General features: G+C 31.9%; 4 protein-coding genes and 1 long non-coding RNA gene across 6 annotated transcripts; 2 read left to right on the top strand and 3 right to left on the bottom strand.

The window, feature by feature from the left end:
• Positions 1-3,582: 3,582 nt before the first annotated feature.
• Positions 3,583-4,535, bottom strand: LOC127701979 (M-phase inducer phosphatase 2-like). Its single transcript, XM_052205952.1, has one exon. The coding sequence runs from the start codon at positions 4,533-4,535 to the stop codon at positions 3,594-3,596; it is 942 nt and encodes a 313-aa protein (XP_052061912.1). The 3' UTR covers positions 3,583-3,593.
• An 11,633-nt stretch (positions 4,536-16,168) lies between these two features.
• On the top strand, positions 16,169-17,110 carry LOC127701978 (M-phase inducer phosphatase 3-like). The gene has a single exon (XM_052205950.1). The coding sequence runs from the start codon at positions 16,169-16,171 to the stop codon at positions 17,108-17,110; it is 942 nt and encodes a 313-aa protein (XP_052061910.1).
• Positions 17,111-52,394: 35,284 nt separating this feature from the next.
• Positions 52,395-79,925, bottom strand: LOC127702204 (uncharacterized). Its single transcript, XM_052206314.1, has 10 exons — positions 79,814-79,925; positions 78,283-78,348; positions 76,314-76,625; positions 75,173-75,236; positions 70,311-70,447; positions 62,900-62,968; positions 61,027-61,248; positions 59,587-59,967; positions 58,926-59,050; positions 52,395-53,178 (listed from the first exon to the last, which is right to left on the bottom strand). The coding sequence occupies exons 2-10, from the start codon at positions 78,341-78,343 to the stop codon at positions 53,158-53,160; spliced, it is 1,392 nt and encodes a 463-aa protein (XP_052062274.1). The 5' UTR covers positions 78,344-78,348; positions 79,814-79,925; the 3' UTR covers positions 52,395-53,157.
• Positions 79,926-87,876: 7,951 nt separating this feature from the next.
• On the top strand, positions 87,877-106,629 carry LOC127702203 (hepatitis A virus cellular receptor 1-like). Of its 2 annotated transcripts, XM_052206312.1 has the most exons (8): positions 87,877-87,971; positions 88,687-88,758; positions 90,483-90,797; positions 92,620-92,664; positions 93,606-93,683; positions 96,202-96,267; positions 98,219-98,278; positions 98,693-99,652. In XM_052206312.1, the coding sequence occupies exons 2-8, from the start codon at positions 88,716-88,718 to the stop codon at positions 99,526-99,528; spliced, it is 1,443 nt and encodes a 480-aa protein (XP_052062272.1). In that variant the 5' UTR covers positions 87,877-87,971; positions 88,687-88,715; the 3' UTR covers positions 99,529-99,652. The 2 variants fall into 2 exon arrangements, with proteins under 2 accessions (XP_052062272.1, XP_052062273.1); XM_052206313.1 differs by lacking the exons at positions 98,219-98,278; positions 98,693-99,652 and adding an exon at positions 105,564-106,629.
• Positions 106,630-116,278: 9,649 nt separating this feature from the next.
• LOC127702212 (uncharacterized) lies at positions 116,279-143,033 on the bottom strand. Its single transcript, XR_007982319.1, has 5 exons — positions 142,707-143,033; positions 124,947-125,018; positions 120,354-120,467; positions 118,614-118,665; positions 116,279-118,207 (listed from the first exon to the last, which is right to left on the bottom strand). It is a non-coding gene; the product is annotated as an uncharacterized LOC127702212 (long non-coding RNA).
• Between the last annotated feature and the right edge of the window lie 1,146 nt (positions 143,034-144,179).

The following is a 144,179-nucleotide window of genomic DNA, read 5'->3' as shown; positions in this document are numbered from 1 at the left end:
TGTGTAACTTCCAGTCTGAAATATTTCATGCATATTCAGTACAACCAAACATTTAGAAGTATCCATATTGATGTGCAGAAAAAAATTTGCCAAAAAAAATATTCCCGATTATCTGCATAAAACGTCAAATTGACGTTTCCAATTGAGACGCAATATCGTGCGTAACGTCTCAACAACTTTTAGATTTTGATCCTGTAGTGGTTAGTTTTGTAAACGTACGTATCGCTATACATTACAGTACCCAAGCATTGGCCTCGGAAATTTTCACAAAATCAATTATGATGTTCGGTTTAAGCGGTATAAACTAAATAGAGACTGATGGACGAATGAACAAATGAACGGGCAAACGAACGGATGAACACCCATAACACAATATGTATGTATTGCCCGCTTGAAAACAGGGCGTATATTATGCCATATATCGGTTTTTCTTTATATTTTTTTTTTAAGTGAAAATTTTTTTTCTCCAGCTTCTCGAGTTGCGACCTTCAATTTTCTCTTTATTCGTATTTCAATTAAACAGCTTATACACTATGAATAATACAAGAACATTGCTTCAATGATTGAGTACAGTAACCAACATGCGTCAATACTTTAGTACAGTGTAACCTACGTGCATCAATGATTTAGTACAGTAACCAACATGCATCAACAATTTAGTACAGTAACCAACATGCATCAACAATTTAGTAGAGTAACCAACACGCATCAACAATTTAGTACAGTAACCAACATGCATCAACAATTTAGTACAGTAACCAACACGCGTCAACAATTTAGTACAGTAACCAACATGCGTCAACAATTTAGTACAGTAACCAACACGCATCAACAATTTAGTACAGTAACCAACATGCGTCAATGCTTTAGTACAGTAACCAACATGCGTCAACAATTTAGTACAGTTACCAACATGCGTCAACAATTAAGTACAGTTACCAACATGCGTCAACAATTTAGTACAGTAACCAACATGCGTCAATGCTTTAGTACAGTTACCAACATGCGTCAACAATTTAGTACAGTTACCAACATGCATCAACAATTTAGTACAGTTACCAACATGCGTCAACAATTAAGTACAGTAACCAACATGCGTCAACAATTTAGTACAGTTACCAACATGCGTCAACAATTTAGTACAGTAACCAACATGCGTCAATGCTTTAGTACAGTTACCAACATGTGTCAACAATTTAGTACAGTTACCAACATGCATCAACAATTTAGTACAGTTACCAACATGCGTCAACAATTTAGTACAGTAACCAACATGCGTCAATGCTTTAGTACAGTTACCAACATGTGTCAACAATTTAGTACAGTTACCAACATGCATCAACAATTTAGTACAGTTACCAACATGCGTCAACAATTAAGTACAGTAACCAACATGCGTCAACAATTTAGTACAGTAACCAACACGCATCAACAATTTAGTACAGTAACCAACATGCATCCACAATTTAGTACAGTAACCAACATGCGTCAATGATTAAGTACAGTAACCAACATGCGTCAATGCTTTAGTACAGTAAGCAACATGCGATAATGATTTAGTACAGTAATCAACATGCGTCAATGATTTAGTACAGTAACATGCGTCAATGATTTAATACAGTAACCAATATGCGTCATGTGACATGATTAAGCACAGTAACCAACATGCGTCAATGATTAAGTACAGTAGCCAACATACGTCAATGATTTAGTACAGTTACCAACATACGTCAATGATTTAGAACAGTTACCAACATACGTCAATGATTTAGTACAGTAACCAACATACGTCAATGATTTAGTACAGTAACCAACATACGTCAATGATATAGTACAGTTACCAATGTACGTCAATGATTTAGTTCATTGACCAATATGTATTAATAAGTTTAAGGTGAAAAGAATAAATGGTCTTAAGAAAGACATATACAGGAGTAGGCATATAAGAAACTGTTCTTATAATCTCCAATCAATTGCATCAAAAATTCATTTTCATACTCGAATAACATCTTTATGTATTCTTTCGTGTTGCGGCTTAAACTGCAGCATGCAGAGACCTTCGTATGGAGATGGCAAAAACCAAAGTTTACCAAAAAATAGTTTTTCAATTTCCTCAAAAATTGAATTTTGCAGAAAGTTTCAATTATAATTTTGCCCACCTATTATTTCACAAATAATGTATTGCATTGCTTTGAAAAACACACGGAAAATATATCTATTTAGGTAAAATCATTATTATTATTGAGTTGAAGTTCGTTGTATACCTTCATGTGTGGTTACAATTGTCGTGGCGTGTTCCTATGCTAACATGAAAGAAGATTTCTAACTTAATGGTTATATCCTATTAACATTACACATAAAAAAGCAAAGATAGAATTTTACTAAATGGGGAGATGGGGTAAAAATTCTAAATAAAACACAACAGACAACACTGGGCAAAAGAAAACAGAGTATAAGACAAACATAAAATATTATATAGAAAATCGAAGATGGTGGATCAAACTGCAGGTGCTCAAGAAGGTCATTTAGTTTCCGCTTTATTAACAGAACCCGTCGAGTGTCGATGAAAAGTTGAATCTGAGGGCAAGTAGCACAGTACTAAATCATGAACGGTGAAAGAATTGTAGTGTGGCCACAACAAATGGAATATTTCTTACATAAACATTCTACGTCGGTCAATCAATCATGATGGTGACTGTTAACTTTAAATTTAACTCAGTTATGACAATTTTCAACCAAAGGAATAATTCAATGGCATTTTTAATCGCAATGTAGAATCACGTGATTAGTTTTTGCATCCGATTATTTAATCACAATAGGTGGTGTCGCTTGTTTTAAAAATATACCGATGTAAACCTCTCCAAAACATGAAAGCGCTCAAAGAGAATATATATATATATTGGTAGCTTAATAAAAAAGAGAGTCTTGGGACTAAAAGGCTTAGTCTGTAAAATACGTATGTATCTATTACAACCCAAACGGTTCACGTTTCTTTTACATTTGGTTACTTCAGTTAGACTATTGGAATTCTCTTTCCAGTTTTGTTTCACATTTTGTTTTCTTTTTCATTATGGCATGTCTTGCCATCGTGCGTTTGTTTTTTTTTTATCTGAAAGTTGAGAATGGTAAGTAATACGGTAACCAGCGATGTTATTATTCTCGTTCTTTGATATGCAATATATGTAATTTCAGTGCACGAGATTTGTAGTCGGGGTATACATCTAAGTAAAAATGACAAAAATACTGTCAACGAAAACAAGTAGAAAGTAGAAGATACCATGGGTTAACCTTAGCCAGATACCAGAGCTAGTCCTTCACATATGTTCTTTTAACATAGTCAGTTGAAAGACATGTGAGATACTATATTATTCATTCGTTTGTATCAGAATGTTTTATGGACTGAATAAGCATGAACACGCACCATGCTACTTATACTTTGATATACCACCAATAAAAACTGAATGACTCGAATTAGCACAATAGTGCTGAAAGTGGCGTTAAAAACCAATCAATCAATTAATATACTATGATATAATTTAATGTAATATACAATTGGTACAATTAAATACAGATTTAGCACTATTATTTTCATGTCAATAGAACAATCGACCGGAGGATGATTTCAGTCGTTTTTGGCCAGCATACCATGATTTAGATTTGGACCGGAAATGACGCAAGTCATCTTTGTGATCTTTGCTCAACATTGGAACGTAATCCATGGGAGAACACAATGTCTTATAACTTCCATAAAACTCTTTGTATCCTCCCTTTAGGATATAAAGTTCAGGAAAATACAGGGACGGGTAATTGTCAGCATTTAATTCTCTGTCATGATTACGAAGAAAGCGGCACATTTTTGGTCCTCTCTCGGAAGAAAACTCACAATGGAAAATAATTATGTCACGCTTTCCATCTGAGCAGGATGTATTTGGATTTTTTAATAGTTCTAAAATATCGTCCTTATTATGAATATTTTCAGCGCCTCGTATGTGACCACCTTCAAACTCATACGAATATCTACTGTCAATTATACGAACGCTTCCAATTGTATCATCGTATTTTCCATTTAAAACATCATTTATGGTGGCTGGGGTTATGTATCTTAGGTCATGACAGTGCCCCTGAACGGTTTGTAAACAACATTCTTCTTTTCCATCTCCAGTGAGTACGGCGGCTTGAACTAAGACGTCTTTTGTTTTAATTTCGCGGCGATTGATGGCGTCATCTGACAAGTCTTCACTGGTCCTGATAACCTGAGCATCGAAAGACAAAGATTTTTTCAGTAATAGTTTTTGGGATCTGATGTATCTTTTCTTGCTGTACGATACAGGGGTATCAAAGTCAGTACTAGTGTCTAATTTGTCGGCTCTTTTTCTTTTTGAGCTAAGTTCTGAATTGAACAGACTCAGTGTCGGTGAATCGTCAAATGCATTAAAATCCATACCAAGTCCTGAATCTTCGTCCAACAAACTTTTTATAAAGTCTGGAGTTTTTGAAACTTTGTGGTGACAGTTATCTTTGGTAAAACAATCCATCTCGTTTACTGAAATAAAGAAAAACAATAAATATATTTTTCTACAATTAAATAGGTTTTATTTATTTGTTTAGGTTGCCTGAACAATCAATGTAAAAATACGAACTAGTTAGTAGTTTTAAGGGGGAAATCTCTTCATACGATCCTCAATGGAACAGTTGGTGATTAAAGCCATTTTAAGTGTGATTATAAATGCGTTTGCTGAGTTCAATCATATATTACAACCCAAACAATGCACGTCGTCTTTCTCTTACATTTGTTTTTCTTTTAAAGTAATATTCTTCAGTTAGACTATTGGATTTCTCTTTCTAGTTTTGTCTCAAATTTCTCTTTTTTTCCATTATGGCATGTCTTGTTTTTTGTTTTTTGTTTTTTTGTTTTTTGTCGAGCCTGCGACAAAACGCAGAAGCGAGACATAGCGATCCTACATTCCGTCGTCGTCGTCGATGTCGTCGGCGGCGTCCACAAATATTCACTCTGTGGTTAAAGTTTTTCAAATTTTAATAACTTTCTTAAACTATCCTGGATTTGTACCATACTTAGACAGAAGCTTGTTTATCATGATCATAAGATAGTATTCAAAAGTGAATTTTGTTAAAAAAAAAAATCCTGTTTATCCGTATTTTACTTAGAAATGGACTTAGTTTTTCTGCCAGTTAACATTACATTCACTCTGTGGTTAAAGTTTTTAAAATTTTAATAACTTTCTTAAACTATCCTGGATTTGTACCAAACTTGAACAGAAGCTTGTTTATGATCAAAAGCTAGTATCTAGAAGGAAATTTTGTAAAACAAAATTTCCTGTTTTTCTGTATATTACTTATAAATGGACTTAGTTTTTCTTCCAGTTAACATTACATACAGTCTGCAGTTAAAGTTTTTAAAACATTTATTAGATTCATAAACCATCCTGTATTCTTACCAAACTTGAACAGAAGCTTCTTACATTCAAAAGATAGTATCTAGAGGAAAATTTTTAATGATTATTTTCCCATTTTTGTTGAGCCTGTGACTAACAGCAAAAATAGGCGAGACACTGGGTTCCGCGGAACCCTTACGATTTTTTTTTATCTCATTGTTGAAGGTAATATGGTGAGCTGCAATATTATAGTTCTCGTCTTAGTTCAGCTAAATTTTTGTTGCTGTTTATATGTATATATACGATTTGTAAGTAGAAAAGCGTTAATATGAAAATAAAAGTGTTGTGCTATATAAACGCAGCTTTCTCAGTTTTGCATCGATGAATGTGTTTCGGTTGCATCGCTGCAGATACTGTACATGCTTTATTATAAATAATATTAATATTATTACCAGAGACATATATGGTACTGTATATTGAAATAAACTTGAAAATATCTGAATTGATTATCGTTTTCTATTAAAACACTTACTTTTTTCGAACATTTTAATTGTGACCAGACAGTATTTGCCAAGATATCAAACAGAAAATGGCCAGTGTTGTAATCGCCAACTGTTTTATATTCTCAGCGGAAAATAATCATATTCTTCATCTCAATTACATCTAGACATTTGTCATGTTTGTAATACCCATTATTAGATATAATTATAACTAATTATATTGTATATTCCATTGTGATACAGGTAGATTTGTGTGATACCAGACAATTATGTTGTAAAATATTGTAAACGAACGGTAAATAGCTTAATTAACGTCTGCAGGGTGAACATTTCAAGATGCCTCATCTTAAAATGTCTTTAAGGATAATCTTTTAAATATTAGAACCATAGGGTTAGGAAATTTGTATCTACAAATATCATAAAAGTCAGTTATCTGCAATAATCTTTTTAATTTATAATGTGTTTGATGATTGGATCTCCGAAATCTACCGTCGCTTTCATTGATTTAATTTAACTTGTAATTTAATGGACTTGCTAACATTCGAAACAACTCTTAGACTAGTAAATCTCCTTGACCTAATTTTCACAAAAAATGCACTTAGAAACAATTGACATTCTCATCAGCATTTAAACCTTTTATCTTTTTTAATGAAAAATTAAAAAAAAAAGTTATTTAACATTAATTTTTTAGATTGATGTCTTCCTCATATTGACATACAATTGTACAGATGTAAAAATGTCATACGAATGGGTGTAAGTTAAAAGACACTAAAATGTAGGAAAAAAACAGGAATGATAATCAAATGATGTTTAGCAGTTTTCATCAAATGTCTGTTCTTTGTCGAATGCATTTATTAATCGGTTCCTCTTCATGTTCAATTATTGTTTGTTTCAAAAGAAATGATAAAACTTACTTTGTGAAAAAATGATAATTACGGATAAAATTACCCGTCTTTCTTCTTGCTTTTTCGTATATGAATTATTTCTTCTATTTCAATTCTCTATGAACAAATGATGAAAATTTAGAAAAAATTCTCAAATATTTATAATTATTTTATTCCAAATGCCAAATTATAAAAGGTGAGAAAATAAAAGACAAGTACTTAACGAGATTTTAAGTATTTTACTTATAAGGTATTGTTAAGAGCAGACATATGCAATTTCGATGTTGTTTCAGTCTTGTTAATTGTTACTACATGTGTGTTAATTACAATTAGCAGATTAGGGAGTAAGTTCTTCTACTCTGCCCATTATTCAAGTAATTTTAATTTGTTTATTTTTTCAACATTTGTGACAATTATTTTATAAAAATAATTCAATATCGTTATTTACACAAAATTATTACAAAAATGGAAACAATGAGTTTTCGTGTTATTGCGGAGAGATTTAAAAAAAAAAGTAAATATAAAATCCTCAATTTTTCAAGGTTTGTCTGTTACGGGGAAATTTCCCAAATTCCGTGTTTTTTTTTAAATTCTCTGAATAAATACTTAATTGATCTTTTGAGTGACGATGAAAGAAGAAATGGCATTCATCTGCAACTTTATTTCAACTTTTCCGAGACAGCTCTGACGTCTGACTGTATTTCTTAGGACTTGCTGGGGCCGTGAGGACGTGAGAGCAATAGCAGACTACATTACAACTATGATATGGTCAGAATAATACTTAAGTGTCACACCATTTGAAAAACCCTGGATTCTTATTTTTCTCTGAATTGTATTTGAGTAAAAGAACAGTTTACTAAGTTATACAGTATTAATTAATGTATTTTGAGGCTCTAGCGATATTTTGTAACATTGTCCTTCGGTGTACTCGTGCAATGGTTTGAAAATATTTAAATTATGTACCCAAACATAAGTATTCTTCATTCTATGCTTTGGAAGAAGAAATTGATAACACATTTTATCTTTGTTTCATACAAAAAAAAAAATGGTAATCGCAAGTACTAATATCTTTTCTTAGCAAGGGAGACATTATACTTTGTAGAAAAACAATTCGGATTTAAACAAAAGTCTTCTGAAACTGACAACATCAAAATGACGGTTTTTTATTGACAACATATTTGTAACGTTTCAAAAACGTGTTTTTCAACAGATAATCAATTGTTATACGCTAACCAACTAGGCATGCGCCTCTTTTACCCAATAAGGGGGTGTTCCTAAGATAGGAAGTTTATACATAAGAAAGAAAAAAGGAAAGAAAGAAGAGCGGTGTTTCTTTATTCTTAGGGGACTAATTTTAAAGAGGATCTTTTCAAGAACAATTAAATGATGCTGACATTAACCTTTATAATACACGTTCCGCTATAAACAACTAGATTGTGTCCTTTCATTGAATAATGCATTGTTAAGTGACTGCATATCGTTTCCATCCCTTTGACTTGAAATAAAAGATACTACATATACATCTAATATAAAAATAAGAAGTATGTGGTATGGTTGCCAATGAGACAAATTTCCACTAGAGACCACAGGACGTAGAATGTTATAAAATATAGGTTACCGTATGGCCTTTAACAAAGAGCAAAATCCATACCGCAAGCAAGCTACAAAAGACCCCGAAATGACAAATGTAAAACTATTCAAACGAGAAAACTAACGGCCTGATTTATGTACAAAACAATAAACGAAAAACGAAATTAATAGATACACAGCAACAAACGACAACCACTAAATCGTAGGCTCCTGACTTGGGACAGGCCGTGGCTAGGGTAAACATGTTTGCGGACGCGTCAACCCTCCGAGCCTTAACGCGGGGCAGTTGAGTAGCAGCACAACATAAAAACAAACTTCTAATATAAAAATCAGTCGAAAAGCGCTTATCTCATCATATTTAATGTCTGATTCATAAATATGACTTAAATCTAGAAGTTGACAACTGGGGTCAGTTGGGAACCAAACTTTACAACAAAAGAGTTGATTTTTATTTTTCCGATACGTATACGTATCTATAAAATTTCCTTTAAAGTAAGTACAACACATTTGTGTTACTAGTTTCGGAAATATTTTGATCTAAATATTTATAATGTTAATAGAACAATATTCAACAATAATAAAAAAAAATTAAAACGTTATTAAAATGAAGGGAGAAATCAAAAACCTTATTTTAAAGGGAAAAAAAACATCATCACGGTTAAATAGAAAAACGACTAAAAATGAACGAACTGCAGTCCTCAAAACACTACATAGAAAAGTAGAGATAAAGCAACACGAATGCCCCCATCCCAACCCCCTAAAAAACAAAACAGTATGGACTCGGGTGGTCCGGAAGGGTTAGTATTTGATGCACCACAAGTGGCACACATCCTGTTGCTCATTACAAGTCAAACTGCTATGATAAGTTACTTTCGGTGATGTCATGATCGAGGAAAAGAGGACGGGATTGAGGCTACGACAAGTGGAAATGTATCAAAAGTCACAATTTTGTCATAACGGTCAACCAAATCATGACATCGTCCGTAAAACAGTCGAAGGGAAGACTTCAGTTTTATTTTTTTTTTAATCTTCAATTTCAAGACCCCTTCATTAGCTTTTTTAATACTACTACCTTGGACTATATATCACTTATGTTCAGTGTAATAGTCCCAGGTTCATCTGTGTAAACTGTTCTCTTTCTCAAATATATTTCCGAAAAGAAAAGAAGAGGAATCCAGTATTTTTCAAATGGTGTGGCATTTAAGTATAATCTTTCTAACCATATAATTGAAATCTCGTATCAAACATAGACTAAAAGAACTAGCCAAGGAATTTGTTTTTGTCCCGGCTGATATAGCTGCTAATAATATCATTATAGTTTGACGTAAATTTTACATTGAGGTTCTGCAAAAGAAAATCACGAATTCACCAACATTCCAACTGACTTCATTTTCAGAAAACGATATCTGTAACAATATAAACTATTAGCTACTTCTTTACAAGCAGAACCAAATACAGTGAAAGTCCCAACTATGTACTGGCTTCCGAAGCTACACAAATCACCTTACAAATATACATTTATTTCGTCTTCAAGTCATTGTTCCACTACTAAATTGTCTATTCTACTTACTAGTACACTTGGTACAATCAAAAACCTGGTAATAAATTGTTCAAATAAGGCCTTTGAAAATAGTGGAATTAATAACTTTTGGGGTGTCAAAAACTCGTTGGAAGTACGTGATAAATTGAATGCATATATTGGTGATTTTGAATCTGTTCAAAGTTTTGATTTTTCTACCCTATATACCACTTTGCCTCATATTCTTATTAAGAAAAAATTCACACCCCTAATTAAATGGGCATTTAAAAAGTCGGAATGCGAATACATATGTTCAAACTCTTTTAGGTCATTTTTTAGTAGCAACAAACAAAAGAACTATGTCAATTGGATATGCTTTGATACTATATCTGCCCTTGAATTTTTACTTGATAACATTTTTGTTCGCTTTGGAGATTCCGTATATCGTCAAGTTATCGGAATTCCAATGCGGAATAACTGTGCACCACTTATTGCGGACCTGTTTTTGTATTGTTATGAGTTACAATTTATGACTAAAATCAGCAAAGACCCATCGAAACAACATTTGATACAAAAATGTAACAATACTTTTAGATATTTAGATGATGTATTGGCTCTCAATAATGACGACTTCAGTATGTATACTAAAGAAATTTATCCTGTTGAACTTACTTTAATAAAGCTAATACTAACAATGACCACTGTCCTTTCCTCGATCTTGATATCTATATCATTAACGGGAAGCTTAATACAAAAATTTATGATAAAAGAGATGATTTTTCATTTCCTATCGTTAATTATCCATTTTTAGATGGTGACGTTCCCTTGTCACCATTTTATACATCTCAACTTGTACGATTCGCTCGTTTATGTAACAACGTATTAGATTTTAGTGAGAGAAATTTATGTTTTACTGAAAAATTATAACACTAGGGTTTTCGATATCATAAACTAGTCAAAACATCAGTATAAGGACATCATTCGTAAATATAACCCAACATGCAAACATCTTATACGTTCGGGTATTTCACATCCAATCTTTTATGGTAATATTCTTTACAAAGCACAAAAATGTCATTATTCACCTCAAAAGCTAACAAAACCTTTAAACAGACTTATTAAGAAGGGATATAGTTACGATACTGTTGTCAGGTCATTAAAGATTGCATATTTTGGCTTTAATATTGATTCACTTACAGGGTCTTTGCATCGGAATTAAAAACATTTATTCTAAAACCAGTTGTTGGCATGACACGGGTTATGTTCTTCTCATATATTTTATGACGGTATAATACTAAACCCCTAACAGGAGGGATTGTGCCTAATATTCATATGAAGACATAATCTTTCAATCAGTTTATTTGAGGTCTGGAGCTGGCATGTCAGTAACTGCTAGTAGTCTGTTGTTATTTATGTATTATTGTCATTTTGTTTATTTTCTTTTGTTTCCTATTCTGACATCGGACTCGGACTTCTCTTAAACTGAGTTTTACTGTGCGTACTGTTGTACGTTTGTTTTTTCTACATTGGCTAGAGGTATAGGGGGAGGGTTGAGATCTCAAAAAACATGTTTAACCCCGCCGCATTTTTGCGCCTGTCCCAAGTCAGGAGCCTCTGGCCTTTGTTAGTCTTGTTTCATTTTTAATTTTAGTTTCCTGTGTATAATTTGGAGTTTAGTATGACGTCCATTATCACTGAACTAGTATACAAGTTTGTTTAGGGGCCAGCTGAAGGACGCCTCCGGGTGCGGGAGTTTCTCGCTGCATTGAAGACCCATTGGTGGACTTCGGCTGTTGTCTGCTCTTTGATCGGGTTGTTGTCTCTTTGACACATTCCCCATTTCCATTCTCAATTTTATTGTGTCTTACTATGCGGTATGGATTGTGCCCATTGTTCAAAGCAGTACGGTGACTTATAATACTTGTTATTTTCTGCGTCATTTGGTCTCTGTTGGAGAATTGTTTCATTGGCAATCATAACACATCTTCTTATCTTTATATTGTTAGTTTTATAAAAGGCCGCTTGATGAGAATAGTAACCATTTTGATAAAGTTTCACAGAAATAAAACTTATTCTTTTTTTTTTCATTTTCATTCAAATAATCAATTAAAAAATATCTGAAAAAACACGGAATTTTGAAAATTTCCCCATCACACAAAACAATTGTTGAACTACTCTCCTCCTTTTTTTATCAATATTTAAGAATAACTGCAGTGATTTTTGACCAATAGTTCTAAACAAGACCTGAACATTTTTTTGTCTTGCATCCCACCAACACACACACTCATCATTTCCATGCCCATTGTCATTCATAAGAGCCTTTGAAAATACTATGTCACGGATTTGTCTAATTAATGATTTCAAAAAATTTGAATTGATATTAAATAATTTACAAATGTTAAAAAGAATACAAAATTAGATTAGACAGAAATTAGAAAAAATTACTCCCTAATTGTAATTAACACACCTGTAATATCAATTAACAAGACTATAACAACATCGAGATTGCATGCGTCTGCTTTTAACAATACCAAGTACTTGTTAAGTAAAATACTTAAAACTCGTTAAGTACTTGTCTTTTATTTTCTCACCTTTTATAATTTGACGTTTGAAACATATTAAATATTGCAGAATTTTCTAATATTTTATCATTCGTTCTTTTTGAATTGAAACAAAATAAACTCATGATATACGCTTAAGCTAGTTTTTGGAATAAAAAGGAAGGGAATTTTTTTCACCATGTAAGTACTATCTTATTATAAGACAAATAATAACTTCACATGGACAGTTATTATGAGAGTCTTTTATTTTTCTAAATCGGAAATACAACCAAATCTTGTAGCCGCAGCCGTTTTCACCAGACGACAACTAGTTATATCTTTCACGAGCAAATGCACGCCAAATTTGAAAGTGTTATTTTTACTACGGGCACATTGCCTGTTATTTTGCTTATTTTCGCTGGACAAAAGAATTATTTTTACTACGTTCACTTTCTCCAAACAGTTATGTTTTGACAACGCGCCGTAAAAAAAAAAAAATTGGTGATTATTTTTTTAAATATTTCTATTAAATGACTGTATAGTAAAGTAAAATAAATATACGATATATGGACATTGTCGGAAAATATAAAATTTATTTGTATGAGCTTTAGAAACAGGATGAAAAGCGAGGCTTGCCGAGCTTTTCTCCTGTTTCGTAGCGAGTACAAATAAATTTTATATTTTCCGACAATGTACATATATTGTTTTTATTCTGAAATTTACACCCAACACTTGAAATTTTCGTTGTCAAAATGTAACTCATTGTCTCTAATTTTTCAAAGAAATCGACAAAGTTTAAACGCGGACCGCGAAGAGGACCCCAAAATAAACTGGTCCGCAAAAAGAAATATCCGCATTACCGCTTGCTCAACATGGAAGTGGGGTAACAGGCGACTTTATTTGTACATGTACAAATAAAGCAAAAACATATTTGTGTTCCTGTTATTTGTACAATAGGTGGCTGATTGCAGGATAATACGCTTTATTGATTACAATAGTCATAACGTCTCAATCCGATTCATCAACACTGCCTGAAACAGAATAGTGACCATCTTTTCTGAGGATGAAAGTCTATTTTTGCTCATCAGTTAAAGGTTCAAATTTTGATGAAATGTATATTTAAGTTGATGAGAAAAAAGTTAAATAACAAAAATACAGAACTCCAATGGAAATTTTAAACAGAAATTCCTTTATAAAATGGCAAAATCAAAAGCTCAAACACATCTTATGAATTGGAAACAACTGTCATATTCCTGACTTGGTACAGGCATTTCCTTATGTAAAAAATGGATTAAACCTGGTTTTATGGCTAGCTAAACCTCTCACTTGTATGATTGTCGCATTGAATTCCATTATATTGACAACAATGTGTGAGCAAAACAAACAGATATAATATGCATGTAAAAACGTCAAGAAATTGGGGTATACAGCTGTCAACATTGTCATATATAATCCTTATCACTATAAAACAAATAGCTGTTTCAACAGAGAAACACATAATGGCATTTTGACACTCTATAAACAAAGCACATAAGCAAAAATGAAAGACAAGAATGCAAAATTGACCATAGCACAATAACACAATGGTGGGACGCACAAGTACCGAGCAACGTCATAAGTATATAATAAAAAATGGACTAAACAGTAAGGTTACAAATATACAAGGACAAAAAAGGGAACTTTAACACGTAATTAAGATGAAAAATAACGTCAGTACCTAGAATCTATTATACTTCAAGACCATCCTGTATTATTTGTGAAGTTGATACGGAATATTTATCAACAAGGTCTTGGTTTCTTCCAATGAACTTTTTTTAAGAAACAGGACGAGACGTTCTTTGACATAAACTTGGGTCATGAACTTTCTGCTCAGACAATGATGACATTTATGTCCGGATAAAAGTTTATGGATTTACTCGTGACGTCAATAAACCCACATTAGATAAATAAAACATTAAATAAAATTAAGGGGACGACCATTTGATATTCGTGGGATAGGGGTTGGAGCAGGAGGAATTTTTGCGGATTTACTTTTATCTATTTTCATCTGTTGTTATGCACGCTTATTTTTTCCACAGCTTCGTATTTATTCTTGTACACAACTGTTTCCTGCATTTTGTGTTGCAGAATATTTGCATCGTGTCTTTTTTTAAAGTTATTCATTTTCAGCCTTTACCAGAAGACCAAAATAATCATTTTCAAAATCCTCCCTCCCCCCGCCCCCCAAAAAAAAATCAAAAACAAACAAATACACAAAAAACAAAACATATATAAGTTAAAAGAAAAAAAAATCAAATTGTCGTCACCTAATGAGATCGTCTGTAGATTTTGGAGATCCAATCATCAAACAGATTATTGCAGATAACTTGTCTTTAATGATATATCATGTATATACAAATTTCATAACCCTATGGTTCTAATATTTAAAAGATTAACTTCTTATTTAAAATTAAAGCAATCTTAAGGTGAAGCATCTTGAAATGTACACCCTGCAGACGTAAATAACGGTATTTACCGTTTGTTTACAATATTTTACAACATAATTTCTTGGTATCATAAAAATCTTCCTGTATGACAATGAAATATACAATATAATTAGTCATAATTATATCTCACAAAGGGTATTACAAATGTATAGATGTAATTGAGATGAAGAATATGATTATTTTCGGCTCAGAATATAAAATAGTTGGCGATTACAACAGTGGTCATTTTCTGTCTGACATCAGTCAATACTGTCTGGTCACAACTAAAATGTTCGAAAAAAGTAAGTTTACTTATTGAAAAATGATAATCATTACAAAATATTTTCTATTTATTTCAGTTACATGTAATAAGGATATCATTAATTATTAAGCAAAAATTATAAAAACTATACGGCATGGATTTTGCTCATTGTCGACTCGGAAGTCGTTTGGTGACCTAATTATAAACAGTTATTAACATCAAAGTCCTCCTTATTTTAAAACTGTTTTTGTAGCAATGTAATATGGTATAAAAATTCCGTTATTATAAGAGGGGCGTAAAGGGGCGGGGGTATCTGCACGGAAGAACGCGAAATAAAATTGCCATTTCACGATGAACGAACAATTAAAATTTTCTTGCACGTTGATTTTTTTTACCGATTTCACGAAACATGGTGAATAACGAACCTTTTTTCACGGCTGCACGTGAAATAAAAATGGCAAAACACGTTGCACGAAAATAACCCTTTACCACCCTCTTATAATATCTCTTTATTTTCATTATTCAAACTTTTGATGCTTTCACTCTATTGACGTAAATAACAATAATTCAGCTGCATTGTTAATAAAAAAATTTAATTTTCGTGCGCATTACTCGAGTTTCCGGACGAACTTTCTTTCATCAGGGACGCTCGAAACTTACCGAGTATAGAAAAACTAAAAATATTATAAAATGTTTGAGAGCGCAATAACCAATTTTACGTCCAAACACGAATTATTTACAGTACAGTAAGGTATTACCATATGAGTATAAAAGATATACTAGTAATCATAAACAGTTTCGGAAAGAAACCTTATTTTCACCCGCCTAGAATCATGAGGAAAAGGCTCGACATGTCTAGTAATTCTACTTGCATCTCGTGCTAATATGTTTTTGTATTCCGAACATTACATTCTTATAATTATGCAAGTATTTGAATAATTTCCAGTCAATCTACAATTAAACAAATCTTAGCAGAAAAACATTTTCACTGTTTTTCTATATTTCAGTAACTGAGATGGATTGTTCAAGCGGAGATAACTGTGACAGTTGTAAAATTCCAAAAACTCCAGACTTTATAAAAAGCTTGTTCGACGAAGATTCCGGACTTGGTATGGACTTTTCTGAATTTGACGACCCACCAACACTAAGTTTGTTTAAATCAGACTTTAGCTCAAAGAGAAAAAGAGCCGACAAATTTGACAACAATACTGACTGTGATACCCCTGTATCGTATAGCAAGAAAAGGTACATCAGAGCTAAAAAACTATCATTAAAAAAATCTTTGTCGTTTGATGCACAGATTCTCAGTACCAATAAAGACTTGTCCATTGACGCCATCAAGCTCAACTCCATTAAAACAGAAGACATCTTAGTTCAAGACGCCGTACTCACTGGAGATGGAAAGGAAAAATGTTGTTTACCAACCGTTCAGGGACACTGCCATGATTTAAGATACATAACTCCAGCCACCATGAATCATGTTTTAAACGGTAAATACGATGATACAATTGGAAGCGTTCGTATAATTGACAGTAGATACTCGTATGAGTTTGAAGGTGGTCACATACGAGGCGCTGAAAATATTCATAATCAGGACAATATTTTAGAACTATTAAAAAATCCAAATATATCCCGCTCAGATGGAAAGCGTGACATAATTATTTTCCATTGTGAATTTTCTTCTGAGAGAGGACCAAAAATGTGCCGCTTTCTTCGTAACCATGACAGAGAATTAAATGCTGAAAATTATCCTTCTTTGTATTTTCCTGAACTTTACATTCTAAAGGGAGGATACAAAGAGTTTTATGGAAGTTATAAGACATTGTGTACTCCCATGGATTACGTTCCAATGTTGAGCAAAGATCACAAAAATGACTTGCGTCATTTCCGGTCCAAATCTAAATCGTGGTATGCTGGACAAAAACGACTGACATCATACTCCGGTCGTTTGTTTTAATGACATAATTAATAACATGTAATAGTGCTATGTCAGTATTTATTTGTAACAATTGTATATTACATTAAATTATATCATATTTTATGATTGTACGTATTCATATTTAATCATTAGAAAGTCGATAGAAAATTCGGATATAACAGTGAAATAAAAATGGATTTCGTTTTCATGAATTTTATCCGTTGTCACAAGTTATACAAGTTGTTACAACGATTTTTAACCTTTCTCACGAATTACAAAAATCTGTGATAACGAGTTCAATTAGTAATCACGAATTTGTAATTTTGCGACTGCATACATATACCTAGAGGTGATAGGGTAGTATTCATATATGTAAGTTTTGACGAACTACCATACGATCACGGCCACCGCAGCCCCTGATAAGTTTTGAGGATAAAGGATCCGTACCAAACTAGGGTAGCAAAATATTACAAATTTGGAAGGTTGACACAATTACAAACATGAATGCCTGACAGGGCGTTTATACTAATAATCCTAGTGAAAGTTTTTAAAGGGCTAGGTTAAACATGTATGATAATTTCAAAATGGAAATATGCCACAGGACAGACAAGAGTGGGGTGGGGGTAGTAAATTCAATATTACACAAGAGGCTAGTCTTAAATATATGTATGTTTTGTACCAGGCTAGCCTCTACTGGTACAAAACTATTATAAACCCGTAAATCTGGGACCATTTTGACCTTTAAGCTTCTGTGCTTTCGTGCTACTACTCCTTTCAGCCATCATCATCTTGAATGCATCGTTTTGGTTTTGACTAGTAGATTCTTTGTTCTCTGGTTCAGGGCAAAATTTGTCAATAATAAAATTCGCATATTTAAGAAATTTATCAGATGTTAAAGCAACAGATATAAGTTCTGTCATGTCCGGGTGAAAAGCTTCTATCCCATGAAGTGACGACGTAAAGCAGACATCAACAATGTCTGCTTTACCAAAGATTATATTTGTGTTCTCTAAAAGGTCTTTCAGAACGTCCTCCCATGTGCCGTCCAAAGAATAGGTGAAAGTCTTATTTTTGATCAAATGTTAACCTCCCTTAACTGGAGCATAGGGGGATGCTCTCCACTGTCGGCCCTTTTTGCTTCGCATCACCGTGCGGAGCTATTAGTTTCAGTCGATATACACGCCATCTTGAAATAATTACTAGATAGATTCTGATTGGTTGCTTTATGATGCGGTTGATATACAGCAACAGCTATTGGCTTAAATGAGATAAAGAATTACAGACTTTTCTCGTCTCAGGATAAGACATCAAATGCCGGAAAATTAACTATGTGTATTTCAGTTCCGATCAACTGTCATTAATTCATGTTCGTTTTATTATGCATATATTGCACACTGAAATTCAATATTGAAATATCAATTGTTAATACGTGTTTATTTGCTTTGTTTATCTGCAATATGCACGATTTGTTTTGCTAAACAATGTTCCTATACAATGTTTACAAAAATGCATTATCTGTGTTTTATAACTTCTGCCAATCTAGGCACACCTCCAGAGTCGTGTCTATTTGTATAAATGCTTAAGCTTTGATTGTTATTGTCTTCATCACTCGAAATCATGTTACTCTTAATCAACATACCTAAACATTCATATATATCTAAATAAATTATATACAGAACTAGCAATCAAAATCGCAAGTCAATGACCAGCTGAAAGAACTAGAAAACCACACTTCACAAAAACACATTGACAACTAAACACTGAACAGCCAGTTTAAAATTTCAGAAAAAAATCATCTTAATATATATACAAAAATTGATATTCCAAGTCTTAGACATCCGTTTTATATCAATCAATATCTAAAAATACCACATTTCCAATACTTAATCAACAACCACATGCACACATATTACCTTAAATTATGATAGAGCGAAGCAGTCCACAGCTTTTTAGAAAGCTCAAACTTGTGACATTATTTACTTTTGGCAGACGTTTTTCTATCAAGTTCTATGTCATTCAAACGCTTGCTCTCAATACAGTGTATAACTAGCCTGGCATCCAGACCCAATTTAATATCTACTGTCGAGCAGTGAGCCAGGATCCCAGGCTAAGTGTATAACAAGCGTTTAAGATCGTGATTTGAAATAAGTAAAGCCTGAAAACAAACTCCGCGGATTCGATCAAAATTCCGGCACGATTCCGATTTTTGTAATACAAAAAAAATATATAAATTTTGAAACGAAAATAAAATTATTGGGGCCGCAAGTTTTTCAGTGGATCGGGTGGCAATGCCAAATAAATGAAATTTTATTTTAGGGCAGACGTATGTTCATTTTTTTGAAAACCACATCCAAACATAATAAATTGAGGAACAAATCATGGTAGCAAATGATAACCAAATCGTATGAATTTTTTATGATTTAAAAGTGATAAAATTTCACATGCAAATGAGCTAACAAATCACGGCAACAAATCACAAACAATTTGCTTACAATTCATAAGCGAATCACAAACAAATTGTCAAGAAATAGTTTTGAAATCATCAATAATCAGAGGTAATTTCTTTCCTACTTCAAGCAAATCAACAACAAATTGCTTTCAAATTGGAAAGAAATTATAAACAAATTGTTATCAAATCTTTAACAAATCAGAAGTGAATCATATTCCTACCTCAAGCAAATCACAAACAAATTGTTTTTCAAATTATGAAGAAATTATCAACAAATTGTTATCAAATCCTTAACAAATCAGAGTTAAATCATATTCCTACCTCAAGCACATCACAAGCAAATCGTCAACAAATTGACATCAATCATCAATTCACAGATTAAAACATTTACATCTAGATCAAAATATATTTTGTCCCTGAGACCCCCAAACTTCATTTTACCTTAAATTAGCCCCTCCTCCCATTGTTAATGGGTTACTATCTCCGGTTGCCATGAGGGACGAATTGATTCCTCTTACTTCTCCCGAATGTGCCTCTAACGAGATTTGACAAACACATGGGCAACCACGTTTACTAGAAGGATGTCGAATAGGCGATGTGTCTTAGTCTGGGTCCAAATCTGCTAATATAGCTGTGCCCCTACAGCCCTGGGCATCGCTAGTAAACATCATGAAAAATAAAGACATATAACTTGCCAGTTAATTTCTTCTGCTGACTCGGGAAGCTAGTCATTAATTGCATGTCTCTTCTTTTACTCGTTTTTATTTTGAAAATTAATTACTGACAGTACAAAATGATTACGAGATACTGAAATGCACAGTTTCCGAATTTAAAAGGTGAACACCTTTGACATGTTTGAATAGTATTAATTGAATGTGTGAAATTATAGATAAATGACTGAGATTCCTTACCACTGTCATCATTGATAGTATATTTACTCTTCATTTTGCAGTTTCGTTCAATTAGTTTAGAACAGTATTTGTTATTTGAAATTGATCTCAACCGGAAGTCAGAGATATACATAAACCCAGAAAATCCGAATGCAACAAAATTGCATTCATTGTAGAAAATCATCAATGAATCAAACCATGATAACTAACAAGGATAACAAATCATTTTCAAATCATTTATTATGATTTTCTTAATAAAGAAATCATAAAAAAATCACACCATTTTAGCTTACAAAGTTAATAAATCTGTTTCAAATCATTCCATACGATATTCTAAGTAACAAATCATAAAGAAATCACATCAAAACAGAAACACATTGGCTACAAATCATAATATTGAAAAAAATCACAAAGAAATCAATTTGGGGGAATTTTGCGAATTCTGATTTGTTTATAATTTCTTTAATGAATCTCAAGCAAATGGTACTAACAATTCGCAGAATCACGATTTGAAAGAGATTACGAATGACATGATGATATGTGAGTGTGTTTTCGTTTTTATATCGACACAAAGCTGAGTATAAGGTATATGAATGCAATTCAAAGTTTTAGCACATATTTCATGTTTTATTAAACAAAAAGTAAGAATATACTAAGGCCAGTAACAATCGAACAGTAGTGTAACATTTACAAGCCGAGAAACAAAGACGTTAAAAAAAGAACCAACAGAGTCCGTCCTCAAAAAACTTCATAGAAAATTTAAATTGAGCTCGAGCAAGAACCCCACTCTAAAATTTATCATGGAAAAAGGTAAAAGCTATGTCATTCAACTTCAGCAATTAATTTTATTCATAAGTGCTAAAAATCAACAAGAGTCTTCTTTTCCGTCCGCAATTTTTTTTGGGAAAATAAAATCTAAATTTTGAATCATTGTTTAATTTGAAACTTCACAGTAACACGTGTATGATAAAAATAGAACATAACATTTCTTCTTTATCATCATCTTCAAATTTCAATTTCGAAGGGGTAGCGAAAAATGTTTTCTTTTATTGTCCTGTTGTGTATCATTCTGAAGCAGTGAATGAAAGTTAGAAGTCGATTTTTTTTTTAAATTATGAGTTTCAAGGAAAAAAATCTGACACTTGTTTACTGCAATTTTAACCCCGTCATGGTTAATGAAGGGTAGTTTATTTGATATTTGGTGGAATGAGAGGTGACATGAGTTCATACTTTTAAAATTTTGTAGAATTCAAAGACTTATTTTTTTCTCAATTTAAAAACCAATGTCCTTTCATTTTCATAAACTCTACAATAATACTGCTAAATTCAACATAGAATTACTCTTCGCTATCGCTTATGTCAAAATACAGCAAGCATTATATTGAATCCATCCATTTTCATTATAGGCACAATTCATATAGCACTACACTAGGTTAACTCGTAAAGCATTACACTATTATTAAACAGTCTCCTTGCATTAACACTAAGTATAAGTCGCTCTTAAAATATTCCATTAGGTCAATGTTTTCCTCTTGAAAATGCATAAACTATGTGGCAATGGAAGATTAATTATAAAAGTCCAATCGATTCTATATTGTTAAAGTTTGTTTTATTTGCGGGATCTACATTTAACCTTATTATAGCCATAAACAACTTCAAAGTGATATGCAGTTTTTCAGTCGTAATTGTGGAACAAATAATGGTTCAATAAATATTTTCGTTTGTTAATGCAACTCCGTTCATCAAGCAAACATTATATCGTGCTTTGTCATCTAGCTACTGTATGATTTGTAGTCTTACTCGTACTCGGACTCCGAGTCCGACAGTTATTGTAAATCTCTAGTAGTAGATACTTTATATTAAGTCTTTTGTTTAAGACTGTATATACATCTCTTGTGTGTTTAAGTTGGTTGGTTGTTGTCTCAATGTTATATACACCACTGCTCCTTTTATTTGTTTTCGTAGTAAAAATGTTTGTCTACTAATTAAAGTAACTATAGGAAATTCCTGACAAGAAACATAAGTTTTTTTAAAAGTAAAACATGTTTGTGAACATTCGGCTCTCCGCATAGCATGGGACAGTGGTGTAAAAGCTCAACACAAGGACAAAGTAACTATAAGAATCAGTTGGATTGGCTCGACTCGTCAGATCGGTACAAAGCACGAAAGAACTTAAATAAAAGCACCAAGTACCGGTCTAAGAGTACTCATAGTAAGGATAGGTAGAGGAAAAAAAATATTAGGTACAGGTTATTCGTCTTTTTCTTTTTTGCACGAAACTTTTACTGAAGAATGTCCTTTGCAGTCAACATTGTTCTGTCAAACACTATGTTGCTGTATAAAATCTACGGAATACTGACGTCGATATTAGAATGTACGTTCCAGGGCAAGATCATATACCAGAAGATTTGTATAAGTAACTTGTGCTTACATCAGTAACCTAAAGTATTTTCTATAAGGTATAAGTTATTATTGTTTTGCGTGTACCTGTGTTTTTTATTTCTATTATGCTGCTTTGATGATTATAAATATTTTTTTCTGAACATTTTTATATGTACCTTATTCAACTGGGGGCGATCTCAAAAGCTAGTTCAATTGATTGATTGCTTGGTGTTTAACGCCACTTTCAGCACTACTGTGCTATTTTGTGGCGGTCAGTTTTTAATGGTGGAAGAAGCCTGATTGCCCGGAGAGAACAACCGTCCTTCGGTTGGAAAACTGACAATCCTAGTCAATTAAGGTAAGATTGGAGTCGAGCGCACCTGCCACGTGCTAGTTCAAACCCACTATATAAAAATAAGGAGATGCGGTAGAATTGCAAATGAGACCGCTCCCTACAAGGTCCGTATGGCGTGTGTGGCCTTCGACAATGAGCAAAATCCATATTCTAGTAGTTTGTAAGGTATAGAATGACCATGGCAAAATGGAAAACAAAGTGAAAACAAAATTCCCAATTTGTGACAAAACAATGAACGAAAAAAGAAAAAAAAACAAATGCATGTGTATGACAGAGAGCAACAAATTTGCAATGACTTTGGACATTCAAACAAAGAATGAGACAGAGTAAAATATGTTTGTGAGCATTCAGCTCCCCATAGCATGGCACAGTGTTTAAAAGCTCAACATAAGGACAAACTATAAAAATCAGTTGGAATGACTTGACTCATCAGATCGGTACGAAGTAAGAAAATACTTGTATAAAGACACGAAGTACCGATCTAAGACTACTCATAGTATAGTAAGTTACTCAGAGCTATTTTAAAGCAAATTACAATAAATCATGTTGTTCTAACCTATAGTATGTGCCACATACAACCGACGAGGCAGGGTTCTATCCCGCTACTAGTATTTATCTATATATATTAATTAAAAATGGTTCACTATTAAATAATTATAGTGTTCCTTTACACGTGAATAGTTATATAAATTTAAACAACAGTACATGTTTTTGTGATATTTGAACAAAATATGATCACTGCGACACGACTCGTGTCTGATGACTATATTTTATATCGCCATCAATCAACCAATCTTTTGAAATAGTGATTTTATTATATTTTGATAATGCGATAATCTCATGCACATGAAGGTCATTAATTTTGTTGTTATAAATATAAATAAGAAGATGTGGTTTGAGTGCCAATGAGACAACTATCCACCCAAGTCACAATGTGTAAAAAGTAAACAATTATAGGTCAAAGTACGGCATTCAACACGGAGCCTTGGCTAACACCGAACAGAAAGCTATAAAGGGCCCTAAAAAGACTAGTGTAAAACAAACCAAATAGGAAAACCAACGGTCTAATCTATATAAAAAATGAGAAACGAGAATCACTTGTGAACCACACCAACAAACGACAACCACTGAACAACAGGCTCCTGACTTAGGACAGGTGCATAAAAATGCAGCGAGTTTAAACGTTTTAACAGGCGCCAACCTTCCCCCTAACCTGAAACAGTAGTATAACATTACAACATAAGACTTTTTGGTGTTTTGTTGTTGTACTTCATTTTATAAATTCTCTCCCACTTTGTGACTTAATAAAAGTACACTGACGTAACGTTTACAAAACAAATAGCCTCAAAAGTCCACAGATTGAAGAATAAAATGATAAATATTTGTCGTTACTTGATGGCCAGGTAAAGGGAGATAACTTAAAAATAAAAAATAATTATGAATTCTTAGTCACGAGGCCGGTTACTGTTGGTCAATTGACTCTAAAGGACTCATGCTTTGAGAAGAACAAGTTATTATAATTGTAATAAATTATTTATTATGTTCATATCATATACATATATATTTATACATTCTGTTCAACTGATAAATAAATATACAAATCATAAGATTATCATCTTAACTGTCTAAAAAATTAAAGTATAATTCCTTCATAACATCCCTCTCTATAAATTTTACTTCAATGATAATACTAATTGCATACATTTTAGTGAAATTTAGGGTCAATAAGTACTTTAAACAATGCATCATGAAACAGTTTTAGTTGTTTGTTCATATTTGATAAACTGCTGACAAGAAGGAGACGGCAGGTCAACTGCAAGTGTGTTGAAATCAGCTGGCACTTGGAAGAAACCATTCTGTTGGTAACTTTGGAAACTAGGAGGGTAAACATATTGCTGGGCTGCTTGTTGTTTTTGGTATAGTTGTTGTGTATAAAGTTGTTGCTGGTATTGATGAGCTGCATATAGTTGTTGAAAGTACTCCGTTGTATAAAGCTGATGGTGCTGGCTGGTAGTGTAAGACTGAGTTGGAAAATTCTGCTGGCAGGCTTGAGACTGGTAGTCGAAAGATGGCTGAGTCATAAAACAACTTGGAACAGATGCAGTCGGTAGCTGGTAACGGTAGGATGATGACTCTTGTAGGTCACTAGGAGGTGAATGGTTAGACGTATCGGTAGGACTTGGTGATGGTTTCTCGGACTTAACTGGAAGTAACTGTTCGGATGCTTGATGTTGCTGTAGAGCACTTGTAGTGTCCATAATCTTACACAAGGAACGAAGTTGGTCGACTGCGGTTTCTTCGGTAACACCCCATTTGGTAGCAGAGTCTGTAACCAGTTTTGTTAGTGGTGAGCTTTGGTAACGTCTTGTAGTTGTCTTTCGGGTCTTGAGTTTTAGCTTCATCTTGTTGAATGTTGGTGAGGTCTCATCTGTCAGAAGTGGTCTGGAGTCATCTGCTATCTCAGGAGTGAGAATACGATCTATGCTGAAGTCTGTAGGACGTTTGGTCTCCAGGATGATGTCTGATGTAGTAGCTGATGGAGTGGCAGTGTTGTACTTTGTAGGCAACATAACTTCGGGTACACCAAGATAGTCATATATGGTTGGCGGCCAGTATGAGGATCTTGAGACTGCTGTGTCTTGTCGGAGAAGGGCGTTGTAAGGTGCTAAGTGAAGATGAACAGCCCATTTGTTGATACGGCCACGTAGACACTTAAAGAAGCAAGCACCTGAAGAAAGAGTGTGACGAACTGAATCTTTCCAACCCCGGTACGAGCCTCGGAAGAATGGAAACATGCTGACAAGTGAGAGATGGATCTCAGACAATGAAAGTGCTTTATCGGGAGACATCTCGATAGCCATGATGATCATGCCAAGATAGGAATATGGCGGCTTAGGGTGGCGCTGGTAGCTAGGTTTTGTAGTAGCAGACGTCTGATTGCTGAAAAATTCAAACAAAAATGTTTAAAGTAAGAACAAATGTGTATAGCTACATTTTGAATAGGAAAACACTGAAATATTTTTATCAGGGGTTAATCAGGGGTTAACATAAGATGGTATTCTTTGTGGTCTGAAAATGTCATGTTACTTTTTTGTCTGCCAAATATTTATTTATGTTCAATTTGATTCTCGCTATCGGGCAAGTCGGTCTTAATTATTCCCAAATTCATTCTAGTAATGAAAATGACAGATGTAAACTTCAAATGGCAAAAGTAATTTTATAATGTCTTTTCAGTGACACTTTATAGAGATAAGAAGATGTGGTATGTTTGCCATTGAAACAACTATCAATCTGAGTCAAAATGCCGTGGATGCAAAAAAAAACTAAGAGTCACCGTACGACTTTTAACATGAACAAAACCCATACCGTATTATCAGTTTTAAAAGGCCCCGACATGATAAAATAAGGAGACCATCGGGCCTGATATATATATATATGAAATGACACTTAACGAAAAACATGACAGACAGCAACCAACGACAACAACTAAATTACATGCTGCAGACTTTGGGACAGACTGGTGGACTCAACCTTCCCTCTGACTTGTGACAGGGGTGTTTAACAGTATAACATAAGAACAAACTAAAGATCAGTTGGAAATGTCTTTACTCATCAGAACAAAATTAACTACCACAAAGACAAAAGATACAAATTACGATTTATGAGTACTCGTATTTACTTTAAACTAGTAAAAAAAAAATTACAAATTAAATTTAATACAGATAACAAGAAAATAGTTTCTCCCAGACTTTTTGAACTACTTTTCATAAGGTAATAATCTCGTGTGTAAAAAAGCTAAATCTAATTTAAAAAAAGATTAGAAAGTTCCTCTGTGGTTGATTTGGGTCTCAGTATTTGTAATCTTGCAACGAAGTTGAGCATCATGTGCATGTATAGGTTTATGATAGACGTAACACATATTATATATTAACTAGATTTGTTATTGTCATTTACGAATAGAATTTTTAAATAATGTAGGGCCGTAACTAGCTTCTTTTAAAAGGGAGGCAAAATATTTTCGGCGAGGGGTCTGGGAGCCGTATGCAGGAAAACGTATTTTACCTGTCAATTATTTGTTTTTCAAATTAAGTTAAGAGGGGGCTGATTATCATTGATAGAACTACATTAATTCAGTTTTTATAACACATTTCAATTACAACTTGATGTAGTTCTTTACTGGGATAAAAGGGTAGACTCAGGAAAACTGTTCGTAGACCTCATTGCTACATTATGTGCTATCTTAATATGTAGACAAGCTGATTAATGTCGGATCTGTCTGTTCTGGTCTTGTATTGTTTAGACTTTTGTGTATTTTTTTTGTGACTTTGAAATTAAATAACAGTACAAAAATTAATAAGTACCGCTAAAATCGATGCTAGGGGCCGTCTTGACCTTTTTGTAGGATATGAATGATTCGTTCATTGTTGAAAACCCTCAAGCGACTGTCAAGATGAAGAACAGGAATAAAAGCCCTGTTCATTGATAATTTGTATTTTTTCTATGTGTTGTGTGCGATTTTGTACCATGCACATATACTCCATATCCCTTTATTTCCTATTTAAGGGCCTTAACACGGTCCTTAAATATAATGAAACTCAAGTTTAAAAAAAAATTAAATTTACAAATGAAATTCAACGCTAAGACAATAGTCATAAAGAAGGGTAACCAATGAACAATAGACAAACCCGGGAACAGATACCGGAAAGACACAGTCATATAAACGACAAACAATCATAGACAATCAACACTGAAAACTAAAAATAAATGAGTGTCAGAGGGAGTACAGAACTTGCTTCTTGCAAGACAATCACCGTGAAGACAAGCTTTTGTTTCAACTTATAGTTTTTTTTTTTTTTAGAAATTTCAAACATGAGGCATTTGCCTCAATGTAGTTACGGCCCTGTAATGTGCTATTCTACCATGCTATTTTTTTTGCCAACACATTAAAAGACTATTTGGTCAAGTACCGACGATCCATATTTGTTTTTCGATGTATAATTAAAAAAGATTTTTCACAAGGCCAGACATTGTTTTTCAAAACATTGCATTTATTATTTTCTCTAATTTTCATTACACACAAACTCTCTTTCCACTTCCTTTCTGATATTTTTCATTTGCTTTCATATTTTTTTTCAATCAAACAATTAAATTAAAATATATAATCCCCCCTCTCAAAAAAAAAAAATAGATGGATTTACGGTTCCACAAAAACATTTTTAACATATCTATTCATTAAATGATAAAAATTTAGAATAGAAATTAATTAACACTAAGATGTTCAATATCAACAATTGAAGTCAATATAGGTATACGAACATGCAGGTTTTTTTGTTAATTTGCTTTATATTCCCTTATGTTTTCGAAGTCAAACAAACTAAAGTTGATGTATTTTCTATAAAAAAAATATTTCAATATTACCAGAGACCAAATCATGTCAATTTTATTACGACGGCTTTCAATAATGAGCAAAACTTTTAAGTAATCTATATCAAAAAAGACAACGACAAAATTGAAAAAAACAAATAAAACAAGAAAACCATCGGCCTGATTTATATTGCATATACTAAACAATTATAAACGAAAAACTATTATGATAGACAACGACAAGTTGCCTTATTGATGAAGCCGAACGGTCGTTTTCATGACAGATCTAAGGCCAGATCGATTGCAACTTCCAGCGTATAGTTTGGGCACCTGTCTGACTGTATTGTGACATGTGTATCCTTGTTTTGTTTGGTTGCTGCCTTATTAAAAATTATCCCCGATGTAAAGCTAGGATAACTAACCTCTTTACACTTTCTATACTTTGGGTAGTTGATAAAGTTGTAACAGAGATGTCAGAGTTGTCAGATTGGCTTCCATCAGATACCATAGACGTGTCTTGATGCTGCGATGCCATAGCCCTTTGACTGTAATGAAGAACAAATAATGATGATTAAGAAGAAAGATTTAACAGTGTTAAAATTAACATAGTATGAGGATTGTTGATGATATGACGTTTTTATGAATATCAATTCGTATCTTTTTGTTAAAACGCGGTTATTGTTGCAAGTTTCAAAATTCTCATATAATGAATCAAGATATACATTTGTCTACCAAACATGATTTCTCCTCATAATCGTGTTAAATCATTTTGGCAATTAAAGCTAGTTAATCAATATTTAGTTAGAGTATAAAACAGACAAAGAAAGAAGAGAAAAGACCCAAGCTACATCTGATAAAGTAAGTTTATTTTTTAACTAAGTTGTTGAAAGCGAAATTTACTTCGCCTAAAAACAGAAAGGTTGGACTAATGTCACTTTTAAGTTAGTGTTAGTTTCATCAATAGGGGCGAAATCTAAGCGTTTGCATATTCTATGGGACTATATTTTATACTTAATAACAGTTTTGTCAACAATTAAACATATTTTCATACGTTATATCGTGTTGCTGTTGACGGCATATTGAAGAAAAAAAATATTCATAATTTCAATGTTCTAAATTGTTGCATTGGGTCTCTAAAAATAATAAATCTCTTTAAATCCGAAAACAAAACAAGACCTTTATTCCAACAGAACTTTGTTTAAGTTACGAATGTCCCTCTTTTGGATACATACACATTGACAAAATTTGCCAATATCTGTCAAACTTTCGGTTTTGCGCTTACTTAAGGCGTTTCTGATTTGGTAATATATTCAGAAATAAGTCATATTATTGTTACACCTCAAAGTATACACATGGAGCTGTGGTACAGGCGAATTTTAATAAAGATTGAACAACTTTTTGAAAATGATCCTGGCGTGAAATAACTCCAGAGGAAACTAATTTGGCCCTACCGCTTTTAGTGTAAATATAGTTAAAAATAATAATTTCAGAATGTCTTAATTTATTTTGACTTGCAGCATCTTCAATTTCAGCTTGTCATTTTTAGAAAATGAAAGTAAATTTAAAATTTGAAGAAAAAATTGTGGGTGAAAGTTTTGTTTGTATGTTCTGAACCGTTTCATTGTTGAATTCCCCGACTCTTTCAATCATTCAACACATTCATGTCATACAGTAAAAGAAATTATTACTGTTACATCAATAAGCATTTTATATAGATCTTTGTGTAAAGAAATACATAAAAAAAAAGAAATTTAACGCATGCATGCACTGTTTAAATATCGATAAAATCATTTTCATAGAAAATTACATTTACATAATGATGGAAAAGGAACAATTTGATATACAAAAAAATGAAAGTTAATATGAAAACAGAGCTTGATAAAGATTGATAGGACAATAACAGATAACAATATTTAAAACATAATAGAAATTGGATAACATCAAAACTGTATACAGTACTTCAAATAATTTCATAGGAATTACTTTCGGGGTAGATTTATTATATCATGAGAAATACAACCATAAGAACAAACAACACTTTATCCATAGAAAATATTGGGGAAAAAAATGTACAAGAAAGGAATCAAGTAGCAAGAATACAATTCTAAAGGGGTTTGGATTGGAAATCACATAATCGAAATTCTTTAAATTGCCTAAAGGTGGATCGTAGGTATATATTTCCTCAGATAGATTTTTCTTATACTTTGCCAAAATGAAGATTTTACCATGCTTTGTTCAAAAATATAATAAAAAGTATGGGTCCCCCTGCTATTTTTCAAACTATAAGTTGTGCAAATTTGCCAAATTTGCATAGATTGTTCATGAAAAAACTCTTTTTTGTGAATAAAAGAAATCTATGAGATAGAATTTTGAAATATAATATGAGAAGATAGGTTTTGTAAGATGCTTTACGAAAATAAAAAGAAAAAATGGTGTCACAGAACTTGTTTTCTTTCTACAAGTAAAAAATTAAAATTTCACTATCATTCAAGTATAAAAATTTTACTATAAGAGCTATCTCCCCTTAAATGGCCATGTTAAAAAAATTATTCTAAAAACACAAGTATTTGGTATTTGTATTGGATAATGCAATAAATCACTTACTTTTCTTTGTACAAATAAAAAGTCTTACACATAATTTGCAAATCTGTCTCCAAATTTGCTGATTTAGGCAAAGAACTAGACCGATTGTGTACTGCTATTGTACAATCCAAGATGGCGGTATACAGTGAACCTACCTTAAAACGTAACGTCTAGAAATCAAGAAAGCTTAGTAGCAACAAAACCGATATTGACTTTTTTTGACAGAATGGGAAGTGTCAAATTTTTCACAGTGACTTGAAAAAAGTAAGATACCGATGTCCGTACAAGGTAGTATAATTCCAGATTACAAAAGTGTTATTTACATGGTTTTAATCAAAAGTTCAATTCAAAGTCCTCTATTCTATAGCATTTGTTTCATTTGAGTAAATGAGCCTCCTCGTGGGGTTTTTGATTATGTGATTACTTGGCCGTTTTTATAGTGATTTTTGATTACCAGATCAAATATTTCATGATTATTTGATTATTTGATAAGCTAGGACTGTATTTTTGATTATTTGATTATCTTGTATAAAAAAAAATTTAATGATTATGTGATTATATTGGCAAAAAAATTGTGATTATGTGATTACTTGGACACCCCATGAGGGGCCTCGTAGATGGAGACAAATGGCTTGTACAAGTACTTTTTATAGATATACAGTGTTCCCGCCTGCCCTAAATAGAAGGGCGGCCCGCCCTTGGTGCCCCTACCCCCGCCCTTCTGCCCTCCAAAGTATTATATAATGTACACATACCTTGCAACGCTGATAAGCTCATCTGTACTGCTGTTGGATGACTCACTAAATGGTGACACAGGCGGCAATAAGGACAAGGTTAGAATATCTTGACGAAGCATTATGTCTGCAAAACAAATACAAAATGGTTAAATGATATCGGTGATTGTATCTTTTGTGTTAAATTCAGATGGTAAGTAAGTAAATTTCTGTTTGGTGAGCGACAAAATCATGGACTATTACTTAGCACATCAAAGTTTCAGTATGTTTTCGTTTAATATCGATCGACCCATTTTGCAATATCTACATTTTTGATTCATTGTTAATTCATTTTGGTTCATGAAATATTTTCCACTGGACGTATAAAGGGACCTTCATTGGTTTAGAAGATAATTGTATCATTGTGATCAAACGAGTTAACTTAATTTTTAGATATTTGATTTTTAAGGGAGGGCTTACGCCGATTTTAAAAGTTTGAACTTGCTTTCAAATAGAGAGCCGGTTAAAATTATTCATATTCGGGGATACTACAATCGGGTATCAAAAAGCAATTAAAAATTAGTCACAAAGAAAGTCCATTATATAATATAAAAGATAATACTTTTAAAAACCCAGAACGTTTATAAATTAATTGAAAATAAGAATCTTCAGTGTATATTATTTAAATCATAATTTCCACGTTTTCCACATCAAGATAGATAACTCTGTCTTACAGCAAATAACTCAATAAAGTCAATTATGTATAAGATGTACGATATTCAAATTTTCTATCTTTCCTGCATTATGGAAAATAAAAGTAAAAGGCAGCACGTATTTAAGAAAATTAAAAAAAAAATAGATGAAGAATGTGTCCATAGGACACAGACGATGCCCCCGCTTGCATATAACGTTATAAGGGACATAACTAAAGAACGGTAAAAGTGACACCACCCAAATTCTAACTTGATCTGTAATTTGGATTGATAAGCATCATAACATTTGGTACAGGCAAACTAAGTTAGAGAACGGAACTTCAGCAATTTTTCCATTTGTAAAGAGGCATAATTCTAAAGGGGTAAAAGTGACGCCACCCAAATTCAAATTTGATCTGTGTTTTGATGTAATAAGCATTAATTTTTGTGTATAAGTTTCATAACATTTGGTTAAGACAAACTAAAGTTAGTGAACAGAAAACACAAATTTCGGGACGGACATACGGACATACAGACGGACAAGGGTTACATGTAATCCCACCTCCGCTGCAGTGGGGGCATAATAAAAAGTTAAATAGGGGAGCCCATGCCACTAAGCGTCCGTGTACATCCATATGACTTTAACAAATGTATTTAATAATGTACATGAAATTTCCATTACATTGCTTGGTATTGTGAAAGAACTATCGAATTTATTTTAATTTGCTTTCGATTTGTTTTCTATTTTTCATATTAGTATATCAAAATCTTTAACCATTAAGATATAATGTAATTGACAATTTAAAGAAATAAAGTTGATTACTCTATATCATTTTTCTTTTGATCATGAAATACTTCCAATTGTTTTAGAGATAGAAAAAAACTATTATCATACTGTTGGAATATTATTAATGATCACGTTCAATCAAAATAGTGATGTACCAATCGAAATGCGAATTGATAATGTCACCACATAAAAGGCCCTTAAAAGGCAAAATAATAACCAAAATAACAGTTTATCGCAAAACTTAAATAGATAGAAAAAAACTAAAAACAAAAGAATTGTGTTTTTATTCAGAACCAGTACAAGTATCACATCTGCAAGCTGCAAAAGAGAGGCGAATTAGACATTGGATCTCATCAGTCGATACAAACTGACAATGCCATGGATACCAATCCTTTTAGATAAAAATATCTAGTTATAAGATGACAATCCTTGAAAACACCATGTTTGAACATTCTTTCATTATTGACTGTTTTTATTGTTATATACCGGTATAATAAAAGGAGATGAGACATCAATATAAGAACAGAAATAGAAATCTAGACATCAACTTATATTTTTAAGATATCCGACCAATTGAGATTTTAGAAACATAACACTGCAACAGGGTTCAATGTGGCATAAAAGACACTTCACACAATCATGTTCAGATTAGTCTAAAGACAGAGGGTTTTCCGCGCCAAATCGATAGAAGACTTCTACAATTATTGTATCATTTTAACGTTCTCAAGGTATTATATTCGGAAGGAAGACAAAAAGCACTCGCGTATAACACGTACATTGAAAAAAAATGCAACAAAAAAATAAATGTTGTATGGATATCAAAATATTCTACTTATTTATTGATTAACTAATTGAAATCTGCTAAACGCCAATTTGCAAATATATCACACACATTTAGACCAGATTTCATTCATTGACACAAGAAAGAAACGTCAATTTTACTATTAATTTTTTTCAAAAGTAAATATGAGCCTGTTCACATTATAGAAGTTTTCAATTTATGAAAGTACCGAGGTGACCCGATTAATTTACCTGCTATTGCAAGGAAGCATATCATGGTACGTTACAGATCTGTATGAACAGGAAAAAAAACGGTGAAATATTATCTTCGATTAGAGCAACATTTTAAAGTTTCAAAAGCGAGTGTTACATTTTTGGAGAATATAATGACAAAGATATAAAATACCTGAAACTTCAAAAAACGATTTGAATACTTTGTTGTTGAAATTATTATGGTAAAACCATTATTATAATAAAAAATATCTTTCTATGTTTTATCAATTTAAGTTTTTGCCTAAAATATCAAAAACAATTTCAAAAGGGTAAATAGTCTTTTTTAATTATGATTTTCTAGTTGAGAAGAATGTAGTGCAAATTTTCCAATAATACATTTGACATCGCGGACATTTGGTGCATACTCATTGTTGAAGACCGTACGGTGACCTATAGCTTTAATTTCTGTGTCATTTGGTCTCTTGCAGAGAGTTGTCTCATTGGCAATCATACCACATCTTCTTTTTATATATGTGTTACGTTTACTCGAAACATTGTCCAAGTATTCTCGACAAAATGCATGGTTTTTCAACCCAGGGACATATATATTATACGTCTCTTTTCAGCCGGTCGCAGGACATTTAGACGAAAAATTTCAAACTACCATGAGCTAACTGGAAGTGTTTAACGACCTTGACTGGATGTACATCCCTCTCACGGTCGGTAACTACCAGGATACATAAAAGCGCAGACATTATAGCCCATTTAAGCGCATGACTAATCCGTTCACCTGTATCGATAGCCAATTTTAGCGAAATCATACCAGTTGAATACTAAAACCGTGAACAGTAATTTATGGCGGCATAATGTTTAAGTTGTTCAGTTGAATTTACAATTTGGATAGTTACGGAAATACATTCTGCTGAAACAAGCAGAGGAAATAAAAGCGCAAAGTATACGGTCACCTAGTCACTTACGTTTTGTGGTTACTATCATTAAAGTACAAAGAACAACATATATTAAAATAAGGAGCATCAGTGAATCAGCACTCTATCACAATTTTATGAACAGTACTGTATACAGGGGGTATATCAAGAGATCATTTCGTATGTTCACTTGGAATTTTTTTTTATATTAAACTTTAATTTAGTTTAGTGTTGTATGTCTATGGACATAACATTTTTTACATTGTGCTGTCCTGATACGTTTAAAATTTATTATTCTACTATGAATAAATTTCTTTCCCTTAAAAGGGCAGTGGCAATAAATCTTTTGCTAAAATTGGTCAAAAATCTGGCGCTAAAACAAGGCTATACCTTGGCATTAAAACGTCCGATTTTTGTCGCTAAAATTGTCCTATCAATGCACTAAAATGTCCTCCGCCGGTTCTACCCATGTAAACAAACATTACTATGTTGTAGTAAATATATAATTTTGAAAAATAGACAAAAATAATATCAATGTTATACTCAATACTTGCAAGGCTGTGCTGTTTTAAAATGAAGTAAAAAAAAAAACATACTTTACAGAAAAATTGAAAGATAAAGTTAAAAAAACAACATTTTATTTATGAGTTTCTTATATACAAGATTTGTTTAACACAAATATTTTTTTCCCTCAAATTCAGTTTACAGAGAATAACAATTTCATAAGGATGTATACGGCCTAATAACATGCGGCGCGGGACGATTGCGCTTTTTGATACTTTTAGAACAAATGCGTTTTTTAAGGGACATTTGCGCTTTAATTTTTAGGATATTAACGCTTATTCAATAACAATAACAATACTTTATTTTGAAATACTCTGACACATATACATGTGTAACAAGAGGCAAAGTACATAATCATATTTATGGTTGCTATAGAACAATGTTAACATAATCATATATATATCAAGAGAGTATAATTACAATATTTTAACTAATTTGTTAATAAAAAGTGATAAGTTCTTCATAACTTTAATATTGCAAATTGAAAGCAGCCCTTTCATTTTCTAAACATTTGGATACCTGTGGTAATATTCTAAAATATGCTTATTTCTTATATTTTTAACAAACACGACGTTTGTGCTAACTTATTCTATAGGATATTTGCGCTTTATCAACATTACATTTGATTTATCATGGTTAAAAGTTGAAAATTCTATTTTAATATCAAAAACACAATTCATGTATATATACTGATAAAAGACTTATATCTTTGCCATTATGCTTGTGTCATGTCATCTGAAAAATACACCACTTCAAGAGGTCGGATAAAAATAAATTCCTTATAACAGCATAGATTTTTTTCTTAAAGTCAACATAAACAGCAGGTGGTTTAAAAACTCAAATTTCGGTCTTCACAAATTTAAATAAGCTTAGATTAACTATTACAGTTTCTGTGACTTTATATGCAATCGATTTTACAGAAGAGGAATACAGTTTCCATTTTTAAGTGTTTGGAGCGAAAGTGTCAGGTAATAAAAAACACAGTCGTCCTGCACCCATAAAATGTATATATATATGTAGGACTCTGAACCGCGATGGTACTCCGAACCGCGATGGTCACGCTGAGGTGCGATGGTTTGACGCTGAAGTACGATGGTGGCATTGTGATCTTGTTTATAGCTACGCCGAAGTGCGATGGTGATAACGCTGAAGTGCGATGGTCTACACAAACTACATTTTCAATTCTTTTCATGTCGATGTAGAAGTCAATGTGTATGTTAAGAGCAGTTTTCCATGTTTGTAAGTTGATAAGGGGCTTATAAACTTTGAATACTACGAGGGGAGGATTGGTGGATAGGGGAAAGTTAACATTCTGTAGCGATTTTTTTTCCCGAAATCTTCGAAAGGTTCCTCTTTACGTACGATGGAGCGTGACATTCTGTAAATACATACGGGTCCGCAGACAGACTCTCCGTATTACTATATTACGGTAAACGAGGAATTCATGAGAAGAACAAAGTAAAGACAAAATGTTAATGCAAAATTATGTCCACATGTAGAAAATCAAAGAGGACGATCTCTCATTTAGTATGCAACTGTAACTAAGGACAGACATATACAATAATGAATGTAAATTCATTTACTAACTATTGAAGAAATCTACATGTACTTCTCATAATAACTGCACATTTGAATATTTTAAACTAGCCGTCAAGCGTCAAATAGACCATCGCACATCAGCGAACGGACCATCGCACTTCGGCGTAGACCATCGCACTTCAGCGTGACCATCGCACTTCAGGGTCCCCATCGCACCTCCGAGTCCTACATATATATGTACGGGAATATGTTCAACAAGTCTGTTGTTACTATATCAATGTTGAATGAAATCAATTTGCTAGCAATAGAAACAGAATTTTAAAGGCTTATTATTTTGTTTTTGTTGTTGTGAAGCGCTCTAATTTTTTAAGGATATTATAGAAAAAAGTTTCATTTTTTGTCGGGAAATTTGCTATATATTTCAACCAAATTACATTGTAAAATATTATCATACTTGTTCACATCAGGAGAAAACAAAAAACAATTGTTGAAAAAAACTACCACTTATGAAATAATTATTTAAGTTTTCTATTAAACAAAATATATACTTTAAATATCAAAGATTTTTTAATATAATAAATGGAGAATGTGTCCATGGGACACAGATGATGTCCTCGCTTGCATATAACGTTATAAAGTCACATAATTAAGGCAAAATAAAGTTAGAGAACGGAAACCAATTTTTGGACATACGTACGTACGGACAAGGGTAACACTAATGCCCCCTTCGCCTAGCGGCGGGGACATAAAAAGTGGATTTCTCGTAATCACGAAAATGACAATGCGAAAATTGACATTCAAAAGTTAACCATCTCTGAGACAAACAAATGGATTATAACGCTTTTGATGTTCGATGGATATACCACAGTGCTGAGTAAAAGTTGCACGCATTTTTTGGAGATTTTTTGCACCAAGAAAATATGCACCAATGAATTGTTTCTGGAACAAAGGAGCACATTCATGAAAATAATGAACGCAAAAAAGTCGCGATTAAGTACATTCAAATACACGATCATGAACCATAGAACAGAATAGGGCAACATTCAGTTCACCGGCATTTTTTTCAATTTCAAACTGCGGAAATTTCAAGCCCATGTTATCTTAATTCTATGGAATACAATTATCAAAAAGGCCTGATTTGACTTCTAGATTTTTCTGTAGATTATTATTATTATTATTATTATTATTATTATTACGTAGTGTATTTTAGAGTATGTATGTGGTCCGTTCAAGAAAGTACAAACTGAATTTAATTCAAAAACTAAGCTTTTACATACACGTGGGGCGTGTTTATGCAAACGAATAAAGACTACTCTGATGATATATTTTTATTAATTAATTTTTAACAAAATTTTTGTTAATATAAAAAAGGAGATGTGGTATGATTGCCAATGATACAACTCTCCACAAGAGACCAAATGACACAGAAATTAACAACTATAGGTCACCGTACGACCTTCAACACAATGAGCAAATCCCATACCGCACAGTCAGCTATAAAAGGCCCCGAAATAACAATGTAAAACAATTCAAACGAGAAAACGCAAACTTTAAATAATTATTTGTGAAATATTTATGATGAATAATATCGATTACAATTGACAAGGAAACAAGAAAGGGGTAAAGGAATAAGATGGAAAGGTTTAATGTCTAATAGACTGACATCAAGTAAAGTCTGCGTTCATTAATGTCATGTACAGGAACAGGGTAATATTATAAAAATACAAATATCAATTCAGTATTCAGATCTATTTAAAATCTTTTTAAGAGGGGAGAGATATCAGAAATTCTAGTCCTTTTTTATTTGCCATTCTTTATAACGACATTGCACAAACGATGAAGCATATTTTTAGACATAGACTCGATTCTTTTTCTTTCACACAGTTGATATTGATATTATCAGTATTAAAAAGGGTCTATCTACATAATGGTTTAGACATCATAGATCCATACTTTAAAAATTGGTAATCTATGGTTTTTAATCGTGTATCTATAAAATATGAGAACCTTTTTCATTTTTTATAAAATAATAATATAGAAAACGTGCAAGAATAACAATACTTATGATAACTGTTAAAACGAAGTTGGAAACTGAGAAGTAATATCAATGTCTCGGTAATATTAATATAACATATATATATTTAATATGTAGATTGCAACTTAAAAGTAGAGTCCAGAGAACACAGACTAAGCTTCAGTCGTCATTCTTTAGACGAATAAATTTTCAGTTCCCTGTAATGATCATTTAATAAGCATTTATTTGAAGGAAAAATTAAAATCGGAATTTTGATAGATTTATATGAAAATGTAAAGAAAAGAAATAAACTAAATTTTCACTGGGATCAAGAGATGTCTTTCTCAAGCTTTAGACTCAGTTTGCAGACACGTTTAAAGTAAATGAAAAGTATACGAGTTCATTAGAAATTAAGACAAAGGATTGTATTTGCTGGATTTTTATTTTATATATATCTACTTTTTGCATTAAGTCGGAATGTATGATTGTGTTTTAGTACCATTTGAATAAGATCATTATGAATATAGAATGGAGTTAAAAAGATATCTTATATTATCTATAAACGTGGCGTTTCACTTAAACCTGGGAACAGTTACTCACAGTATATCAATATATATGTTCCTGCTTATACTCAGTATGACAAACTATTATGTTCTTGTATATAAAAAAAACCTGCTGCGTCCGATTGAATAGTTTGCCGGGAAGGTTAAAGACCTATAAAAATATCAAACGAATGGACCAGTCTTAAAGAGGGTTAAAGTGACAAGTCGACCCAAGCGCAACTCGGCCGACTACCCAAATAAAAAAGCCAGTTGGACCAGCACTTTAGTAATGAACACTTAACTTATAACGATGTATCTTTATATATTACCAATAAACCATTTATTTTAACCTTAAAATATTTAGGTTTCAAAGATTATTAAAGCTTTATTAAGCATAAAACAAATATTCAAAAAAAAATACCAATTTTATTTGTTGTTTTATGGGTACGCCTTTACTCATTTTTTAAAACTAAATTTTAGAAAAAAAATTGTCTGTATTGTCTTCCCTAAAAATTCCGTTTGAATATAAAATTTCAGTAATAGCTCTTAGTGAAAATATAAAAAACAGAAATATAAAGTTCAAATAAATATATTCAAAGTATAGAAAAACAATCTCTTAATTGCTCTGTCCCTCCAATAACACAAACCAACATATGCACTGAGTGTAACATAATATATAAACATCAACAAATAATATAACGCAGTACTTACATATATCTCTTTGGGTCTTTGGAATAGGAATGATCACACTTCTGGAAGATTTTGTTTATATGGTCGATCTCCGTGTCATCAACCATGGGGAAGCCACTCCTTTCAATATTTTACAGCCGAACCGTCGGAAATATCGTGTCAGGTGCAGGATATTGTATTGTATATTTGTGTATTAGTGAAGTAGGGTCCCAATAATTAAGGGTTTGATTATACAGGTGTGACAGGTGAAGGTGAAAGGATTTTTGTAAATGACAATGTGTTTTGACTACAATTATTTAGTGCAAGTATGGAAATAATAATAATAATAATAATAATAATAATAATAATAATAATAATAATAATAATAATAATAATAATAATAAAAATAAGAATAATAATAATAATAATAATAATAATAATAATGAAACATATTTCACAATCAATTAAAAAATTATAAAAAAAAAGATTTTATGGTCATTTACTGAACAGGAGATGTTAAAAAAATAATTAGATTCAAATCATAAACAAATAAAATGTATTAAGGTTAATAATAATAATAATAATAATAATAATAATAATAATAATAATAATAATAATAATAATAATGAAACATATTTCACAATCAATTAAAAAATTATAAAAAAAGATTTTATGGTCATTAACTGAACAGGAGATGTTAAAAAACTACTTAGATTCAAATCATAAACAAATAAAATGTATTAAGGTTTAACCATTTGAAGATTTGAATTCAAAGAGCAAGCACAAAAATGCACAAAGCAAAACTAAAAATGCATTTTAAAGTCTAACTACTGCATTATAAAATTTTGGAGACATCTGAATAAAAATCCACCATCATGGGACCGCTTTTTTACCGACAAAAGTTTTTCGCGATTTTTCCAATCTGATGAGATGCTGTTCAGTTGTTTTGGCGTGTTTAATGGTGAAAAAATTTTGTTTAATGGTTGAAAAAATAAAAAAAGAAATAAATATAAAGCAGTAGGTCAATTTCCCCTTTATTTGTTTCACTCAGAGGACCAACATTTAAAAGTTGTCAAATAATATTATTAAGGAGTCTATATCATATACTTAAAATATTGTTTCACAATTTTACATATTTCCATTAAATCATGTTTTTGTTAATGGCATTTTGATAGAAAATTGCCAATTTTACATGATTTTGTCAAATTTTGCATCGTAAAACATCGCTAACCAAAATGAATTAATTTGTTTCCGAAAGTCAATACATAGCTTTCCTAAAAAATAATTTCGGTTTGTTTTGGTTTACGATGTCCTTATACGTTTTAGGGCTAAATACGCAAAATTTGCCAAAACTCAAAATGGCGGTTTTGGGCTGTCTTTAGGCATTTGTAGATTGATGACCTGTTTAGAAATAAGCCATAATGTAAAAACTATTACAAACACACATTGGGTTGTGATACTATGAATTTAAATAATTTCAGGGAAATTTGGCCCCACTCCTTTTTTGCGCAAATATTTTGAATTCAATTACTTAAGTTTAAAAGTGCATCATCGTAATTTGCAGAGCTTTGTAATCTGTACTAACTCTGCATAGCAAGAGATTTATACTGTTAATACCGCACTTTCTTCCAGAAAAAAAGATAAGCTCTCAAACACAACATAATAGTATCAAGTGCACCGTAAGAGAAAGCATAACATTTCGTTAACTTTTACAACAATAAAGACATCCGATTAGGCGGAATATAACAGCTACTGTCAAGAAATATATTAGCACATTAAGGTACATAAATTTCATAGATATTTATCCATTTATAAGCACTATGTGAAGGATGATGACGAATTGGTGTTTAACGTGCAGTGGCAAATATCACAAGCATACAAAACATGTTGATGTGTTATTTATATGAACCCTGCTTTGAAGAAGACTGACACGCTGAGATGGATATTACTGTTTCCTTTTAGTCTTCTTTCATTGGGGTTTAAGAGGGTAATTAAATATAAATATAAAACAGGAAGGAACTGCTGGCCTTCTCGTTTGTTTTATGTTGTTTCATGTTGTTTAATTTTTAGTTTTCTGTATAGCGTTTTTTTGAACTTTTTTTTTCTTGACCACGATCTCGTCTGTCTACCTTCAACTCACGTTTTTTTACTGCTTCCTTTTAATCTCAACATAAAATTCTGTGCAAAATTTCATATACTAGTAACGTGAAAGCTTATTTCCAGAAAGCTATCAGGTGATATCATGCAACCTTTGAACGATGATCACGATTTTATATATAAATAGGATATTTCCGTTTTGAAACTTGATGCCAATTGGGTGTAAAAGATCTTAAAAGGCATCAATCACTACATTGCATAAACGATTTCTATGATGCTATCACATGAACCTGATCTTTGAAATCCGACCTTAAATTTAGGTTGGATTGATTGTTTTTTAGCCTTGGGTCGATACCACTGTAAGAGAAGTTTTAGTCCCGGAGAGTATCACAAACTCAGAAGTAAGTGGGTCGGTTCGGACATATTTATCACATACGTTTCTTAAACTCTCCGTAGATAAATTTATGAATTATTAAGATACTAAGGTTCCAACTCTTTTATGCAAAGATAACTTTAGTAGATGAATTTGACTATACTTTTTATATATCTTTTGGCCATATTACGCCTCACGTATCTAGGTATTTATATATATATCCTTAGCTTTCAAATGTTTTGTTTCTGATGAAGGTTAATCCAGAAAAGCGATTCGGACCCACCAAATTCATAAAGTGTTATATTCATCATTTGAAAACATTTCATTGCTCAAAGTTTTTGGTTATAAATCTTTAGTTCTCAAACTTTTGACTTTCGATTTTTGCTGACGGAATTAAATCGTAAAGAGCTATTCAAATGAAGCTTAATCTGTGTTTGAGTTTGTCATTTGAAAATAGAGTAATAACAAAATTTTCACTGAGAACAAAACCAATGCGAGTAAAAGATAAACATTAATATTATTTGCTGGAAAATGTAACTGTTTAAAGTAACAATTCTGGTATCTGGGTAAATCCATAAATTCTGAATCCCTCACAATATATATACCCATTTACAAAATTGCATGTTTTGAAAATAACGTAGTACTAGTTTCTGAACATTTATGAATAAAAGTTTGAAACAAGGTTTCATAAAACTTTGCCTTGAATTTGACAAAAAGTAGGAAAAGAAAATAATATAAAGTTAAATAATGAATTGTCTCAGCTGATGACGATAAACATGTAAATAAAAGACTTCAAACATAAAGCTAAATGTTTTGCTAAAAACAGGTCCAGTAGTCCCAGAGCAAAAAAAAACAATAGGGACTTTTTTCATCTCAATGAACAGTGTCGATCACAAATTATTCAAGCCAGGTTTGGCGAAGGTTGGACATATGATTCAAGATCAGAGATATAATCTGGAAACCCCTTATAATGACAAAATTATAATATATCCATAGCAGTTCCTTCAAAATGGAATTGGGTCTTCTTCATCTTATGGACCATTATCATACAAAGTTTGGTATGACTTGAACGTACGGTTCAAACGATGTAATCCAGAAACTTTTATTTTGCTCAAATTTTAGTCCATCAATAGCTGCTGTGACCTTAACCTTTGACCTAGTAATCTCAATAGCATCAGGAGTCATCTTCATCTCATGGGGCATTATAAACTAACTTAAGTGAAAAATATAGTCTGTGGTTCAATATAGATTTTGCCTGGATTTCTGGACGATGTTGATGACTTAACAAAATTCACCAAAGTATAAGTAAAGTTTGACTTAGTCATACCTGAGATTGCTCAGTCTTTGTTTTTTTATTTTGTTTGTCTTTTAATTGTTTTTCATTAGTTGCCATGGTGTTGTCAGTCTGTCTTCTACTCATGAGTTTGGATATCCCTTTGTTATCTTCCTCCTCTCTTTCACTACTTGACTAAAACTAATTATCATCCATATATTCCAAATTTTGCATTTTGAGAGATAGAGAAAAAAAAAACAATTCAAGGGTTAGTTAGTCCTATCAAAGGACCAATAGATATTCATACATAAGTGCCAGGTCTTATAATCTTTCCTGTTTATGAGTATAAATTCCTACAAAGGCAAAGTAGTTAGTGTAAGTGTTGACACACTTTATACTGCATTTTATTGGAATTATAAGTAATACATTGATATTTTCTTGATTGTATTCAGTATGCGAGCGAGTCAGTGGATTAATTTTTCATTTCAGACTTTGAAAGATGTATGCGAATTATGGTTAAAGCTATGTGTTCACATAAAATACTCCTTACAATCATAACCTTTATCACTATAATGATTTGTTTACTGTTTGAATTTATGATTTCACATTAACATAACCAAATGAAATAAAACCAACATGCATTTTAATAGGTATTTAAATTAGTTGATTAGATTAACCAAGAATGAAACAAGCTGAACTGTGAGCTGAACTGCCGTTGATGCACTTATGATACCCCTACAAGTATTTGTTTGACAGGAAGTTGATACGCAATGTATGAGAAAACTGATCACATGGTATAACCTGCTCACATGAAGTTTGAAACCAAATTTTCAAATTTCAGGAAGCTCTGATTCATAGTTCCTAAGAAAAATGTGACAGAAATTTCATACTTGGCCATTATGTATAAGAGTACATATCAAGTATTTGGTTAACAGGAAATTGATAAGTGAAGAATGTGCATATGCATCACATGTAAAAGCATGCTTATATAATGCTTGCTACAAATTTACCGAAGCTCTGATTCATAGTTCAGTAAACAGGAAGTTGATAAGTGATGAATGTGAGAATGTATAAAGCTTGATTTGTAGTCCCTGGGAAAAATGCAATAAAACATGTGATGGACAGACAAAGGTTAACTAGTATACCCTTTTCTTCAGAGCGTAGGGGTATAAACAAAATGATACCAACACATATAGATTTTTGCCAAGAACATAAAATATTCACAAAGATATCATTTCAAATTATTTATTTCCAAAAAAATTGCTTTCACAGATCATTCTTATAACATTATAAACAAATTTGAAATAATTTGAAAACACATTTATAACATTCCTTTTAAACAAAACATGCAGTTCTGTGTAACAGAGTTTCTATAATACAAATAATACAAAACTTAAAAGAAACATTTATATATTACATTTAAACCATTCATATTTTGACTTCATACCTACTGCTGGAAATATGAAATAATTTACCTGCTACTAAAAAACATGTACAATATGAAAGCATATATTTTTTTCACTATAAAACTTATTTCAAGAACTTTCATATATTGTAAACCAACTTATTTTCACGGATACTTTATTTCGCGTTTAGCCCTTACTAGCCCACTTCGCGGCGATTTAATTTCACAATTTTCAAATTTGATTGATGCAGTTAAATAAGGAAACTTCCAAGTTTTACATATTCACGACTATTTATATTCGCGTTAATTTACTACTCGTGAAAGTCACGAAAATAAATCGCTTGCGAAATTTAGTTGGTTTACAGTATTATTTTTATCAAAGTTTCAGGATGAATTACATTTTCTTAATATTTGTCCATTTTTAAAGAATTTTAAAATCTGTATAAAATAATAAATACTTTCTCAAAGTAAAATGGCTCCAAATAAAATTTTAAAAAATGTTTCATTTTCTGCATACCAAATGGTAAATTTTCAACCCTATGGCATCATGCTTAAATATTTTATTATTAGTCAATTTAAAATTATTGTTGATGAAATCTTTTTCCCCACATAATGCTACAAACATTTATAAAATATAATTGTTCAATATACTTTATCTTAAAACCTGATTTCAATTTGAAAGGGACTTAGCACCAACATTTTTTTTTTATTTAATGTTTATACTCTATATGTTAATGCATCTACTTTACATTAGTCATAAATCATCAACAATCATAATCCAATAACTGAACAACTTACCTATGCAATATCAATAACAATAATTCTACAATATCAATAAACAATTCTTAAATATGAACAATAATGAACTAAACAATACACACTCTTGAGTACAAAATCATAATTTTTTGTAGGTTTACTATAATTTTTGGTAGATTTACTAGAATTTTTGTAGGTTTAAACATAATCAATTTTGCAGATGTAAACATAGTTTTGCCCCAATTCTTTTGATTTCTTATTTATTACCAAAACTGCATATAGATATATCATAAATATATTTTTTAGCACATTCATATAAGTTAACTGAAACATTAGAACCAACACCTGTCTAATAAATATATGTCAGACTATGTCATGTAAGTATGTTTACATGATGAGAAAGGCATCTTTTCTACAAGTTATATTTACAAGAAAAAAAAATTGAGGTTCAATAACAGATGAAAATACACAAAATTGCCCTACAGTTACAGCTGCATTTAACATATGAATGACTAGATAGTGTTTCAAAATAAAACCATTAATTTTTTCAAAATTTATTTTTTAACATAACAATCATTTAGAGAGTCTATAGAAAAAGCTGCCACTGAACTTTTAGAAGGTTAAAGAACTTTTATCATAGGAAAACTATATTCAGTTTGAGAAGGACAATTTTTATATATATATAAAAAAATGAACACAAGTTTAAATAATTAATCGCCAATATAAAATCTACATTCATTAAAACTTTTTTGGGGGTTGTAACCCCCCCTTTATTTTGATGATCAATGCTTTTGAATGGGGACATATGGTTGGAACCCCCCCCCCACCCCTTTATCCTGAGTTGGAACCCCTCTTTTAAAAATGGCTGGACCCGCCCCTTGCCGTTTCGTAACTTTATGGCATGGCAATTGGTCTTCACTTGACAAATTCCAGTAAATATACCTAAACGATATGTTTTTAATGAAAAAAATAACAAAGTACTATTTACGATGAATATAAGGGATATGGAAAACAAATTATATCATAAATGCATTTTTTTCAAATTTTAAAAACTTGCTCTATGAAAGTGCTGCAAAGTCCAACTTTAAATATTTCAACAATTAAGGTCGGTCTACAAAATTTTAATAAAGTGTGTCAGTTCAAAAACATCAGTGTGGCTCTCTAGAAAATATATTAGATATGTTTGACAGTTTACAGTTTAACTTTTCTTAAATGTATATTCAACTGCCTAATCACACATATGGAAATATTGATCACATCCAAGAAAAAAATAATTACCTGAATTTTTATAGACAAAGTATATATTTTTCATGGAAACCAGTGAAGGGCACTTTGATGACGTCACAACTGCATTTATTGAGATTTCACTGATTAAATACATCAACTTTAGAGCAATCATAAATGACAATCTAAAAAACAGGTCAAATTCTAGTAATGAATTAGGCCAAATAAAGCCCTAGTTGCACTGGGTCCTTTGACGAAAACTGTAAATGCTGTTCATATTACAAATCTGATGATATTACATAACCAACCCTAAATGTTTACATTGTTTGTCACAACCTTATTTAATGTACTGTTTTAATATTCTAAAAATGCCCTATTAATTCTGGCTTAATAATCTGAATATTACATAACAAGGACATGGTAATTTCTAGATTCCAGAAGAAGAAAAAATATGAAAAATTTAACACAGCAATCATAAAATATATTAACAGATAAATGTACATTTAAGTATTGAGGTATTCTATAAACATTAAAAAAACCCACAAAAAGCTGAGTTACAAATCTCATGTTAAAATTTTGTATAAATGTTACCATTCTTCCCAGAAACATTTTTTTGTGACAGGATTTCGGTTTACACATATAAACAATATACAAGAAAACCTTCACAATAACCTTGGTGAGACCTTACAAATTGGCACTACCAATAGTATAAAACATACTGTACAATTTAACTGATGAAATTCAACAACTTGACTAATCACACTGTCAGAAAGTTTTCAAATTCAGAGTTAACACTTATCAGCAATTTTTTTGAAAATCTTGCATTAAGGCATATATAAAGCTGAGAATTAACTGTTTTAGGAATATTTTCATTTGTAAAAGTACAACCTTTTAATATCGAGCTGCTTCAGGAATTTAGGAATTTTTACTGAGTATATATAAGTCATTAAAATGTAGTTTGTCTGCATAAAAACCTAATTTTTAGTATTCAAAATGTGTAATAATTTCCTAAATAATCATTGTTGTTAATATAGCCAAAGAAACTCTAGATATATGAAACTTGCACATTTTTGAAAAGTAAAGATACATATTGGAAAATTTTCAAAACCATAAGTGTGCTTCTCTTTATAAAACCTAGCATTTGTCAAAATAATGAAAGTTGTGTTGATGCATACTCAAGATACCCCAAGAGGTAACAGGAGAAAAGACAGATTGATAGACATATAAAACAGTATACTTTAAATACTTCCAGCTTTCAAAACACTAAAACCCAGAAATTCCAAAACTTTAATACCCTTATTTTTTAATGTTCATGTACTGCTTCTATGATTACTCATTTCAAATGATAGCCCCCCTAACTCATCAAACTTTTACATGTCTGTAAGACTATATAAGTTATGACAATCAGTCTTTTGAAACACACCGACCATGCAAGACCCTCATGGGTAGTCAAGGTCGTTAAAACCCCCCTCATTTTCTTTGGAAACTGTGTTGGATTTGCTTTATCCTTTTTGGCATTGTAACAATATGATTATTTTTGAAATTCACACATTTTTATACAACATCATACAATATTGACAGAGGCTTAAAAAAGTTTGATAAAACATTAATCTATCTGTTCTGCAAGCAATGCACTACATGAAAGACAAAAATATAACAAAAATTTAAAAACCTTATAAAATTATATCACATAATATATCAAAATGAAAGACATTGAAATTATTTGAAAGACTTAAAAGAGTAAAGTATTTTATCACTATCACTAATTTACTGTTTAAAATTATTTTTTTACATTACATCAAGGATTTATCAAGTATTACTATACAAATCCTTGATTACATGTAGTATTGCATATATATACTAGTAAAATAAAATGCTTCGCTGGGGCGCAGCTTGATACGACCGCAGAGGTCGAACCCTGAACAGTTGGGGCAAGTATGGACACAACATTCAAGCTTGATACAGCTCTGAATTTGGATTGTGATTAAATATTTGACACAGCATAGGTTTCTGACACAGAAAGAATGTGGTCTAAGAACTTGAATTTTTTTAATTTACCTATCATGGTCCAATGTCCAAAATCAAAATACATGGTTAGATTCAGCATATCAAAGAACCCCATATATTCAATTTTTGTTAAAATCAAACAAAGTTTAATTTTGGACCCCAACTTGGACAAACTTGAAAACTGGGCCCATAATAAAAAATCTAAACACATGTTTAGATTCAGCATATCAAATAACCCTAAGAATTCAATTTTTGCTAAAATCAAACTAAGTTTAATTTTGGACCCTTTGGACCTTAATGTAGACCAGTTTAAAAAATGGGACTTAAAATTAAAAATCTAAATACACGGTTAGATTTGGAATATCAAAGAACCCCAATAATTCGATTTTTGATGAAATCAAACAAAGTTTAATTTTGGACCCTTTTGACCTCAATATGAACCAACTTGATAGCGGGGCCCACAAATAAAAAATCTAAATTCATGGTTAGATTCAGCATATCAAAGAACCCCATATATTCAATTTTTGTTGAAATCAAAAAAAGTTTAATTTTAGACCCCAACTTGGACCAACTTGAAAACTGGGCCCATAATAAAAAATCTAGACACATGTTTAGATTCAGCATATCAAAGAACCCCAAGAATTCAATTTTTGTTAAAATCAAACTAAGTTTAATTTTGGACCCTTTGGACCTCAATGAAGACCAATTTAAAAAACGGGACCCAAATTAAAAATCTAAAAACACGGTTAGATATGGCATATCAAAGAACCCCAATAATTCAATTTTTGATAAAATCAAACAAAGTTTAATTTTGGACCCTTTTGACCTCAATATGAACCAATTTGATAGCGGGGCGTACAAATAAAAAATCTAAATACATGGTTAGATTCAGCATATCAAAGAACCTCATATATTCAATTTTTGTTGAAATCAAACAAAGTTTAATTTTGGACCCCAATTTGGACCAACTTGAAAACTGGGCCCATAATCAAAAATCTAAATACATGTTTAGATTCAGCATATCAAAGAACCCCATATATTCAATTTTTGTTGAAATCAAAAAAAGTTAAAATACTGGACCCTATCTTGGACCAACTTGAAAACTGGGCCCATAATCAAAAATCTAAACACATGTTTAGATTCAGCATATCAAAGAACCCCAAGAATTCAATTTTTGTTAAAATCAAACTAAGTTTAATTTTGGACCCTTTGGACCTTAATGTAGACCAATTTCAAAAACAGGACCCAAAATTAAAAATCTAAATACACAGTTAGATTTGGAATATCAAAGAACCCCAATAATTCAATTTTAGATGAAATCAAACAAAGTTTAATTTTGGACCCTTTTGACCTCAATATGAACCAATTTGATAACGGGGTCCACAAATAAAAAATCTAAATAAATGGTTAGATTCAGCATATCAAGGAACCCCATATATTCAATTTTTGTTGAAATCAATTAAAGTTCAATTTTGGACCCCAATTTGGACCAACTTGAAAACTGGGCCAAAAATCAAAAATCTAAATACATGTTTAGATTCAGCATATCAAAGAACCTCATATATTCAATTTTTGCTAAAATCAAACAAAGTTTAATTTTGGACCCTTTGGACCTTAATGTAGACCAATTTGAAAACTGGACCCAAAATTAAAAATCTAAATACACTGTTGGATTCGGCATAACAAATAAATAAATGTGATCAAAGATTTTACAAATTTAATGCGCCATACTGTGCAATTAAAGATTTCTTCTTGAAATTTTTCAATATTTGAAATTTGAAAAAAAAAAAATATTTGAAGAATAATTTTTTTAATTTCTGAAATCTGAAATGAGAAAAAATTGACCCCCCACAATTTCTTTTTATCCCCCCCCCTTTTTTCCCCCAAAAAATTCTTTCCCTCAAGATATGGTCATAATCTCAATTCAAATTTCCAATGGAGTTGGCAACCATAATTACCCATTTAAATTTACCATAGTGCTAGCTTAATCTATTTTATAATAGAATTAAAAATATAGTGTCAAATCTTTCATATGGATTTTTTTGTAAAAAAAAAGATGCAACATTTGCAGATATTTTTACTGGTCTTCCTTTATAAATATGCATTTCTTTAAACATAATTTAAAAGCAGTGTAAGGGAAGTAACCAAAACGTTGTATTTTGATTACCTCCCTTACACTGTTTTAAATTATCTTTATTGTTCATTAACCATTACTTTATACATAATTTAAAAGCAGTGTAAGGGAGATAATTTCAATGATGTATTTGATTTATCTCCCTTACACTGCTTTAAATTATGTTTTGTACTAAAGTATTTGTCCATTAACCAGGACAACCTTGTTTTTCCCCCTTTTTTGCCCCTAATTCCTAAACGGTTTGAGCCATAACCCCCCAAAGCAAATCCTAACCATCCCTTTGTGGTATGGAAACTTGTAGTATAATTTCAGAGCAATCCATACACCGTTCCACAATTATTGTCTGGAAACTAGAAAATGCTTATTTTTGGCCCCTTTTTGGCCCCTAATTCCTTAACTGTTGGTACCATAACCCCCAAAATCAATCCCAACCTTCCTTTTGTGGTATTTAACCTTATGGTCAAATTTCAAAAAGATCCATTTACTTAAACTAAAGTTAGAGTGCGAAAACCAATGTGTATTCGGACGACGACGACGACGACGCCAACGTCATACCAATATACGACCACAAAATTTTTTTGGGGTCGTATAAAAAACTAATCTTGACTGTGAAACCAAATAACAACATATTAATGATTTGTAACTTTACAATAAATAAATAACATCAAACGTTAAAATAAAAAAACAAGCAAAGACTTCAAAACAATTACTTGTATAATTAAATATACCAATGAATATGATTTACTGGTAAACATGCATTTGATGCACTTCAAAATAACTTACTCTATAAAATAGTTGTATTTGAGGTCAATGCTAAGTTCAACATATTTCTACCTTCTCTATAAAAAAGAACATTATCCTACAAACCATTAACTCAATACTTGTTTTAAACAAACCATATCTATAGATTATCGATGGTTTTTAAAACGAGAGGGTGTTTCTCTGCTACAACCTCATCGAACGGCGACATCCCGGAGATGAGATGTGGCCGAGAAACATCCTCGAGTTTGAAAGACCATTGTTAATCTTTTTATCGCTATTTTGCCTATGACGTCGTTAATTTTTACATTCACAACGTCACGTGCGCCCTTAGTTTCTGATGATAATTTTCTATCTCAAGCGAGTAGCATGATATGAAAAATTATCACAAAAAAAGATCAAACGAAAAATACACAAAATAGCTTTATCATCAGATCAACATCTATCTGCTCTTGGAACAATTGTCATCTGTATAAAGAAGTTTATTTTCAAATGGGATAATTTGAAATTATGCATTTTGTCTATTAATAGCAAATTTCATTATTTTTACTCCATTTTAACATTTCAGCTGCAGTTCAGTTGGTAGTTTGTTCCTGCTACAAGCCTTCACCTGAAGCCTAAAAAGATATGCAAAACAAGAATAAAACATCAGGTTGGAATTACTTACAATATTTTCAGCATAACATTAGCATGTATGTTTGATCTTCATTTGATTTATTCATGCTTTATTAAAAGCTAAACAATATCAATATCTATATCAAATGACATGAACTATTCAGTAGTATGAATATAAATAATTTGGAATTTTTTGTTGTAAAATCATAAGAGAAAAGCATTTCATTCATAAATTGTCACTATAATAGACTGTTGCAAAGAAAAACTGAATGAGATGAGATATGGGGGTATACATCAATGAGACAGCAAACCAATGACAAAAATAATTAAAAGAATCAATAGACAATATACAGGTGTCCTTACACCTACAACACATATAACCACAAGGGCATTTAAAACTATAGATAGATTTCAAGAAAATATCTCAAGCTCAAAATGGTTGTATGTCTACAAAAGTTGTGAAGGTAGTTAAACAGATTTATAAAAAATCTGCAATCACCACCAAATTCTCTAAACAATAAAAACAGCCCCTTGTTTTGCTGCTAATGTCAGCCAGCATAATTCTTAAAATTAACATCCATAGATAATATGGGACACAATTTTTATGTATAACTAGAGGCTCTCAAGAGCCTGTGTGGCTCACCTGATTCTACTTTGGTTTTGGAATTTGGAAATCATGTAAAAATAGACTGAAATCATAACAGATACCCTAATAATGAATGAGGCCAAATTTGGTTTAATATTGGCCCTGTAATTTAATCAAAAATCCTGGTGGCCATATTGAACAGTGAATCAGCCACAAAGTAGCAACACTTCATCAGCACCTCATAAAGAACATTCATGCCATGTTTGGTTTCATTCCATTCAGTGATCCTCCAGAAAAAGCATTTGTATGTAGTTCCCATAGGATCTTATGTTAAACTAAGTCCCCTGCTGGCAGATATCTTGGATGATGGTTCGGCTACAAAGTAATAACACTTGGTCAGCACCTCATTAGGAACATTCATGCCATGTTTGGTTTCATTCTATTCAGTGGTTCTCTAGAAGAAAACATTTGTATGTATTTCCCATAGGGTCCTATGTTAAACTAAGTTTCCCTGCTGGCAGCCATCTTGGATGACAAATCAGCTACAAAGTAACAACACTTGGTCAGCACCTCAAAAGAAACATTCATACCATGTTTGGTTTCAATCTATTGAGCGGTTTTCTAGAAGAAAACATTTGTATATATTTCCCATAATGTCCTTTGTTAAACTAAGTCCCCCGTTGGCAGCCATCTTGGTTGATGGATTTGCTACAAAGTAACAACACTTGGTCAGCACCTCATAAGGAACATTCATGCCATGTTTGGTTTCATTCCATTCAGTGGTTCTTCAAAAGAAGACTTTTGTATGTTTTTCACATAGGGTCCTTTGTTAAACTAAGTTCCCCGCTTGCAGCCATCTTGGATGATTGATTGGCTACAAAGTAACAACACTTGGTCAGCACCTCATAAGAAACATTCAAGCCATGTTTAGTTTCATTTCATTCAGTGGTTCTCTAAAAGAAAGCATTTGTATATATTTCCCCATAGGGTCCTATGTTAAACTAAGTCCCTGTTGGCGATCGTCTCGGATGATTGATCGCCTACAAAGTTACAACACTTGGTCAGCACCACATAAGGAACATTCGTGCCATGCTTTATTTCATTCCATTTAGTGGTCCTCTAAAAGAAGACATTTGTATGTATTGTCCATAGGGTCCTATGTTAAAAGAAGTTCCCTCCTGGCCACCATCTTGGATGATGGATCAGCTACAAAGTAACAACACTTGGTCAGCACCTCATAAGGAATATTCATGCAATGTTTGGTTTCATTCCATTCAGTGGTTCTCTAGAAGAAGTTCAAAATGTAAGAAGTTAACGACGATGACAACGGACAACGGACGCCAAGTGATGAGAAAAGCTCACTCGGCCTTTTAGGCCAGGTGAGCTAAAAAATAAGGAGATGTGGTTTGATTGTCAATGAGACAACTATCTACCAGAGTCCAAATGACCTTGATGTAAGCAATCAAAGGTCACCGTACAGCCTTCACCAATGAGCTAAACACATACCATATACCAATCAGTAATAAAAGGCCTGGAGATGAAAAATGATAAACATTTCAAACAAAAAAAGCCAACAGCTTGATTTGCAACAAAAAAATCAGCGGCCTGATTTGTGACAAAATAAAATGCTTCGCTGGGCGCAGCTTGATACGACCGCAGAGGTCGAACCCTGAACAGTTGGGGCAAGTATGGACACAACATTCAAGCTTGGTACAGCTCTGAATTTGGATTGTGATTAAATATTTGACACAGCATAGGTTTCTGACACAGAAAGTATCTGGTCTAAGAACTTTAATTTTTTTAATTTACCTATCATGGTCCAATTTCCAAAATCAAAATACATGGTTAGATTCAGCATATCAAAGAACCCCATACATTCAATTTTTGTTGAAATCAAACAAAAAAAAAAAGTTTAATTTTGGACCCTAACTTGGACCAACTTGAAAACTGGTCCCATAATCAAAAATCTAAACACATGTTTAGATTCAGCATATCAAAGTACCCCAAGAATTCAATTTTTGTTAAAATCAAACTAAGTTTAATTTTGGACCCTTTGGACCTTAATGTAGACCAATTTAAAAAACGGGACCCAAAATTAAAAATTTAAAAACACGGTTAGGTTTGGCATATCAAAGAACCCCAATAATTCAATTTTTGATGAAATCAAACAAAGTTTAATGTTGGACCCTTTTGACCTCAATATGAACCAATTTGATAGCGGGCCCACAAATAAAAAATCTAAATACATGGTAAGATTCAGCATATCAAAGAACCCCATATATTCAATTTTTGTTGAAATCAAACAAAGTTTAATTTTGGACCCCAATTTGGACCAACTTGAAAACTGGACCAAAAATCTAAAATCTAAATACATGTTTAGATTCAGCATATCAAAGAACCCCATATATTCAATTTTTGTTGAAATCAAACAAAGTTTTAATTTTGGACCCCAACTTGGACCAACTTGAAAACTGGACCCATAATCAAAAATCTAAACACATGTTTAGATTCAGCATATCAAAGTACCCCAAGAATTCAATTTTTGTTAAAATCAAACTAAGTTTAATTTTGGACCCTTTGGACCTTAATGTAGACCAGTTTAAAAAACGGGACCCAAAATTAAAAATCTAAAAACACGGTTAGATTTGGCATATCAAGGAACCCCAATAATTCAATTTTTGATGAAATCAAACAAAGTTTAATTTTGGACCCTTTTGACCTCAATATGAACCAATTTGATAGCGGGCCCACAAATAAAAAATCTAAATACATGGTAAGATTCAGCATATCAAAGAACCCCATATATTCAATTTTTGTTGAAATCAAACAAAGTTTAATTTTGGACCCCAATTTGGACCATCTTGAAAACTGGACCAAAAATCTAAAATCTAAATACATGTTTAGATTCAGCATATCAAAGAACCCCATATATTCAATTTTTGTTGAAATCAAACAAAGTTTAATTTTGGACCCCAACTTGGACCAACTTGAAAACTGGGCCCATAATCAAAAATCTAAACACATGTTTAGATTCAGCATATCAAAGTACCCCAAGAATTCAATTTTTGTTAAAATCAAACTAAGTTTAATTTTAGACCCTTTGGACCTTAATGTAGACCAATTTAAAAAACGGGACCCAAAATTAAAAATCTAAATACACGGTTAGATTTGGCATATCAAAGAACCCCAATAATTCAATTTTTGATGAAATCAAACAAAGTTTAATTTTGGACCCTTTTGACCTCAATATGAACCAATTTGATAGTGGGGTCCACAAATAAAAAATCTAAATACATGGTTAGATTCAGCATATCAAAGAACCCCATATATTCAATTTTTGTTGAAATCAAACATAGTTTAATTTTGGACCCCAATTTGGACCAACTTGAAAACTGGGCCCAAAATCAAAAATCTAAATACATGTTTAGATTCAGCATATCAAAGAACCCCATATATTCAATTTTTGTTAAAATCAAACAAAGTTTAATTTTGGACCCTTTGGACCTTAATGTAGACCAATTTGAAAACTGGACCCAAAATTAAAAATCTAAATACACGGTTAGATTCGGCATAACAAATAAATAAATGTGGTCAAAGATTTTACAAATCTAATGCGCCATACTGTGCAATTAAAGATTACTTCTTGAAATTTTTCAATATTTGAAATTTGAAAAAAAAATAATATTTGAAGAATAATTCTTTTTAATTTCTGAAATCTGAAATGAGAAAAAATTGACCCCCCACAATTTCTTTTTACCCCCCCCTTTTTTTCCCCCCAAAAATTCTTTCCCTCAAGATATGGTCATAATCTCAATTCAAATTTCCAATGGAATTTGCTACCATAATTACCCATTTAAATTTACCATAGTGCTAACTTAATCAATTTTATAATAGAATTTAAAATATAGTGTCAAATCTTTCATATGGATTTTTTTGTAAAAAAAAAGATGCAACATTTGCAGATATTTTTACTGGTCTTCCTTTATAAATATGCATTTCTTTAAACATAATTTAAAAGCAGTGTAAGGGAAGTAACCAAAACGTTGTATTTGGATTACCTCCCTTACACTGTTTTAAATTATCTTAATTGTTCATTAACCATTACTTTATACATAATTTAAAAGCAGTGTAAGGGAGATAATTTCAATGATGTATTTGATTTATCTCCCTTACACTGCTTTAAATTATGTTTTGTACTAAAGTATTTGTCCATTAACCAGGACAACCTTGTTTCCCCCCCTTTTTTGCCCCTAATTCTTAAACGGTTTGAGCCATAACCCCCCAAAGCAAATCCTAACCATCCCTTTGTGGTATGGAAACTTGTAGTATAATTTCAGAGAGATCCATACACCGTTCCACAGTTATTGTCTGGAAACTAAAAAATGCTTATTTTTGGCCCCTTTTTGGCCCCTAATTCCTTAACTGTTAGTACCATAACCCCCAAAATCAATCCCCACCTTCCTTTTGTGGTATTGAACCTTATGGTAAAATTTCACAGAGATCCATTCACTTAAACTAAAGTTAGAGTGCGAAAACCAATGTGTCTTCGGACGACGACGCCGGACGACGACGACGCCAACGTCATACCAATATACGACCACAAAAATTTTTTTGCGGTCGTATAAAAATCATTGAAAAACAAATATGAAAGACAGCAACCATCTATATCTGTTCAACAAATGAATTACAGGCTCATGACTTTGAATAGGCACATAAATGTGTTAAACATGTTTGTGAGAACTAAACCCTCCCTTTAATCTTTAGAATTTTTCCATGTTTAAGTATTATGTCTATTTGTTTGGCTCACACACTGTTGTCAATATAATGGAATTTTATGTGACTGTCATACATGCGAGACGTTTAGCATATTCAGCCGTGTGTAGTACACAGTTGTGTAGAATATGGTATTTTACTTTTTAGAAAGTTTTTATATTAAAAAGTAAATCATATTTTTGAAGAATGTTTATCCAAATTAATAAATGATTGGCAATCATACCACATCTTTATATCATAAGAGTGATTGTGGTCAACCTATGTTCAACTGTCCAATATTTCGGAGAATTTGAAAAAAAGTCTGACATAGTTAGCTGAAAATGGGATTCATCAAAGCACTTAATCCTTACATCATATCATATCTCTGATTATTTTATTCTTAGTACAAACCTGTTTTCCCTTTATGTGTTTCAGATGTCGACAATTTTCATGAAAGATTTCATCAAATGGATCATCTCCTTCTTGCCAATCACTCCTTTTACCACAGGAATAGCACTGGACTTTCGATTTATGTCCTAAAACATATAAACTAGAATTATAATAAGTTAAGACAGATTACATTCCCTTAAGAGGCAGAGTATGCTAGTTTTTGGGAAGTTTGCCATGCCCTCTTCAAATCAAAGAACCGAGCTGACAAAAAAAGTCTGAAAGTATCCTGTTGCAAGCTTACTGCAAAATTACTTTCCCTTTATCCAACCATACAAAATTATAAAGATCTGTGCAAGTAAATATAAAAATAAAAAGTGGTATGATTGCCAATGAGACAACTCTCCACAAGAGACCAAATGACACAGAAATTAACAACTAATAAACTATAGGTCTCACTTATTCTATTACCAAATTAATTCATTTTTATGATATTCTAAAAAAAGGTTGGTGAATATTAAACAATGATGACTTAAGGTTAATGAAATTATTTTAACCATTAAAAATATTTCCTATTTGTTTGCAATGTTTGGTACCTTGCTTTGTTCAAAGTATGACTGTCCGAAAATCAGTGATTCTTGTGAGCAATATATATAAAATTTACAATCAATTTGATAAATCATACCACTGCAGAAGAATCCAGCTTTGGCCATTTGTTGTATGGATGGTTGTGAGAGAGTCCATTTGCAATGTTGTGACTTGAAGCTTTTCTCTCTTGTATTTGGACATTTATATGCTGCATTATATTTATTATGAGCAGGTGTATGCTTTTTATTCTCTTGCTCATCTAATATACTATATTGGAAACCTCTATCAGGAACACTTGCTGTCAGAGAGGATGCAGGGTCTCCGACAGCATTAGCATGTTTAAGCGAAGTTTCATCAACTGATTCCCCATTTGGGTCAGTGATGCATGGCTCCAATGTTTTACTTTCTGTTACACTTGCTACTACTGGTAGTTCTAATTGATGAGGTGTCATAGGTACAACTGGAACATCTTGACACTCTATAAAAAAAATGAATAAACAATGATATGTACACTTTCAACTAAAAGGCATAGACTTGTAAAATAAGCGAAAAACTTGCTACTTGCAACAATATTTTTGGTGTTTTGGGATTTTAAAAAAACATATTTAATATCAGATATGCAAAGCATTTTTTTCATAATTCATAAAATACACTTGATTTTGTTAGCATTCTTTCTTGTTTGGTTAAAGGCAGTATTATATATATTATTTGTGCTTTTGTTGGACATAAATTCTATGCAATATTATGTTTAATTCCACCTTGTGTAATAAAGCTGTATTTTGATTGGATGAGAGAAATGGTATTTTTCACAAATTTTCCTTATATTGAGATTTTCTGTTCTCTACCAGTGTATTTGTCATTAGGGAATTCCATGTGCTAGCAAATATTACAGCAGGTGGGCAATACCATGTCTACAAATAACACGACTTCTGAAGACCTCTAGACTTTTCATTGAGATGCATACAAAGAGCATTTGGTGGAATTAAATAATTATATCATGCTTACAAGAGATTTTTGCCAAAAATATCGGTTTCAAGGTAAACAAATTTCCCTCATGGCTCTGGAAATTTGTTTACCTCTCAACTGGTATTTTTGGCAAATACCCCTTGTAAGCATGATATATTTGTATAGAACAAATGGATAACATTTCCATATTTTGACTTTTATAATAGCAAGAAAACATTAAACTATATAAAAAACAAGAATGTGTCCATAGTACACAGATGCCCCACTCGCATTATCATTTTCTATGTTCAGTGGACCGTGAAATTGGGGTCAAAACTCTAATTTGGCATTAAAATTAGAAAGGTCATATCATAGGAAACATGTGTACTAAGTTTCAAGTTGATTGGACTTCAACTTCATCATAAACTACCTTGACCAAAAATTTGAACCAAAAACTTTAACCTGAAGCGGGACAGACGGACGGACGAACAGAAGCACAGACAGAAAAACATAATGCCCCTAGGTGGAGCATAAAAATGACAATAGCATGTTTTATCCATCATAATATCATACATGCATATAGTGCACATACCTTCCTGTCCACCAATTTGCAGTTGAGGAAATGAGTTACATTCGTTAACTTCTGTGAAAGTACATGATGCAGGGTCTTTGGGAACAGTAACACTTTTAAGTGAGGCATCATTGGAGAATTCATCAACAAGTTCTGTGTTACTTGGCTCTACTATATTAGTTTCTGTTATAATTTCTGGCTGGCTTGGTTGTATTGAAACAAATGGAACATCTTCTATGTTTTCTTTAAAATAAAACACATCTTTTTTTTAACAATGACATATATTTGTCATATCAATAGGGATGTAAAACTAACTGTTTTAACCCAAACACATTTTATGACTATCTGGGCAATGTGTTGTTCCTTCAGGTTGTTATTGTTTATGTCTATTTCCTTAGAGGAAATGATAATTGGTGTGATTTGCTGCACTATCCTAAATATTTGATAATTCCTATTATCATTTATTTTAAACATGTTTAATACATAAAATGAAATTAGCTAAAATCTTGTTTCTTTTCAGTTTTTCTGGCTTTTGAAACATATTTGTAATATCTGATGTACACAGACCAGTTTACCCTCCTTGTGTACTAGTAGTCAGTTAGGCTACTCAGTTGAGAGGAGCTTTGATATGGTAATTATAATTTTGAAATCTTTTCTCAGAAAATACAACTGGCCCTCATATACAGGATTTATAAGGACCAGATGTGTATTCAAATACTTAACATTGCATGAAGAGTTTAGGATATTTTAAGGCAAAATAAAATCATGCAAAATCATCAAATAATGTATACCACCATGACAACAGAACCAAGGTTTTTGATTTTGTAAATTTTTATTCAATAGCATCCTTTTCAAATAGCCAGCCTGCATAAGTCTTACTACAGCTTGTCAAGAAGAGGGTCACATGACCAGAAAGGTTTTTGCTCAATAGAGGTGGCCTTTATAGCAGGTTTTACTAGCTATTTTGTATTTTCAACAATATTTAATGATGGTAAGGTTGACCAGGAAATTGATAGAACTTTGTAATAATTTGCAAAAATATAATAAAAAGTATGGTCATGGAGCTACAGTTTGTGCAAAATAATCAAATTTTGTATAGGTTATACATGGAATACCCAATTTTGCAGGAGAGAAAAAAATCTAAACTATAGAATTGTAAGATAAAATATGAGAAGATAATTCCTATAACATTGTGCTTTCAGAAAATAAAAAGAAATCTTGGGGTCAAGGGACTCGTTTTCTTGCTTCAAAACAAAATAGGTTAATTTTGTACACATTTCTTTAAAGTTTTCTTATTTATCTCCCCTTATATTGCAAAGTTAAAAAATGAATCATACAAAACATTTTTTTAATACTGTTGTAATAATAAGATAGATAAAACATATAAATGTCTTTGTTTAGATGAAAAGTATAATAAATGATGTATACAATTACCTCTCTGTAAATTTGTATATGTTACTAAAGATCTAGACTGATTGTGTTCTGCTATTTTACAATCCAAGATTGAAGAAGACACCCAATCTACTCAAAGTGCATGCTTTAGATATAATGTGAATAAGAACCCCCTATGTTGTTTATACCGATAATGACATATCTGATAATGATTGGTCTTAAAAAAATAACCTGCAACAGAATTAAATTCAGAAAGGTCAATGAACCATGACTTAAGTCAAAAGGCCAAATCATCTCCATGAAAATGAGATAAGTCAATGGTAATACATACCGGTAACTGCATACCAAATATCATTGACTTATCAAAAGTGGTTTCCCTTTAAAGTGACTGAATCCTGAAAACTATGTTGGAAACAGTATGTCTAAGTCTCAAATTCATGACTCCATTGCAATAGAGACAATTATAAAATACATATCATGTATACATGCAAAGATCAAATACCTAAATTTCCCTCATTTGGCTGTGGGAGTAATGAGGCATCTTCTTCAGCTTTCCAAGCAACACTTGTTCCTAATAAAAAATAGAACAACACTTCAAACTTTATTGCTGGTTTTTTAATGTTATTTAGTCATTTTATTTTCTTTTATCACACAAATCGTGTCAGTTTATATATCTGTTCGTTTTGAAATGTTTTCCCTTTAACAGTTTTGATGTAGGAAAACCTTAAAAAAAAAGAACTTCGGATGCACATAATTTATAAAGTGTAATTTCCATTTAAGGTACAAGAATAACTTTATTTATCATATACTTAGAGTAAATAACTTATATCATTTACAGTATGATAATAACATTGAATTTAGGTGAATTCCTTATTCTCCGAAATGGTGTTACAGCAGGCTTATATGAATAATTTATTATCTGCTTCTTGTTATTATCGCATGCCTTTCCATATCGTTATCGCATGGTGTTTCGACGTCACACTACAAATTCCGGAAAATACACCTCAATGGTAGCTTTACAGTAAAACATATAACAAAGTAGGATAAAAAATAAAAAGAGGCTGTCAGAGTGACAGCAAACGGGATTTTCCTGCAGAGGTCGAACCCTGAACAGTTGAGCAAGTATGGACACTACATTAAAGCTTAAAACAGCTCTGAATTTGGATTTTGATTGAATATTTGACACAGCATAGGTTTGTGACACAAAATGAATGTGGTCAAAGAACTTAAATTTTTTTTACTTTGCCTATTCAAACCATATCATTATTATTTGCTTTTATATATAAATCAGGACATTTAAATACCTATTATGGTCCAATATCCAAAATCTAAGTACATATTCATGATATTAGAACCAGCATATCAAAGAACCCCAAGAATTCAATTTTTGATGAAATCAGACAAAAGTTTAAATTAGGACCCTTTGGACCTCAATGTGGACCAATTTGATAAAGGAGCCCAAAATCCAAAATCTCTCAATACATGATTTGGACCAACTTAAAAACTGGGCCAAAAAATCTAATATTTGAATACAGGTTTAGATTCAGCATTTGAAAAAACCCTATATATATTTAATTTATGTTGAAATGAAACACAGGTTAATTTTATCCATAATATTTTCTGTGCAAAGGGAATAACTCAAACTGGATAAATAGTTCTCTAAAATAAGATATGATGCAATTTTTCAAATTATAATCAATAATGTAATAACAACAACCAGTGATGACTAAGTTCTCTAAAATTAGATATGATTTAACACTCAAACATTGTTAGAATCAGCATATCAAAGGACCAAAGAATTCAATTTTTGATGAAATTAAACAAAAGTTTAATTTAGGACCCTTTGGACCTCAAAGTGGTATTATCTTATTAATAATGAAAAGAAATACAGGTTTAGATTAAGCATTTCAAAGAACCCTATATATATTCAATTTATGTTGAAATCAAACACAGTTTAATTTTGGACCCCGATTTGGACCAACTTGAAAACGGCCCAAAATCAGAAATCTAAATATATGTTTATTAATAGACAATATAAACTTAGTTTTTAAAGGAGTTCACTTCATCAAAAACAAATATATAGCATTCAGAAAATTTGTTTTTAAAGAATAACAAACAAACTTGCCACAAAATTCTTCAAACAATTTACCAAAGAAAAGAAGAAAAAAATCCAAAATTTTATTTATCAATAATACAATGTCTTTTCAAAATCTACAAAACTTATCAGTAACAAGAATTAAGCGTAACAGGACGCTGTTACGAAGTCTCCCAAACAAAGCTCCAATAATTTGTCATTCCCATGGTCGCCTGACATTGGGCAAAGTCCAGTACTAATTGGTTTGTGATATGCATAAGTGACGCCTATGGATTGACCCTGTATGTCATTCCAATCTTCTTGAAATTACGAACCAGAAAATATATGGTTTAGGGGTGGAGATCTCAACCGTTTACAAGTTCTCAAAAGAGGGGGAGGTGTGTGATCCCCAGGGGACTCGCCCTTTATTTCATATGATTTTTTTTGTCCCATACAAGAATATATATGGTTAAGGGGTGGTAATCTCAACCGTTTACAAGTTCTTAAACAGGATGGGGGTGGTGTGACCCAAGGGGACTCGCCTTATATTTCATTTGATTTGTTTTATTGTCCCATACAAGAATATATATGGTTTCGGGGTGGGGATCTCGACCGTTTACAAGTTTTCAAAAAGAAGGGGGTGAGGGTTACCCCAGGGGACTTCCCCTCAATTTCATTTGATTTGATTTATTGTCCCATTCAAGAATATATATGGTTTCAGGGTGGGGATCTTGACCGTTTACAAGTTTTCAAAAAAAAGGGGGTGGGGGTTACCCCAGGGGACTTCCCCTCAATTTCATTTGATTTGATTTATTGTCCCATTCAAGAATATATTATGGTTTAGGGGTGAGGATCTCGCCTGTTTACAAGTTATCAAAAAGAAGGGGGGTGGGGGTTACCCCCATGGACTTCCCCTATATTTCATTTGATTTGTTTTATTGTCCCATACAAGAATATATATGATTTAGAATGGGGATCTCGACCGTTTACAAGATAAAAGCACATTCTCAAATTGAAGGGGGGTGGGGGTAAGAATATATATGGTTTAGGGAGACTTAATTATCTACAAAATGTCTAATAATGAACAGTAAATTTCAAACTTTATATATACAGTCCTACAGATCTTATCAGGAAACAGAAAATTTTCAAATAAATCTGTCACTCCAATGATTATCATATGCTAAGATATAACCCAGATCTAATTAATAATTAATAATGTAATTAACTTCAAAATGTCTAATAATATAGCTTATAATTATCACCACTGAGGAAATGAAAATTTTCAAATAATAACTCAAAAAGGAGAAATACTAAAATCTTGAAAATTGAACTAGACCTTCATTAAGTCCCAGGAAACAACATATATAAATTTGAACAAAATTTGTTAAAGCTTTTTCATGTTATTGTGGAGACACTGTTTGGCAGTTGCCCGTCAGCCTGCCCATCCGCCAGCCAGCCCGACCACCCGCCGTACATCCTCAATTTAATAACCGATATTTCCTTTGAAAATCCGGTTAAAAATTAGGAAACAGGAAAATGTATTACTGAAAAATTATTACACCAGGGTTTTCGATATCACAAACTAGTCAAAACATTTACTAAATTTTATCATCGGTACAAGGACATCATTCGTAAATATAAATCAACATGCAGACATCTTATACATTCAGGTATTTCACATCCAATATTTTATGGTAATATTCTTTACAAAGCACAAAAATGTTGGCATTCACCTCAAAAGCTAACCAAACCTTTAAACAGACTTATTCGGAAGGGATATAGTTACAATACTGTTGTCAGGTCATTAAGGATTGCATATTTTGGTATTAATATTGATTCACTCATAGGGTCTTTGCATCAGAAATAAACACATTTATTCTAAAACCAGTTGTTGGCATGATACGGGTTATGTTCTTCTCATATATTTTATGATGGTATGATACTAAACCCCTAACGGGAGGGATTGTACCTGATTTTCATATGATGAAGACATAATCTTTCAATCAGTATAATTGAGGTCTGGAGCTGGCATGTCAGTAACTGCTAGTAGTCCTTTGTTAATTTATGTATCATTGTCATTTTGCTTAGTTTCTTTTGTTACCTATTCTGACATCGGACTCTGACTTCTTTTGAACTGAGTTTTACTGTGCGTATTGCTATGTGTTTCATTATTCTACATTGGCTAGAGGTATAGGGGGAGGGTTTAGATCTCACAAAACATGTTTAACCCTGCCGCATTTTTGCGCCTGTCCCAAGTCAGGAGCCTCTGGCCTTTGTTAGTCTTGTATGTTTTTCTAATTTTAGTTCCTTTATATGTTTTGGAGTTTAGTGTGACGTCCATTTTCACTGAACCAGTACACAATTCTATTTAGGGGCCAGCTGAGGGCCACCTCCAGGTGCAGGATTTTTCTCGCTGTGTTGAAGACCCATTGGTGGCCTTCAGCTGTTATCTCCTCTTTGGTCGGGTTGTTGTCTCTTTGACATATTCCCCATTTCCATTCTCAATTTTATGAAAAGTGCAAAGCAAAAAATACAATAAATGCTTTTTTTCAGAGTTTTAAAATTAGTTCTTGTCTGTATTTCTACTGCTGAAGTATATGATAAAAAGATCATTACACATAATTTTTCATATCATAGCCCTCATCGGCCCTTGTTCATAATATCATCCCTAGAGCCTTTCGCTTCTTCAGGTGATATTATGACTTTAGGGACAATTAAGGGTCTGATATGAAAAATGCCAAGTAATAATCTATACTTATCATTTAGAGAATCTAATATTTGACAGATTACATTTTTATGAAACTATTTTTATAAAAAGCTTTAAACATGTTTAATGTGCAAACCTATCTGAAAGCTTCTAGAGTAAACCTATGTTGAAAACATTAATTCCTGTTAGATGTTGAAGAAGTAGCAATTAATTAAATCATATGATAATAACTTGCTAGTTACAATCCTCCATTTGAATGATGACTAAAAGATACAAAAGGCTGTTGAAGAAAATAACCTGTTTCTTGTTTTTCTTCTAATGCTAAATCTAAATAAATTGCTTCGCCGAGTGCAGCTGGATACGAAGGTCCAACCCTAAACAGTTGGGGCAAAAATGGACACAATATTAGAACTTGATACAAGTTTGAATTTGGATTGAAATTATATGTTTGACACATAATAGGTTTCTGACACAGAATAACTGTATTCAAAGAACTTAGAACTGGTTATATAATTTGAATTTATATTAAATTTTTTGATTTTGTGCAATACACTTTGCTGTTGCGAATTGCCCCCCCTCCCCCCTAAAAAAAAAATTTCACCCCCTTTTTTTTGCAAAAAAAATAAATATGTGAAGAAATTTTCTTTTTAATTTCCAAAATCTGTAATAAGAAAAAAAAATGTTCCCCCCACAATTTCTTTTTTTACCCCCCCCCCCCCCCCCCTCGACAATTTCTTTTTCACCTCCCCTCCCCCTTTTTCCAAAAAAAAATCTTTCCCTCAAGATATGGTCATAATCTCAATTCAAATTTCCAATGGAGTTTGCAACCATAATTACCCATTTAAATTTACCATAGTGCTAACTTAATCTATTTTATAATAGAATTTATAATATGGTGTCAAATCTTTCATATGTTTTTTTTTGTAAAAAAAAAAAGATGTAACATTTGCAGATATTTTTACTGGTCTTCCTTTATAAATATGCATTTCTTTAAACATAATTTAAAAGCAGTGTAAGGGAAGTAATCAAAACGTTGTATTTGGACCATACCTCCCTTACACTGCTTTTAAATTGTCTTAATTGTTCATTAACCATTACTTTATACATAATTTAAAAGCAGTGTAAAGGAAGTAATTCAAATGATGTATTTGATTTATCTCCCTTACACTGCTTTAAATTATGTTTTGTACTAAGGTATTTGTCCATTAACCAGGACAACCTTGTTTTTGTCCCTTTTTTGCCCCTAATTCCTAAACGGTTTGAGCCATAATCCCCCAAAGCAAATCCTAACCATCCCTTTGTGGTATGGAAACTTGTAATATAATTTCAGAGAGATCCATACACCGTTCCAAAAGTTATTGTCTGGAAACTAGAAAATGCTTATTTTTGGCCCCTAATTCCTTAACTGTTGGTACCATAACCCCCAAGATCAATCCCAACCTTCCTTTTGTGGTATTTAACCTTATGGTAAAATTTCATAGAGATCCATTCACTTAAACTAAAGTTAAAGTGCGAAAACCAATGTGTCTTCGGATGACGACGACGTCAACGCCGCCACCGCAGATGCCAACGTCATACCAATATATGACCGCAAAAATTTTTTGCAGTCGTATAAACAGTCTTTTATTCTTTTTATCGTTAATTATGAAAAAATGAAAACCACTCTAATAAAAGAGAAAATAACAAACAAACTACTTTATCGCATTGAATCACTCCTGACGTCACAGGTTGCATCACGTCATTTGAAAATTTGTCGTAGTGCAGTAAACAACGTATTGAAAATGAATAAATATTGCATGATTTCATTATTTTTCCTTTGAACAATTGCCTTAAACAATGCAGAATATCATGGTAACATACCGGTACGTCAAATTTCCTTATTTCTATACATAGAAAAGTATAATACGATCTAAATCAGCAGAGTTGTCATTGTTTTAGAAGTTCAAGTAAATTTTTTACTTTCTTGTTTCTTTTCAGATGGCTAATTTGCTTAAAAATCTAATTTGTCGGTATTCGCTGGCGTTCATAAGTGAGACGATAACATTCATTTAAGGAAAGCACTGTGTAAGCAGACACTTATTTTTTAGGTGTGGGCAGCGAGTCTGTAGATTATCTGAAAGCTCATTTCTTGTTGACCTAATAATTATTTCAAACATTTAAATGGATGTAACTCAACTTTGGTCTATTTACTTTTACTTTTGTTTTTTTTTTAAGTCATGTCAACCTGAACCGTTGAAACGTTGAAGGTCCTATTTTAACCTGTAATTTGTTCTTTGGTCAATGAATAACTGTCTATACATTAGTAATGAAACCACATCTCCTTAATCTTATATGATTGTCTCACAAAAAATGTTGAAAGTGTATATATATACTTTATTCATTTTTTTTTTTAGCTTCTCTCATGCGATTGCGATACCTTTTTGATCACTATTTGTGTGTTGTATCTAAATATGAATTGTAACACTTAATGGTGACTGAACAGGTTGACAAATCCTTCACAAGAAACAGAAAAAGAAGACACATTTCAACAGCATATGACTATTTACCATTCAAGCTTATAAATGAAAACTCAGATCGGGATAGTAAGGTTAGCTATCAATAATACTGCGGATAACACACATTTTTTAAGTTTATGGATTTTTTCGTACATTTTCTGTTCAAATTTTCACACAATTTAGACAAAATTGTTCAAAAAAGCTATAACTTACTTTACTGAAACAATGACAAGAATTATTCACCAAAAAACTTTCTGTGAAAAGTATCACGCATGATTTTTGTGAATGAAAGAGAAAGTAGATCCTTAAGCGATGCACTCGGGCATGTCAATTGCAGACTGACCCAATAATTTTTTTATCACACCCAGTCCACTGATACCGACATTATCAGAGAGTACACATCAAAGGAAAAATATACAAATTACCAATAAAAAAGATTGTTACCCTTAAGAAAAAACATTGTCAAGCTTGCAGGCTTTGCCTGGGTTGACAATGTTTTCTCAGGGTTACAATCTGCTCATAAATCACCTTCTTAGCTATGTTTTATTCATAAACATGTAATGGCACATATGATTAACAAGATTAAAGTAACATTAATCCTTGCCTATACAATAAATAAATCATTTAAAACACAAACCTCTATGTTCTGCTTTTGCCTTGTTATCACATAATTTGTCTTTCAGATCTTTTAGTTTTCCTTTACGTTGTAAAGTAAATAGGATGACAATTACAGCAACAACAAGTACCGGTAACACAGATAATAGGATAACATAACTGAAAAAAATACAGGACATACATGTAGCAACATTTATACACATTACACTATCATGTTTATATTTTAACCTTTTTTTTCTCCTTCAATTTTTGTATTTTCTTGTGTTGAATGATCTTCAATCATTGATGTTAATCTCTCATCTTTATTTTATTAGCACAATTGGCATTCTTTATCATAATCCTTAAAGAGGTACTAAAATGCACATAACAAGTAATTCTTATCTAAAAGTTCGAAATAATTGATAAATAATGCAAATAAAATGCTTCGCTGAGCGCAGCCTGATACGACCGCAGTGGTCCAACCCTGAACAGTTGGGGCAAATATGGATGCAATATTCAAGATTGATACGGTATGAATTTTGATTGTGATCAAATTTTTGACATAATAAAGGTTTCTGACACAAAATAAATGTGGTCAAAGATCTTACAAATCTATTGCCCAATACAGCGCAATTGAAGATTTCTTTAAATTGTTCAAAAATTTGAAATTTGAAAATTTTTGAAAAAAAATATGAATTCCTTAAAAAACTTTTGGAAACCCCCCTAGGAGCAATTACCCCAAGACTCAATCCCATCCTTCCCTTTGTAGTATGGTACCTTGTAGTACAATTTCAGAGAGATCCATAAACTTAAACACAAGTTATTGTATGGAAACTAGAAAAATGCTTGTTTTTTGCCCTTTTTTGGCCCCTAATTCCCACAAGTTTGGGGCAATTATCCCCAAACTCAATCCCAGCCTTCCCTTTGTGATATGGAACCTTGTGGTACAATGTCAGAGAGATCCATACACTTACACACAAGTTTTTGTCCGGAAACTACAAAATTTGTTGTTTTTGGCCCCTTTATGGCCCTTTATTCCTAAACTGTTGGCCCCATAACCCCTTAAATGAATCCCAACCTTCTACCTGTGATATTAAACATTGTGGCACAATTTCAGAGCAATCAAAATACTTATACACAAGTTAATATCCTGAAACTAGAAAAATGCTTGTTTTTGGCCCCTTTTGGGCCCCTAATTCCTAAATGGTTGGGACCATCATCCCCAAAATCAATCCCAACCTTCCTTTTGTGGTATTGAACCTTCTCAAAAAATTTCATAGAGATCCATTCACTTAAACTAAAGATATTGTCCAGAAACCAATGTGTCTTCGGACGACGACGCAGACGACATCATACCATTATACGATCCCAAAATTTTGTTTGCGGTCGTATAAAAACCCGATGCAATTTGGTCCACTAATTACAGAGATAATAGCGTGTAAATTTCAACTATTTTTACCTTAGGAAAATCCAATCAACGCTACTTCCGGAAACAGCACCAAAACCAAATCTACCGTAAGTGACACACTGTGGGTCACTTCTTCGGCTTATCTAAACGTTTTTTAATAAATGAACTTTCTTCTGATCCTTTTTTGAAAGCACTGCCAATGAATTTCGCTACCCCTTCAAGGCTCAATCTTCATTATGACCAATTTGTCAAAAGGAACAAAATATGTTTCAGAAGGGACGTGTATTTATAATGTGTTTCAATTGAAAAAGGGGGGATGGGGTTGGGGTTATTCAACATTGAGTTTTCAACTGAAAACAATGTTCCTGATCGTAGAACTGAGACAAATAGACGGTCTATAATTTAAATTCTAGCTATTAATTAAAAAAAATTATTGAGTTGAGAAAAAATATGGTTTATATTTACATGTACGTAAAGTTGCATAACATCTTGACAAGATATGACGGTAGAGGCTTCTGTTCCATGTAATAAAAATAATAATTGCAAGTTAAAAACCAGGTATATGCAATACCTTTTTAATAATGTTAATTATCAAACTATAAAGTTTATCACTTTATAAACAACAGGTGGCATTTCTGCATGGCCAAGTTGTTAATTACCTGTGTGGAGGGATAACAGCTACTGTTTGATCTTTATTAATTTACCTTACAGGATGTTTACTTATCAGTAGGTGTCAAAGTACGGACTGTTTTAATTACCAGGATCAAAAGATGATCAAGAGGATTAATATTTTTCTTGTTTGGTTATTCATTTGTCATTGCTTTTTAATTTCAAATGAAAGAAAAGGTCAATATTTTAAAAGCAGTATGGTATAATTTTTTTTATTTAAAAAATAAATTGGTGTGATCATAACATTTAGGATTTAAGACACAAGTAATTTGGGAATGCACACCCCCTGAAAGTCACACATACTACTGTGGATTCATTTATTTTCGTGGGTACAAATTTTTGTGGATTAGCGAAAACTTGCATGTTCGTGGATATTTAATTTCGTGGTTTTGATGAAGTCTACATACAAGCCTATATATATATATAGAAAATTTGTCATTTGTTGAACATTTAATTTCGTGGTTCACCTGTAACCACGAAATCCACGAAAATTGGTATCCAACGAAAACTAATGAATCCACAGTATTTGTTTAGTTTTGTTTGAAAACATAGGAAAAATTTTACAATTTTTTTGGTTACTTGCATATATTCATTTCACAATTTTAATACTTATACTGATTTCCATTTCAAAATTTTGTATGATCTTTAAATCTCCGTATAGGTTAATTACAAGTCTATCCAGTATTTTATTTTTAATGAAATAGCTTGATCAATACATATTCAGGTTTTTGCTAAACCAATCAAGCAGATTACTGTGACTGACAGTACTCAATTCTTCACATTATCTGGAGAATAAACTTATATAATTTTGAAATGCTGCTGTAACTAAAGTCCTTCGGTAAGTAAGTAAGAGAAAGGAGTAGGTCCGGTAAGGGACGATTTTGGCCTCAAAATTCAGGTTCATCTGATGAAAGATTTTGGACACTTTTTAAACACTTATGTGTCTACTTCAGTTGATTCAATTAGTTTATGTGAAAGATTTGAACTGATTTAGTCATTTAAGATGCTCAAATTCAAGCTTAAATATGAAAAATCTATCAAATATGCCATAATATGTCACTTTTCAGATGGTTTTTGTCAAAAATGAAAGTGGCCGCATCCGTGTTCATTCTCAACCTTTATATATGTTATGTATTATCATCAAATACAACTTACATTTAAATATTAAGAATGAACACAAATGCGGCCACTTCCATTTCAGACGGAAACCGTCTAAAAATTAACCAAAATGTTAAAATTTCGAAGATTTCAGTAATCTAGCATGACTTAATGATGCTAGTACCCGATACATGTGCATTGTATTGTCAAAAACAGTCCATATTTATGTAACAGAAGTATTCTTCTTTCCATTAAATAGCTAAAAATTTTACATTTAAACAATTTTATAAAACTGCTATATTTTGGGGCCAAAAAGGGGTCTTACTGAGCCTACTCCTTTTATTTTTTTGTAGCTCAGAAAAACCCACATAGTTTAATTAAACAAATCAACTAGTAACGCCCTCCATTGTCTTTTGGAAGCACATGTTGGGAGTGTCCTATTTTGAATGCTGTTTTTCCGCCATGGAAAATAACATGCACAGTTCTACTTCTGCTTCTACCGCCACTTTAGGATGCACATGTTAATATTTTATAGAAAAAAAGTTTGATTGGTGCTTTTGATTTTTCAATACTTTTCTAATTATAAACATTTAATTAAAATATTTATGTGATTATCAAGCCTCGATAAATGTATATCAATATTCTCAATGTAATAATTGTCACCGATATATATCAAAACTGTTATTTTACTTAGCAAGCCGTGATCTGTTTACATACGATATAACACACATATTTGATCAGGGTGACCCACTGTGCGTCACTTCCGTTGGGTATAAGTAGTGAGTTGTAGTGGTGTGTTTTACTAAATCATTCAGGTGTTCAAATGACAAACTGACAGTAATTTGCAAATATCTCGATAATTACAACATGAAAATTTATTGGGTTTTTTGCATTCTTAAACGTTAATTAGGAACTTTAGAATAAGACAAACATGATTTTAGCGTTATACGTGTAGTACCTCTTTAAACAATTTCAGTGATGAATTTGGTACCTTTGCATTTTATGTTTAATAAAGATATTAATATAACACGATAGATGGGATTATAGAACTCTTACAATATCTTTTCTTTAAAACATTGCAGCACTAGGATTTTTTTTTAACAGACTTGACTTTTAAATATATATATATATAGTTAGAACTTGAATAAAATGAGTATTATATCCATCAAGTAGTAAACTAATCACTGAAACTACATTTAACAAAACCATGCCATTCATTTACATATACAATAGCTATTTGTATGGTAACAAATGTTGAACTTGATCCTTAAGTAAATATTTAACAATTCCCTGTTAACAAGCCAAACGAATAAAAAGACCATCTGAAAATAATTAAGGATCATTTATGGTATGGTTCTATCAAGAATTGTGAAATCATTTTACTATAATTTATAGTTTTTCTTGAAAATATCACATACTATAATATAATTACAAACTCAGGTATTTCACAGAATGATATAAATCCTTTTTTTCCAGAAATGTTGTAGCAATGAAGCACCGGTACATACAATGCACAATTTTTTACAGCAGCAACCTTGAACTTTTTTTTACTTTCTTGTGTTTTTTGCTGAATCATTAAACTGCTTAAGTCTATTTGTTTTAAAAGCCTTCTGCAAATTTTAAATAAATGTCATCATGGTCATCTGAGCAGTTCTATAAACTATATAAGATATTTTAGAATCTATAATACTAAGAAATTTCAAACAAAAACTATCACTTTTTTTCCTTACATTATTGATGTGTTATCTCCCTTTCTTTCTATTTTACTAGGTTTCATAGTCTGTCTTACCGGTACTGAAAATAATAAAAAAATCAGAAAATGCATTGGCTCAAAAGTGATATATGTATATAGTACTGAAATAACATCTTATACTTGATCATCTCCTTTAATCTTTTACAACCACTATGTGCTTGCCAGCAGAAGTACCAAATAGAACAGGCCTCCAAACATAATATTATGATTGCACTATAAGTTGGGATCTTTTAAACATTTTTTCTGATAAGATTATAAGCAAACTAAAAGTTAATGAATGTGATTAATATTCTATTTTGGCTACAAAATTTTGCAGAAAAGAATATAATCATAATATTGTTGACACATTTATAAATCCTTGCATCTTGTATTTTTTAGCATTTTATTCTTTCATTATTTTTTTTCTTTCTTTTCCATTTTGTACAAAAAACCTTGACCATATTTTATTTACCTGTGCTGCTCATACTATATACATGTAGGTAAGCACAGTAGCCAATATTAGAGTGTAAAAAAGAAAGTTAATATAAAGTACTTTGAGCTTTCAAAGCAGTACCTCCCAAGATCTTTCAAACCTTACCAGGCATTTAATCCAGCTAATAAAGTTAACTTCACAGAACAGAAGACCATTTTTACCAGTCGTTTTGTTTTTTTTCATATAAAAAATTCTGAATATTGACTGGACATTTTGTCCAGTTGAGCAACAACTTTTACCATACCAAACCCAATTTTGCCAATGTCTGACGAACCTTCGGAATGACTGGGCTTTCAGTATATAAGATCAGTCACTGAGTCAATATTAATAAGTATTGTTTGACACGCAGCTGTGAACAAAGTGGGTTATGCCAGTATTTATGACCTGTTGAAATATTCCTGTTAAAAATAGAAAGATCTAGATGATGTTGGATTGGTACATTAACCGACTGTTACAGTTTACCAGTCTGTTTAATAATTTTAAAGTAGATTTGTTTTCATTTAAATTTACAACAAAAGAGCTTAATAACACAGCGTTAATTAAATGTAGTACTTATAATACAATGCCAAGGAAACATGGCTGCAATAAATTCACATTTTTCTTATTGCTTGAGAGGTATCATATAAACTACATTTTTTCAACAAACCTTCAAAAGCATCGTCTGATATCAGCATAACTTTTCCTGATGATTTAAATCCAAAAGTACATTTATATGTCACATTTAAATCAATTTCTGTAACATTCTTAATCAACAAATCAAAACCGTCTTGACGCATGGACATGTTATATTTCATAACATCATCTTGATCAGGAGCCCCGTTAAATGTCAGCATTTTCTGCTTAGGTCCTCCTTCCCATCTTTTAATCTCCACTCCATCAAAAGTATAATTATCAGCAATACAAAGCAGTCTTAAATCTTCTCCATATCTTATTATTTTTTCTTCTACTTTCCATTCCACTAAAACAAGAAGGTCAAAATTATTAATGGAAGGACTTTAAAATATATGTTACTTCAGTTTTATTGAGGTCTGGAGATGGCATGTCAGTAACTGCTAGTAGTCCCTTGTTAATTTATGTATCATTGTCATTTTGCTTAGTTTCTTCTGTTACCTTATTCTGACATCATACTCTGACTTATTTTAAACTGAGTTTTGACTGTGCGTATTGCTGTGTGTTTGTTTATTCTACATTGGCTAGAGGTATATGGGGAGGGTTTAGATCTCACAAAACATGTTTTATAACCCCACCGCATTTTTGCGCCTGTCCAAAGTCAGGAGCCTCTGGCCTTTGTTAGTCTTGTATGTTTTTTTAATTTTAGTTCATTTTAATAATATGTTTTGGAGTTTAGTGTGACGTCCATTTTCACTGAACTAGCACACATCATTTTTGTTTAGGGGCCAGCTGAAGCTCGCTGTGTTGAAGACCCACTGGTGACCTTGGGGTGTTTTCTGCCTTTTGGTTGGGTTGTTGTCTCTTTGACACATTCCCCATTTCAATACTCAATTTTATGATGTTCTGCCTTTTGGTTGGGTTGTTGTCTCTTTGACACATTCCCCATTTCAATACTCAATTTTATGATGTATTATCATGCTGGTTAAAGTTTATGCTAGCAAAACATCCCTATATCCAAGATTGACATTAAGATGAATTTATGAAGTGCTCCAAGAGCATTATGGAATCATGAACTAATGAAGTTGTCTCAGCAAAAGGTTAGTATTCATATATGTTATAGCTTCAGATAAGTCGTTGATATTATTTAATTTACTCATATCCTTCCCTCTTGAACATGCAAATGCCTTAGTCTAGAGACCAATTACACCTTATTACTAAAATATTTTTATTGATGGCAGATGCATGCTTTTGTTATACCAAAAAACTAATTCTAATATCATGACATTCTACAAATGCTTTGAGTACACACTCTTGGTAAAACATGAATATATTTATATGACAGCTGATTATCAAGTTCATGAATTGTTTGCACTGTTCAAATCTTACTCCCACATCATTTGCTTTTTATGAATGAGTTACCTCAAGTCAGACAGTGTAAATGACGTCATTAAACAATGATGTAAGAATATTAGCATTCTACAAGAAAATGCACATATTTGAAACTGAAAGTCATCAAAACATGGAAACATTAACAAAGATAAGAATTTGTTGAAAGCCATGATTTTCTTAAATAAAAATAAGATAATCAATCAATTTCGTCCAAACCGGTCTTAGTATGTTATTGTAAATAATTTAAGCATGTCTTTTATTCAGTTTTCTTCGTATTTTATGTCAATGTTAATAGTATGTTCAATTACAGGAACAACAAATATTTCCCTTCAACTAGGCAATTCTAATAATTCTGTCTTTGTCCTATTAGAATAGAAATAATTCATGGGGGCTTGAATTTATAATGATTTACCACGGGTTGTCCCTTTATGCTGATATTTTACCCCTCACTATTGCTGATGGTATTATATTCTGCATAACGGGCCAACCCACGGTAAAATCACAATAAATTCAAGCACCCATGAGTTATTTCTTAATTATACTAGTTCAATTATCAGTTTATAAAATTACTAATATAAAATTAACAAATTTTTTTTACCTGGATTCATTCTTACCTTTAGCAATGACACAGACAATAAAACTCAAAAGAAACAGGTGATGTATCACTTTATCCATTGTATCTGTAAAGAATAACTATGAGATTTCAAATAATTATGATTGATAAGGTTTAAGGTGAAAGTTCTACATCTGACAATACTTACATTTTGGAATTGCTAAAGGTCATGTTTCTGAGACAGTTTATGATGTTTTCTACACTAAATCCATTGGATGTGTACTGATTAATTTTTTGTCTTGGATACATGATTTTTTTATTAGTTTTTATTGGCTTGGTATTGGCTTTCAGTAACAGTGAGTACTTACAGAATGGTACTTTGTGAATGTCTTTAGTGTTTTTGTTAGTTGTTGGTTTTTCTTTGTATTGATCTGATATGAGTGACAATATCAAAATAAGAATTAAGATGTGATATGATTGCCAATGAGACTGTAAATTACAATGTCCTAAAATATATGTTCCTGCTGGTACAAATATTCTATACCCTTTATTCCATATTAAGGAACAAATGCAGTAATATTTGTTCTGTTGGAAATAATATTACAGAATATTTCTTTTACTTGGAAATTATATTTTGTAGGAACCTCAATTTCATGAATAGACAACTCTCCACCAGAGACCAATTGACATAGAAGTTAACAACTAATAGTTCACCATACAGACTTCAACAATGAGCAAAACCCATACCGCATAGTCAGCAATAAATGGTCACAAAATGACAAATGTAAAACAATTCAAACAAGAAAACAGAACAGCCTGATTAATTTACAAAACAACGAACATTGTGATGAATGAGACACAAATATAGCTACAAAAGACAACCACTGAGTTACAGGCTCCTAACATGGGACAGGCACATACAGAAAATGGCAGGATTGAACTAGCTTGCTAGTGTGAAACCTTTTCGTCTTTAATTAAAGAGGGTCGTAATGGGTGTACCTTCATAACGAATAACGGTAAAGTTCTTGCTAAATGACGTTAACAGTAATTTTTGGTGCATGACAATGTACACTTTCTTTTAGACGATAAAACAATCGCTTGATTTTGACGAATCACGTTAATTTTTTTCCAAAAATAACGGTAACGATAATTATTTGATTCCTCTGACGAATCACGATAAGGATAATTATTTGAGACCTCTGACGAATCACGATAAGGATAATTATTTGAGACCTCTGACGAATCACGATAAGGATATTTTGACGAATCACGGTAAAATTTTAACCAATTTGACGCTAACGGTAACCGTAAATGACCGTTTAACGCCTGACGGTAAAGGGCATTACTACCCTCACTAAATACTGCACATTTTATGGTATTTAATGTAAAAAATGCAGCTAAAAACGCTGAAACCACAGGCACTTGTTTCTATCGATGGGAATTAAGATCGACTATCCATATTACTGAACGTATGTGGCTGAAACCATACAATTCAGAAAAAAAGACAGAGACATTCGATGTTTAAAAATAATAATATTTACATCTGCATATGTCCAGAGACATGCAATACACATGTCCCTGATGTTTCTAACCTTTTCTACCTGTCTACAGTTTTATGGTCCTTTTCCGTGTCTGGGAGAGAGCAGATAGCATCTCAGTTTAATGTGAATATGAAGGTCTGTCGTTATTTTCCTCCGTCCGTTAGTGTCTTAAATTCAGGCGGTCTCACTAATTAGCGACAAGAAGAAATTTAGCGACAAGAAGCGACAAGAAGCGTCAAGAAGCGACAAGAAGAATAAATTTAGCGACAAGAAGCGACAAGAAGACTATTTAGCGACAAGAAAACTTAATAAAAATATTATTAAAATAAATATATTAAAAAAATATGCATTGACATTTTTTAATATACGGAAAGTAAAGTGATTTTCATTTTTTTTTTTAAATAAATTGATAAATATAGAAATATAGAAATTTCCCTGTCATAGTATGATATTAATTTTTACATGTTCTTCAGTTTAGAACAATAATATATTTATTTTATAAATTTTTTAACACTCTCTTTGTCTAAAATATAATAAACTGATTGCATGCAAAATGCATTATACGTGAATCAGTGTCCAGAAAAGATAATGTTACTAAAACGTGAATATTTTATTTGGGTAATTGACTTATCAAACGATATGCATGATTTTTATGCATAGTTTACAGTTGATTGAAGATTAAAGGTAATTAAAGACAATGTTGAGTGTTCAACAGTTGCTCACTATTTGCAATTATTGTATATTCTGGCGCGTGTAGTTGTATAGTCTGACGCGTGTACAAAGTTATAGGTGTTAATTGAATGTTATTGTAGCAATACAATAAGGGACACACGTCCTTTACTCCAATCATGATTCTAATTTGTTCACCCTTAAGCGTCATTATGCTTCTATGAAAAGAAGTAATTCTTACAAGAAAATAATCAGCTGGTCCGAAAAAAATGCCTGGCCATTCTCTTGAAACCATGAATAAAGCAATAGCAGAATACATAGGTACCTATCCTATTTAACAAACAAAATATTGCTGATGATATATGCAAGCTGTCATCAATATTAATTCTTTGAAAGAAATTGTTCAGATAACAGGCAAACCTCCAAATGTTATCTTGACTCATTAATTTCTTCATCTATCAATACTGAGACTACTATAGTAGTCTCAGATCAATATAATAAAAAAAATGAAAATCTCTTTATTGCTGTCAATGCATATTTATTTTAATATATTTATTCTAATAATATTTTTTTTAAGTTTTCTTGTCGCTAAATAGTCTTCTTGTCGTTTCTTGTCGCTAAATTTATTCTTCTTGTCGCTTCTTGACGCTTCTTGTCGCTAATTAGTGAGACCCAATTCAGGAAAGTCCCTAACCTAAAAATAAACATTGGAAAATTCTTTACCTCAAAATAGTTTACGAACGTACAAATTAATAACATGAACATTTCGGATAGAGTCGAACAAAAAAATCACTCTCTCTCTCTCTCCTCGAGTCAAATTATAAATTCATATAAAGATAGAATAGAATATATATTTTAATTGGCACAAAATGATATCGGGTCCGTTCGCTCTAAAAACACATTCACACCCAACACGTTCGCACCCCACATATATTCGCCCCTGGGTCCGTTCGCACCCTACTTTGATTAAATACCGGTTGAATTAGGAGATGTTTTTTTTTATCAAAATATCAATATTTTCATGAATAAAATTCGTGATTTTTTTTAATGCAATATTTTTTTGTGATTAGATGATCAATTAATTGTGATTTATTCAAGATTTATTTACAAAGCTGGTTTGGTATTATTGTTACTATGTGTTCGGTTTGGGACTATTATACTACATGTAATTAATACTGTTATAGTCCCAGGTCACAAGTTGGTGTAAAGTAAACTTACAAGTAATTATCTTGGTAGGAGTAAAAACAATGAATATTTGTACATGTTGTAATGAAAAAATGAAAGATATAGTTATTTTTAGCAGTTTGTGACGCGTTTGATAGCCGTTTGGAATCTTCTGCAAGTCTTAGAGACGAATGGCTTAGTCTTTGATCATCATAACAATATTCATTATTCATTTCGTCAAAATAATTCACAAGAGAAAACCTGTTTACGTTTTTAGAATGTCACTTTATTTCATTTCAAAACAATAAAAAAAACCTTATTTTCTTTATTTTATAGCAATACACTAACTAAAGCACGATTAAAAACTTATTCAACACAAAACCTTAAAAAAGGGGCGAACGAGAATGGGAGCGAACGTGATTATGGGAGAACGGACCCGAATTCGCACAAAATGGGCAATTTTTAACATGAGATATAACAATAAACAATAAAACAAATATACAAAAAAAGAAAAGAATAACTTGATTGATAAAATATAAATGAATCATAAATGAGACAAAAAAAAACCAAAACAACAGAACTTCATGCATGTATATTTCTTATTAATTATGACACTTAAAAAAAAAACAAAAAAACAAGGCATATGAGCCCGGTGCAAAAAGGAGGATGAGGTGGGGAACAAGAGGGTGCATCACACACTTTCAAAACCCACCCACTTTCTGGGATCTTCTAGGGGAAAAATGTTGAAAATAGAAAATGGTCAGAGGCTTATATAGAAATAGATTATATATTGCTAGATTCCGCCGAGTTTTAGAAGTTTCAGACTACTAGTTCGCCAAGTGCGCAAAAGCGCTTCATAACCACAGCCGACTTGTATTAAAGTAATGTGAGTATAAGTATAGGTAAATCTTTATTTTGATTCGGCATATTGATAAACATTTCAAAACATTAACTGTGATGAGATTTTTACAGAATATAAAACCATACTAGAATACAGTAACACGGTAACAAATAAAACATGTAAAACAAGCATGTAATAAACAATTATTTAACAAGTAAATTACTATATATAGCACATAAAAAAACTGCCACTAAATGCTCATATAAGTTCTAATAAGACGGCCTATAACAGATGACATTTAAAAATTTGCAACCGTAAAATCTGGTCAGTGCTGAAGAGATGTAAAACATGCAATAATAATTTTCATACCATTCATTTGTTATGATAAGATTTAATGCTTAAAACAGGAAATAATGTGCTAGTATATTTTAAATCAAGAGTCTTTTTGTGTTTTTGGTTTAAATGGTCCAACATATTTTTGTGACGTTGTCACTGAGAGCATGCATATGACCAGTGTACAGTCATGGATGTGTGTCATTTTATTGGAATATAAAATATTACTTTAAAAACCACCTGATTGTTGCATGTCTTCCAATTAAAACGATAGAATCATATTGAAACATCTGTGTAATGAAGTCGCAAATAAATGAAAATTATAGTGTCCTCATACATGCGACAATTTCATAACTCCACAGTATGTTGAATTCGTCTGCCAGGAAGGCTATCAATCTTTGAAAAACGATTGGAAAATCTCAAAATATCAAATCTTTAAAATAGATATGATGAATTATGAAATAAAACAAAAGAGAATTAAATTAAAAAAAATCCACTGGAATGACAATTTGAAAATCGACATTGAAGACAGAGATTACCATCCCAGAGACAAGCAAAGGGGGAACTTGAGTTTTTGATATTTGATGGATTTACGTTACCTGAAGATAAAGAGTTAATAAATGGAATCATTTCCTGGAGATGCAACGTCAAAATATTCAATTGTAGAAAAATAACAAATAGCGAATATAAAGTGTGTTCTATTGGAAAAATGAGCAAAATAGTGATAACAATAAATTGTACTGGTTCTACTGAAAGTAAATTTACTCAAGAATTAATATAGTAAGCTATACTATATAAATCAATTCTTGATATACTTTATATATATAGATATTGTATATACAAATGAACTACAGGTAAATTCGCGCAAACACACATAGACAAGTAATACTCATTCTAAACTTAAAAACAGATCGAAAGACTTAGTCAAGCTTTGTTTCATTTAGTAAAAAAATGACAAACGTAAATACAAATATGAGATAAATCATACTCTGCTGCATGGCTAGATATTGATCAAAATAAAAATGAGCTAAAAATAAATTGTAATGTACAAAGATAATATTTGCTAAATGGAATTGAGAATGGAAACAGGGAATGTCTCAAAGAGCAGACAACCCGATCAAAGAACAGAAAACAGCCCCGAAGGCGAGCTACAGATGGTCCCTAAACAATAATGTATACTAGTTAAGCAAAATGAACGCCACATTAAAACCTTAACAGGGCTTATGGACGAACCTGTTAAAACAAATGATCTGGGGAGTATCTCACAGTATCAGTTAGTAAAACTTCAAATTGGATAGCAAATGTTATATTAATTCAATTTCAAATACAACCACAATTAATGTTAAACACTGTATAAATCATACTGACTGGTTTTGTTGGAGTTCGTTTAGCTCAGTATTAAGTTTTCTTTTTAGTGGACTATCGTTTGTTGCCATGAAATTTCGGGTTTTCTTCTATCTAAGATTTTTTATTTTTCTTTGGTGTCTTTTGCCTCTTTTTTTACATCTATCTTCAAAAACTCAAATAGTGTTTAACTTGTCCTATCTTCATGAAAAATATGTAATTGTCCTCACAGACAAAGCCCCCAACAATACCGCCTTCGTTGTAAATCACATCACATAAACTTCTTGAATAAAAGAACTATGTAAAAATAATTCAATTGAAAACCAAAGATATATTTTTATTTGTCTCATTTATATTTTATCAATCAAGTAACTCATTCCCTCAGTAGTTTTCTTTTGTATTTGTTTAATTGTTTATTGTTATAATCTCATGTTGCCCCTTGTGGGTCCCATTAATTTGGAATAGAGTATATTTTATCCTATTCTTGTGTAACCAAAGAAACAATCTAAAAATAATCATAGTTTTGTTCTATGTTCCTTTGAAATCCGATCAAATATAAATAACTGGACCTTCCCTCACTGTTAATGCACGGGTAGTAACGTCGTCATATCGATGAGCGTTTAGTACAGTGATTTTTTCATAGTTTGGTTTAGTTGATCATGATTGTGTTAAGTATTTTGAATGACAAACAATGACACAATATAAACATTCGGATTTCTTGCTAACGGAACTTCTGAACATAAATCCAAGCTGGTTAGTATCTTTGTATATAGCTAATATGTTAGTCCGTTAAAATTTGTATCATATAGTTGATAATTTGACACAGAATGATGCTTGCGTATGTCAAAATCTAAAAGTTGAGTATTTTTTTCTCATGCATAAAAAAGTGATTTGTTTACTGTCTGTAACATCACATATTTCATTGTGATATAAGACTGCCGTCAATTATTCCGACAAATAGCTACATTTGCACACAAATGAAGATTACTGAAAATACGGTGCCATGGTTTGGTTCAGTAATGTCATAGTTTAGTTCATGTTCGACATGGTTCAGTTATGGGATATGATGGAAGAGTAACGATCAAAATAAACAGAAATTATACAACAATTGAAATACTGTTCAAAAATTATTTTCGCCGATACCTTTTTCTCTCTCGCGTTTAACCCATTCTATCCTATTTCGAGGCAATATATCTCGCTTACAACAATACACAAAACCCATACCTCTTAGAAAGCTATAAAAGACTCCGACAAATTAAATATAAAGCAATTCAAATGAGAAAACCGACGCCTAATTTATCTTCAAAACACATATGATATACATTTACAAACGACAGCCACTGCATTACAGACTCTGGACTTTGGACATATACATACCGAATATGGCGGGTTAAATATGTTTGCGTGCTCCTAACCATCTTCTCGCCTTAACCTGGGCAGATGTGTAACAGCAACGCAAAGAAGAACAAACAAACATAAATGTAAAAATCAGTTGAAAAGGACTTAACTCATCAGATCGATACAAAGCAAAATAATCAAGTAACATAAACAACAAAGACAGAAAGAACAGATTTGTGAGTACTCGCATTTACTGGAAGCTAGTTCCAAGCCACTAACAACTAATAAAAAATTATAAATCCAGGACAATATTTACGTTACTTTTTTTTTTTTTTTATTTCAGAATGGAATTCTGCTGCCAACATTCATCTTCATCAATCTTTTTCTCTGCTATTACGAACGATGGTTTCTTGTCTTGTCAGGTCAAAAATAAGGCTGTACACAATTTAAATGTTCTTGTACCAAACAAATAACACGTGTATCTTGGAATTTAAATTATTTTTTTCAATCACATTTAATGATGTACAATTTTGCGTCCTAAATACTAGATCGACAGAACTTTTACTGATATTATCGAAACTTAATTGCATAAAAGAAGAAAACTTAAACAGGTTAAGTGATACTACACAGTCATTTATACAATATGATAAAAACATAATCATTTGTATTCATTCGTAATAATAATTGATAAAATGGACATTATATCGACCTAATTCAAATTCGAAATTTTGAGCTTTCATATATTTAAATTCGGAACTTTGTAAGTAGTTTTAATAGTAATTTCATTTATAGTTTATTAAAAAATGTTTTAACTGTTGTCCATTTTGAACATTTTGTCCCGTGGAGGGCTGAAGACTGAATGGTGACCTCTCGATATCGTTTGGTTAGTTTTGTAGTTACTGTATCATTGGCTTACAACCCCCACATCTCTTTTTATTAACCATAAACATAATCTGATTCAAAATAAAAACAACAGATGTATAGTTTGCAAGAAAAAAAAATATAAAACAAAAATTAGCTGCTATGTTTTGCAACTTTAGTTGACGTCTTTAACCATTTGACTAGTGACGACGCTCACGATATCACCGGCAGAGTCCATCATGGGCATATGGAGAAAAGTTTCAGGTGAGACAGAAGCAACGCTTTCTGTTTTTGTAATTTATTTGATCGAATGCCAGTTAAAAAGAGCAGTTAATATATTCTATCTATCTTAGGAAACACACGAACAGTAAAAATGTATAATGTACGGTTTGCCGATTACGCCCACTAAATTTGTTAAAAAAGGCATTTTTTCTTCTAAGTCAATTGGTGGTTAATTGTGTAACTTCGTTTTTTCACAAACGCCTTCAAACAAACTATCAATATCAAGGTGAAACAAATATGCATTAGTTAGGATCTAAACCACGACCAATTTGTTTCAAACCATGACGAATTTCTAGACACTTAACTGAACCATGTCAATCGCTTAACCAAACCATATCAAATTCGATATTCTGGTTATCCTACCGTCTAATTTCCTACAAGCAACAATTTCAATGTAGATCGTTTGACTACCAATATAGATTAAAACATCTTATTTGCTTTTTATAGCTTATTTGAAATATAAGAAATGAGCCAATCGTTCTCGGAAGTAACATAAATGAACCATAACCAACTTAACCAAACTTTGACAAAATCACTGTACTAAACGGACGTTATTACCCGTGTAATAGGTACCCAAATTACATAAATGTCCTTGCAAACAACGCTATATTGCTGAGTCTATCAAATGCTGCACGAAACTTCTCTGTAAACTATTAACATCTTTTTTTGCAGAAATTGAAATTGAGCTTCAATGTTGCTGTGAAACTCCATATTCTATATGGGCCTGATACCAAAGATTTGTTAGAGTACATACAATCTAAGTCTCTTTTCTCGTGCAATACTATAAAACTTCCAGGGGCGGATCCAGGATTTTTAAAAGGGGGCGTAGTTCTAGAAAGTATACATATTGCGATTTTTTTTGATGATTTTATGCTTAAAATGATATATTTTCCAGTCAAAAAAGGCGTACGCACTCTACGAACCCCCTCCCCTCCCCCGAATCTTCCGCTAACTTCTCTCTCCTTTTCACAAGTAATTATTATTCCAAACTTAAATACATATGGAAAGATTTAGTCAAATTTTGTATCATTTTATAAAATAGTGACCAACGCGTACGTGTAGAATAAATTATTTCGTTTTAGAAAGTTATACATCATACTTTTGCATGACTATTGATGAAAATAAAAAAAAGTTAAAAATAGTTGTCAATGTATAAACTTTATTATTTGCTAAAATGTGTTAAATAATATTTCCTCAACATGTCAATGGATTTTCCGGAATATTGAACTATCTATTGTTATTTCATGGGGCCAGGAAATCAATAGAGTTTGCGTAACAGGAATTCACATACTATATGGAAATAATTTTCAAAAGTATCCATCAAAATGTAACATGCTAAAAATCCATCATATATTCATTTAGAAGTCATAATTTCAGGTAATTATCCTTTTGTTTACAACTAATACGTTTTTGAACAGTATTTTTGTTCAACTTTGCAGAGACCATCATTGACTAAATGATTGTTGGTGTTAAACGCCACTTTCGGCTTTTCTTGGCTATTTCGTGGCGGCCAGTTTTTATTGAAGCCGGAGTATCAAGAGAGAACAACCAACTGTAACTTTCGGCAGGAAAAGTGGCAATCCTTGTCAATTAAGATATATAGGAGTCGAACACACCTGCCAAGAGCGGGATTTGTCGATCTCACGACCTCAGTGTTGACAGTAGATGAACTTCTAAGACCAATCGACCACAGAGACCCTACCGAAATCATGTTGACAAGGCTATTACCATAACTCTTGAATTAACACAAATCATTATTTTAGATTTGACATACCGGTAAATATAACTTTAAATATTTTTATCTCAGTTGTGCAGTGTTTTTTCTTCATTTTAGTCCAAAACCAGCCCAAATGCAAAAGTTTTCTTAAAAAATTCCTTCCTTGCAAACGGATCTTTATGACCACAGCCACAGCAACTCTCCGTTGTACCACATGAGCTTATATAGTTCTAGTTTTTTTTTATTAAATTGGTTGGCTAGTTCGCGTCTCCTCAAGCATTGATGCTATTAATTCGAACTGAAACATCCATCTACTCTAAAATTTGCATTGTATTAAAGGTGAGTTAAAAGCACCTTTTGGTTTTTTTTTTGTAGAAACTAGAATATGATGTATAAACGATAGAATGAAAGCATGTTTGTTGTCTATTTTGGTTGCTTTGCAGAATGGTATGTAAATATATTTTACTAAATGTTAAATCAGCCACATATATATTTCAAGGGTAAATTATATACGTATTTAAAGGTTCAGAACTAGGTTTTACCCTATATGTTTTGTCAATTACAATTTTAAAGATTGCAACTAGTAGTAACTTGAACAATAATTTCTAAATTAGATATCTAAAACATATAATTGAAAAATACTTTAGAGTGAAAACATGAAAATGATAACTGCTACCTAAAAGATATAAGAAAGATAAAGAAAAGAACAAATTATTTCAATTTAGAATAACTTTTAATGTCTCAAAAATCAAGTTATTCAGAAAATGTATACGAAAGCTGTCCGGTTTGAATTTGAACTTGACAGGGAATTTAAAAAAAAAAACTAAAGGTGGGTGCAAACATGTGTAAAATTGGCTACGTTAGATAGTCTTCAGCGTTATCTGCTGCCTATTATTATTAAGACCTTAATATTGTGTTTTATCTTAAGAATTACATTACATGTATGTTTCACGAGAATTCGTTAGACTAGTTTGATTGGTCATCAAAAATTAACCTTCATATATCAAAATGAAATGCTACATTCGTGATGACACGTTCATCCAAAACAAAGTGCACAGATAAATAAAAGAAAAACCTGATAAAACTTTATTTCATGTTCTTATTAGCACATAATGTAATTATAAGAAATGAATGCTTCTTATTTGTAATTTTATTTGGGTGTAAAAGTGTTGATTGTGCACACATTTTTTTATTGAACGAAGCGCTTCCGCGCTTCATACAAAATGTGATTCGGTCAACACTTTTATACTCCAATAAAATTACAAAGAGAAGCATTCATTTCTTAAATAATACAAGTTGAAGTTCAACTAGCGTATCTCCGATATATTATACCACTTAGAGTAGAATATGAAACAATTTAAGAACAAATAGTGTGCATTACGTTATTATATGAAATCTACAAAAGAACTGTGTAGCGGTTTATACTAGGGTGAAATAGTTTATTACAATCCCTTAACGTCCAAATTTTCATACGTATTCAGGACTATGTGCGTTAGATTGTTTGTTGTTTGCTTAACGTTCAGTGACAAATATTTCATACAGATTCAAAACAATCAAGCTGTCAAGATATCAACTGAAAAGATGAATACAGAAAAAGATGTCATAAAAGAGAGGAAACGAATATTTCATTGGGATGGATAGGCATGGACAATATACTTTTTCGCTAGTTATAATCGGTTCGTCGGCTTAAATCTTTATTCAAAAGTCAATTATAGTCACAGAATATAAAAAGAATATGATGTTGTGCTACATTTTGTATAAATTGCGATGAGACAACCAAATGACAAGGATGTCAACCACTACAGGTCACCGCAAGGCTTCGACAATGAGCAAAACCCACACTGTATAGTAAGCTACAAAATACCCCGAGTTTAAACAAGAACGTGGTTTCAACCTAAAATGTACTAGACCAAGTATTAAATAGAAATATACACATTTTATTGATTAATAGTATTTCTATTTATGAGGCTATTTACGGAAGATTTTTGCACTCTGTTGCTTCATTGCAATATAGACTGAACATTTTCAGTGTTGGTCAGTTAAGATAAATCCACTAAAATATTTTCAAAAGCAATCACTTTTAAATTATGCTTCCATTTGTCATGCAAATAAATATGAAAATATAATTATTTTGCAAAATGAATTCGTAAAAAGTCTTTGATCAATTTAAGTTGCTCTCTCTGTGGAAGGAAGAATACATACTAAGGCAGAATATGTTAATCTTGGGGAGACCATAACCTTGCAATGTCAGAATTCGGGAGCATTAACGTCACTATGGCGACGAAAAGATTCCTTTATATCAGCTGGTTTAGTTATGAACAATGAGGCGGAGGGTCACGACAGATTAAGGATAACTGGAGATCCAATGAAAGGGGAATACAATTTAGAAATTTCAAACATAACGGAGGAGGACCTTGGTTTATATTGGTGCGAGGTACTTATCAACAACGTTGCTAAACAGACAAAAGTGACACTTAGATTGCAATGTAAGTAAATAAACATAAACGTCCTTCAACTTTATTGTTTACGGTACAATTCTACGCAAGGGTAAGGCTGAAGTCAACCATACAAAACCATACAAGCAGAACAAAACAAGAATTACAACGTTTTTAACCATCAAATTTAAACTTTAACAACACTGAAGTGCTTTGGCCTTGTCTGCTTATTCATTTTTTGCGTCATTTAAATTTTCAAAACCTACCATCAAGCAAGGAGGAAAAAACACACCCCTGCAATGATCTTAACCCACCACTTTCTTAACGTAAAAATAATTCAATAATTTCATCTAGCAAACTAAAAATCATTATTGAATGCTTTAATCTAAACAAAATGATTTAGGACATACATAGTATGATGTAACTGTAAATGTCCCCACTAAAAATTATAATGTCTTGCTTTGCACGCAATTTTAAGAATATTCTGAAAAAAGTCATAAAAAATCTTTCAACAAGCGGACGCAAAGCACGTACAAACACAACTTTGACTAAATGTGGTATGTAACGCTTTAGACTGGTACTAAGTATCACATTGTAGGCAATGTAAATGACACCACTTCACCATGAGTTGGAGTATCGCATAAGTTCACATAACAAAATAGAAATAATATTTTATTTTTGTATTGCATCTAGAGCGCTTTTCTGGATAAACAGGAACGCTCATAGCCAAATATTTGAAAGCCAGGGATGTATAAGAACCGAAATACGTGAAAAGACCAAAAGGGAACTTAAATTATAGCCAAATTCATATAAGGTCAACTTTACCTGAGAGAGTTCAATTATAAATACATATTTCCCTACATGCAGACAATTCTTTTGTCCCTTTCATTGCTTTGACATGTCTAAATATGTCCTTACGTAATCTTAACGATAAAGCTTCAACACATATTATTTTCTTAAAGTACGTGATGAAAATTTAATTTAATTGTTTTTACTTGGCAGGTTATTTATATAGACAATAATAGTGTACTGACTTGACATATCAACTATATAAGGATAAGGCTTAGAAAAGGGGAAATGCGAGGCTCTGCCGAGCTTTTTCCCCGTTTCGGGCCGAAGCCTTTTATCGTTGATATGTCAAGTCAGTACACTATTATTGTCTTTATACTGCAATCTAGAAAAAAAACATTTTCCATTGTTGTTTATTGTGTTATTGTTATTTACTTGATCTAAAGATTTAAACATTTGGAAAAAAAAACCCTTTAAAAAGGCTTCACATCTGGCGGAGAAATATACAACACAATGAAATGTACATTACCTTTTGAGACCAATCGATGGTGAACGAATTCGTTTGAGTATGGACTAAATATCATCAACAAGCATAACACATAATGATTTATAGGTTTAAAACCAAAAGTATTAACAAGTGAAATATGTTTTTCCAACAATTGTACAAGAAATAAGTGTGAGTCGTTCCACGCTTCGTTGTATACATTGGAAACAAGGTCTGGTTGAAGAGGTCGTATGAATAATTAAATGTAATTTCGGCAACTACTATTTAAATATTCATGAGGAAAAGGGATATCGGGTCAGTGACTGTATACGACATAGAAATATACAGTCAACGCATTTTGACTGCTCAAATAGAAAGAGTGCAGTATAAAACTTATTATGCCGTATCTAATTTCAACCCAAGTGAAAAAATTGTAAATAGGTTTTAATTAGATGATACTAAACATTCGTGAACTAAAGATATTATATTTATAAAGATCATTAAAGAATGTTATGAATATATATTTTTCAAAATTATATGTTTTACTCTAGAACATTTTAAATATATTTTTGAAATCAAACTTTTTACATATTTTGACAGCTCATATCAATGACACACGAGTTACAGATGAGTATACTACTAAAGGTATAGATACTTCTAGTTATTTCTCTTTGAATAATTTGCTGTTTAGTGGGCAGAAATTCGACACCCAATAGAAACTTGTACTCTTTTTCTTGTCGATTTCTCGTAAATTTCACTTAAAGAACTAAAAAAAAAAAAAAGACAATTTCTTAATTTAACTTAATTATAGATGATATCTTTTCACTGAGTGATTCAGACTTAGTGAAATTCATAAAATATCATTGTTTCATTGAACGTAAAATAAATAATCCCACACAAATTACTAGGTTTAATACATCACATCTTGATTTGCACCTAGAAATCGAGAGTTAAAATCGGTTGAGGACTAAAATTTATCAAAAAAGCACAGAAGTTCAAATTTCTCCATGGTAAACATTTTTTCACATCCTGCGAGATTTGACCTGAACATGAAAGAGCAGTTGATAAACAAGAACTGGTATACTGTCTACAATGAACACCACAAAACCGGAAAAATGAAAATTATTTCTCAATCTATTTCAAAGTCGAACAATCAGGTTCATTATTTCATTGTGTGTGTAAGCATCATGTGACTTATGAAGGACATTATCTGAAACATGTAGGAGGAGATGATTACACCAATATATATCAAACGTCGAATAGGTTGTGTTATTTTGACTGCGTTCTATAGTCTAGAAATCGAAGAAAAAACTCATCTTGACGGCACAGTTATTTGATAAAGTCTTAAATGGAAACTAGAAGACGATCAACCTCAACCAGTCAGGCTTCATCGAAAAAAAAATAGTTCACATACATATCAACCGCCAATCATAGTATTCACATACATATCAACCGCCAATCACAGTAAATGATATTGTAGGCTTTCGTTGTTTTCCATAATGTTGGAAACTCGATAGAATTACATGGTGCGCTATGATTGAAATATTGAATTTTTGATAGAATATCAAATATTCATATATTTTTAGACAAGGTACTTACTACAACAATTATAGAATCTATAACAGATCACACATCCCAAACAGAGCCTCAAAATATAACAACAAGTAAGTGAAATTAAGTTCACAAATTATTTCAATCAAAATTTCAGGTTAAGGCCACACCAATTTGATTAATAGTTCTTTGGATTTTCCCGCTCCTGTTTTGGAGAAATTGACTTTTCAATAAAAAAAAATAATTACCGCTTCCGCCAATTTTTGGGCCGCATGCCACTCCAAAATTAGTTTATCCTTGACATTTTTATCGTGCATATATTGCTCCGAGCGATTCAAACGCACGTGTGATAAATCGATTTGTAAATAAAAGGTCAAAAATCGGGATGCCAACATGAAGTTGTGTCAGATCATTGCCGAGGACACGTAGTTATTAAACACACAGTTATTTGAAATGCATTTCGTTTTACCTGTTCTAGGAGACAAAAATAAAAAATCTTTCGTTAGATGACCACGATCACATCAGTACTTGTTAGAACCATTGTCATCCCCGATCATTGTTTCAACAGACATAGTCCGAGATTACTCCGACGTCCAACAGCTGTTTGCCAGACAAGATGGGGGGCTGTTGTCCCACGGCCCCAGCTTGTCTGGCAAAGCAGCCGTTGGACGTCAGAGTAATCTCGGACTACAACAGACATAGATATCTAGAGCTATCTGTCTTGGATGAAATTAATATTAAATTCACATGAATTTTTGAAAAATGACAGATTTATCTAATTTTAATGAAAACTCCATATCCCCTTGTTAGTCTATTGACATGCAATCAGAACTCTTTTGTAAGGGAAAATTTAAGAGTTCCAACATTCGAGACCAAAGTGGTGGTATTGGGATTGGCATGCTAATAATAATTAGGGATGTGTTATTGGTGCAACCACTTCCAGTTTGAAATACATTGCAGGTTTCAGGGGCAAAAGGAAAAAGTATTTTGCTAAGTCAGAATAATGCATGTGAATGTGGTTAAATGTATTTTAAGGGAATATTTATAGGAAGATGTGGTATGAGTGCCGAACAGCAAGCTATAAAGGGCCCGAAAATTACTAGTGTAAAACCATTCAAACGGGAAAACCAGCTGTCTAATCTAAATAAAAACGAGAAACGAGAAACACGTATGAACTACATAAACAGACGATAACTACTGTACATCAGATTCCTAAATTAGGACAGGTGCAAACATTTGCAGCGGGATTAAATGTTTTAATACATTGAGATCTGCATGCATAGCAATATAATTATCTTACTCAGGATGTTGTTGAAATATTCACCTCACTCATTATGTTGATCCTATTATGGATAAGTAGTTCCAACTGGATGTCAAGCAGCCAATAAACAATCATTACCATATAATGAAAACAACTATATCAAAAGATATTTAATATTTTTCATGAGCATTGTTTTGGAATGTATACACATATTTCAATTGTATTCAACACATTTCATTTACCTAACTAACATAATTCCTCTTGCTAAACTGCATCTGATATGCTTCCTTAATATATACACATGTATGAATTTAAATGAAAATTCACGCAGTCAAAGCTTATTTGACGAAAATAATCAACATTATACTAAACCAAAGCGAACCAAAAAGTTGGGTATGGTACAGACTGTACTACAGGCACAAATACATCAATTTATATGCATAAGAGCATGTTTATCCTCCTTTTTCTTTGAAGTAACCCAGTTTTAACATGTACAAATATTCTAAATCGCACAATTTAAAAAAAAAAATTATACCGCTCGCTCCACTTGTAGAGCACCCGCCTCAACAAAACTCATTTTCAAGAAATAAATACAATAAAAAAAAATTTCGCTCGCTCGCCCCATATTTTTTGGAGCTTTTGTCCGAAGAACTAAAAATCAAATTGGTGTGGCCTAAATGATTAAATTTACTCTTAAAGTTTCACAACAGTCTATTTGTTTGAAAATGTAACCCTTTTTATTTGAAATGCTGCATCTTTGTTATGTACTGATGTAAAATTTTAGAATAAAAACAATGTAATTTTTTCAATTTTCGTCCAATTAGAAACATTTATTGATGGTGGATTTAGAATATCTCTTGGAAATGCTTCTTTGCAATCTCCTTTAAATGTGGTGATTTTATTTTGTTTTTATATTTTATAGCTACGATATTTCAATAGGATAACTAAACATTTTCCTGAATTTGTCTGTTGTTCTACCTTAATGGATGGTATTCCAGAAAAACGTCTTGCGCACTTCAGTTGGCATCTTACCATTACATTCTCTATGAAAAGGCTTAGAGATAAATAAAGAGCAGCACAATTACTGATACAAAAGTTTTAAAAAGTGAGAAAAAAAAGATTACGTTTGTCCCTCAGTGACTGAGCTATATGTAAAAGGTACACAATGAAAACGAAGGGATATGGTGTATGTATTCGTGATTCAAAATTTTCAAAAACACTTAACAAAACCCTTAGCGAAATAACCCCGCTTTTATTATTGTTCACCAACTTCAAATCACAACAAGACCTTCAATACAGAACAAAAGCTCACACGTCAATGCAAGTTCAATACGGTTCCTATATACCATTTCTGTTTAATATATTTTAAGGATCATTTTACAATACTTTGAGTGAAACTGTTATAACTACTGATATGCAAACTCAAAGACTGACAGGTTTGTATATTTAAATTATTTATTGCGAACCAAATGAAACATTTCCATAGAGTCATATCCTCTTGGTCAAGGTATTAAAACTTTTGTCAGTTATATTGTCCTATTGAATAAACACAACAGTTATTGTTCTCTGTGTAGTTTATTCGCTTGGACCTTTAAATTTCTTCTAAGAGAAATTTACATGAGTAAAAAAAATTATCTTCTAAGACGTACAATTTAGATGAAAATACATGCATCAACTCTCAAAACTGTATCTGTTCAATATAAATAATGATTTAATCATAAAAAGTTGATTTCTGACAAAGTTTGTAGCATTGTTCCTATTGAAATAAATTGCATTTTTTTGTTTTTGTTTAGTAATAGAATACATTTAAGAAAGGCCTTTATTTAAACATCGTCATTTTCCAGTTTTTATGTCAAACACACAAAAAAAAAAAAAAAAATCTCAATAAGGACAATGTTCAAAACTTTGCCAGGAATCAAATATTAATGGTTGATTCAACATGATCAGTGTTTACAAAGAATAGATTGAAAATATATTATTGATATCCATTTAAATGCAACATCACATGCAGTTTTGTGAGTTGAAACATTTTATGCCCCACCTACAATAGTAGAGGAGCATTATGTTTTTTCGGTCTGTGCGTCCGTTCGTCCGTCCGTCCGTCCGTCTGTCCCGCTTCAGGTAAAGTTTTTGTCAAGGTTGTTTTTGATGAAGTTGAAGTCCAATCAACTTGAAACTTAGATCTTTATAATTTTAATGCCAAATTAGAGTTTTGACCCCAGATTCCACTGAACATAGAAAATGATAGTGCGAGTGGGGCATCCGTGTACTATGGACACATTCTTGTTTTTCGTCTATTTAGAAGATCTATTTAGAAGAAAATTTTTTACTCAGGTAAATTAATCAATGAGTGATGGATTTCTCTTAGAAGAAATTTAAAGGTCCCAGTGAATAAACTACACAGAGAACAATAGCTATTGTATTTATTCAAATGGGACAATAGAACTGACAAAAGTTTAAATAGACTGACCAATAGCATATGTCTCCATTGAAAACTTTCATTTGTTTCGCAATAAAAGCGTTTATGTTTTGCATCTCAATTCTTTTCAGTCTGGTATTTTCAATCATATTTTTGGGGGGCTTTTTACACAATTATTTAATAGATTTCTTGTCAGCTTTATATACATCTCTGCAAAACAATATCCGAAAGAAAACCTTAAATACAATATTCTGTATACAGATGTAAATACTCACAGTTATTAATGTAGTTAATTGTTTGTGAACAATTATTCCTAATGGTTATAAATCATTCATTAGTTCATGTTCAACCTCAGTACTTTCCAATTTTCATTAATATAAACTGCCCTTTCATTTAATTGATTAAAACGCAAGGTATTGATATCTATTCATCGATGATGTGAATTTCAAGTTTATTATCCCTCGTAGTATAGCATTGATATATTTGGTCATATTTGGGCAAATTGAACAATAAAGTACGGAATATCTTATTTTTTTGAGGTAATGAATTTGAGGAGGAAAATGTTTTGCCAGGCTCCTCAAAATTCCATATATCAATAGTTATTGTTCCAATTTTTTGTCGTTTCTTTACAAGTGAAATATCGTTCGGAACATACTGGATGTGTAGGGCTAAATAAACTTGCAAATATTTGAAACGTCAAGCCGAATCTCAAGCTTTAAGTAATTATATTGTATCAAACTAATCGTCAATTATTGTCTTTGAATTTCATAAAGAGATAGTTGGCTCTATATCATATTGCATATATTTACTTCATAAGCAGTTCATCATAAGTAGAAAACGGTATACGTTAACGATTTACATATTCATCAGAACTCCGGTATTTAATGTGCTTTTGTACGCTTCGACTTCTATGCGATAGGAACTAAAGATTTAAGCAAATGATCTATTATATTCCCTTATATATGAAGACATCAAGCCATCAACAACCATTCACAATGAAGTCATTGATGCAAATAGACCAGAAACAGGTAAGACAAATTGTTATGTAGTGGTACTAAAACACCTTATCTATAATATGTATTAAATATTTTCCTTGACAAAAACAAAAACAAGAAGCGATAGATACGAAAGGGAGAATATAAACTCAAAAGTCAAAGAGCGACCGAAAACATGACAAAAACATAAAGCGACGAAAAGACAAACAACAGTCTACAAAAACCTAATGATGTATTTTTTTTTTTTATCTATATAGGATTTTATGTATTTTTAATACAATATTGAACTAAGTTGCATTATAGAATAGGATTATATTTTTGCAGTTTATATGCGTTCTGCTAGTGTTTGTACATGGTATATCTAATAATGTATAATGTAGAAAATTTTGATGCACAACAGAGACAAACCACGACTGTATTAATTTGATCATTGTTTTCTTTATACAGGTTTTTCATCGAATGAAAAGCTAGTGTACTATGGCCTGTTAGCAGGTGGTCTTGTCTTAGTGTTGTGTTTATCAGTAACATGTAACATATGTATTATCCACAAATACAAAACAGGAAACTTGAATGTGCAGCTAAACAAAACTGTAAATGCAAATGCAAACAATGCGTCTAAAGATACCGAAGATCTCTCATCTAATTACGAATCCATCTGCGAAAGTGAAATGATCCCAAATGTATCAAAACTACATACAGAGTTGTCTGTTGTAGCATTACATCTTCATAAAAACAATTCCGATCATAATTCTCTAACATCTGAAAGATCGTACTTGGAAGTCATTGACGATAACATTTACCTAAATCCTTGTCTGCCGTCAAAAGAAAATAGTGAACCTGATAGTTTGCATAAAATTTCTTCACCAGAATATTGTGAAACATCACAGAAAGATCAAAACAGTTCTGATCTTGATTCCTGTATGAATGAAAATGGAAGCAAAGATCTGACAAATTCCGAAGCATCCGTTATTGTGAGTATCCGTAATATCGATGCGTCAGACAGTTGTCCTGCACGCTGTGAAGGTGAATTCAGTAATGAATCATTAGACAGTCACAACGAAGTATATCCTTATCGCAAACCAAAAAAAGAAGACTCTTTGTCGATGGTAAACTTTGCTGAACAAACAGAATCCGGAGGTACTGTAGACGAAGGTGATCAACGTACCGTATTACAAAATGGAGACGGACAAATCAATCCTTATGAAAATCTAAAAAGAATTGATAAAGACGACGAACACGACTACAATACTTGTATTGTTCCACCAAGATATTCATATTTGTAAACAATTTACCTCTGCTGTCTAAACCAAAAAGGTCTTAATTTGGATGTTTTTAAATATCATGTCTAAATACCAAAAACTACTATCTTAACAAATTAAGATAGATAAGACTTATTTTCTGCTTTCTGTTGATAACCTCCAAGACTTAATATTTACAATTCTTTTGTCACATTTCCTTTTTAAATGTATGATAAAGGTCTATTTCAACCTCAAAATCATTTGTCATCCTTCGAACAAAATAAGTTTATCATAAAATGATGTATACGGGTGAGATACACATCCTAACAAGAGTCAGGTACCCAATGTCATCTAAACCAATTTAGCAAAATATATGTCATAACTAAGATTTTCATCATTAGAGTATTGACTTCATAATAACTCACCCAAGCTTGGTGATTTTGTACTTGTCAGATACTGTTACATAATTTTTTCTTCAAGTTTTTACTAAAAATTACGGAACTTAAATTTCATGAAACTGTATAGCCATCCTTACGCTTTTTGGGTATACATCTTTTCTAGTTTGTGAATTATCTTGTATCTCTTCCATAGAACAAAATGATACTAAAAGGTTAAATCATATATTAGCCAGACGAGCCTGCCCAATATTGTAAATAGAACCGAATGACAAATGTACGTTATCCTAAACCTATGATGTTGAAGTCTTATTAGGGTATACAAACGGAGTATGCTCATCAATGTGATTGATCCTAGGACATGAACTATTGGTTCTTTAAAAGTCATGTTCGATTTGTAAAAAAACAACTCTATGAAATATTAGTGAGTATCATACTCTCGTTTTAATGTTCAGAAATGAGGAAATGATGTTAATTTAGTATAGGTTCAAGATTTGATATTGAACACATTGTGTTTTTTAATGCATATTCTGTCCTAAGCTTTATACATTGTACTTATAATCATTTTGTTGGATTGAGAAAGTTTTTTTTTACAATAATGAGTTTTTACAACCCCTGGGTCTATGTCACTGCTGCTGGACTTTTTGTTCCAGAGGGTATAGCCAGTCTCTTAGTAATCATCCCTTTTGTGTTGACATTTGATATCGATGATTGATATGTTTATTTCCTGTATAGTTTAATACTGTTTATAAAATGCTGCATTATTCGAAATAGTTAGTTTTTTTACCTCCAGGCAGAGGTTGCCTTAGCCGTAGATTGTACAACTTGGGTAGACGGAAAGCGCGTCTGGCGTACCAGATATAAGACGGTTATCTTTGTTGAGTTTTTATCGTCCAAATCGAAATGGAAAACATAATGAAGACACTTTATTTATAAACTGTAAATTCAGAAATTATTGCGAGTTTTTTATTTTTTTTTATTAATTCGAATAATGCGACTTGGTGATTATCGCAATAATAAGAACTCGCATTCTGATATCTGATACTGTAAACAGGGAAAATTTCGCGGCAGATTTATATTCGCTATTTTGCGGTAAGAGTGGAAACGCGAATATAGAACTACCGCAAATATTTGACAGCACAATAAGATCAAAGATTTAATTAATTAGCAGTAATCCTGTCGGCATTTAATTCACTCTTAATTAGGTAATTCTTCTCTGTTTATTGTGTACTATGTGTTTTTACAAGCATGACTATAAATAACTTTAAATCTAAATTTACATCAATAAACCGACGAATTCTAATAACTTTGTTCAGCGTGAAAAAAAGATTCCTGCACGATTGATTTGATCACCTGATTTATATACAACTGTAAAATTTCAAAATCATTTATGAAATATTTATGTAGGACATCGGGGTATCGCGAATTCAAAACGGCACGAGTTCAGATTTTGTTGGTAAATCCCGAAAAAGAAGGCGCAAATTTCCCGGTTTACAGTACAGATATCTAAAATCTCAATAATTAATCTCGCATTTTTGTCCATTCTTCAAAAATCGCAATAATAAATACACTCTATAATTTGTGAATTTACAGTAGTTTATTTTTGCACTTGCTTTGCTGACTTGCTCAAGTATTGGTGTAGCAAGGTCTTGCTATATGATATTTAGTTTGGTCATATTGTTTAGACATGTCTGATGTTACAAACTGCAAATCGGTAAAGTATTTATCAACCTGCAAAGACGGAACGCCAGAACTTACTGTCAAGTCACAATAAAATCATCTTCAGAAAGAATGTTATTAAAAAACTAGTTATAATCTAATGTGTAAAAATAGTAGAACAATATCATCGGGTATCAAAAATGTACAAAAAACACTATGAAAAAAAAAAAAACAAAAACAAAAACAAAAGAAAAATTACTTTAAAAAATCTGTCGATAAGTCGCATTCGGTCATGTCGAAAAGAAGAAGTTAAGAAAGATAGTACTTCCGCATTTATTCTTCAGAATTCGTTGTCCTGGAGCCACCCTGCATACAGAACTCTATATGTTGCACTTCGGTAGATATTGACAATGCAATTTCCCATAGGAACTCCTTTTACGTGGCGCTCTTACTATAAAGTTTCGTAAAAAATTATATCCTGGAATGGAAAGTTTGCATGCACTACTATATTATGCAAAGGTAAAAAATACGAATGTGCGACATATTTTCATCATTTATAACTTCTAAGAGTTAAAACTTATACTAAAATACTGTACTGCCACTCCTTTTACTTTGAGTGTCCCTGATAATTCAATTGTCAAAGAACGTCTCGTCCTTTTTCTAAAAAAATTCATCGGAGGATACCAAGACCTTGTTGATAAATATTCAGTAACAACTTCACAAATTATACATCATGGTCTTGAAGTATAGATTCTAGGTACTAACGTTGTTTATCATCTTAATTACGTGTAATAAGGTTTTTGTATTTGTCTTTGTACATTTCTAACCTTTACTGTTTAGTCCATTTTGTTGACATAGTATTTGTTTTTTATAGTGATTAAGAAAATAACAATGTTGACTGCTGTACCCCACTTTTTGACATTTTTACCTATTGTGTCTGTTTGTTTTGCTAACACATTGCTGTCAATACAATGGAATTTTACGCGATTGTCATACAAGTTAGAGGTTCAGCTAGCTATAAAAACAGGTTTAATCCACCTTTTTCTACATAAGGAAATGTCTGTACCAAGTAAGGAATATGACAGTTGTTTTTCATTCGTTTTATGTGTTTGAGCTTTTGATTGAGTTTAAAACGTACGGCTGATTCGAGGGACATTTAAATCAGTCATTTAGAAACAGGAATGATATTGAACAATCCATATTTCTACTGCCAATGAAATTTATAAAACAATGGGAAATGCCGGTCTTAGTATAAGCTTTTTAAGCCAATAGTCTGTCACAATCTCTTTGAATCACATTTTGAAAAATAAGTTATTCGTGTCTTTCAGTTTCAGTTAATTAAATGCATTTTATTATACACGTCAAAGCTGTTAGTCAAAAGCATAAGGCATAATAGAAACAATTCATTTGTATCCAAAATCTTAATGTTTTTGTAAAGACTATGATCAACACAAAACAACTCCTACTTACAATATTTTCTTTCATGTTCACATATTATATTAATCAGACCCCCGCAAACGAAGGTCCCGGAAGTTGATTATATAAAAAACACTCTGTCAGTCTGTCTATATGTGCAAGTCTTGTCCTGGTCAGAACTTTTGAACGCTTTACAAAATATTAATAATGCTTGATGATATGGTCTCCAATCAACAGTGGCGGACGTGATAGGGGTATCTTTGTTAGCCTTGCCAGCAGTATATCTTGTTTTGCCTAGAATAAAAGATCTTGATTACTTACTGAAGACCTATCTGAAGCTGATGAGACAAATTTTGTATATTATAGCCTAAGTAGTTACCAGACTTTTCTTCTTCCAACGTCAGAGTTAATATGTGTTGTTTATGGCTATACAAAGATGAACACAACAACGTTTGTTCATTATGTTTTAGAAAAACTCGTAGTCTTCAGTTTTCTACAATTGAATATATATTGTTTTTGAGTATAAAATCTGTTATTGTGAGAGTTTAAATAATGATGGTAAGACATTTTTCAAAAACTTCCAGACTTAGATTACCTAATGGCAAACATAATTGGAAACAATGTTTGAAACAACAATAGTACGTTATCATGTGTTGTGCAATGGAGTAATTTACACATACAGGTATAAAGGAAAAAAGATGTAAGTAGACCTCTTTTTTTGTACCTTGAACTCTAAAAATAAAAAGTGTTGTCAGATGTTCACAGCACATTAGTTTTGTCCCTTATTAGTGATTACAAATGTAAATTTTGATATTTTGTCTTGAATATTTGCTTTAAAGCTTTAAAACCCACCAACATAGCCCCATTTTGAGATCGTGTTTTCAATAGAAATAAAATATTGTTTAAAGTATTGTAAATTTAAACTATTCTGCATGCTTTTGAGACCGTCTATTGACTTTTATCATACCTTATGAGACAATCCAAATACTTCCGTTTAAGACAATATGATATGTAATAATTAGATATACTTAGCTACTATAAAATAAAAATAAGAAGATGTGGTGTGATTGCCAATAAAAGACCAAGACAGAGGTGGAAGATACCAATGGCAAAACGAAACTGACAATGTCATGGTATGAAACGAAACGCTACCAATGACAAACAACAGTCTATAAAAATACAACATAGGAAACAAAAGAATGAGCATCACGAACTCCACCAAAAACTTGGGATCATTTCATTTGCCCGGAAGTGTTATTAGATCCTGCCCCACATGTGACACTCGTCGTGTTACTCCTATACAAAAATGTTATATGAAGTGATTCGGCATCATTCAATAACATATTGGGAATTAACTCTTATCCAATCCCAAGACATCACTAGATTCATAAACAATCGGTCATGTAAATTTTCTAATCCTGAAACTTGACCGAATGTGAAATTTTGATTGAAAAGACTGTTACCTGTATTAACAACAAAAAATGTTAAAAATTAAAAAAAAAAACCCCACAAAGAGCAACACTTGAGGTAGATGGGGGGTCTAAATTAAAATTGATGAAAGAAAGGAATCAAACAAAAAGTATTCTGTATTTGTTGAATAAAGGCAATAGTAGTATACCGCTGTTCAATAGTCATAAATCGATTTAACTGAAACAAATCCGGGTACCAAACCAAAACTGAGGGAAACACGTCAACTATAAGAGGAAACAAAACAGAACAACAGAAAAACACTGAACTGCTACAAAAACACACGCAAACATATATAGAAACGGACTATGTGGTAATAACTGCCATATTCCTGACTTGGTACAGGACATTTAGTAAAAAAAGGGGGGTTGAACCTGGTTTTATGGCTAGCCAAACCTCCCGCTTATATGGAAATGTTAAAAAATACCGCTAAAATTACATATTACGTGACAGGAATATAAAAAGTCATACAAATATGAGTAAACACAAAATTTCCTTCTTGTAGATGAAAAGTCTTACAAATGAATTACATGTTTTCCAAAAAATATCCACATTTTATAAAGATCAAAACCGATTGTATTCTACTACTTTACAATCCTAGATGGCGGAATACACCCGATCTACCTTAAAACAAAAACAAGAGCAGCATGAACCACTTTAAACAAACCAAGGGATGATCTCTTGTGCTCCGGAAGTGTAAGCAGATTCCGCTCACCATATGACACCCGACAATTATTAATGTAAGTAACAATGTTAAGTTATATTCGGGAGGTCACATTCCTGGAAAAGGGGACGGAATTATGGCTACGACAATTGCAACCAAATTCCAAAATGACATAACAGTTAAAAACTATCTGTCACCATCCGGCCTTCAACAAGCATAGGCCGTGACATAATTACAATTGTTAAACAATTGAAACAAAAAACCAACGGCCTGATGTATGTACGAAACAATAAACGAAAAACAATTATGATATACAGCAACAAACAAAAACAAACGATAAGTCAGACCCGCAGTTATATTTATGTTATTCCTATCGTTTTTAAATGCATTTCAAAAGAATAATTTAGATATATTTTTGTATGTAGATATTTGATTGTATCACATGTGATGAAATATATATGTCTAAATCTATTTGGCAGGAGAGAACAGACTACCAACAGTGCTAATTTATGTCATCGTATGTTCTAGCTGCACATGTTTGTTTCTGTTAACACATGTTACCAGGCGAACTTTACTATATAAATGCAAAAGAAACCTAAATTTGAAATTAATATAATAAGTCAAGATATCAGATAACTTTAACACAGAAGTTTTGGATTACATTTTTATTTTGTTTAAATCAACTATTTCATATATGTCATGGTCTTTTGTCCGGATTTGTGTTGTGCTATTTTGAAAAAAAAAAAATATTTTTGCCGTGACATAGACGTTGTTGTCTGCTTCGACGCAAAATAAACACCATTAAGTCAATCAATAAATAAATCAATCAATCAATGTGATGATTGGACTGCATCGTTACCGTTATTACCACTGTATTTCATGTTCATACAATTATACTTTCACACAAGTCTTAGTTTCCGTTGAAATCCGTGTGATAAAAGAACACTTAGAGACAATTATATCCAAACCAAATAATTGACTTTTGTTTTATTTATACAACGAAGAGGAATCTTATTTTAATACCTTATCTTCAAATCATACATGTTGACAATTGTGCTGAGAGATATATTTCAATACATATACTATATAATGTTTACTTCATCATATATCGTTTGTAGTTGTGATTCTATCTTTTATTTTCTATTCGTATGTAAAAGTAGAGATAATTAATCACTCAGTTCATTTGTATGATTTTAGTTTAAAGCAATTATGTGCACAGGATATATTTGTTTTACACAGTTTGATTTGGAAGAAAAGCCGACATAGTTAGTTGCACTATTACTAACACAGTTCTATATTAATATTCTTGTAATTGTTATAAAGTACATCAAATAACATAATTAGAAACCTAATCTTGATTTATATCCAATTTTTAGAAATTTACCTGTGACATTACTTTTTGTGGCGTTGATCCATTCGTGTTACAGACTCACACTTCGTAATTCTATTAAGCTGTTTTTGTGTACTGTCCTAAATTATTAAGTTATTCGTTGTTATTCTGTGGTTAACATGTCGAAATGTACTATTATATTATTTATTTATGTATTTCTCTGTCTTTGGTGTTTTTGCATTTATTTGTACTCTGTTCCCGTCATGTTATGTTGTCATTTTAGCGGTATATTTAACATTGCCATGCAGCGCGGAGGTTTGGCTAGCCACAAAACCAGGATCAACTCACCATTTTGTCTGAAAAAGTCCTGTACCAAGTCAGGAATATGGCAGTTGTTATTTAATAGTTCGTTTCTATGAATGTTGCATTGTTGTTTGATTTTTGTTGCACTTCTGTGTTCTGTTATTTCGTTGTTTCCTCTTATAGTTGATGTGTTTCCCTCGGTTTTAGTTTGAAACCCGGATTTGTTTTTCTCTCAATCGATTTATGACTTTTGAACAGCGGTATACTACTGTTGCGTTTATTTGTTAGCCTTTCAACATCTCTTTTACCTTTCAGATGGTTAATATTATTGTTTTTAAGTTATATATTTTAATTTCTGCGACAAGAAAAGTCAGAACAGAAAAATTGAATGTTTTACCTTTTATATGTTGATTTTTTACATATCCTTGCTCTTATTTATTCTAAGATAAAGATATCTTCCTGTTTTAAAGCATTTACTTTACCGCAATCTTTTGAACGATTTTTAAAAATCATCATGAATTAATATAGTAGAAATGCTTTCCCCCTGCAAACATTATGACTAATTATTTCCAGATAAGTAGCCACCCGTTGAGTGTTATTTTCATCACTATATACACCGGGAAAATGCTTTAGGTTTCGGGAATCTATACTGATGATCACCGAGAGTATCATCAGCACAGAAGTAAGTGCTTCGGCATTATCATGCTTTAAAAAACACTTTTCTTAATTCATCATTTATAAATTTAGTAATTATTAGGAAAGTAACGTATAAACATCCTGAGGCAAAATCAACTTTAAATAGATTTGACTTTTCTTTAAAGGTCTCTCGCGTATTCAAGTAGTTACAATACTTAGCTTTATGAGACTTTTGTTTATCTGCTAGCACTCAAGTGAATACCACCGAAGTTGACAAATTAAAAAAATCTTAGGAACTAAGGTTCAATTCATCTGGCAAAGTTGACCTTAGATGAATTTGGCTATTTTTGAATGTCTCTTCTCGTAATCAAGTAGTTATTCAATCTAGGCTTCGAAAGTTTGGGATTAAGAATTCCCGATTAAAGTAAATCTAGAAAAGAGCTTCGGACGTACCAATTTTATAGCGTATTATTAATTTTGGGTCTATATCGCGCCATGTGGATTCCTTGTCTTAAAGGATATCAAAACTTCAGTAGTCAGTACCTTGGTACTGCCATGATTTGTAACACACCTTTCGTCGTTGGCAAATTTGGAATTATCGAAAAAAAATATGGTTTACCATCAATAGATTTGGCTACTCTTTTAATACAGTTTGTTCTAATGTTATTCTGTTACACAACTGCCCTGGTTAGGGTAGCGTGGTTGAGAGCTGACAAACATATGTTTAACCCCTCAACATTCTGTATTTGTGCCTGTCAGAAGCCTGTAGTGCAGTGGTTGTCGTTGGTTCATGTCTGACATATTTGAATTTCATAAATTGTTTTGTTATGAATAAGTCCATTAGTTTTTTTTTCGTTTGAATAGTTTCAAATGATCATACCGGGGCCTTTTATAGGCGACTATACGGTATGGATTTTCTCATTGTTGAAGGACCATTATTAATATTTGATTTTTCTAAAGTAATACATCCTCTTTTCATCTTTTCATCGAATCTGACCTACCGAATTAGACTTATCACCGGGTTTGTACTCGCATGAGTAATACGACGGGTGCCACATGTTGAGCAGTATCTGCTTACCCTTCCGGAGGACCCAGGTGCGGATTCAGGCGGGGGCGTTGCGGGCGTGTGCACCCTAAAATTTGCACAGCATGGGTTGTCCTCAGCTTTATAGAAGAATATTTCGATAATTTTACCTCAAAAATTTTTTAAACAAATGGTCCGGGTTTTTCAAAATAAATGTGAATAAGAAAGAAGGTATTCTTGGGCTTAAAAACTAACTTTTTCTAGTTTGTAAATGTAATTTAGCGAAGGGCAATATTATATATATATATAACAAAACATATTACTAGTTAACCCTTTTCAATTTAATGGTAATTTTCTGTTCTGAAATCATTTTACCATAACCTTGCAGTATTAAGATATATTAGAAATTACTGGATTCTTTGTAAAACTGTCTTTAGAACCGAGAACAGGGGACTCATAATCTTATCAATATCATTTCATGTTGTAATATATTTGACAGTAAATAATAGTTTACTATTTATATATATATATCACAGTGGCGAAACCTGGAGTTTTAAAGATAAGGTTAAGAAAACAAAGGGACAGAAGCTTTAAATTCAGTAAAATGTAAAATACCACAAATACTCTTCTAAGAGAGGCTTGGGTCCAGCCAAGCCCCCCTAAAAAAAACAAAAAAACAAAAAAACAAAAAAAAACCCACTTAATCCGCCCCTGTACTATTTCCTATTGACAAAAATTTTTGATTTGAATGGAATATATAATAAACAGTGAAATAAAAAATCTATAAGCTTTAAGATGATCCTTTTGAAATAATAATAAAAAAATGGTTATACAATAGGGTACACCTCGTGTATTTAATTCATGTCTTTCGCAAAGTTCCGTAGATATACACAAGTAATTTTAATGTCTAGATAAAGATCCGTATTTTCATGTTTTTAAAGCACTGCTAACTGCTAACTAAGGAAGCTATCATGGTGTTTTATTGCTGTGTGACCTAGTATAATAACGCTTGCTCATACTCCTCATCACAGTAGTAGTATTTACAAATTGTTCTTGGTTTTCTATTCATAGAAGGATAACACAAATTATCATCAAGACCAATAGTAAATGAAACATCTAGGATGTATTTTCTGTTAAAAAAACACATATCCGCTTAACACACACAATGTACGTGTACGTTTCAATCCAACATTCTACTGCTTGATACTTTAGTCTGAGAAAACATGATTTATTTGTAACTGGTTTGAACAGCGGTATACTACTGTTGCCTTTATTTAAGTAACCGCGAGTACTCTTATATCGATATTTTTTGTCTATTGGTTTTATGTCAGTTGGTTTGTCTGTGCTTTGTACCGATCTATTGAGTAAAGCCATTTGTAACTGATTTTTACAATTGGTTCTTACTTTGTGCTGTAACGCCACTGTCCAAAGTTAGGGGAGGGTTGAGGGCTTACAAACATGTTTAACCCAGCCACAATCTTTAAATGCTTGTCCCAAAGTCAAGAGCCTGTAATTCAGTGGTTGTCGTTTGTTCAGGTTCGTCAAATTTGTTTTTTTTTGTACTTTGTATTGTAAAACTTAGGTCGTTAGTTTTCTCGTTTTAATTGTTTCAATTTTTTCATGTTGGGGCCTGTTAGAGCTGAGTATAATGTATAGGGTTTTCACATTATTGAAGGTCGTACGGTGACCTATATCTACTTTTATCTTCGTCATTTGAACTCTTGTGGTTAGTTGTCTCATTTGCGTTCATAGAACAAATTTTCTTTTCTTTATATATATATATATCTGTGTTTACATTAATATTGTTTACAACACGAATATGTACTGTATGATATCCATATTTGGTTGAATTGACATAGACATACGTATGTTTGGATCGATACAACATGTGTACCTGGGGGTTGATGTGTTGGATAGTTCCACCATATTTACATGGGCGTGGACATGTTTGATCTATCCAAATATACCAATGCCGGTGTCCATGCAATTTATGAGATGTGGCAAACAATAATATATACAAATATACGATGCTCTTTACGAATGTACGTAATACGTACTACAGTTATATCAAACTGGTTAAATGCATTGGTTTCGTGCTTTGAAAAATACATTATTTGAACTTTTTCATTGTTTTTTAAACGTAATCGCACTGACATATAACATTTTAAGCCATTGAAGTTTTGTATAATTACTGGATCAAAACCTGGACCTCACTCAAAAAATCCGGACTGCTCTCGAAAAAACACGTACATATAAAAATGAAGTTGTTCTAAAAATGTCCTTCTCAATGCAATAACAAGAATTTTTTTAAAGTGTCTGTATATCTAAGGACATATAGATTCCAAATATGTATTTCCTATGACATTTGCATTGGTACTTTTATAAAAACCGCTTTATTCTATATTTTGGAATACAAGCCTTGTAAAGCTAATACACAACACAATGTAGGGGTGATGATTTCTTTTTATCACCAATACTAACTTATCTTGTTTGATCTTGTATATTAAGTTTAAGCATCTGTTTCACATCTCACAAAAAAGAAGTCTGTTTGTTTACATTTGTGATCATAGTCAGTCGAAAAAAAAGCGGTCACACTCGAAAAAACCCGATCAAATCACTCGAAAAAACACGATCCCAGTCGGACACTATACCTACTGTAAAAATACCAACTCCACCTGCACCGCACTTAGCGTTTTTACGGATACCATTTCTCTTATGACCAAACCATTTAAACCCATTTATAATCAGTACTTCTTCTTTTTCAAATGAGTGTCAGCAATACATATCACATCAAGATTTAAACATGAAATTGAATTTAAACGTACCATAAAATTGTCAGAAAAGGTATTTTTACTCTATCCATTGATATTCCAAAAAACATTTTTTTTTTAACCTTTTTCTCTCAACGGTATTGTTCCGAACTGTCATGCATATAATGTTCATTGTTATTTCTTGATGGTCGGCAATCGAAGGTGTCACTGTAACTGCTACGTTGTGTTTGGTAATCGGAACTGTCTCTGTGTTGACTGGTGGAAGAATGTCGATTGTAAATACCAGTATGACGATTATTTTGACGACACCTATTCGAACGAACATTGTTGTGGGAATCTTGACGCATGGATTCGTCAACAAATTTAGATCCTCTCACACACTCTCTTTTGTTTTACAGACTTCAGAGCTGTTGCTAGCACTCTCATATTTTCTGATTCAATGCGTTGTTGTAGGGTCATTTCAGGGTGTATATACATGTTACTATATTGTCTACTGACTTTAAGCTTATTTTTGGCTGAAAAGATAGTATCTCGGTCATCTCTTGATTTACAAGTTACTACAACTACGCCATCCCGGCCAGACTTGTTGACTTTGCGTTCGACACTAAATGTACCCATTCTCGCTATTTTCAGACCCTCTGTAAATCAGGCCGCTATCGTTAACTTCAGGTTCTCATTTCATTTCGACCTCTGGAAGATTTCGAATTATCACGTTTTTGAAATATCTTGTGTTGAATTTGTTGATCTACTACCTATTTCACCTACTGTTTTAGAGATTCCGTCTAACTTATCTTCAACTACTTTAAGATCCCGATCTATATCTGACCTCAGTGCATCTACAGTCTTATTTACAACCTAACGTATTTTTGATGCCTCACTATTTATTTGTTTATATAAAATTTGATTGAATTTCTGCGTCAGCTTTTGTTCTATTTTTGTTCCTCAAAACTACTCAGGTGGAAACCTAGTTGAAATTAAACTAAAGAAATTGAACTCTTTATTAGAGAAGATACAAAAGGCCAAGTTCGTAAATTTGAATTGTTTACATTTGTTTCTATGGGCTTAAGTTTAAGTTTAAGTTTAATGCATGTACATAATTAAGGATTTTATGAATTTTATATATGTGTTTTACTTAAATCATGGTATGGAGCTCCGGGATACTTGTAAACTTTTAAATTAAAGACATATTTTCACAAAAAAGTCGATTGTAGTAGGTGCAAATTATTGTGGTTCTTTTTTGTGCATAAGCATAAACTTCGCCGAAAAAAAAATGAAAAAAAAGACAATAGATTGATTTTTTTAAAGCAGTAATTTGCATCTCTGCCCCGGCGGCAGTTTTTTTGAAAAACATCCCAAAAATGGGCCATTATTTTATCGAAAAGAGAAAGTCGAGTACACCTTCTTATGTCCAGGCGTGTTTTAGTTTACTATCCTGTCTTGAAAACGTATAAAACAAAAATATTTGATACATCATCTGGCTTCAGATTCAGATTATATTATTTCTATATATTAATGTTATAGGTTGATATAATAACATTGAAAACTTACAGTACTAAGAAATGAAATATATGGGTCCACTGAAATATCTTTCTCATGAGTCAAAAGTAGGTGTCAAGTGCAAGTTCGAATAACAAATTTTTACTAAAAGTACTTGACGATAGTGTTTACAAGTGGATCTTAAAAATGCATAACTTCAAAAAAAATTGATTTTTTTGTGTGTGTTATCTAGGGTAACTAGTCCTCAACCTTTGAAAATTTTAAGTCTGCCCTTCCACGAAATATTGAATTCGAATTTTTTAGAATATTTTTTAACTTTCGAAAATTCCCACTGACAACCGATCAGACAATAGTTTTAAGTTGACCAAATGCATAAAAGTACATTAAATGATACATGTGATACTCAATAGCTAGTAGATTTGTCTTTTAAGATACAACTGGCATATACGGATCGTAATAATGCTATGTGGATAAATTGATCGGTTTTCAAGAGCTAAATTGACAGCGCGTCATCACTACAATGGCTTCCATTTTTACGATTATGAAAATTTAGGTGGCGTAATGGGGGGATAATTTTGACGAAGTAGAATCCTGACTGTACTTATTCGATCATTATCGTCACTGAACAAATAACGCATATATGCTGATAAATAACTGATCATTTTGGTCATGATAACGGCATCCGGAGTGAGTTCTGTTACAATATGTATGTCTGCTTCGACATCAAGAGATTTGTTTTTTGTTGATGGACTATTTTTATCTGGAAGTTTTGTGCATAAATTGCTCACAAAATTATGTAAATCCACATCTAAGTAACAATATATTTAAAAAAAAATGTAGGACCTGAAATTTAGTGCAACCATATTAATATCCTTAATCAAGATTTATATTAACTACATGAAACCATGATTATGCCACCCGTGCGACAATGTCGGGTGACATATTGCTTTTCCTTCGTTTATTTTTCCCTATTATTATTATTGTTATTATGTCACCCGATCGACAATGTCGGGTGACATATTGCTTTTCCTCCGTTTCTTTTTTATATTATTATTATGTCATCCGATCGACAATGTCGGGTGACATATTGCTTTTTCTCTGTTTCTTTTTCCCTATTATTATTATTATTATTATTATTATTATTTTTCTTCCACCTAATTTTGTCCCCCCGCTTTCTCAGAGCCAAAGCTACCAATCCGAATGATGGTTCACTATAACAAGGAACCCTGACTTTCCAGTTTCAGTGCAACTTTGGAACTAAAAGATGGCTGTCATCACCATGGAAACTGAAAAATGGTGAAAAAATATAATTTTGGAGTTCGCTGAATTATTTGAGAATGCTTAAGCTTAACATCTTTAGATTTTGATACAATGTAGGTGCCCACTATATACTGGTTTGGGATGATTTTGGCAATCACTGGAACTGCTATGTTGCCATGGATACTACACTAAAAATTTCAAAAATATCGAAATGCTCCAAATTTAATAAAACTTCCCAGTAACGATGAGCAACATTGGTAGATAAAGAATTTGGCGTTGGAATATCGAAAATGTCTGCCGTTACCATGGAAACAATGCAAAACAGGTCAAAATGCTCAAAAAACCTTAAAGTGGCATTTACTTTCTTAATATGGTAGGTCAAATCCATTGAAAATTTGATGGTATGTTCCCTCCCATGTACCAATGTGGTATCTGCCATTAAATTTTTGGAATGGTCTCTGTAACCATAGGAACCATCTAAAATGTCAAAAGTTTCAAATATTTCAAAATGCACATAAATTGAAGAAACTAAATATGATTGTTGACTGGCAACTCTGGATGAGACTTTTGACTTTGGAATTTCCAAATTGGCCACCGTTGCCATGAAAACTGCAAAAATGTCAAAAATTTTCAAAATGCTTTCAAATTAATGAAACTTGATAGGATTGTTAACTTGCAAGTAAAGATGACACTTTCGACTTTGAAATTTTCAAAATGGCTGCCGTTGCCATGGAAACGGCAAAAATGTGAATTTTTAAAAATGCTCTGAATGTACTGAAAATTTACAGAAAGATGTACATGCATATATGTGCATTCACTAAATTTTTGAAATGGCTGCCGCTTAGTGGCAATGGGGGAAGGGTGACATCCGCTATTGCTTGCAATGGCAATTCTAGTTATTATTATTATTATTCCACCTAATTTTGTCCTGCAGTTTTCTCAGAGCCAAAGGAACCAATCTTAATGGTTGTTCACTATAACAAGGAACCCTAACGTACGAGTTGCAGTGCAACTTTGGAACTTAAAAATGGCTGCCATTACTATGGAAACCGATAAAAGGTGAAAAAATAAAATTTTAAGGTTTGGTGAATTATTTGGGTATGCTTAAACTTAAAATCATTTAATTTTGATACACTGTAGTTGTCCACTATATACAGATTTTGAATGATTTTGATAAAATGCTTCAAACTTTATGAAGCTTCACAGTAATGATAAGCAACATTTGTAGACGTGGCGTTTGGCGTTGGAATTTCCAAAATGGCCGCCGTTACCATGGAAACAATGCAAAAAAGGTCAAAATGTGAAATGTTTCAAAATGCTTTAAATTTTCTGAACATTTACAGAAAGATGTATTGCCATGCATATGTGTGCATTCACTGTTTAAAATTTTTGAAATGAGTGCCACTTAGTGGCAATGGGGGGAAGGGTGACATCCGCTATTGCTTGCAATGGCAAATCTAGTTATTATTATTATTACACCTATTTTTCTCCAGAGCGTTCCTGTAAGACTAATGGGCCAATATTGATCAAACTAAAGCATTATGGTAATCAGCATATGTAGATTTGAAATCCCACTTTGGCACCAAAAAATGGCTGCCGTTACTATGAAAACTGAAAAAATGTAAAAAAAAAATAAAATTTTGGGGCTTGGTGAACTATTTGAGTATGCCTGAACTAAGATTTATTAATTTTTATACAATGTAGATGTCCACTTTATACAGATTTTGGATGATTTTGACAATCATCGGAAATACTATATTGCCATGGATACTACACCAGAAAATGTCAAAATTTCAAAATGTTCCAAGCTTTATGAAACTTCACAGAAATGTTGACTACCATGTGTATATGTGGCATTTGTATTTTGAATTTCCAAAATGGCTGCCGCTACCATGGAAACAATGCAAAAAATGTCAAAATGTTTCTAAAAACTTGAAGTAGAATTTCCTCCATTAAAATGGTAGGTCAAACCCAGTGAAACTTTGATGGTATGTTCCCTCTCATGTACTAATGTGGCATCTGTCATTAAAATGTTAGAAATTGTCACCGTAACCATGGAAACAGCAAAAATATAAAAAATTTAAAATGCACCAAATTTAACGAAACTTTCCAGAAATGTTAACTAGCATATATAGATTAAATATATATCTGGCTTTCGACTTTGGAATTTTCAAAATGGCTGCCGTTATTGTGGCAATGGGGGCGGGTAACATCTGCTATTGCTGGCAATAGCAGTTCTAGTTATTTGCTGTTTTTCGATTTTGAATTTAGGGAAATGCTAATATTATATTGAAACGATGTTTTTATGAAAAACATTATAATTTTCAGGTCATACAATCATTTCGTTACTATCAGACTATGGTAAACAAAGAATAAAACTCCCAAAAGGTTCATTTAATGAATTGAACGAAATCTGGTCTTTTAAACAATTTGGATGGACAATATTCATACAACATTTGAATTATTTGTAAATATCTGAAATGACACGAAACACGAATTAATTATAAATATTCTGTTAACATATTATTTACGGAACTCTTCGTATTTGTTGGACACATTATTGAATTCCTGCAGTTCTTCTTGTTCGATTTCTCAGAAAGGCCAACCCTGTTAAGGAAATATGAAAACAACTTACTTTACGATTAAAATTTAAGTAACTGCATACAATAAAACCGTTTAAACTGTCGCCAGGTAAATGATAGACACTTAATTAATTCGAAAGAATTATTTTGACAAATGTTTACTCTATTGATGATATGCCCTTTATATACTTGGAAATACGAATATGCCTTGTGACATTTACAATTATTGTTTTGAAGAACATGACAATGTTTTATCAAAATATAATATGCTTAAGCAACGAATGAATGTGGTGATATAGATATAGGAAGATGTGGTATGAGTGCCAATGAGACAACTCTCCATCCAAGTTACAATTTATAAAAGTAAACCATTATAGGTCAAGGTACGGCCTTCAACACGGAGCATTGGTTCACACCGAACAGCAAGCTATAAAGGGCCCCAAAACAATTACTAATGCAAAACCATTCAAACGGAAAAACCGACGTTCTAATCTATATAAAAACGAGAAACAAGAAACACATATAAACTACATAAACAGACGACAACTACTGTAATCAGATTCCTGACTTAGGACAGGTGCAAACATTTGCAGCGGGATTAAACGTTTTAATGGTACCAAACCTTCTCCCTTTTCTGAAACAATAGTATAACATCACAACAAAGAAAAACACACTATTAAATATCAATTGGAAGGCTTAACTCAATCAAAAAACGTAAATTAACACACAATGAACGAATAAATTTGACCTGTGACACCTGAATGCAAATACACAGTTAAAAAAAAATTACAAGGGATAAATAATTAAAGTCAAAAGTAAATAAACCGGTTTAAACAAAGTTAAAGTATGATATCACTGTGAAATTTCAAACAATTTATAGAAAATCATCACTTTTGAAGAAACCTGCGTCATATTATACACAGATAAATGAAAATAATTTTGTTGTTATGTACAGAAATGCAACAGTGATTAAACCTTGATGTGGAATTAAACGTTACGTAAATGAGAAAATGAGAAAAAGAATATTGACATTTCGAAAGGAGTTAGTCAAATAAAATGTTTCAAGCAATGTCCGTCCAGTTTAAACGTCATGGTTAAGTGCGAATAGATCGCTATTAACAAACATTCTGACTTCAAAACCGTTCCACATATTTTTAATTCATCGAACCATTTCGATCGTCGTTTTGAATCTTTGATCATGTTGTTAGTTCGTCTTGATTCATCCTGATATACATGTGTTGAGCGTTTTTGTGCTGACCATCATGGTTACCAAAACTTTTTTGAAATGCATAGAATTATTTTTCATTTTAGTCTCTTTGAATTTCAAGTATCGTCGACAAAACAACATCATCTCTGCGAAAGCTTTGTGTTATAGAGATACGTGGTCATTGTTAGTAGGCGAAATTCCTTATGTGATCGTCATCAACAGCAAGATCAAGCGCAACAGTTTAGAAAGCCTTAACATACAATTACTTCATAGTTCAGCAAATATATATATCACAATCCATTATAAATTATTATCATAACATTTATGTCATAACAACGTTGTGCTGTTAAGAAATAGGATAATAAAAAAAAACATATGAAACGGTTATGCACATAAACTTCCATTATCACAACTTTTTTTGAGTTTAGTTTTTATCGTCTATTATTCCAAAAACAATATATAGTAATAACTCCACACTCGATGGTGCCTACTATTATTGCAGTTATGCCATACCTGAAAAGAAGATCATATAGTTTTCTTATGACTGTATTTCATTAATATCAAAGTTAAATGAAAATCTGTTAACACAATTATGATAACTTGCTCAACTTGATCAAATGCATAACTTAAGTCTAAACGCTAGTTTATATTAACCATCTATGAAAGAAAGGTCAAGGGAAAACTTTCATCGTTAGCATTTATTTATAATTTTTTGAATTATTAGTTAAGAGCTGTTCTCCTCAAGTCCGTCCTGAATAAAATGTATATTTTAATAAATAATGCATGGATCGTTTTGGTTTACTTGAAAAAATGTGTACTATTCGAATATATTGTATATTCAAATCAGAAATGAAAGCAAGATTCTACAATTTAAAGCTTTCTGTAAAAATTGATATAGAAAAAAAAAATGTTTACTTACACTTTTTCTTCGACCGCTTTCCTAATTAAGCGTTTACGCTGTTCCATAGTTTCTAAAAAATCAAATATTTGTATTCCAATAGTTATAAATTTATGAGAATATAGATATGACAAGAAGTTATCCTACATAAATGTCCTTTTTTCATTTCACTGTATTCAACAAAATTCAATGATGAGACCTCACAAAGTTCTATAGTACTACTACATGCAGTGATTTATTAAAATTATAGGAATAATCCTTCATGTTTCATTTTGACTAAAATTTATATTCTAGTATCATTAATTGATGAACTTATCGTTTTCTGTTTTCTTTTTTGTTTCGAATGTTTTATGAAATTTTTTTTAAAGAATTGGGCAAAGATATCCATATTTTTCCTCACTTTTCATGACGTGCTGGTACATTTGTATATGAAAGAAATCATTATTTCGATGTTTGCACTTTAACTCATTGAGATATGACTATCCAAATTTTTAAGCATTATTTAATAGTTTTATTTGTGAATTAGTTACAGTTTTGGTATACCAAACTCTTAATCAGCAAGGATTTACAAAATTTGTGAATAAATAAAATAGAATTTATAATGCGCAAATTATTCCAAATAACACAAATAATAAAAAATGTCATGCAAAAACCACTGCAAATTTATTGTTTTAAACGTCGCGGTATTTTTGGGACTTCAATTGTATGTCTAAACATGTGTGCAACATAATTTGTTGCAAGTAAAAATTTAGATTTTTTAAAAAGATTGTACTTTTTAAATATGCATAGTATGTAATTCCACTGATAGAGGTCTATTATTTTATCCGTTGACCAAATCAGTAGGAAAAGGAAACCCCCACATAATATACTTTAAAATTTTTTTAAACTGAACTATGAGATTCGAAATAAAAGGCGTCCTTCATTTGTGTTGTTGGTGATAAATTAAAACATGATATTTTTCTGTTTGAAGATCTTATTTCAAATGCATTTGATATAATTATTATAGTATATGGAAACAATAGAAATGGATAAATCTTACAAATGATTTGCATCTCCCCAATTTCCTTAAGTTATCATATTATAACCTATTTCACAGTTCTTTCCTTTGTAGCCTGGTTTACATATACACATGTAATCGTTATCACTAACATTACACAAAGCTCCGTTTTTACATGGATTTGAAAAACATTCGTCGATATCTGCAACACATAGACAGGGAATCATATGGATCTAAAAGCTAAAGCACACAAGCAGAGGATATACTTGAACAAATTGATATGCACGGTTTTTACACCAAACATTAAGTTGGAAGATCAACTTGCTTAATGGGCTGCTGGAACTAAACAGACTCCTATTGCACGTACATTCACCTGGCTATGTGTTGTGGTTTCAGTAGCTCAAAGTTGAGTTTTTGCTGTGTAGTGAACATTTATTTATCTCTGTGACGTCTTTTCATTTAGGCTATGATGTTGCTATTTTTATTATGACTAATGGTCTTTTATAGCTAACTTGTTATCATCTCTTTCTGTTTTTTTTTAACGATATATATATAATGATCCTTGGGTTTTGTATTCAACCCGTCTATCTTTCATGAAGTTAGTGACGAACAATACCTGAAAATTATTTTATTGCTATCTATAAGTAACACATTCGTTTATGTTCTGTCGAGTTGAAATAGAAACAAGCCATCAGGAGGGATTTTGGATAAAGAAAGCAGCATTAATAGACAATAACAAACAATTCTTTTCAACTTTATATTACCTATTTCACAGTTCTGTCCTTTGTAACCTGATTTACAGATACACTTGTAATCGTCAATAGCATCCTTGCATTCAGCACCGTGCAAACATGGATTTGGATGGCATTTGTCGATATCTGAATTTGTAAGAAAAGAAAACTGGAGAAAAATTTTTACTTATCACATGTTACGATACATGCATAAGTTAAATCACATTTTAATGTCTTTCTGGTAGTAACTTATCATAATTCTTAATATTACTATGATTTTGAAAATAATAAGCAAAACTGTTTTAAATTTCATTTAGTTATGAAAAAGGGTATCATCAATATTGAAATTTTTTGATATCCTAGCCGAGATGGTAAAATATTTTAGGTTGTGTTTCTGTAAATATGAACAATGCAATTTCACATAGGAACTCATTTTACTGGTTAAAACTATGCCACTTTTACTATGAAGTTTCGAAAAAAATAATATCCTGAAATGGAAAGTTCATTTGTACTACTACGTTTAGCAAAAGTCAAAACATATGATTGTGCGGCATATTTTCAACTGATTGTGCGGCATGTTTTCAACTGGAATGTAAAATTGTGCTTCTGTCTGTATTCTAAAACCATATCGGTCGAATATTTGACCTTTGTTTTTGAAGTAAGCTCGATACTAGTATTCACATTAGGAAAACGGATAAGTTCAAAGCAAAAATGGTGTTGATTGAAAGACAGCTTTTGATGAACGCAGGCTTTACAGATTTCCCCTTTTCTTCTACATTATGCCCAGTAGCAGAATCTGCAACACAATCAGAAGACTAAGCACCAATATATCCTTCTCTGTATCAAGCGATTAATTAAACCCATTATAGCGTCTACATCTTTAACTATGTTTTATTCAAATGAACGCAGTTCACGCTGGTGACCTTCGCTTGTTCTTTTCTCTACATATCTGCGATTCCGAAAGTACTTCGATCTAATTGTCCCTCATGTGCTACGCAAATCCAACCCTGTTATGAATCGTAGATACCGAACAACCATGCCAGACCTGCAAATGATTATCAACAGTATAGATTATTATCTCAGGAAGAGCTGAATTGGGCTGTTCCTCTCCTATTGAGAATCTGAATCATTTTACACAACAATTTTTCCAGTGCTTCAAGCAAAGTTTTATGACAGTTTATTTGCCATACTGTAATGTTTGCTACTCCGTTAAAAGACCCGTAATCTGACATACCTGCTTCTAAAAAGTTATCCGATAATCTTAGTGTAGTACCACAAGAGTGTATAATGACCACGACTAGCCATAAGGGTCTCGCACACTATGTCTAATCTAGTGCCTTCCATATTCTTTCCAAGCAGTTATAATAATGCGCACAAAGCATTGAAAGTTCCAATCATTATTATATAGTTTTCATATTTAAGTGGATGACTCCAAATAAAAAAGTACTTCATACTCACACAAAATCAATTGTTATTGTCAGGTACGCCTGGTAAATTTCTTTTGCCCAAAACTCTTAATCCTCGTTTTTGTAAGAGATATGATGCTTTATGACAAGATAATAAATACTAGTAGTAGTGGTTAGCCTTGGAAGACTGTCACTACCGAATGAAAACCCCATAAAACCGGATAACTCGTGAATATTGAAAGAACTAAGATACCTGTCAATTATCCACAGAATGGTGACTTTGCTTAAACTCAAATACTCTGTCAGACCTTACCACTTACCCTTGTTCAACGGGATATGACACATTTTTACCTTTGCCTTTACAGCAGTCTGCGTTCATCAAGTTCATTACTGTGTGGAACAAATTCCTGTGTGATCATCAAAATGCTGGACCTTTTGATCCACAACATGTTTTTAAGTTTGATGGACTGCTATATCAGACGACAGGTAGTATTCTAATGGGTACTACTTGTGCACCACTACTGGCCGATACGTTTTTGTACCCAAACAAAGCAGCGTTCATGGAGACCCTTCTGAACGACGAAAAGATTTTGATTTATCTTTAAAATATATTGATGATGTCCTGTCGCTCAATAACCAACATTTCAATAAGTGCTTACATCTCATATATCCAATGGACTTGATATAAAGGATACCATCTAAAGAAAAAGTTTCATATCTTGATCGTTTCCTCGATTTGACACAGATGGACAACTTGAATCTATGCTAAAAGTGATACAGTTAACTTCTCACAGCTGCATTGCATGGCGCTAACAGATCTCAATTGATTCGTTATGCTCGTGCATGTTCACACTATGCTGAATATGTTAACAGGAGTGTGCTCATCACATAAATACTACTTAAACAGAGTTATAAGGAAGAACGACTGAAATCGACACCAAATTATTAATTTGATGTTCCCCATCACGAATATTGGTAACCGTTCTACATAAGTCCTGTTCAAGTGAGCGTAAACGATGTCTTACTGACGGAGACTGGGCAAAGCAAAGGAGGAAAGGAGTCTATCCTGAAAGAACAAACAAAGAAAAAAAAAGAGAAAAAAGTTTTCTGCACTGGAAAACTATGTTAAAGGCATATTAACCAGCTTTTGTCATATCTCTTCTTAATATTTTTCAAATTATCATTTATGACACTAAGCTTAAGATTTCAGCCCTGTTATAAGAGTTTTCAAAGTCGGCCATTGCAATTTCTGACAAAATACACGTCCATCGAAACGCCCATGCTCGTTCCTTCTTGAATGCCATGTTATGACCAGCTTCCTTTTTAGTTTGCCGTTTTTCCATCCAACCTTACTTCCCACTTCTCCATTTCGCAGGGTCATTATTGTATTTGCTTTAACAGCTACCGCGGAATTAGACTTCGTAGGCAAAAAGGTTGGCATCTCTGATTTTCGACAATGTGTTCCGATTCATTGACTTTTAGAAATCTCATCCCATCAACAAACTATACTGTCGTTGTTGGTTATGTTGTCCAAGTGCCTGTTCTCTCAAAACGTGCCATGCTCCTTGGATTTTCTGGGCTTGACATCAGAAGCAGCGTCAGAAGCAGAAACGGTCTCTGGTTTTCTTTCCCTAAGTCTGTTCATACACATCGTCAACCTTTTGATAATTATATAAGTCTCTGTGACATCTAAATTCTGTAGTTGAAAAATAATTCTGCAAGTTCAAACAAATCTCTGTCTTCCGGAACGGAGATCACTGTGGTTCTGCCAAGCCATGGTGCACTTGGTTTCCAACTTCTTGAAAGATTGTTATAAACACAACTCTCTAATTATTTGATTTATCCAAATGAATTATACTCAACGAAAAACAAATTCAACATGTTTTTCTTTTTCTTGAGGAATGCATATCTTTTATATAGTACAAAACTACCTTGGATGAAAAACTACTTTACTCGAAAAATTAAAAAAAACAATTAAATACTGAAATGTACAACTTCATTCAACTTAAATATAAGTAATAAATAACCTATTATATGATATCAGAATCTTTATGAAATTTGCAATGATAACACAGTGAATGAATATAAACTTACATCTGGTGATAAAATTCAAAGGTTATTGACAGAAGTAAAGAAATGTGTTGAAATTTTGTAGGATAGAGACACAATTTGCCTGTTTGAGGATATACATTTATATATGAGATGGTGTCATTAAAACGGTGTTGACAGTGTACATTAGACATATACATGTATTTTTCAGAAGGTTGATGGATACCTGTTTGAAATCTATGGGGTGATGAAATATTTCAAAGTTGATAAACAGAAAAACAAAACTTTTCAATGTTGAAAAAAGGAAATGAATAATGATTACAAAGGAGACAACTATCCACCAGAGTTCAAATAAATTGTATATAAGTAATTACAGATCACCGTAGGGTCTTAAATAGACACCCTAGTGTTAACAAGGTAGTTATATAAGTAGTAGTTTGACTAATTAGACCATTCGGCCACCATGGCCCCGGATTCTTTTTTAGACAAGAGGGTATTTATCGGCATAAATATATGAATCAGGCAGACTATTCCAATTCCTGTTAATCAGTAACCAAACATGTCAAACGTATTTGAATGTAAGGAAATCCCATATATCCAAAGAAAAAAAAGACGAGATTGAAAATTTGGCAAACATTCTGTTATTATTGCCAAAAAAAGTTTGTTTTATGGAGAGGAGGAGGTTTTTATATTTAAACTGTTTTTTTGTTCTTTTTATTTTCTGAAATAGAAATGCATTTAGTTCTATAACCTTTGTTTGCAACTATTTATTGTTATTTTTCTGGTGAAATATACGTTTTTTTAAACGCAGAAGACAATTCATCTCATATATCAGTTTTTCAAAAATCATTTCGTAATATTTAATTTCAAGTTACTTTTGTTTGATAAAAGGGGATCTTCTGTTTGGCTGTGCGGGGAATACAAGTTTTCAGCCACGCCTGGTCGGAAGTTTGACGTTGAATACTACGCCTCGTGTAGTGAGATTGCCACTATCTGAATGTAAATGGAAGTCAAAATGTCCAGTAATTCATAACTGTCGTCCAACCCTGGATAAACTAATCATTGTATTGATTCGTTATTTGTTCTCGTCCTGAATATGCATAAAATATTTGCTTCTTGGCATTAAACAAGTAACAATCAAATTGTGGAATTCATTTAGTTGTTTTCTTACCATCAGCAAAACTTAAACAGCACATGCAGAACATGACAGCTAAAAAAATTGCTTTCAGTTGGTCCATTGGTACTGTAAAAAAAATGAGCATTTAAATTGTTAAAGTTATCATTATACGAAAGGAGTAGGTCCAGTAAGACCCCTTTTTGGCCCCAAAATATAGCAGTTTTACAAAATTGTTAAAATGTAAACTTTTAGCTATTTAATAGAAAGTAGAATACTTCTGTTACATAAACATGGGCTGTTTTTGACAATACAATGCACATGTATCTGGTAATAGCATCATTAAGTCATGTCACATTACTGAAATCTTCCAAATTTTAGCATTTTGGTTAATTTTTAGACGGTTTTCGTCTAAAATGGAAGTGGCCGCATTTGTGTTCATTCCTAATATTTAAATGCAAGTTGTATTTGATGATAATACATTACATATATAAAGGTTGAGAATGAACACGGATGCGGCCACTTTCGTTTTTGACAAAAACCATCTGAAAAGTGACATATTATGGCATATTTGATAGATTTTTCATATTTAAGCTTGAATTTGAGCGTCTTTAATGACTAAATCAGTTCAAATCTTTCACATAAACTAATTAAATCGACTGAAGTAGACACTTAAATGTTTAAAAAGTGTCCAAAATCTTTCATCAAATGAACCTGAATTTTGAGGCCAAAATCGGCCCTTACCGGACCTACTCCTTTGAATGATTCCAATCGTTATATTTCCGTCAAAATATCTGGTTTAAGACCAAGATATAGTATGCCCTTTAGGCGTTTATTAGGTATGAAATATACGTCAGTACGATGAGTTAACTTATGCATATTGTAAATGGAAAATTTTCCAAATTACGGTTTAGATAAATGTGATAAATGGTAAAATCAAAATATTTCTGTAGATAGGGTTGCAAAATGTACGACCAGAACATAGACGCAGATACAATGACCTTGTCCTGGGGTATACTCTAACAAATGTATTGGAAGTCATTTGTGCGTTTTTCAAAGCGGTTATTGAAAGAGTGACTTAGCATTTATTGATTTTACATTTGATTTTGAGAATGATGCAACATCATCTAAAACTATTAGACAATTTTGAATCCACCCAATCATTTAGTTAAGGAATTACATTTAAAGATTGAAAAACCAAAAGCTGAAAAAGGTAGAAAATGATCATTAATACATTAAACAAATCTAACGCCTATGTACTTGGGAATGAGTATTGACATCATTTAGATAACATCTTGGGTGCATGTGCACGTGGCTTGGGAATGAATTGATTTGAGAAAAAATAGTTGAATGATGAAGTTATAATGTCTCAGTACTTAGTGATAGGCTTAAATTAACTGTATGTCTTTGGTTTTTAATACACACGGTAGTTTTCTGCAAGGTATTATCTGAATAACCATCCTTAGCTAGTAAAAGATATGGCTAACAGGTAACCTACATGAACACAAAGATACTACTTAGATAGCGACATTTTATTTTGGAATACATTTGATTTGCCGTCTGTTGGCTTGATGTAAGCGGGAATATGTTTCTTAGGAAAAGAATCCAACCTTGAGTATTATAATTTGAATATATCAATTCGTCCAAGGGATAATAGTGCCATACAATTTTCACTTGAGAACTCAAAAATAATGCAGAGAAAGAATGTAAAAAACTCACCAAAGATACAAGGCTGATATATTTGTACACTAGACGCGCGTTTCGTCCACAAAAGACTCATCAGTGACGCTCGAATGAAAGGTTTTAAAGAAAAAAATATGAATTTTATCCAATGTTTTTTTTTTAAAGATTTGGAAAATTTAAACAGTCACAGTCCATGAATGTCTATGATGTTCAAGGTTCATCAAAAATTAATTATTTGACCTTAGAAAATGAAGGAATAGTAAAATTATTCACGACTTTTTAAAGTTATGTTTATTCTATTGATACATGAACCAGTTGATATTATCTGGTTTCAGTGCAGAAACGTCATTATGATTTACCAATGTACTGTGAAAAAATGTTTTGAAATTCAATTTTTTACACAGGTTTTGGAAAAAAATAGATATTAGCCAGGACCTTACCAAAATCATGTTTTACATACTTTAACATTAGTATTTTGAAGCACAATATCTTAAAACAGCATTTAAAACTACATGTAAATACTTATATCTATAAACAAATGTAATAAATGTCTGATGATAGTATGTAGGAAATTATTTTGTTGATTTATAATACATTTGATTTTCGAATTCAAGGGACCAAACAAATTCCATTTCATAATGCCTCGTTTTGCAACTTTGGTTTTATTATGAGTTGAACGAAGAACTCAAATGACCCCTTAGCAAAGTATTTATTTTCATATGGAGAATATTTAATTCTGTTTTCCTTGAAAGTAATAAATAGGTTAACAAATTATGTATATTCTAAGTTGTGTCTACTGCACTGGAAATATTCTATTAACACCCTTTTTCTGCTGCACAGAAAATATGGGTTATCACTATGTTCACCTTAGTAAATTAAAGTTTGTATTAAAAGTCAAATGAAACAAGTTTCAAGTAATTATAATGTTAGGAACAAATTTTGAATCAATGCATGGATATATACAAACTAAAGACTAAAGTCCCCTGTACATAATTGAGAAAAATAAATCATGCGGTGATTGGTAATTTTGTTTGTTAACTTATTTGACGGCTTTTGTTTCCGAAATTTACCGATCTTTACACTGATAAAGCAATACAAAATCATGGAAATTAAGCACAGTTAGCATGTGTATAACAAGTGAAATAATAGAGCTGACTTCTTTTTATATATTTTCCATGCGTTTCGTTTTGTAAATTAATTTTTGTCATAACGACATGAACAATTGTTAAATGATTTGGCGTATTGAAAAGTTGTCTTTCAGAATCAGCAAGTAGTATCTTTCTTCCACCCTTGTGTATTTTTTTCTCAATCACTAGTTTTCCCCTTTGCTTTTGGGTAGTGCGTTTACCGAATTTCTTACAAAAGGTGTCATGAGTTTTGCATACTAGAAATAAAAATGGCCAATAAATAGTGGTGTGTATCCCCGAGGTCACTGCATACGGAAAAGCTGTCGGTGAAACGGAGTACGGGAAGACAATAATTCAATAGTAGTACATTTCCTGACGATTGGGTCCAAATAAAGGCTTTTCTGTTAAAAGAAAATATATATATATACACGTGTTTTATAATAAAAAATAGCCATTCAGTGTATATACATGTTCAACGTTTTTTTAATCAAATTTGAAGGATTATATGATTTAACTGTATGACAAAAGTTGTGCTAACACCAATTAGTTTACGCTGAGTACAGAGAAATATATATGCAATTGTGAAAGTTTTGAAGCCTAGCAGTACCTATATAATAGAAAAATGCCTTCTGTGTTTCAGACGAAAGTTAAACACTTTCCTGGATTTTAGTGAGCATTGTTTTTGTTCCTGCAGAGGTGTAAAACTAAACTGAATTGGGTAAAGTATTTAAAATGACCCCTTAGCAACAGTAGTATTACATTGAATTGATAATAATGATGATGATAAATGGCTGCTTAACGTCCAGCGGCAAATTAATATTCATATTTAGGAATGGAACATGTTAATGTAATATGAATATTATCCCTGCTTTGTACTAGACAGACACGCTGAGCCAGATTTTTAACCGTGTAGTTCACAAGGTAACAATCCACAGGAAGATATGTCACATTACCCGGACACATTATTCTGACTCCAAGCCTACCAGTTTTTGCTCTTATTCCTTAATGCCGCGAACTTAAGGAAGAAGCAGCAAAAACCAATTTTGAAGTTTTTGGTTTGACCCTGTCGGTATTCGAACCCACGACCTCCCGCACTCGGGGCGAACACGCTACCACGAGACAACCAAAGCGGTTTACATATATTATTAAATTGATTGACATGAACAATTGATATACATGTATACACAGCAATAGGCAATTTTAACATCATCACAATCCTTTTCTGGCAGCTGTCATTATTATTCAACGCAATCTAATGGGTTTTAGATGCCTATGACGATCTCATATTATTGAAGATTTATTTTGTTTACTTATTATACGTCGAAAATATTAACTGGAGTAAGTCTTTAATTGAACAGATAAATTGAAAGCAGACATAGGTGTACGATTAGAACATAAATTCCAATTTTTACCAATATTTGTCAACGATTACCAAGAATATTTACAAAATTAGTATATACCTGCTAAAGAGTAAAAGAAAAGTTATCTGTATGGTTTAATGTATGCAAATGATGTTGTCCAGTTTTTCTACCAGTGAATTAGGATTGATTGGTTATTCAAATAAACTAGAAGAATATTGTAACATGCAGTTAAAGTATTAAGTTTAATCTCTAAGAAAACAAAATTACTATTTTTAACAAAGGATAAAATGATCAAATACATTTTTTTGTTTTAATAGTGAAACGATTGAGAATGTTTGAAATTTAAAATATTGAAAAATAATTTGTCCGCTCTGCTTCTGAAAGTTTTTCTACGGCTCAATTTGACTTACAATAGAGGAGTTATAATGATTTCCTTATGTTAAAAAGCACTTTCGGTGACACCATTTGGAAAACGTTCCTACTTATGTAAGACCGCACAAAAAGCCAATTTTGACACATGTCTCGGATTTGTTGTCCCCCGCGCACACTTTTGCGGAGGACACAGAAATACCGGGCGTCCGTCCGTCCGGTCTTGGTAGCGCTCTCACAGGTACAATTCTTGCCAGATAATTATAAAACTTATACTATAGGTTAATATTAGCAATATCTCGGATAAGTTCTATGATGGTGGCCAATCGACTTTTTTTAAAAGAGTTATGCCCCTTGGAAATATTAAATTTATGGAAAATGGCCTCGTTATCGCTCTCACGGGTACAATTCTTGCCAGATTTTTATAAAACATACTATAGGTTAATATCAGCAATATCTCGGATACGTTCTATAATGGTGGCCGATCGACTTTTTTAAAAAGAGTAATGCCCCTTGGAAATATTAAATTTATGGAAAATGGCCTCGTTATCGCTCTCATGGGTACAATTCTTGCCAGATTTTTATAAAACTTATACTATAGGGTAATATCAGCAATATCAATTATTTTTAAAAGAATGATGGTCCTTGGAAATATTAATTATATGGAACATTGCTTTGTTAGCGCTCTCACGTGTACAATGCTTGCCAGATTTTTATGAAACTTATATCATAGGTTTACATGTATATCAGCAATATCTTGAACAAGTTCACAAATCAGTGCGTATCTATTATTTTTAAAAGAGTTATGACCTTTGGAAACATTAATTATATTAGAAATTGCATTGCACTTGCTCTCAAGCCTTCATTTCTCCAAGAAATTTAAAGTTATTGCACTTTGACAGATAAAATATGTGCAAAGCGGGAGACATTGGAACTCGGTTCTTTTATTATGTTTAAAATTCTTCAAATACATACTCCAGTCACATATAAATCATGTTATTTCACTCTGAAGGGACAACTTTTTATAACGTTTGGCACTAATTCATTGGATGTGTACGCATTGATAGTTTAGTCCTAGATCCATGATGTTTCATGACTAGTAATTTGCTTTGAACTAGCTTTCAGTAACTGCAAGTACTCTCAGACCGAAACTTTATGTCTAAAGTCTGTTGTTACTTGTTGTTGTTGTGTAGATCTGATGATTCAAGCCTTTTCCCACTGATTTTATAGTTGGTTCATATTTTCTGCTCTTATCCTACTGTCACATGTTGGTCAAAGTGTTGGGCGCTCGCAAACATGTTAACACCGCCACAATCTGTATGTGCCGGTCTCAAATCAGTGTTTGTCTTTTGTTGCCGTATATCAAATTTGTTATTCGTTTATTCTTTTGTATTGTCTGTTCCTGTGTTGTGCAGTTGCGCCGCTGTCCCAAGGTAGGGAGCGAATTGGGACAAGGCAGAAGCCTGTAATTCAGTGATTGTCGTTTGTTGCTGTACATGTATATCATATTTGTTTTTGTTTGTTTATTGTTTTGTATATAAAACAGGTCGTCGTTTTTTAGTTTGTCATATCGAAGCCTTTTATAGCTTGCTATGCGATATGGGTTCATTTTGTCACGCGCGGAGGAAAAAATCTTTTTTTATTTTTATATAGGTCTCCATCGACTGCATATTAAGAAAAGAGATATAACCAATTTCCACTGAATTAATTTCAAACCGGGGCTTTTTTAAAAGTCCTGCAAGCTTTTCTCAAATTCATAGTACCATAAATTTAAAAGTGCATTTTAAAGTTTTAACACCAATTTGGTGTATTTTCGCACAAGTGACCAAATAATAAATGCCTTAATTTGGCTAAATATGGAAATTTTAACAGATTTTGTGTTTTTATCCGAAAAATGTTTATGAAAAACATCGTTAACCAAAACTCATGGGAATGAATTGCTATAATTTGTCCTTTGAATGCAAATTAATTCAATTTGGTTGACTTTGGTGTTATCAAAAACACTTGTAAAATTTACAATATTGCCTTCAACAGGAAAATTTTTGATTGACATTATACAATTGTTGATAATTTGTTTGGGAATATTAATATTAATACTCTGATACTAAGATTCAAACAACTTTCAGATTTGGCAAGGTGATTGAACACATACATGTGAAACTGGTCTACTTCTTTCAGTTTACAATTTTACATAAAATTGAAGGCTGCACAAGATGGTAATTTGTAATATCAAACATTAATTAGAAGTTCAAAATTTCAGTTAGTTGTCTTGGTTTTCCAATATTGTATACATGTTTAATGAAATCCATTGGATATTGGATGTGCACTGATTGATATTTTAGTCTTAGATACATGTTTTTTTATGAGTTGTTATTTGCTTTGAACTAGCTGTCGGTAACAGATCTGTACTTAGTGTCTTTGTTGTTGTTGTTGTTGGGGGAGGGGGATGTCCGGCCTGTTTTTTTATTAACTGCGCTTCTCTGCTTTGTATCAATTTGATGAGTTAAGCTCTTTTCAACTGATTTTTTGTTCATATGTTGTGCTGTTACACCACTGTCCAAGGTTAGGGTAGAGTTGGCCACCCGCAAACATGTTTTACCTCGTCACATTATGTATGTGCCTGTCCCAAGTCAGGAGCCTGTAATTTAGTGGTTGTCTTTTGTTGCTACATATTATATTTGTTTTTCGTTCATTGTTTTGTAAGTAAATCAGGCCATTAGTTTTCTCGTTTGAATTGTTTTACATATGTCATTTCGGGGCCTTTTATTGCGGTCTTATTTTGACTATGCGGTATGGGTTTTTCTCATTGTTAAAGTCCGTACGATTACCTATAGTTGTTAAATTCTATGTCAACAATTGGGTTCTGGTGGACAGTTGCCTCATTTGCAATCCTTCCACATATTCTTATTTTTATATATACTGGAAAAATATAGATGTGAACATGGATAATACAAATGTTAAAAAAAGGAAAATTGCGCACCTATTACAGATTGATTTTTTTCAATTGAAATCAAATTATGCCAGAATCATATATCTATAAATAGAAATCATTCCATTTAATTGAAACCAATAAAACTTTGACGGCACATTTTTCTTGTTTGTTGAGTTTTGTTTAATATCAAATCACTGATAAACAGGAAGTAGCTGCACTGCAGATGTAAGTTTGACGAACTTTTCATAGTACAATGAATATTGTAAGGTTTTAAACTATCAGCAAACTGGAAGTAGATGCACGGCAGATGTAAATTTTACTAGCCAGCTGCAACTTATCATTATGAAGCCGTAAACCAAATATAAAAAAAAATACCTTACATACAAGTCATGAATCTTTTCTACCCAAGGTCTTTCGGACGGACGGTTGTATGGAGTCGACGTCGTGGGGTTACCAGACCTGCTTCCGCCTTTAGTGACGCAAGTAAATAACCCTTAACATTTTTATTACGAGAAGTGTTTTTGGATGCTATCTGATGAGTCAGAAAATGTTTATATCATAGTTTCATGATAACTAGTATTCTTTTTTATTGTCTAAACAAGGATTCACAGCACAGCAGATATTCGTATTTATCAAAGTTTATTCCTTTTAAAAAGTGAAATACTTAAACAAGAAACATTCACTTTAAAATAAGAATACACATATTTTCTTTCTTAAAAAACAAGGATTTGCCGAAGGTAACAAAAGAATGAAGTCCGAAAATTCTTCCCTCTTATATTAATTTCATCAAAATTCTGTAGAGTTCATAATTGCATTGAGTTAAATTTGTGGGACAATGTTTTTACTTGGATGTACTACAACATTGCTTGATACAATATTATCTCATCATTGATATTATGTAAATATTTATGTACATCTGTAAGCCTTCAAATCAAAATGTCTCTCGCCTCTAAATACGTATACAAATACCACTACATGCTATAGAAATGACCATCATCTTTTCTTATTTATGACAATGTTACATCGGCGCCTCAACTAGAAAGAGTGCAACACCCTCTAAATCTTTAAGAACCTCGCTACACTTTATTGAGGGGTCTGGCAACATAGCTGTCCTTATCCAACAATTACAGTTTTCTAGTAGTAGTCAAAATAGCCCACCCTTGATCACTGTTCTCCCATCTTGCAGAAACAACATAATTGTGTATTATTATTAACAGCTTTCCCTGAAAATGCATGATAAAGTTTTAACTAAATATTAAGAAAGCAACTATCAATCAATCAGATTGCTCAGATACACCTTCCTTGGATTTACCTGATACCTCATAATACACAATAATAGGTAACATATGCTACGCCTGAATACATTTCAATGCATTAAGATTTTGAGAAGCCCGACTTCAATCTTGTATCGCCGCATTGTTATTAATCATCACGCTGTATTTCATAATACTAGTACTCCTAATTGACATAATTCTTTAAACTGATTTAGTTTGAAAAAAAATGTTTTTACTACCTCATTATAACATGTATAAATCGTTAATAAATTGATAAAATATTATGAAACTAAGATTCAAACTCTCTTCGGCAAAGTTGGCCTCATATGGATTTGATAATCATTATTTTGATTTCCTTTTTGTCATTTAGTTCCTCACGTGTTTTGGTACTTCCTTGGCTTTCACAATGTTTGGATTTGAGTGCTTCGGACTCATCAACTTTATAAAGTGTTATTTTTCTTTTTCTTATAGAACTTGGTCGATACCGCTGCTAGTGGACTATCCATGTTTTGAATTATTTATGATTTTTAAGTTGTTTTACTTTGAAAACTGTAATTCATATTTTGTTGTTCTTCCTTTTTTTCGTTTTATTAAATGACTCAAACTTCAGATTGTATTGATGCTACCCCAATCCTGTCTGGCCATAACAATTTGCAGTAATTATGGTAATGCCTCAATTTTATAGAAAACACTTGAAATTCAATTTCTTAATACATGAACATAAACACTCAATGTCAAGATCGATTTTGGTTGATATTTTCGTCTCTGTACTGTCCTACTGCTCTAAAGACTTTTAATTCCTTTACCATGAATTTAGTAAAACATCAAAGAAGTGTCAAGGAATATTGCCTCCCTCTTTGTTCTTCAGTTATCAGTAATGGACTAAATATTGATCAATAATATAGGTATGGTCATGAAACATTTATCATTCAATATAAGTAAATATTAAAGCAGGTAAAAATCAGATAATTTCATGAATTCTCCATGACGACAATTTTTTGTTGTTGTAATTAACCTATATCAAACTGTTAAATGTATCACAGAAACAACGTACTATGCATTGATAACCATTTCAGATATATCATTAGGATAAAAAAAACCTAAAGATAGCACAATAATAGTTTGAAAATGGCAATATGTGACATGTTTACCAAAAAAAATTGAAAAAGTCTACCTGCAAATAGTTCACTTTAGTTTACTTGATAAAATGGTTTAAATGAAGTACGCATATGTTAGCGTATATATTTCTGTTATTAACAATGAGATTGTATGGGTAGGAATTTTGACATCAGCAGGCTACTATGGAACGCTAAGAAGAAGTTGTTGCAAGGGTCATACAAAGTGCAAAGTGCCCAAAATTTCAAGAACACCGTGATTATCATTGTTCTTTGCTTGATTTAAACATTCCGCATAGTGAAAGTGGTCAAGAGTGGTCAAAGTATCCACCTTAAATGAATTCTGCTGTAGTATATTTGTGCTAAATAACTTTCCCAATATTTTTGACTTTACATATTTTATTTTGACATCGTTTTCATCGTCGTCTTCTTCAGAAATTGCTTAGAGAGTAAGATAATTTCTATATCCCGTAGACCTTCCACGTGATCAATTACTTCCACAAGCCAAAGTATATGTGTTGCATACACAGCTTTTATTCTAAAATCTTTACCCTTGTATACAAAAATAAGGTCTTACGATTAAGAGTAAGATTTTAGCGAGAGAAATTTATGTATTACTGAAAAATTATTACACCAGGGTTTTCGATATCATAAACTAGTCAAAACATTTACTAAATTTTATCATCGGTATAAGGACATCATTCGTAAATATAACTCAACATGCAGACATCTTATACGTTCGGGTATTTCACATTCAATCTTTTATGGTAACATTCTTTACAAAGCACAAAAATGTCAGTATTCACCTCAAAAGCTAACAAAACCTTTAATCAGACTTATTAAGAAGGGATATAGTTACGATACTGTTGTCAGGTCATCAAAGATTGCATATTTTGGCTTTAATATTGATTCACTTATAGGGTCTTTGCATCGGAATTAACACATTTATTCTAAAACCAGTTGTTGGCATGACACGGGTTATGTTCTTCTCATATATTTTATGACGGTATAATACTTAACCCCTAACAGGAGGGATTGTGCCTGATATTCATATGATGAAAACATAATCTTTCAATCAGTTTAATTGAGGTCTGGAGCTGGCATGTCAGTAACTGCTAGTAGTCTGTTGTTATTTATGTATTATATTATTTATTTTCTTTTGTTTCCTATTCTGACATCGGACTCGGACTTTTCTTATACTGAGTATTACTGTACGTACTGTTGTGCTTTTGTTTTTTCTACATTGGCTTGAGGTATAGGGGGAGGGTTGAGATCTCAAAAAACATGTTTAACCCCGCCGCATTTTTGCGCCTGTCCCATGTCAGGAGCCTCTGGCCTTTGTTAGTCTTGTATCACTTTTAATTTTATTTTCCTGTGTATAATTTGGAGTTTAGTATGACGTCCATTATCACTGAACTAGTATACTTATTTGTTTAAGGGCCAGCTGAAGGACGCCTCCGGATGCGGGAGTTTCTCGCTGCATTGAAGACCCATTGGTGGCCTTCAGCTGTTGTCTGCTCTATGGTCGGGTTGTTGTCTCTTTGACACATTCCCCATTTCCATTCTCAATTTTATCTTGAAGGAAATCTCATGACATAGGTTCCTCGAAGAAATTCTTCAAACAAATGTATGGTATTTAAAAACAGCAAAGACAGTTCATTTGAATGAGATAAAAAAATGATTGATGACAGTCAAGGAACGCCTTCAGTACCTTTAGTTTAATACATTCTTCACTTTTGTACAGTTTATGAATACATTGAAAAATGAGGAACAATGAGATCCTCATAGGCCGATAAGGTTGTGTTAATTCTTGAACATCACGATTAAACTGTTTGTTAATAAGAATTTGTACTGTTTGTCGAGCATTATTCCAGAGACAAATAACCAAGCTGAAGCCAATAACTTACTAACTGCTATAAAAGATGAAAGCCTTCTCTTAATGTAGCAATGGTGTTGGGTAAGTCCCATTTGATACATCTAAGTACTGCATTCAACAAGGATCTATTGAATCGGCTGTGTGGACTGTATAGTCTTCATTTATAGGTATTGTCTCAATTTCAGTTTGCAGAGTATATTTCATAAAGAAAAGACATTGCAAAGGTTTTTTTTTTGTTAACAATCAATATAAATATCGTTTTTGTTCAATAATTCTACAATATTTTGGAGTCCTTCATCAGTTTCAGTATAACGTAGATGTGTGTGGCGTTTGTACGAATTGTGCTTGCAGAAAGTACTAGCAGTCAAGTCAAAAAGAGTGGACATTGATCTGGTCAGGACAGACTAGGAAAAAATAAACATGGTTGATCATCGACATACAAAGTACAAAAAAATATATCTGTATGATCATCTAAACTATCATGCTGTGTAAAAGTTTCCAACTTTACCATACATGGACTAGTTTAGGATTTGTTACAAGATGATTTGTGATAATGAAACCTTAAAGATTATATATCAACATCATCAAGCTTTCTAGACTAACTCAATGGAATCGGTGGTACACATCTTACTTTTTTTATTCACAGTGTTATGCAGAGTTCCTTTTGCAGTTACATGTAGACAAGAAATTTTTTAATTATTTAAATCGGATGTATAATTCACAAATTCCAGTTGTCTAAAGCACGGCTTCTTTTGGCTTGCAAAAATGTCAGTATTAGTAAACTACTAAAAGTATATATATTTCGGGAATAACACTTATCCACTCCAATTTGACTTTTACTGTTAGAAACAATCCATTTTTTACTTTCAAAAAAACACGATACATATCTTTTTGACAAACAAAAAAATATCAGATTTAAACTTTTAAAACATTGTTCAATAGTCATGTGATACAAAAATATCTATACAATTATATCTAATTGGCACCAACAAGAACAATGGTATGATGCATTCGACAATAAAAAGTAAATCTACTTCGTATTGGTTAGAGAAATAAATCCGGAAATTCACAGAACTATAATGTTTATAAAAAAATGTCAAAAACGTGAAATAACTGAGCCGGAATAGTCTCATAACTTTACAAAATGAAGTGTCATTACTTTTTATCTTGAAAAATTTAAAAGATATCGATGAAATGTAAACTTACGAATATTGTAATCACTCCATTGAAATAAAACAGAGTCCACATTTTCAAAACTGAATGAAAATGAACATAATAAAGATAAATAGAGGAAATTATGGTTTTAAAATATGAATTAGCACTTAAACTCTTCATAAAATGCCAAATCAAGAGTTTGAGGACTACAAAAAAGAAACAAAATTTTTTTTTTTGTCGAGTTGCCTTTTGAATGAAAACATCACCATGTCTTTTTCTTTCCATTTTGTGAAAAACTGCACCGCAGAAAAAGCTACGACCGGGCAAAAAAGTAAGATTAAGGTATTGTCTTTGCGAAAACAATTACTTTTAAACTGCAGTTATGCCGGTCCATTAAACTCGTAAATTAAGCACCTTTTTCTTGATTTGTCACTCCACTATATATTATTCTTGGTCACACAACAATAAAAAACAATGATAGCTTCCTTTCTATAAGATAGTAGTGCTTCCAAAAATGAAAAAAAAAATGCGGATTTATGCCTAAACATTACAATTAACATTGTATATCAACGGAACTCTGCGAAGACATTGTTTATATATACACGAGGTGTATTCTTGCATATGCACATTTTTTTCTTATTTCTATTTCAAAAGGATCATGATGAAAGTTTATAGATTTATTTCATAGTTTCATTATTAGTATATATTCCATTCCATTTTTTTTTTCAATGAGTATTAGTACAAAAGCGGATTATGTTTTTTTGTTTTTGTATTTTTTTTAAGGAGAGGAGGGAAGCTGGCTTGGCCCCATGCCTCTCTTAGTAGAATACTTGTGTTTATATTTTGAAAACTCTAGGTTCACCGCTGAAATATATAAATCATAAAATATCATTTACCGTAAAAACAAAATGTTGCATACAATGAAATTGAAAACATTATCAGTCTCCTGTTCTCGGTTCTAACGACAGTTTTATAAATGATCAATTAATTTCATATATACTTACACTGCAAGGTGTTGGTGAAATGTTTCAGGTCAGAAAATTTTCATTGAATTTGAATTGAAAAGGCTTTAATTTGATTAACATAGTAATAAGTTTCTGGGACTTATTTGGAATATATAATACTGTCTTTCGCTAATTTCAGTTATAAACTAGAAAAAGTCAGATTTTAAACCTAAGAACTTCAAGAATGCCTTTTTTTCTCATTTAAATGTTCTTTGAAAAAAAGCCGGAGCATTTGCAAAAAAACATGAACGTTTTAAATGTTGCTAACAATGTAAAACACTGAATTGTATGTGAACACTAAGGACATTTTGCGTCGTTTGTACTCAAAACATATATGTATTCAAAATAAGATCAACAGTCATGAATAAAATTATTATACTCGCGAAATAGCATTAAATCGATCTGATCGAATGTAATATGAAAAGAAAACCTTATCTACACTCAACAAAAAGTGGACCGATTCACTCGAAAAAATACACGATCACAGCTGGCCACTATACCTACCCTGTAGATGATATTATTAAATGAATTATAATACGAACAACTAGAGAATAAGGTAACAACTCAAATAATAGGCATTTTCGAAAACTATTCGATAACGACGCTTACAGCTATGTCTCTGCCTACAGGTATATTTTTGAGAAAGGGTCATCTCAATGTGTACAACGATCACAGGCATTTATATTATATTGTTTTCTAATTTAAATTCTAAATATTGTAGAAAACAATTATTTGGAATGAATTTCACTTTATTGGCTTTATTTAGTAGCTGAGAATTGAGCGATCCTCATATTGTAGTTTGTATAAAAAAGGGGGCTTTGTGTAAATTAGTAGAACATTAATCAGAAACAGGAACTTGTAAAGCATTTTATAGCGTGAAACATACCGTATAGATATATTGATAATATCAATAGTTATCTTGGTCTAATAAGGGGTGTACGGAATTTTACACCGATGTTGAAAATGTATTGTAAAATTCCGTAACCCCTGATTACACCAAGAACACTAATTTATTTCGTATGAAACGTTCCTTTTCTATTATTTATAACTTTTAAAATTCTTAAGAAGAACTATCACTTCATCTTTCAACCCCGATGTTGCTGCACGTTGTATTTTGGCTATCGTTTTTTCTTTTGTTTTGTTGTTTAATTTTGTCTAAACTTGATTTTTGTTTTAGGGTTTTCAAATTTGATTTTTTTGGGGGAATTTGGGCTTAAATTTTTTTCTTTTTTATTTATTTTGACCAAATTTTGGTATTGATCTTTTATAATTTTCGCAATTTACTTTTACTTTTGGCAGTAATTGTTTTGGTGGAATTTCACACTACACCCTTTTTATTTTGAAATGTATATTTTCTACTTGAGTCAAAGAAACGCCAATTACAAATCAACATACGCTTGCTTCATTAGAAGTACGATACTTTAATTAGGAGAACAACTGACGATAAAGTAAGCCTGTACATATATCACTTATGGCAGATAATTTGTTCATTGGATGTCTCAAAGTGTTCCAAAAGTTTTTAAGCAATTCAATTCGCCAATTGTATATTCTACCGCAACACTGTAATCCTTTTGAATGGTTGCAAACTGAGACATTTAAAAAAAACCAACAACAGATTGAATAACACAAATTCATTACTCAAAATAATCCCAAACTAATGAGAGCATTTGATGTTTCTAGCTCCGATTTCGAATAAAAAAATATATGAGAAAAATTACAAAATGTATTTCTTATCTCTACAACCAAGTTTTACGAAGTCATTCATTCAGTATGCTTCGATATTTTGATACGGTCCATCTGTTTTTGTAGTCTGGGTATGTATCGGTGTCGATGTAAGAGTCTGTGTATACGACATTACAAAAATGTCTAATATGTAGTTTCTACAGTGTATTTGAGGGAAAAATCATCTGTTGTACACGATAACCATAACATGTCGACATACTAGATTCAATCGTATACATAAATACTTGAATAACACACATGGTTAATTGGATAAGAAAGAAGTGTCGTATATGAATATATTGTAAGACAATTAAAATAAGTCGAATCAATATTGAAGTTTCTGAAGAAATATGCTATAATTAGCAAACTTTCTAGAAAATAAGTGAACACACAACCATATTTAATGATAATTTTGTCCCCTGTCGCAACTCGACACGGAGAGTTAAATCATTACATGTCCTGCAGTCGTCTGAGCGTCCATCCGATTTTTAAAGCTCTTTAAAGAGTACATTTAATATCAGATTTATATCTCTATGATATATAACGCGTATTGAAGTTTAAGCACTGTAAATCAGTTGAATATTTGTTTTGTTTGGGCTGTTAGAAACTTGAAAGGCTAGATAACTTTGTATTCGTAATTTACAATACATAGATAACTACTGTATATACAGTTAATATTTTTAAAAATCAATATAATCAATGTTAAAATCAATTGAACAATCAGGACACACAACGTTCTAAACTAATAGAAAACATAATAAAAATGTCAGGTTCGTAAATATAAGGACCGTTAGAAAAATAATTTATTGAAATATTTATCTACCATTGGAAAACCTAACTTTCCAAAAATTCTATATCTAATATGGACAAATTGTTTGAATTTAAATGTAACGATAACACAGAAATGTGAAAAAGGGGTCCCCGGAGTAAAATATATCTGTTTAATGCTTCGTTCTTAATTTTCACTACAGAAAAGTTGACGACGACTGTTTAATATTGGTCTTTGCAATTGATAAGAAAATATTATATTTTTAAACATGGAATAAAAAGCCTGCTTGTAAATATAGTATCCAACAAAAGAATATCGTAAACCCGTCTGAAAGAAATACAGAAAGTTCAGAAAAAATGTCGTCAAATCTGATTGAGTCTCAACAAAGTAATCCTGATAAATTTCAGGGAAAAGTTTAATATGTTTAAATAACAAATATTAAAAAATGACAGAAAGAAAAAAAAAAAAAAAATGACCTAAGCTCTAATATATAATCAAATGAATGATAAGAATACTTTAAAAAATATAATAAATATTCAATATGAAGTGATAATAAAGACCTGAATAAATGATACCAACAGAAAAGGTGCTGATGACATATAAATCCACGAAAAGCAAAGAAAGGCATTGGTCCTAATGAAATCATAGATGAAATGCTAAAATGTATATTTGAAAGGAAACATAATTCATATGTGTTTTGTTTTGTTTTTTAGTGTTATATCATGATTTATGACTGATACTGTTATTGATTGTCGAGAACAAAAGGGATTTTAAAAATCTTTTAGAATAATAGACCATAATTTTACGTTTAAATCTATTATTGATTATTAGAAGCATTAAAAAACCTGTGAATCATTGTATGCATTATTAACCCTCAATGTATAGCATAAAGAAATCACATTTTGATATTGTATTTAAAACAATATGATTTAAGATTTTGTACGATGATTTAACTGTTTATCTAGATCTTTTTTCTGTAATGATAAAGTGAGCAAGTGCAGTCACTACAAATAAGTCATATAAGATCTGTGAATATTTAACAATTCATAATGCCTAAACAATAAGTTCCTGTTCGGTTTATATGTTTTGTTACTTATACAGAATAGCCTGATACTGAATTTTGTTGAGGCGACATTTTGAATAGCCTTCCAATATTCATATCAACATTAAAAATCAGGAGTGTTCTACGGTGGTGGAATGGTTCAAACCCTCGTAGTTCTATTTAAATAAAAAACATATTTTGTTTGGGCTAAATTTTTGTTTTGTTGTGCCACGATTATTGACAGTATTCATTTAGTAATAGCCTTCATTCATTCATTTCATTCTTTTTTCCCGGCGTATATTTTCCGCGAAACTATATCATACTAATTTTCACTTTTGCACACTTGCTTGTTATACGGAATGATCCTTCATAGTTACAGCATAATTACCTTATTCAAATGTTATTAATGCATCTTATTTAATCCATATTAATCCTTTTCTAATGTTAGAATTATCCAAAATCCTACTTGTCAACTAGAAGGTCATTTTGGTTTACTTTCAAATTTGTGTACACACTTACTATTTTTAGAGTGTATTGATTGACTTGGTCCTGCAAATATATAGTCAGTTTCAAGTTAGAGCCTTGAGTAACATTGGATTGATCACTTTAGAATTGTTACTAAATGTCGTCCTATGTTTTTGGGTAAAGACTTGTTGCACAATCAGCACGTCGCAATTGTTTATTTACATTTTCTACATTTACACGTGATCATCTTAAAGGCGTTTTTTGATTGGATGCAGCCAGTTACAACTGCGACCAATGGAAATGATTTAAATGTGGATCCGAAATTTTATCTCAATCCGCAAAAGGGGAGGGGGGGGGGGGGTGGGTGGGGGAAGAGGAGACTTGATCGTAACCCTTGGCTAGTGAAAATGTGCGATATTGAACGAAGATGAAAACTTCTTAATCAACTTATACTGCACTTTATGGTAGGATCGTCCGGTTTGTAGTGATGACAACTTAGAAATACACTGAAAACCAAGTATCTCTTATGAGAAAACGGTTTCATTTGCGAGTCTTTATTCCATCGTATAAAATATAGTATCGTATTCACTAAGATTCAAACACAATATCAATTCAATAATTCAATAGTCATAAATGCACAGTTTACCTAAGTTTGACAGTCTGAAATTTATAAAGTGTTGTTTTCATTTTCTATCATTAAATTTTATTATCCGCTGCATTTGAATTTCTATCAGATAGTATCCAAGCGCGTGAAAACGAATACTATCCATTACTCTTCTGTTCATATACAAAATATGATTTTTTTAAAACTTATTTGAAACATTTGTAATATTGAACACTATATAACTTATTTCAATAATGAAAATATATGTCATTTAAATATTTATTAGGATGTCATTTGGATGAAATCTAAAATGTCGTATTCTGATTTCGTACAGAAAAAACGTTTGCTGCATCTAAAATACCTTAAACAAAAAGGGCTGCTCGGTGTTTGTACATTATTCAAAAATATGATTAAATTCTTAGCGTTACTTGCTAGTTTATACAATAGTATTGTGTTTAAAACAAATCGTTCAAGATTTAATTTTGTCGAAGTCAAAATAACTGTCTGTGCATGCGAAATAATGGACGTCAGCCCAACTTTCTCTGTAACATAAAAGTATATTCAGTCTAAGATATATGCATTTACTTATCTCAAAGTTTTCCATTTTGATAATATTAGAGTCAACAATAGTTTACCCATGTTCAAATATATCAAATCAAATTAGAATCGCATATGTTGTAAACGGTAGGCCTATGCGTTGAATTGGTAACTGGCTTCTGCTCTGCATTCAGGTCAGCTACGACTTTACTAGTATCTAAAGACCTAAGGCTGATAAACATTGAAATCGGTGAC

The sequence above is a fragment of the Mytilus californianus genome, unplaced genomic scaffold (assembly GCF_021869535.1).
Source record: "Mytilus californianus isolate M0D057914Y unplaced genomic scaffold, xbMytCali1.0.p SCAF_5, whole genome shotgun sequence".
NCBI lineage: Eukaryota > Metazoa > Mollusca > Bivalvia > Mytilida > Mytilidae > Mytilus > Mytilus californianus.
Note: the sequence above shows the minus strand (reverse complement) of the source record. Positions and strands in the feature narration are given on the sequence as shown.

Coding starts and splice junctions, on each gene's coding strand:
- LOC127701979 (XM_052205952.1), bottom strand. CDS start 4,535: ATGGATTGTTTTACCAAAGATAACTGTCACCACAAAGTTTCAAAAACT.
- LOC127701978 (XM_052205950.1), top strand. CDS start 16,169: ATGGATTGTTCAAGCGGAGATAACTGTGACAGTTGTAAAATTCCAAAA.
- LOC127702204 (XM_052206314.1), bottom strand. CDS start 78,343: ATGGATAAAGTGATACATCACCTGTTTCTTTTGAGTTTTATTGTCTGT. Junction 59,051..59,586: donor AGCTGGATTCTTCTGCAGTG/GTATGATTTATC, acceptor TATATGTTTTAG/GACATAAATCGAAAGTCCAG. Junction 53,179..58,925: donor AACACATAAAGGGAAAACAG/GTTTGTACTAAG, acceptor ATATCTTTTTAG/GCTTCAGGTGAAGGCTTGTA.
- LOC127702203 (XM_052206312.1), top strand. CDS start 88,716: ATGAAAGCATGTTTGTTGTCTATTTTGGTTGCTTTGCAGAATG. Junction 93,684..96,201: donor GCCTCAAAATATAACAACAA/GTAAGTGAAATT, acceptor ATATATTTTAAG/GATCATTTTACAATACTTTG. Junction 96,268..98,218: donor GCAAACTCAAAGACTGACAG/GTTTGTATATTT, acceptor TTATATATGAAG/ACATCAAGCCATCAACAACC.